This window comes from Anser anser (genome assembly GCF_964211835.1).
Source record: "Anser anser genome assembly, chromosome: 2".
NCBI lineage: Eukaryota > Metazoa > Chordata > Aves > Anseriformes > Anatidae > Anser > Anser anser.
The window spans coordinates 160,855,300-160,999,478 of NC_139721.1; positions in this window are offsets into that span (position 1 = coordinate 160,855,300).

Consider the following 144,179-nt stretch of genomic DNA (forward strand, 5'->3'; position numbering starts at 1 on the left):
GGAAAACCTACTGACAAAATAGGTACAAATGGAAATACGTATAAAGTGTGTTCTGCAAGGGAAAATTCTGACAATAAATAATGAGTGGTGATGAAAAGAGTGGAAGACAGATTACATTAGTACAGATTGAACATAACACTGAGAAAGGAAAGATCAATGTAAAATTGACATAATCTGGTAATTTATTCTGAAATAGGATCTTATTCAGGAAGGATCAGTGCAAGGTAGTATGGACAGGCAGGGGTAAACAGCTATACAAAATATGAGATGCTCATAAAGTGGTTACATAGCATGTCTGTGGAGATGTTTCTGGGCGTTATAGTGGATCATAAGTATGTGAGGGTCAACTTTGTTTGTCTGTGGCAAAAATATAAAAGACCACCTGAGAATGTATGAACAGGCTCGTAAACATAGGGAAACACTGATCTAGATGGCTTCAAAAGGGTTCAGGAAGCTGAGGAGCATTCATCACTGCTGATACTTGACAGTGGGTCAGACAAACATCTGCTAGGAATGACCTAGGAAAAGTAGATCCTTTCCAATTTTTTCCTTTTTCATAGCAGTTTTTCCTTTTGTGATAGCAGTTGCAAAGATATCTTTGTGATATTGGCACAAGACACAAGGGACGAATTTCCGTGAACCCATCTCACACACTTCTAGTGTTCAGCACCAGTGCTTTCCCCAGGGGGACAGGGGATTCAAAGTAAAATATTGTGCTTTATTTTTATGTGGGTTCCTATGTCTCTGTAAGGGACCAAGTAAAACACAGAGCTCAAAGCTCATATGAAACTGTAGATATGGATAGTCTGGGTCTGAGTTTCATGGCCCAGACCCTCTCTAACTGAGACTTTTAACGTTGTTATGAAAAATCCAACATTCCATCTGCTATATGCAAATCCCTCCTTATATTTTCCTTCTGAGACCTCCAAGTGCTTTTAAACCAGCTGAACGTCCTCCTGAAGAATGCTGTTTATGCTTTGCTCAATGCAGTTTTGACTTGATACATTTCTCAACACGGGACACTCAAGTGTGAAAGCAAATAAGCTGGCAGGTTTTATTAGATTACCTTTTATTAAGAGAAGAAACCCCCCCACACACACCAACAACAGTGGTTCTTTTTACATCAGCACCATACATTAGACTGTGATTCCTTGATAGCCAAAGCTGGCTTCTGCTTATATATTTTTCTCTCTGTCACTCAGCCTCCCTGTGAGGGATCATTTGACCTACAGAAGGTTATCTGTTGTAGTTTATGCTGCCACTTGAAGGTTTTAATACAATGCATTGTCTGTCCACTACATTGGGAATGACAATTTCTTTGCACAGAGTCATTGCGTTGGCTGGTTTCTTAAGCACCCAAGATCTTTCTCTGGTTTATGGGAGTGGATGCTGCAAAGGAAAGAAAGGGGAATGGTTGAAGTGAGGGTAGCCAGCTCTTCATGTCTCCTCCCCCATATTCTTCCCTTTTCCCCAGGACAAGAGATGTTTGTACTTTATTCTTGATGTGATACAAGCGTAAAAACACTTGTCAGGTGGTTAACTTATTAAACATGCTTAAGTCAAACACATCTAAATAAAGGATATATCTTATTTCAGTTTAGATGCAATAATCAGTTCTGAAAGTAATCTTACAGTGAAAAATTACAAAAAAAAAAAGTCTTATGCAGAAATGTTTAATTAAAGCTATCTCAGATCTCTCAAGATAAAAACACTGGAAGGTCTAGGGTAGAAGTTTTGGAAGGGAAAAGTTGTTTAAAAGTAACTAGCTGAAAAGAAAACATGATTGTTCTAATTATGTTTTTGCAAAAAAAAAAAAGAATCAAGTATTTTCAGGAACGACTGTATATTTTATGTGATTTACATAGTACAAGGCGTGCAAAGAATCATTCCTTGGGAACACAAATGAGGCAGCTGTTGACTACAATTTATAGATTTACAAATGGAGTCTTTGGGAAGTTTTAAATAGGGCGTTACTGAAAAGAGTAAAATGAAATCCCATGCCAAATGAATGTCCACCTTGTCCATGCCTTCCTTCATCTTTGCCATCCATCACTTGGGATGCTCTGGACTCAATGTAAGACAAAATCTATGCCCTCATCTACAGGGTAGTTCTGGAGTCAAACAAGGAACTTTTGGCCATGCAGGTTCTCCTCTTCTAACCGAAGTCAAGACCCTTACCCCTAATGAAGAGAATAAAACCCATAAAAAAGGAAACTCCCAATGTGCAGCCTTAAGAGTGCTAGATGATATAGTTAGAGACTTACACTTTTTAAATAAAAACATAAGAGGGAAATAAAACTGTAGGTAGGTTTATGAAGGAAGGCAGTAACAGTTATAGAACAATATTTGTGGACCTTAGAGATATTTCCTTGTACATCCTCTCTTCCGTGGAAATGGTTGTAACAAGCCAGAAGATCCATCAGCAATGGAGAGGCTTGTTTTGGTGAGAAAGCTGGCAAGACTGGAGTTCAAGCTTCAGTCACTGGAAGATGAATCTCCATGTTTTGGTTTCCAGGCATACTTATGTCAAGAGGACTGAAATGAGACTCAACCAGAACACTTTTTCCTCTTTACTCCAAGGCAATAGCAGAGTGACTGAAGCCAGATAATGGAGTGGCAGAAGTAAGTAACACAGCTTTGAGAACTTCTAACATGAAAACAGTCATCTCCCAAAGACCACTTCGAAGGAGAATCTTACAGGAGTAGATGAGACAAGAAAATGTACTGAATTCCAGTTTAGACGATATACCTCTGATGCTCAGGGAATACTATTTGCTCCGCCTATAGTTATTCAACATCATCACCGGAGAGAGAAAAAGGGCAGAAATTCAGCATGTATTTTTGACTATTCCTTAGCTTTACTTGCTTAGGTTTGAGCTGTCCAGTGTTAGGCAAGTCAGAGGCCTGAATTTCTGATAATGCAGAGCACTCTCCTCATAATCAAGTTCTATAACTCTATTTTTTTCCCCAAAAACGAACCACCTGTAGCCATCTGTTAGCATCACAGCCAATGTGTCATAGGTTACTGCAGTCATATGTTGAAGGAAGCAGTAATTGCTATTAAAAGGAACATTCATTTAGTATCCTTCCAAGTGCTGGATCTCTTGGTGAGACTGAGACCACCATCACTGCTAAAGAACATAAAACAAGGAAAGGGAGGGAAATAAGAAAGAAAAGAGAGGAAAATACTCCCTCAGCAGGGTGGGAGTTTACTATGGATATCATCGTGGGAGCATAACTACAATAGGGGTCTTTTTTTTATAGCCAATGTTACCCTAATTGTTTTTTATTAATTCTTGCTGCTTACAGTAATAAATAAATAATATCTTTTTAAAAATGGAGCAGAGAGTGAAAGAAAGAAAGGCATAAAAAGAAAAAGAAAAGGAATAATAATAACAATAACAAAATCCTTGTGGTAAAAATGAAAAAAGGGAAAAAAAGGAAAAAAGGGAAAAAAAAAGAAAAAAGAAATCTGGCGCTAACTCTAAGCAATTTGCACCTTGTGCCCAGATCATAACTCTCTGCCTCCACTGCTTCCACACCCCATGATTTATGTTTGACAGTCCCAAAGTGGTTTGGAAATGGCACAGCACCGAGACCTTGTGGTGAGGCTAACTGATGTTTGAAAAAACAAAAATGAGTTAATTTATGGGAGCGTTCCTTTGGACTGGAATTCCAGACCAACACAGCTCTCCTCTAGTGGAAAAGTTTTGCACACACACACACACATACACACACAAAATCTTCCCTTCTTTTCTAGTCCAGCCTCTCTTTTAGTCTCTTTATTCTATTTTCACCTCCCATTTTCTCTTCAGAATCTATACCCAGCTGAATGAAAATCACATTATTTTACTGTGTATATATTTTCTGATTTTTTTTTTTTTTTCATCTAGGAGCAATATAGTATTCTTGCCTTTTGAAGTTCCCTTCACCCTGTCTCTTACCCTTCTTACTCCCATGCTTTGTGATTTCCGTGGATGGCAGAAATATGCAATGACTTACAACATTTTAAAATACTGGTTCCAGCTGTCCAACTTTAGACATCCTGGGGTACTAGATTTTCAGAACATCAAGGAAGTCATTGTTCTTTCAATCTCCAAAGCTGGGTCATGTGGAAGAAAAAAAATAGATATAATATATAATAGAGGCAGATGTGGAGCTGGTGTATTATGCTTCTGTCTGCATACTCAGCATTTGTGACCCACCCAGGAAGAATTACGTAGGTGCTCAAATTTACGTGGGGAAAACTGAAGAGATGTGACATTATTTGACTATACTAAAGAAGATTCCTCCTTAGGATACTGGCACAAGACCCAGTTAAATAAGTCTGGCTGACAGCCTATTCTAGGTCTTGCAGGTGAAAATCAGGTGGGCCATCTCAGCTTTATCAGTATTGGGTTATAGGTACTTTGTCCCTTCCTTGTTGATATTTGTTGCCCGGATGCCTTATTTCCTCTCTCTCTCCCTTGTCTCTTCCCATCAGATTACCTGTCTGCCTGGCCACCTATACTGCCAAGAAGCATATGTGCATTGATCACTTGGATGAGATGTATGCCTGTCGATTGGGCAGCTGAGAGGAAAAGGAGTATTGACGGGTTGCTCAGAAGACCAAACAAAGTCTGTGGTGATCCTGCTACCCAAAAACCCTATATTTTGTCAGCCTGGCAAAAACAGTGGTCACTGTCTAAATACTTAAGAAGTGTAAATGATGATTTTGAGGTCAAAACAATAAAAAAAGTTAAAGGACTTGGCATGGGATCTTTATCCAAGAAAACTGGTAAATAATTATTCACTCCTGACTCATTTCCAATTTTCCAACTCCTCCTGTGTTCTTGATCAGCTGTGTTAGTTTCTTGTACTTTTCAGGCAACTAACTCACAGGGGGACCTGTCCTTGCCCATGACTATTCCCCTTCCATCTCGCTGTCTAGGAGCCTTTAGTAGGTATGTGCAGCTGTCTGCACAGTAGTGCAAGCAAGCTCTGCTGCTCTGCCCACCTCTATGGCACCTCACTTCTCCACCAACACTCCTCATGCCAGGGGAACAAACAGCCTGCTGGCTACGGATAGCTTCATCTGAAAGTGAAATACATCACAGATATAACAAGCAACCCTTCCTGTGAGAACCACCCAGATGATCTTACCTTACAGCTTCCCCTTCATCCTGACCTCCCTTGCTGACTATATCTGGCACTAGAGCTTGTGCTCCACCATGGTCCTTTTCTCCTCCTCTCCTATCAAAGAGAGGATGTTAACTGAAGCCAGGGCTGGGTGTAAAGCCTCTGAGATAGCACCACTATCACCTCTCTCTCTGGGTGAGAAGAGGCAGTATCAGCCCGTTCAGAGATAACTAGCTCTGTAGTGAGTGACAGTGCAGAGATAAACGTCCCTGCATTGACTTGCTGATAACACCCCGCCTTGTCTCCAAGGGAGCACCCTGATCCATGAGCTGAAACACAGTGTCGTGATCCAGGAGAGTGACTGTATTGGACTACAGGAGTTATTTTTGAGCACATCTGAAATAGCTTCAAGGAAAAAAGGGTTAATCCACTCCTCTCCACTGCAGGAATTAAGCCTTAACTTTTGCATCACCTAATGTGGGATGTAGAAATCCATTTGGGCCCCCAGGTCTTTATTTTCTCTGTTATCAGGATGGATTATGTCAACCTGATCTTGGCAGAAAGGAAATCCCACCATATGCATGTGAACTCCATCATTACACTTGCTCTTTGAGCCCTCTCACTTTGTTTAGTTCACAGTAAGCATGAAGCTTCAGCATCCAGCCTAGTTTTTTTGGTGATCAAGGGATCCCAAATGATACACTGCTCTTTCTAAAAACTTCTCCTAATGGTCTTATATGTTTAGAGGTCTTACAGTCTTCCACCTGGATGTTCCATTTCTCGTTCATTCTAATCATTCCCCTAGGAATAACACTAAATAACTGCTCGCCCTCTTTCTTGTTCCACACACTGCCTGGATTTTCAGGCTATTATTTCTCACCCTTTCTTGCTATCAGATTGTGTTGTATCTTTAGGCTGTTTGGTGTTTCTGTATAAATTGACAGCCACTGCTCATCTCCGGATTCCTTCTGCTTAGCATATAGTGTATACAATGTACATAGTCTTTATGTAGAGTACAGAACTGAAGCAGGTATGTTTGGTGAACATGCGAATGCAAAGACTATAAGGTCAAAATCAAAGTCCATTGCAAGTTCTTGATCACTGTATGCTCTAACTTTAAACTAGCTAATTACGAAGTAACTGCTGAAATGTGCAACTCAGAGTATACAGGTATCTCAGAATAATCCTCAAGTTGTCCCATGAAGAATTGTGCTTGGAGGCAGCTGCACAGTTATCGGTACCCTTTCAGCAAGCACAGACTTCTCCACACTGTGTACAGCCATGCCACAAAGCAGTGGTTCGTTTAATTTTTCTATTTGATGAAGACTTGAACAGCAGAGAAAACTTCTGTTGGACCATATTTCATATAACTATTAGGATCCCCTACTGCTTTCCTCCCAAAATGTTTATTTTGTGGACCACCACAATGGTCTGTATAAATTACTGGTGGTCTGTGCTCTTTAATGTGGGGAGTTACTGCTTTATAATATACTAGTAATGATTTTTTATGTTATTATAATTCAATATTTTCCTTTTTTCCCAAAAATGATATTAACTCAAAAAATGCCGACATCAGTGAAAGGGTGCAATCACCACGAAGCTTTCTTTCTTGTACTAATATAAAAATATTACCATTTTAAGGCAAATAAATCCCCATAAATTACTTTCTGTTTAAAATATTTTTGAAGCTATCAGATTTTTTGGCTTCCTTAAAATCTATCTTCTAGGTAGTAAAAAAATGGTTTTCAGTAGCAAAGAAAAAAAAAAAAAAGGAAAAAAGAAAGTCATACCAGCTTAAATGAAAAATTAAGAAAAATAAAAGTTATGAGAATTTTAGTAGAAAGCCTATTAGGAAAAAAAGTTTATTAGAAAAAGGGTATTGGCTTTCAACAGGGCAAGGTGGTAATAAGGTGCCAATATTGAAACTATTCGCAACATCTGTTTCTCTCTTTTTTACTAGTTCTGGTTGCTCATTTGGTATGACCAGACATCTTCCACATTTTGGGTACTCAGCAGGCAGATTTTCGCTGACTAGTCTTCTTCCACAATTAATGCAAAGGGAGAAAAAGAGAGCACACGAGAGGGAAGATGATTCAAAGCACTCCCCCAGGCTCCTGCTCTGAATCATCCCAGTATAAGCTCAACACGTTTATTGACAACAGGAAGTCTCAGCAGCTGAGTCAGCTAAGACAGGAACCTCAGTTTTGCTGGTGTGAGTATCCACTTCTTTCAAATTTTGGTCCGCATTTTGTCTAATGTGAAATACTTACGTAAAACCAAATGAGCCTTTTTTTTTTTTAATGCAAATAGTAAGTGACAGATTTCATCTCTTCATTAAGATAAAGTGTTGAATTTATCCCATATATTGATATATCGATGCCATCGAAGTGACCACTAGGAGTGAATTTTGGTGTTATGGTGTGTGCATGTGTGGCTCTATTTAAATGAGGCATATACATGCACGCGTGTGTGTGTGTGTGTCTCTCATTGCATAAACAGACACATGCACACATACACTGTGTTTGAAAGCTCAGGCAGTGCAGAAAGGTTGGCTTCCTAAGGCATTTTCTGTGTTTTCTGGCAGGCAGCTATACCCAGGTTAACCTGATCTTTACCACATAATTTCAGTCCAGGGAATGTGATTATAAAACTTTCCCATCCATGCAGCTCTTTAGCCTAAACTCACGATACTGAAGGATGGATGGATTCCATTCTCAATGTGTATGTGTGTGATGGATTCAATGGATGGGAGGGCTTTAGAACCGCCATACAAAGTCTTCACTTCTTTTTTTTTTTCCAGAAGTGAATTAGCAGAAGGGTAACCATTGGCCAAAATAACTGGATCCATCAGAGCTGACTGGGATTGATCTCCTTGAGCCAAATATGAACCTCAGAGACCCACCACAGTCTTACATTAAAAAAAAAAAAAAAGAAAGAAAAAAAAAAAAAAGACTCAGCAAAACCCTCCTTATTTAATGGTATTTTGCGGCGCCCAAAACATAGCAAGGTTAGCGTGTAATTCCGAAAAATAAAATCAACATTCATGGAACAAAATATACAAGTGGATTATTTAAATAGAGCATTCCTCCCTCTGGGCTCAAAAGTCTGAGTGAAAACTACAGAAAGAAAACAAAAAGGCGGGGGGGGGAACACGACACGACAGTTGTAGACCAATTTACCCCATAACAGGGCTTCCTAATCTCTCTTCTAAGCAGATTTCACATGACAAAAAGAAGAAATTATTATACTGGGGTGTATGTCATGTCCTACTTACAAAGTGTCTATCTCACCAGCAAAGCCTTACTAGAAATAAATGTCCTGGAACTTAGCTGAAGCTTCGTTTGATGTCCACCAAAATCAATGCATGAAATCCAGTGACTCTGGCTATCACAGAGCCATGTCTTGCATCAAATAAGTAAATAATATTTTTTTTTTTTCCTTTTTGCTTTGAGGAATAAATGCAAGACAGAGCCTGGAAGAGCTGTGTGCCAACTTTGCTTCCTTCATTTTAAAATCTTTGCAATAAGCTCTGGAGTATGCTTTTGTAAAACACACAGAGAACAGTAGTTTTGTATAAAATTATCAGCAGTTGCAATGCCGTGGTTCATAGCTTTACTGCAACACTCAAAGGATGCTCCAGTAGAAAAAATGCTGTAATGAATTCTGATCTCCATCACATTTATTGATTATCCATCAGAGAAGAAGCCATTGCAAATTCTGATGTTAACTTCCAAATGCACAGAATGAGACTTTTAGCTGAGACATATACACAGGAATAATCCCAAAATTGTATATCTCTAAAGTTGTTCAGACATATCACATGTGCCACAAAACTTTCTGGACTGTTCCTGGTATTGTCAATCATTTGATTAAAACGAATACCAAAACTGAACATGACCAATACGGGTAAATAACATGTCAAACAGGATTAATAAATGGGTCTCGTGGATAGCCATTCCATGTTGTTACTCGGTGTTTTAAATCTGTTGAAACCATACTCTGATCATTTTAGAAATTTGTAAAGCTATGTTATAGATGTAAATAGATTTTCCCCCAGACTAGGAAATTTTATCCAAATATTTTTTTCTCATAAAAGACAGAATCCCCTAAAAACTAACTCTCTGCAGTTATTTTTGACAGATATTGAGAAATGAGTTCTTAAAACATAACAAAATATTCTGAACAAATGTTTGATGTTTGAAATTAGAGATGTCCAGAGTCAGTAGCCCTGGTTCTTACGAAAGACATCATTCCCAAAGAAGATCAAAGACAATTATAGGGGGAAGTAACCTTTTTCTTATGTTAATTTTTAGGCATGTCCTGTGGGTCTCTTCCTAAATAGAGTGAAGGCCTCAATGGGTCTTTGGTCTGAGTTGGTATGTTTACATATAAATTCTTATTTAGATAAGTTGCTTCAAGATTGTTTTTGCCAAATTTAGGGACATTTAAAAAAAAAAGTCAGAAATAACCACAGGATGGCTGAACAATCTGTTTCACCTCGATAGTAATTCATTTTCAGATGCATGATAAGTTCTTTCAGGTGAAGGTGTTTTTCCTAACATTAAACTTTAGGAGACACTCCATCCCCTTCCATCATAAAAACAGAAGAATAGGCTTTACAGAATAATTAACGAGCTCTGGGCTTCAAGAACTGATCCCTAGGCCTTAGCAGATCAGAGGGGGAGAGTGGAGTGGCTACTTCAGATGTACAAAACTCCACTATGCATCTCTCTTCATTCAGATGCATCCTAACCTAACTATATCAATTATCTTACTCCAAACTGAGATGAATTTCGTGTTTAGATCATAGAACCATAGAATCAGTAAGGTTGGAAAAGACCCTCAAGACCATCTGGTCGAACCATCCCCTTACTACCAATGTCACCCACTAACCCATGTCCCCAAGCACCACGTCCAACCTCTCCTTGAACACCCCCAGGGACGGTGACTCCACCACCTCCCTGGGCAACCCATCCCAATGCGTGACTGCTCTTTCTGAGAAAAAAATGTCTCCTCATTTCCAACCTGAACCTCCCCTGGTGCAACTTGAGGCCATTCCCTCTAGTCCTAAAGGGACATCCTTCTGGAAGAACCAAATAAAAGCATACAAAACTAAACCAAAGCAACAAACACACAGCAAGAACAACATCTTGATTCACTGTCTTGAATCACTATAACATCCTAACTTTGCTTTTTTGGGGGTTCAGTTTGCACTTTCACAGAATCCCAGAATCACAAGCTGGTTGAGGTTGGAAAGGACCTCTGGAGGCCATCTGGCCCAACCCCCTTGCTCAAGCAGGGACACCCAGAGCAGGGTGCCCAGGAATGCTTACACTGGATCGTGCTTTGGGGGTTGGTGTCTCTATATTTATTTGCCTGTTTTCAGTGTGAATGCAAGTATTGACAGAATTATTGTAAACAACACTGAAAAATAATCCCAGTCGGTGGGTAGAGAGACACATAAGGAAGACAGCGATCTGTGTAGCTTTCAGGGATCTCCCCAGCATCTGTCCTGGCTATCTCCTACTTCCCAGCCCTGCTCACCATTTTGAAGCATCTTGATACAGATCCAGCAGTGTAAATTTGAGCTTTGCAGTGCACTTGCACTGTTGATTCAGCTGCAGTGGGTATCCGGTCATTTGTGCCGAGGAGTTAGAGGCAGATGGCCATAATGCTAGCCAAATCACTCCCTTCTGTGCTGTTGGCTACAGAAACTGGCATGCTTTCACCATACTAGCCCAGTAGGCCATCTGGATCCAGCCAGACCTTTGACCTTTTTTCTGGCATGTTGAACTATTGTAAAACTTCTCAGCTTGTTGGCAGCCATGGGAATTTCTGTTGTTGTTGTTTGCTTTTTGCTTCCTTTTTTTTTTTTTCGTCTTTCTCTTAAACGGATGTCCCAAGGTACCGTGAGCTGACATTTCAGTTGCTGCCCGGTGTTTCTTCTTATTTATTTCAAAACCTTGAGGAGTAGGCAGTGCTGTGGAGCTGGTTCTCCTGTGGAAAACAAAGCCTGTGAGGGAAAATTAAGGGTTTCATTTCACAGCCAGTTTTTCAAAACGTTCACAATTTGGCCATGGGGATGGGGCTATCCTACCTGTACACTGCTTTGGGCTCTGTTGCAGGTGGTACTTGATGGACCTCTGCAAATAAAAATGTTCTCTGGCAGCCCTGCAAGCAAAGCTCTGCCAGTAGGCACCCAGAAGTAGATGCAGTGGAAATGGCAGTGTAAGTTAAAGAATACAAGATAAGGAGAAAAGGCTTTGTATCAGGAGTCTACATTTTAAACTTATAATCTGAAAATTTCAGATAAACACCCTAAAAATTTTGTGGATCTGGTCTGTTGTGTTTAGTGAAGAAGAATAGCAAATATTGCAGAAGGTATTTTCTGGCAAAGTGCTAGGTGCTAAAATCAGGTCATGAAATTGACCAAAAATAAAGAAAGCAAAAAAAGGAAGAAAGAAAATTCAGATAGTAACCTACATGGAAGACAGAGAAAAAAACACCTTCCCTGATAGTTGGCCCGTAGCAAATTTTCTAGGAAATTCAAGGAAATGCAAAAGGAATGCAATTTATATTCAACCCCTGCACAATATAACACATGATTTATATTACCAAGGGCATTGGACTAGACGACCAAGTAGATCTTTCCACCTTTTTTTTTTTTTTTTTTTTACAAGGCTATGCTGATATCCTTGTCCCAGACTTGGATAAAAGAATGTTTTATTCAGTTATGAAATTAAATACTCTAAAGCTCATGAGATGACAGCCATTAGAGCACAGCATGACTAAATACTATTCACCTAACATAACATTATCCATCAAGAATCCAACACACACACGCACAAATGGCCCACACCCAGTGCGCCCAGCCAATACCTAATCTGTTGAAAATTAAGCTAGTAATGTATGTTAAAACATTTGTGGGAAGTTTGGATCCTGAGATATTTTGCTACAGTCTATGAACCTTTCAATTAATTCATTACTCATTTTCCCCACTTGCTTATTCATAACCAGAGGCTATTGTCTTGTGTTTCTGACATCACAGTCCGTTGCCTTAGGAACAGTGATGATGTCACAAGAGTAGAATTAGCACCTATTAATATGAATAGGCACACAGAAGAGATGAATAATGAGTTCAGGGTCTGAATTAGACACAAATTACTAGGAATTTTTTGGACAGGAAAAATACTTGAAAGGTAAATGGGGCTTATATTTAAATATTATGTTTTCATTGCACTTGGACTGCACACAAAAGTTGATATTTGAGTAATAAAATTATAAATACTGGGGTGAGAACAGCTGTAGGATCATGAAAGTTTTTTTCCATGCAAATGAGCCAAAAATTATGACTTTATTTTGAACACTAATGGATAAGAGCATGTGCCCTAGAATCCAGCAAGGCAAGGAACTAGCTGACATCCAAGTATGTAAAGTTCTCAGAGGCTGACAGACCATGGTTCGATGGGGTATTGCATTATGTCTAACAGCACCTCTGTTTCCCACTGAGATGACTTTCCACTCACATTTGCTCTTTGTTTCCTGGTTGATTTTTTTTAACTTTTCTGTTTCGTTAGTCCTCACACATTATTAATCTGGATTAGACTAAATTAACAGACTAAACATGTATCCACCTGCTAATCAGTACAAATAAAAGCAGCTGCTGAAATATTGACTTTTATGAAGAAAGCATATGTATGATCCACAATAAACTAGAAGTGTAAACATTGTCCTTTTTATTATTTATTTTTTTATTCCTGTTTTCTTTTCTTTCCTCTGAAGCAATTAGTACTATGGGGCTCACTATGTCAAATTAGCTTCTAACTGTACATCTTGGATGCATATCACCAGCTTTGGATGTCTTCCTCACTTGGAGCCTTTGACTCTTGGACCATGGTGTCCTTGCAAAGGATTTCTGGACATTTCTTGCTTTGCCAAATCCCTGTTATTAAGATTGTTATCTTGGTTTCCCATTATTTGGCTGTATTCAGCATTTAGTTTTCCGAGCCCAGATTCATCACATCTACCTTGGGCACCAAAGTGAAACGTCTGAATGAGGATTTTAGTCACCTGCAGTTCTTCCAGCAGTCAGGAGGGGAAAACAGACACCTCCAGAGGCTGTCTCACTGATGCAAGGTTATTTGACTGGGGATGATTAAGAGACACAGATGTCAGCTCTGATGGATGGAAGGCTTGTGGTATTAGATGAAATGTGACAGTGTTATCCAAGGAGAGGCACTTGTGCATTGATCCACCACCTTTGGCCCACAGGCAGTTCCATGAAGTTCTGAAACAACCTCTTCAGTGTGCAATTGCTTCTCCACTTGTTGCAGGTTGCTTGCTGCCATCTTTTCTCCTTTCCGCCCTCAATTTATCATACTTCTTGGCATTTATCATGACATTTTCCTCTTAATAACAAACAGGTTTTTATTTTTTACTTCTGTAGAATATAAAGAAAATGTGCTTTTTTAATTTTTAATGCTTTTCTTCTTCCTTTTTCCTTCTTTCTTAAAGTAAAATTAGCTTTTTTTTTTTTTTTTTTTTTCTTTTTCATGAAAGAGAGAGGGAGAAAGAAAGAAGAAGAAAATAGCAAATTTTCTCCCTACTCAGCTGCAACCTGCAGTTTGGAAAGTGGATTTTAAATTGAAATTTCTTAACTTTCTACCCTTCCCTCAACAAGGCAACACCTACACCACAGTCAGGGAGGATTCACCAGTTACCCCAGGAGTTACCGATGGCAGAAACACCCTGTCCCATGCACCTTTGCTCGCTGAGTGTTTTTCCAGAGACGGCAAGGCTTTCCACTCCATCTTTTGGCAGGTGATGCATAACACCCAACCTTACAAACAGGAGGGTGAAAGCCAAGTCTGGAGGATGCTGTCAGCATGGAGGGATGTGCTGCGATGGTCGGCTCTGTGCCTGGCCCTGTGGACCCCAGGCAGGTGGCGACCAGCACATTTTCACCCCTGGCTCTTGACATGAGGATCAAGCTGCCTGTCCGCTTCCGCCGTGGGTGCTGATACTGGTCCCCATGGACTCGGTGTGGAGCCACGCTGGCTTCACCGAGGGAGATAGAGGTGACCTGATGTGTCCTCGGCTTGTCACTCTCCATGCTGACAGTCCAGAGGAAAAGCAGCTGGCCCTGTGGCAGGAATCAGTTGCCTCTCAGAGGTTATGAACATGCATGTGTTCACTGCACCTTGTTTTCACATATGGAAAAACATCTCAAATACACATATTGATATTGCAAGGGTGCTGGAAGGCTGAGACGTCCCATAGTTTCATGTGTAAAGAAGATAAAGCTAAGCACACACTTGTTTACAATAGACATTGCTTCCTAATACCCCCCCCCATTAGTTTATAAAAATATGCAGAGCATGCCACAGCCACTCACATGCACACACATGACTTCATGCAGACAAGCTCTCAGTTTGCCTATGCAGCCAAACATGCACAGACACTTAAGAGACAGCCACAGCTTTGATCATCTCATATTTTAAATAGAGAAAAGCAGCATTAGTTTTATCCTGTTTCACAGATGAAATGAACTGAGGATCAGAGAGATTAAGGGTCAGGTTTGAAAAAGTGTCTCAGTAGCCATGGGTGAATGAAGCCAAAGTACCTGCTTTTGATAATCCTTCCCAACACCTCTTTGAACTGCTGGATTCCTAAACCAGCCTGACTTACTCAAGGTCACCAAGGTAGACCTGGGTGTTCTTTCAGAGACTCTTTCACCACTAGACTGATCTTCAACAAGCTTTAGCTCAGTTGTGTGACTACCTATAGGCAGGCCATATTAAAATTATGATCAACTTATGAGCAACACCCAGCTTCAAAACATCCAGTTTGCCGCAGAAGCACATGCAATATGGATGTTACACATTTACAACCATCCAGCAACCACAGAGCACGCATTCACACAAGAAGCACCAAAGAAAGCAGCTTAAAGTCCTGTGCTGATCTCTGCCAGGCTCTACTGCTGCTCATATTTTTATAGGAGGCTTCCTGCCTCTACACTGGGAGCACGACGGATCTTCCATGCTGGGTGACTCACTTCAAGTGTGAGTAGCCAAAGCTCCCCACCTCTCAATTCCTCATTTATCACATCCCTCCCCTCGTTGCTGTCTGCAACTGCACAGGCGTCATCGGTACAGATTGAGCTGAGGAGTCACAGCAATGCTCCACAGAAGACAGAAATGGTGAAATGGACAGTATTTTTGCTTACGTTTCCTTCTGTCTGCATCTGGTCTTGTATTTAACACCAGACTAGATGGTCATAACAAATTCTTCTGGCTCTAAAATTTGCTCATTGCATTGAATACACTATATGGAAAGTACTGTTTCTTCTTTGCCTATATAAATATATAGGTACAGATAGATACATCCACATACGTATGAAAGTATGCACATCCACAGCCTGCACAAACACATATGCATTTTATAACCCTTCACCTAGATATCCATAAATCTCTTAACTCTTCTGTTCATGTTTTCCCTAGAGTTAAACTCCAGATTATTAATGATAAAATATGAACTAATGCTCCTAACCTCCCTGTCTAGAAAGGGTGGAATTTCATTCCAGTTAGTGTTAGACCACTAAAAGTAAAACTTTAAACCTAGACTAGTTTTCTGGGCTTCTTTATAGACAATAAAAAGAGACAGACACATCCAGATGGTAAAATGGCTATCTGTTTTATTATTTATCAGCTAGATGTACCTGCCACGTGGGAAGTGGAGCTGTTAGAGAGGGAGCTGACATGAACTGGGAATGGCTGGGGTGGAATTCAAATGCTGATTCAGACCTCTAACACCAGCTGTCTTCAGTGCTGGTGTGTTCATGTGAAACAAGTGTGCAAGTTCCCACTATCATCACTGGAGACCTACTCGGTGCAATCAGCTGGATCCTGTAGAGTTGTATAGATCACCCTGAAGTCCACATCTAGCAGCTAGTGAACTACATTTTGTCCTCAGATTCCATCAAATAAATTGACTACAGCCAAGACGTTTTTCTCCAAATACACATGCCTATATCCACTCTGGGGACTATGAGGTATCAAGACATCTGCACAAGGCTCATAAACATGACACAGGTGCTCTGGGAGACCTACATCTTTCTGAAAGGGAGTTGGAGGACACACAGGGAGGATACACTAAGGCCTTTCCACATGAAACATCTAGTAGTGAAGCAGCCTCAGGTCACCGAGGCCTGTGAGTGAAGGAGTTAGATAAACAGCTTGTATAGAAATGGTAGGTTCATCTTGGATCCTGAGCATCATGACACATGAGGTCCCACTGGGACCTCACCTCACCTCTTGCTGCCCCTCTGGAAAAGCACAGATCTGATATAATGCTCCATGTAGACACTGCAGATAGTTTAGAGGCATCTCAGATGGCATGAAAACACAACACTGTTGTGTGGTTTCACACTGGTAGTGAGCTAAGCTCCACCACACTGCTCTGTCACTCCCCCTTTTCAACAGAACGGGGAGAAAATACAATTACTGTCACAGGCAAAACGGATTCAACATATGTGAGATTAATGACGTTTCCTGCTAATAACAGACTATAGAAGTGAGAACAAAAAGCAAACTAAAAACACCTTCTCTCCTCATTCACCCTCTTCTACCTCCTCCCTCCAAGAGTCGCAGGGAATGGGGTCTGTGGTCAGTCCTTAACGCTTTGTCTCTGCCCCTCCTTCCTTCATCTGCCCCTGCTCCACGCGGGGTCCCTCCCACGGGATGCCGTCCTTCCCGAACTGAGCCTGCGGGGGCTGCCCACAAGAAGCAGCTCTTCAAGACCTGCTCCCACACGGCTCCGTCCCACGGGGTCCGTCCCCCAGGAGCAAACTGCTCCAGCACGGGTCCCCCACGGGCGGCAGCTCCCCCCAGACCCCCTGCTCCTGCGGGGGCTCCTCTCCACGGGCTGCAGCTCCGGCCCGGGGCCTGCTCCTGCGGGGGCTCTCCGTGGGCCGCAGCCTCCTCCAGGCCACATCCACCTGCTCCACCGGGGGCTCCTCCACGGGCTGCAGCGTGGAGATCTGCTCCGTGTGGGACCCGTGGGCTGCAGGGGGACAGCCTGCTCCACCAGGGGCCTCTCCACAGGCCGCAGGGGAACTTGTGCTGCGTGCCTGGAGCACCTCCTGCCCTCCTGCTGCACTCACCTTGGGGGCTGCAGGGCTGGGTCTCACTCCTCACTCTCCCAGCTGCTGTTGTACAGCAGGTTTTTTTCCCTTTCTTAACTCTGCTCTCCCAGAGGCCCAACCAGTCTCACTCATGGCTCGGCTCTGGCCAGCAGCAGATCCCTTTTGGAGCAGCTGGAGCTGGCTCTGCTCTGACACGGGGCAGCTGCTGGGCTCTGCTCACAGTGGCCACCCCTGCAGCCCCTCTGCTACCAAGCCCTTGCGACATAAACCTAATACAAACATCCTTAACAGGACATGTCTGAGCATGAGGGCAATCTTTATGCTGACCTTATTCAGGCTGATAATCCTTAAAGCTTAAAATGAATCTTATTTAAAAGCATTCTTCTGTCTAGTTGGATGATGCCAAGAACAAACCAAAAGGAAAATTCTCTGGAACAGTTCAATTGAGAGAGCTTTCTGAATGTCTCTTTCTTAAACCATTTTCTGAGTACTGTTGGAGATTTGCCCTTCATTAAGCCGATAAGCATCAATTCCACTTTACCAGCAGGGAAATTGAGTATGCCAGCTGAATGAATTTGTTGCAAACATACAGAAGGTCTGTGGTGACTCGGAATGAGACAGGTTGGAAGAGACCTAAAAAGAGTATCTGGTCCACCTTTCACTCAAAGCAAGACCAACAACAGCATATTTTTGACCGCATGTTTAGAGTTTTATTTAGAAAAATAAAAACAAATAAAAAAATAAAATAAACTTATTTTTTAACATTTAATCTTACATTTTAGTTATCATTACTGTTTCCAGAATTAATATTAGAAGAAAAAAAGGAAGCAAAAGAGCTAAATAACAGCATGATTTGCTATCTGTGTCTCCCTTAGATATTTGCCATCCACAGGGCAGGTAATTCTTGCTTTCTAACATTTATTTTTAATATTTTTGACTGAGTGTTTGGATTCCTAAACAATTATTGTTTAGCAACAGTTGCTAGTCGCATGTACAGGAACAGATATGTGCATATATAAAAGTATAACTTTATATATTTTCTTAATTAATTAATATTTTCATAGCCCTGTCAGATCAGAAAATTGAAAGTTCCCCCTACATGCAGGCTAGCATGATTGCCATTTGTGAGAAGAGCAGAAACCTCACCTTTTTCTTAGCTGGGACTGTCCATTGGGTGGAATGACAACCCTAGTTGTCAACTCCCCAGTCACAAGGTACAAAAACTATGGAGACTCCAGTATTTCCTTCCCTAAGCAGAGGAATTCCACAGCCATTATGTCTTTGGTGCAGGAGCTGAGGTCATGGGTGTGATTCAGCGGCTATGAATTTTGCAGCACAGGGCAGGACTCTCAAAAGGTTAAACCAATAACTGGGCAGCAGTCTATAGCAATTGGAAAAGCACTCACTGCTCTGCCTGCCCGCTGGCAGCAAAAATCCACTGTAGGAGAACCGAGGCTGAGCAAAGACACGATACAACGGGCGGGCGATGGAGTCGAGTGTGGATGTTTCAGCCAGAGCATGAAGTTCACCTGGGGGTCATTGGCGCCGTCAGCTGCTTGATCTAAAACCCACTGACCTCAATAAAAAGCTTTCCATTGCTTTCCATTTGGAAGGTTTTGAATTAGTCCCTTGCTGCTACAGTTTTGAAAGGATGAAAAAATTAGTACTTCTCACCTGTGGCTTACCGTATTTTTGTAACCTGCGAGCACTGAGATTAGCTGTGCATAGTGGCTTCTACTCTCAGTCCAGACATCTTCGTGCCCTGTAACATAAATTAATTTCAACAGTAGGATAAGTAAATATCAAGTATGTTTGAATACTGTTTTGAATACAAACTCAACATCTTTGTGGAAAAAAATAATTACATGAAGCTATCTATGTCATTTGGATTAAAAGTAACACTGATGAGCTCAAAAGACAGTTCAAAACATCCATTATCTTTTTGCTTTTCGCTTTAGGGATTTTCAGACCTAATCCTCATCTGAACATGGTAACTGTACTGCTCATGGGCTCTTTCCTTTCAGAAATGATGGAAAGGTGTCTTAGTGTTAGTCAGAACCAGGTTTTTAGTTGGATGAAACAGCACTTGATCCAAACATGTTTTGAGCCATTGTTATATGAATTATGACCAAAGAAAGTACTTTTGCTATTGGAAGCTAAAACAAGGATATGATCTGATTTCAAGACTCAAGAAGAGTAAAATCTTTTGAATAATACTTACCATCTGACTCTTGATGGTAAAAAATTCCATGTGATCAGCTTTTCACCCCTTCAGGGTGAAAACAACTGAGAATTTTTTAAAACTTTTTACATGATTCATCCTGAAGATCATAAGGGACCTGTTAGTATGAATCCCTCCTAAATATCATCTGGTCCAGAAGCCTCCCTTGCAAAAGAAAAGTTTGACTTGAGGGGGTTCACAAAGGTTTGTGACAAGAATAAAGACAAGACTTCTCTATCACACACAATTTTTCATACCAGCATTGGCTCACATTCTGCATAAACTATGCTGGTTTAAATTTGCAGTCATCGTCACCACAAATTAGGTTGGATCATATCATATTAATGGCAGATAATGAGTTTAAAATGAGACATGCAGGGATCCCTCCTTAAAAATAATGTCTAGTTCGAGGAACTCATTTAAATTGAACAGAAATATTCCCCTAATTTGTTACAACCTGGAGCAGAATATGTACCTGCATGGATTAGGAATAGATTGCTGTGTTCTGCTACCCTGAGAAAACAAACCTTTCAGTAGGCTTGAAAATCACTATTCTTCTAATATAGTCTCCATTGTCAATTCTTGACAGACTCTGAGTCCAATTTCTACATACTCAGGTTAGATATGTTTTTCTCATTCCCAGAGAAAAGTCTGAGAACATAAACATTTTATTATTATTATCTTTTCTCTCCATATATTTATTTATTTATTTTTTGTATGGAGACAACACTTGAGATCTTTTGGAGGTTTGTGCTTTTCTTCTCAGGACACTTGAGAGAGAATGACCAGAGTGGTTGTTTATTCTCCTAAGCTGTGAAAGAGACCCACCTTTAAAGTGTTCTTCAGAAATCAATGAGTTCTCTGAGGCTGTCATTTATTCTAAGGCTTTCTTGTTTTGATTAAAGCATTGTATCTGCTTAAAAATTGTACTGAAAAGTAGATTCATTACTATGAATAGATTCTCTTCTTTTTTTTTTTTTTAGAATTTTTTGTTTGTTTGCTGCTTGGTTTTGGATTTTTAGTTTTGTTTTGGACAATACATTATTTTCCAGCCAAATATCATTTAAATGCAAGAAAATAAAATTAAAAACCAAAACAAAACAAACAAAACACACACACACACACACACACACACAAAAGACACTTACAGATGCAATTGGATACCAACAAGGGAAACAGACTCAATGTCAGGTATCTTCTCTTTGACAGTTATTCAACACATCATACTCAGATTCAAACTTAGCATTGGTAAACCACTTTGGGAAAAGGCCAAAGATCCTGTGCTATGATTCATCTTTAGAATTGCTCAAATCCCTGACTTCAATCAGGGGAGTCAGTGACAGTCTGGCACGACACCTTCATTCACCTACTAGCTCCTATGACCTGACTTCCAAAGTATTTCATGGTGACATGCCTGACAGTTATCTCTGGGGTGTCGACTGCCACCACACACACATACACAACCCCACATTCTTTCGCAGAGGTAACGGTCTTGCAAATGATGAAAACAAAGAGCCAGTCTGACATAAAACTTTATGCCTGCTGAGCCTCCATGCTATGTAGTAATAATATTTACAAGGCACATGGACTCCGTCGGCTGGACTGCCTCGCTCTGTTAGCCGCCACACTGACGTACATTCTGCACGGTTGGACGCATGACGTTACCCTGCAGCCTGGGTCTTTGATTTATAGCGTCTGGTAACGTCTCCCTAGTGCTGGAATTGAAATGTCTGTGATTTTTGGACATTGAAGGAACATTGGTTTTGCTTTGACCTGTAAATGAAGAGATGGCAATCAATCTTTAAACTTTTTTTTTTTTAAAAAAAAAGTTTTTTTTAAAAAAAAAAGCTCCTTCTCATCTGCTCCTTCTTTATATTTTTGGTATCTGCCACCCTCAGAGTTTTCCAGAAATAATTGATCCAAACCTTGAAGTTTTCAGACACTGGAAGTGAATTTAAGCACTCGCTAAGGTGGCTTAATCAAAGTCAAGAGGTTGTCCACCTGTGAATATCACCAAAGTACAGATGCACTGAACAGAGCATTGGATTCACTTCGTCAGGCTCTTGCTTTCTGAGGGTAGACTTGGGAACTTGTATAGGCTAGAGTCAGTGAAGAGGATCATGCTTTTTAGAGAAAATATCATCCAGTGCTGAACCGGATAGTTAAGAAGGGGAGAATTTTGAGGTGCTTATCCTTCTCCATTAACCATGGGGTAACATGGTTTAGACTATACAGCAAACTTGGAGATCTCTACTTTGAGACTTTCCCATCCAAGGCTTTGCATACCACTTACTAGCAATGTCCTGCAGGGTGAATAGAAGTCCTTTGGGATGACACATATGTATACACCTCAATACTTCTTTCTGACATGAGCGTTATTTATCAAGGAAGAGGATAGCTTCATAAAAGTAAGAAATAATTCTACCCTTCAAGGTCTGTATGAAAAAGGAATAATAAATCCTTCATGAGCTGTCTTCTACTGACTTTGGCCTCTAACTATCAGACTTTCCTATTTGCAAATTTCAGGAACGCATAATATAGACGCTGAATCTTGATGAGTGCATATAAAACCATCCTCCACTCTCTTACAAAAGACCTCAGAAGACCTCAACTTGTACAAAAAATCTCAGCTCTAGTTTCTGATATTTGTTAGCTCAAGTTAAAATTGTCCTATTTCTTATTTTCTCTGCTAGCTTCAGAAATTATTTCTCCCTTACATCATACGCTGTCTCTTTAACTTCCTCAACTTAAAAAGTCATTTATATAAATCCTCCCATAGAAAAGTCTCCATTCACTTTCTTTGGCAGTTTTCTTATCTGACTCTGATGTCAAGTGATACTCAAAGAAAGTATTTATATCCTAATAATAATAATAATTGGGAACTATTAGAATAATTGGGAATTATTATTATTAATATTATTATATGCAGAAATTTAATGATGGGATAGTGAAGTAGCATTTCCTAAGAGGGTTTCTCAATGACTTAAAATTATTGGTCAAGATTATTAATGATACAAATTGGTTTTGCTTCTTTGGAGTCTCAGAGTCTGAGAGAAGAATTAAACTTCTCACACACTTCTTTTACCTCAGAAGAAGAAAAAAGAGTATTGTCTTTTTTTTTTTTGTAATTCAGCTTTTGGTTTTTATTTATTTATTTATTTTTTTTTTCCACAGCAGTGATTGACATCTTTTGTACTCAGACTTCTGAGCGTAGAGTTATTCTCTGTTGAACTGTGTTTTGCATTCCTAGGAACTGGTCATTGAGATTTGCACATTGACAACCAATTGCATGATGGAAGATTTATTAAGCTCTATCATTTAGAAGATCAAGTTCATATTCCTAAGTACTTGAAAATAACCTGTTCTATCCATCTGCTTATCCATCCATATTACACGCAATATTCAAGTTTAAAGGAATTCTTTTCAAACAATGTTTTTTAAAACTCATTTGCCTCTCATTTCAATCTTTTTTTCCTTATCAATGGGGCAGTTCTTTTCTTTCTTCTATATTGTCTTCTATCTATGTCCAAGGTTTTTAGTTTATCTTATTTTTTTTGTTTGTTTTTTGTTTGTTTGTTTGTTTGTTTTTTGGGGGGGGCATTTTAGTTGTTCTATTTTTTTCCATAGTAATACACACATTATTTATTGCAATATGGCTTTATGGCACCCTAAGTGCACTGTAACAATGATGGGGAAAATAACTTACAAGGATGATAGTCCCAGTTATGACTGCTAAGAAATACTCAAGAAGTGCTTTTATGAGCTTTGGCAGCCTGGGACATAGTGCTACAGCTTATCTGAAAGGCTGCTGTGATATGTCTTTTTTATTGCTGATATTCTGAAACACATCAAAAAATGAATGCTAATTCCCAGTCTAGTGTTTCATGACAAAACTCCGTCCAGGAAAGAATTATGGTCCAATCTGAAGACTCATGCAAAGTCTCTCACAGGCTTCAGTGGACTTTCAAACTGTCCCCAAAAGCTTTCCTCAATTTATTGAATATGGAGGCAGCAGTACTTAAAATAACGTGGACAGGAAGTCTCAGCATGGATTTTGTTAGGAGTCTTTTTCCAAATTATCTAGGGCTTGAATAATTCTTCAGGCTCAGTCTGATGTAAGGCATGCTGGATAGTCATGGTGCACAGATGTGGTCTCTCCAAGCTCTGCTTTTCTTGCTCTGGGCTTGAGGGACCAGTGAACAACTGCAACCCATGAAAGCCAGTGGCTGATTTGCTCCCTTAGGTTTGGTCAAGAATGCTTTTCAGGCGAGTGAATAGGAAGGAGGGAGAGAAAAACGGGGACAAAGCATGACAACCCAAGGAAAGAGACAGGGTGTGCAACCTCCTGTACACTGCCTTCTGCTGATGGTGGATTTCAGCACATATATACCTCCAAAGCCTTCTGCTAAGTGTCTCATCAAAAAGCCATTTACACTGAATTTCAAGTGCATCTCCAATGAGATATAATTGCTAGATGTTCTCAACAGCACACTTCCAAAATTTTTTTTGGCATTTTCTGTGGTTTCCATATACAACACACATATATATTTACACAATATTTATGCCATGCCTACATAAGCTACTCTATGCTATAAAACTTTATATATGATGTTCACCTTACCTATGTAAATTACACATTTTTCCAACCTCTTCCAAGAGAACTGCACCATTTTGTACGAAGTATCTCCTCCAGATCACTTTCTCTCCTCCTCAGGAGAGAGGTCCGAGAAAGACATCTGCAATTGAATCTGGTGTGTGACATGGGAAAGGCTAGATGGCCTTCCTAAAAATGTAGTTACCAAGCCAAATTATAATATTCCTCACTGAGAAAGATGCTGTGAAACAAAGCTATTATACAGATGTTGAGCACTTTTAAGGGAAGAGCCAGGACTTATTACATCATGGTTGTCTTCGCAATTGTTTAACACCTTCCAATTAAAATATATAAATACATCATAAACAGCAGTGTCTCTGATGGCATCAGGAAAAGAGATGGTGGGGTCAGAGAAGCAAGTACTTATTTTTCTTTTCAGCCCAAAGCTGCTGAAAAGTGCTTACCTGCTACCTTACCTGCTACCCCTTGATGTGTCCTTACTGAAGATAATAGGTCACCTTCTGTGTAGTGATAAATAGCACAACAAAATTATTTGCAATCAGCAGGGTCAGATCTGAAAACATTGACTACCATCTTTCTTGTAAATTAACTGGGACATGATTTTCATCTGTTGAAAATTTTCTCTGTTGAGCCTGTTGGTCTCATTTTGGATTTATGGGGCAATTCACTCTTGCTTCATGAGTTTCTCTTGACTAAGTCTGCTCATAGAAGTCTTGCTGGAGGCTGCAAACGCACACCACTGTGTAGATTCCTCTTGACAGAGCCCTCCTTGAAGCTGTCTTTCTCAGCTACAGCCCTTTGCTGTATCTTCAGCCCGTTGCCATCTCTAATCACAAACTCCAGCATGGATGTCTCGCCTGTAAATGCAAAGGAAGCTTGTGAGATCTTCACCATACTGAAGGATCCAGGGCATATGGTTCCTCAGCGGATGCAGATCAAGACAATGAAGCTACTTCAGTTTTGACCACGTAAGGAACAGATTGCCCAGAGAGGATGTTTAATCTCATATAAAACCTAACTGGGCACCGTCCTCAACACCCTGATCTTATCTGGCTATGTTCTGAGCCAGGGACTGGGCTGGATGACCTCCATGGGTCCTTAGAAAAATATGTTAAGGTTCTGCTCTCTGATTTGGCCAAGAGACTTCTTCTGGATCTGATAGCCAGATATCCTCTGTGTATTTCTGTGGCTTTGTGTGTTGCTGCGATGGGCACAATCACAGGTGCAGTGTTTGTCTGTATGAATGCCATTTCAGGTTTGTGGAGATCGCCCTTCTTTTACTGTTAATCATATTTGAACCAGCTAAGGGAAGTCCAAAGGCTAAATCTTTAACTGACATAAGCTGTTATGGCTTTAACAGAGCTTTGCTAGTTTGCAGCAGCTGGAGACATAGCCCCTGTCAACAGAACTTTTCATAGAGACCTGGTACTTAGTGCTAGCCGTTTGAAAGCAGAGAGTGTGTGTTTGGGGTGTTTGGTTACAATGATGAAATAGATTTTTTAATATATATTTTAAATGTGCTGGTAATTTCTTTACTTTTCTTTAAAAAGAAAAAAATAATAGTAAGTGGAAATCCATTTTGCTGTGTAACAGTAATACACTGTATATTATTACTATCCTGCTATTCCATGAGGAAAGTAAATGCCAATAAAAGGGATTATTAGGCAACATGCATTTTCAATTACGGCCTACAGTGCTGCTCAAAGCAAGCCTTGCCAAACATCTAGCTGATGGGATGGAGCTCACAGCAAGCTCTGGACACGCAGAACAGGAGGGGCTGGAGGAAGGGATGTGGCCAAGCACAGGGTGAGGGCTCCTTCTGACCAGCCATGCAGGGAGCCAGGGGCTTGGAGGGGGCAAGGGGACAGGGGTCTGGGGCTCCAATGTCTCATGGTCAAGGGGAAGAAAGGGAAGGGAAGGAAGGCTGAGACAGATCACTTCCATGGAGCAAGGAGACAGACAGCGGCCATCTGTGTCATGTTACATCTCCTGGCCCTGGCCAGAGGCCATGCAATTAGAAGACACCCCTTCTTCAGGGCAGGCTGGAGCTATCTGTAAATAAACCAATGCATGCATGTGCATGCTCACAGTCATTGTTTCTCGTCTCTTATAGATATGAAATTACATTTTGCATACACTGCACACATACTATTATACCGCAGTGTGTATTTATATGTGCAGCACATGCTTATATACAAATGCAAACACGTTGTATAGTATATATTAGATGTTTATACATGTGTCTCCTTGCTTCTCAATCTAGACACAGAACCTTTAATTATGTAAAAAGTTCAAGAAATCTGTAAAGTTAAAAAATACATACTTATACGATGCCACGCATGCAATGAGCAAAACAGGAAAAGGGAGTACGTGATAGGAGGTGGGAGAATAAGGAAGAGAGTGTGGTGCTTACAAATAGAGAGGCCATTGAAGTTGTTGTCTCTGAGAAATTATCTGTTCTCCTAATACACCCACTTTCCAATTAAGTAAAAGTAAATCTTACTCTTTTTCCTCTAGGAATGGTGATCCATTCTTGTTGCTATCTGGGACAGGATTTGACAGCTTACATCAGGAATGGGCGTGAAGTTGCCCAGATGTGTCTGCCGAAGGAACCATTTTCCTGGTGATGACAGAAGTCTGGCAAGATGCCTGATAAAAATCTGAGGTTTTTTTTCTTTCCTTTTTTTTTTTTTTCCCCTCTTTCAAAATAATAAAAAAGCAGGGTGGGGGAGAAACTTGTATGCATCAACCACACATATATGAGAAAGCCCCTTTTTATTTTTTTCTTTCAGGTAGAAATACTGAGATCTTCAGAAAAGACAGGAAATCTTAACACTGCCCTCCCCAGGGTCTTATCCATCAATCAAGTCTTTCCTTTGGCCCTATAATATTCAGTCTCTCTCTCTCTCTTCCTCAATTTGCTGTATCTTGTACAGGAACCCAAGGCCATGTTTAATATGTTTGTTTTTAACACTGACAACATAAAGGTCAACATTTAAGTTAGGTTACGTAATCAGATCAGTCCCCAGTGGCTAACCACAGAGCAAAATAATTCCTATTTAATTGTCCTCTTCTCCCACCCCCATCCCTCCAAACAGCAAAGTCCTATTATTTTTTTCCTTCCCTCTGCCTTGGAATTACTTCAGGGCTGATCTCAGGTTTATATGTAACTAGAATCAAATTTTCAAAAACATTTAAACAAGACTTCCTTCATAAAAGACTGAGACATTTGGGAAGGAAGAAGACTTTAAAAGAAAAAAAAAATAATATTATTGCAATGCAAAAAAAAGATGCAGAGGGATTCTCAGCAGGAATTAGACATACTGGCCTAGTTTGTGTTTTTTTATGCAGCAAATATTCCTCATGAGTATTGGCTTTCCATATGGAAATCCTCGGGGGTCTGGGGGATCAAAAAGTGACTGAAATCCCTCTTTTTTTGTGAGAAAGAGATAGAATTACATACAATCTCAGAGTTTAGCTTCATATGCAATTAGAATCGTTTCTGATTTTGGAAATGTCAAATTGAATTATTGCCATGCATAAGGTAGAGACTAGAAGTGACAGGCTGGGTATTACCTTGGAGAAGAAAGAGTTGGGGTAATGGTGAGTTCCAGGTTGAACCTGAAGTAGGAATAAATCAGAGTGCCACCAGTTCACTCCTATTGTAGATAAGACTTACCACATAATAACGTAGCACATTGGAAAGTGCATGCCCAGACACACAAAAGAAGCAATTATTCTCTACTCAGTGTTGTTGAGGCTGAATCTTGAATATTGCACTCAGTTTTGTGTCCACCTTGGAGTTTTATTCCATATTTCTGCATTAAGTCCTTGTTTTGGAATTAAGGTGTTGCATGGTTTTAGGAAAGGCATCCAATAGCAAGTGACATATCGCTATTGACTGTAGAAATGTGTAATATGGTATCATGCCCTGAGTGGATATCTGCAAGACACAAGCTCTCTGCTTTACGTATTTTGCATACACTTTTCCTGAAATTGTTTATTACTGTCCACTGATGGAAGCAGGGCAGTGGGCTACACAGGATTATTATTCCCATCTTTACACTTTTAAGTGTTTTGATCAATTGAGAAGGAATAAGAAGGAGAGGACTGGAAAGCTCACAAGCTGAGATTTATACCTCAGTCTGTGCTGAGTGGTATAAATTAAGTCATTTCCATGAAGTACCCAAATCTCATCATCTTTAAAACCAAGAGAGTAATAGAGACATTTCCTTAGTAAAGAAAATCAAGTATGTAAAGAAGTGTGGGTCTGAAATTCAGCACATTGTAGCTATTGGCACCTTTGTGTGAATGTCTGCAAGTAGTTCTCCAGTTCTCCAGGCTGGTAATATTGAAATTATATCAAAGAATTGAATGCATATAACAAAAGTTACTCCGTTTCATTATCTTCTTAAATGAAATTCAAATGAGAAGACGTGAGATCTGTTGAGGAATAAAAGTCTCTGTGGATGGGGTGTGCCCCCTTCAGCTGTGAGGCATGTAAGACTGGATTTCATCCATTATTCCCCACCATGGAACATGCAGCATTATCATAAATAGTGGGGAAACATTTGTTGACTAGCAATAAATTGAACACAAAGAGGCGCATTCAGCAGCCCTTTGCAGTAATACTGTAATAGGACTGGAGGATACAGAGAAGGATGAAGGATTAAGCATTCTGAGAGAGAAACATAAAACAATATGAAACACATAGAATAACAATGCAAGAAAAAGGAAAAAAAAAAAAAAGGAAAAAAAAAACTTTCAGACCATGCACAGAATAATTCAAAGCAAATGTGAAGCCATTCTCTTCAGCAAGACAACCACAGTAGGTCACACGAGTGCTTGTGCTTTTTGTTTTTTTTTGTTTCTTTTTAATACACAACATTAAGCCAGTGGTCCTGGACAGTATTAATCGGAAATATCTCTTGAATGACTGTGCTTGCCAACTGGCTGTTTTGTATTTATTTTGTAATTATTATGATTATTTGATATATGCATTCTGTGCTTCCCCCCCCACCAGGAAAATAGAAGCATCAGCTCCCCATACGTTTCTCATATTTGCGATCAAATGCATTCATGGAAAATATGGTTTGCTGAATCGCTGTGGGCAGGACTCATACATACTTTTCTAATGCCGGATGTTTGGAGAAAGGTTTTAAATATACACTCAAGCCTCCACGTTTTTGTGAATAAACCATACCCTGGCTACAGAGACACCTGACTGGCCCTTAGCAGGCCAACTCAGCTTTGGTGAGTCCTGTTAGCTCAGGTTATAGATCAACAGGCTCTGTAACCCGCTGCAAGTTGGTATTTTACCGCAGAAAGAAGCAATTCTGTCTCACCCCACCAACGGCAGTTCCCGCTGCCTTGTGCCAGTCCAAACATTTATGTATCTGTGAGGTGGAATGAGAGAAGAGGCTGAAACTAACCCCAAATAAAAAAAAACAGTGTTGACCCAGCCTGGCTCCCTGATCTGGCCTGGGGTACTGCCACACAAGTATTTGCGTTGGATTTGGCTCACAGTTTTAAAAGATACAGGAAACTATGGCCAAGACTGCTCTGGGCATACATTGTCTTACATGATGCTATTCCTGAGCTGACAGACCCACAAGGAGCTACAGATATTAGCACAAAGACACCTAATTTGAATATGGACCAATTAATGTATGTCCAAGCTGCTTGGACATTATTCATGCCAGCCAAACCCAACGTTATTCCTGATAATGCAGAGCTGGCTCCAGCTTTGTGGCAGCTTTAGTGCAGGATCTGTACCTAGAGCATTAGAATTGTGGTTCTCTCCAGTTAGGCTCAAAGAAAACCACTTTCAAAAGGGGGAACATTTTTATTTATGTTCTTCTTTTTTTCTTATTTTTAAAATTCATTTTAGTAATAGTACTGACACTTCTGCATTTACTTAGTATTCCTTGCCTGTGTATGGGAGGCAGGAGAACAAAAACAATACACAGACCATTTCTCAGTCTTTTTCACTCTTTGACTATTGTTCAATATATATTTGCAAACTGGTTATGGTAAATCCAGAACTGCTTATGGTATGCTGATAGGGACCATGGTCTTTTTGTCTTTTGGTTTTCCTTTTTTTTTTTTTTTTTTTTTTTTCCTACACCTCTTCATCTGTTTAATTATCTATTTCTCAGCCATCTTCAAGGTCCATGGCACGAAAATGTGTAGCTCAGTCTTAAGATATTCAAGACCCAGCTCTGATCTAAAGAGAAAGAAGACTGATAAGAATCACCTAATGGAGGCATAATGAACATTTCATGGCATTCAGCATCATTTCAAGCTTTGAGATATTTCCTTTTTATTTGCTTGCACTCAAAGCTGGCAAATAAACTTTTTTTTTTTTTTTCTTACTGGAACGACATGGAAACTGGTTTAAAATACATCAGTATAAGCTCACTTTCTCTTTGTTATCAGGTGGGAGGAGAAAAAAATGCTTTTCGTATCATGCTATATCAAAAGTAGCCCAGAGTCAAATGTGTAAGGAATTTAATTATTTCACTTTGAACTCAGTGGCTTCAGAAAATACAAGACAGAAAGGTTATAAAGCATGGCAACATCATGAAAAGGCAGAAATGTAAACCCCAGCTAATAGGCATAAAGAAGGAAAACACAGAAGCAGAAAGAGAAGAATGACAAACGAAGAGAATCCAAACATAACTTGGACATTTTCTCTATTTTTTTTTCCTTCTCTCTCTCTTTGTGGATCTGTTTGTTGCCTCACTGGATATTTCCAATGATATTCAGCCTACTGAGCAAGTATTTTTTGGGATTTACTTCAAAGCAAATTGAGCACTACATAGGAAAGAAAAGGAGGACGTTCAGATACGATGCCTCTAGCTAGGGCTCGAGTCCACAGAATCAGGTCAGAAGCTGTTCCAGCTGAAAACTCCCCTTCTTGCCTTTCCTGCATGCTTCCTACTTCCCTCATTCCCTTTGTCGATACCAGTAACAGGTTATTTTGATATCTCACTTGCTACGTCGTAGCTCAGGACAGGGTCATACAGCGCCGTCCCTTCCTCCTCCCTCGACTTCAGACCGCTGTGGTCTCCTTGGCATTGTTGTGTGAAAACCAACAACAACACGGAGTCCTTTGATGCTCTTTCAGCCATGACTGTGATGTTTCCAAAGTGAAAGAAGCAACAAAGAAAGGGGATGAAACCAGGAGACAGGCAGAACTGTAATTTTTATGGCTTGCTTTTATTTTCTTTTGTTGGAAAGGGGAATTGAGTGAAACAGAGGGGAAGAAGCCCAAAGAAAAAGCAGAAACAATAAACAGGAAAATGTTCATAGTAGGTCATCCATAACCAAGCTTTCCTGGAGCATGCACAAACTCATACACACACCCTCACTGCCTTCTTGAGCAAAAACCCAGTGAGAGCATAAAGCCATCTGCTGTCTCTCTTGCTCAAGCAAGAGCTTATTTATGTTTTTCTATATAAAATTTTATATATGTATATATTTATTTACACGTCCTTTGCATGTCTTTTCCACCTGGCTAAAGGTCCTAGCATTTTTAACCTCTTTGAAAGAGGTAAGTCCCAAACCAGGATACAACCACAGAACAAATAATGATTCTTTCTAAGAATGGTCTTTAGAGAAAGGTAAATAAAGCAAGCTGGACATCAAAAAGAGTGGGTATTCTTTTAAAATAAGTAAAACATACATTATGAGTAAAAAGTTTTAGCTAAGAGAAAACTACAGCTCCCTGATTACTTTTGCACTATCATTGCAAGAATTGGAAAATTTAAAGCACTTGATTGTGAGAAAGCTTAAACTTTCAAATTTCTTTCCTAGATATTTGTCCTTTTTGTAAGGTATTCAGCCAAAATCATGGCTCAAAAAGCTCAGAGAACTGATGCTTAAAAAACACCCCATTTATTTTTTTCCCATCATTTGTAATTACAGTGCCTATACAAACACTCAGATGTCAAAATTCCTTAGTTGAGAACACCTTAGAGTTTCTATATGTTTTTTCCTTATTTTTATTATTTACCTCTGCTTATCCCTCTCCCTTTTCTGTACATGTACATGTGTATAGACAGATTGCATTGATTTAAAAAACATTCTTTAGTACTCCATTTTCAAGAGCTGTCTTATGCCCTTCCCCAGAACTCCAGGCAACTTTCTAATTGTTCATGAGAATTAAAAAAAAATAAAAATAAAAAAAGATTTTCAAACTTTGACAAGGCAAATGTTTATGGGGACACAGGATTTCTTTAGCTGTCTTTTTTATGGAAATAAAATATGATTTCTTACTTGGTGGCTGATTCACTGTCTTGGAAAGTCCTGGTGCCAGCCATGGTGTGAGCAGGGATGGGGACACCATGTCACCTTTTATGTCCCCGTTGGGGACCAGTTCTGTGCCTCAGGGAGCGTTTCAGATCTCAGCAGGCCCACATCTCTCTGCTGTTCTGTCTTCACTTGATGTTCATAGATTTGGGAACAATAAACAGGAGCCTGTGATTTTGTCCTTCTCTCCTTCATGGAGCCAGCAGGCAGTAAGTGGATTTGTTTTGAGTATTAGAAAGCAAGAATACATTTAACATCATCTTGTGTATTTTGTGGTGCAATACAGTAGCAGCCACAAACAGAACCTCACATGCTCACTTATAGCAAGCATCTCAGAACCTGGACACCTGCTGAGCTTACTTGGATTTGTGGGAGCCTGGAAAACCAAGCTGGAGATTTCACGGGAAGAAAATCTCATTGAATTTAAAGTACCAACTCCTCTTAGTTAAAAGAAGATTATTGACAAGACTAGTCTGAATTGACATCAACATTTCTTTCTGTATTTAGTCTCACTCCAAGTAAGAATTTTTTAGAACATTTCACCAAGATACAATGTCCTCACCAAATTTAAAATTACTAAATAAATTGTATTTTTGTAGGTCAGAAATAAGGCTGGTGGTGATCTGTGATTTTTTTTTTCCCTATGCTTTTTTATTTTGTTTTATTTTATTTTATTGGCTTTAATAAAACCAGGTAAAAATGTATATATATATGTATACACAGTCATATACTAAGACACTCAAAGAGGAGTCATTGAAAATTCTTGATTATTGCAAATGGTCAATATTTTTTACTTCAACAGCTAAAAATGTAGGTCACTCAAATCATCACAATCCTAAAGGAATAGTGTTTTCTACCATTCTTTCTCTTCCAGTCATAAAAAAAAAAAATGAATTAAATGTGTTGCAAAATGAGAAAACATCACTTGGAAGGCACAGGCATTATGAACATTCATGTGGGTGTATTCCCACTCTTCCAACATGAGTGACTATAAAATTAATCTCCTTAATCTCTTTCTCTAGTCAATAATGAATTATAAGCCCCTGAGGGGGATTCAGACACTAAGCTAATTTCCCATCCTTTTCTACTACATGATGTGGAGGAACCTGACCCTTTCATTATAGCAAGAAGCTATGGAGACTGGTTACCTATTTAAATTCTTACAGCTTAGTAGTATTAATTATTCTTTCATCACTTGCCTACCTAGGTTTCAAAATTATCATGAGTACCTTTTGGAAACTTTTGAACTTTTTGACACTTCCTTGATTTGCTTTGTTATTACTACCATGTTCTAAGGCTTTATTTTGATTCAGGTAAATTCACTGTAAATGGGATGGTGGGGCCTATAAAGAGACATTTCCCCACCTCTTTCCCCCACTCTCTACCATGTTTTATCATGGGTTAACTTGGAGAAGCTGACTTCACAACCATTTTTCAATCTCCTCTGCTATTTCTGCTGCATTCAATTCTTCATTGACTGAAGCATGCGCTAAAGTGATTGTACATTTATTTCATGTATAAATATGATATAAAGAAAATCCCATTGTCTGTATGGATAAATCTCCTGGGTATTTCTTGCTTTGTAGCTCAGGGCATAGCTTCTCTTGTCCACCAAGCACAGTAGAACCCTGGTTATATTGAGGTAGCAGAAGTAGCCCTGGGTATGTAATCCACCAACGTGAGAAGTCACAACCTCTCCATTCGTGGCTTGCAATAACATATGCTGCCTCATACTCTTCATAGAATGAATTTCCCAAATTAGATGTGGTCAGTCTGTCCACAAACTTTGGCCTGAAGCATTCCCTGCAAATAAAAATGACCACTGAATTTTCAAGCTCCTTCTCTGACCTCTGGAACAGTTTATCATGGCAAGGCGATGTGCTGTGCTGAGGGTGTTGCTATTTAAAACCATTCTGAGCTAAAAGAAGTCTAGGGAAACCAGGGAGAGAAGAAAAAAAAAAAATGGAAGGAGGCTTGTGAGTAGATGTTGTAGCCTGTTTCCACGACACGTGAAGTGTGTGGCATGCGATATAAATACCATGACCTGGTACCACACTGACAATTGCACTTCTGGAGCAGTGGAAATAGTAGCTCAAATCAACATTGTAAGTGGAGATTAGGGGACTGTGACAATTTCCCTTGGCTAACTCCTTACCCTGAGCTTTTCAGCAGACCTGGTGGGTTTTAAATATACGTTATGGTTCCCATGACCTGCAGATAACCCAAAAGGAGGCGTCAGCATGTCAGGGCACAGATAGAGGAATATTGGATTTTCTAAGCAGGGACACTGAAAAGATCTGTGGGGCAGCTCAGGGAACCAGTCTTTCATCCTACCCTTTAATGCTTCCTAAAACAGAACACTGAAAAGTGAGTCAGTGCTGATGGTCTCTTCTTGACGACAGAGAGGGTTTATACCAACAGCATAAAAAATACATATATTAATTACCCATAACAGAGAAAAAGGTGTGTATTGCTTATGGTTTCACTTGCCATATACCAGATCAGAAAGCCCTTAAACTGTTCCAAGAGAGAAGTTTAAACAATGCCACTATAATTTTAGAGCTGTGATTTGAGGGCTCTGTAGACAGGCTGAGAACTGCTTCTGTTTTACCTGTCTGTGAAGAAGCTAATGGTCTTTCAGGATTCAAATCTCTGCACATGCAGCTGGCATCATTCTTTTGTGGGCCACTGTCTACAGCAACTGAAATGCTGAGCCCTTGCTAACACCAGGAGACATTTCGTTTCAGATTAGACCTTTGATTTAATGTCCAAAAGTAAAAGCTTGCATGTTCCAATGTTTTTTGCTAAGCAGGCTGGTGACAGAGCTACAGATGTGAAAAGTGAGTCTACTGTTTATAACATTTCTGAAATTCAAGGTTTCTACTAAGGCTGTGGTTTCTATTTCGTCCTAGAGCTTAAAAATAAAGTCACAGTCAGAGTTGGGTTTCCTAATTTTCCTGCAGAAATCTAGACTTCTCTCAAATCAATTTCTTTCCAGATCAAATTCCCTCAGTAGCTTTATGCAATAAAGCCTTCTTCAGCTGAGCTGGTCAGCCAAGGTACTCTATGCTTAATCAAGGGAAATGGGAACACTTGAGGAACTCATTTCATCTGATCAGTTTGAGATACCCAATATAGGATGAGAAGAATTACTCTGCAGACTCTGCTGACTATAACAGGTATATCTCCATTGGCTACAGGAAGGGAATGTGGGCAACTGGTCCAGGTGGAGACATCTATGATGAACTAGTTGAACCCTACTCTTTCTCTTGATACATTCAGACATTTAGACGCATGATGTAAGAGATTCTTTATTGATCATTTCAGAGATTGGTCTCAGATCCCTATTCAGTCACCTGTATGAGTCTGTCTCTCTCTCATCCAGGCATCTGAATGGACATTATAACCTAGGGTACCTAAGGCTTGGTTCAGTTGGCTCAGCATAGGAAGATGGTTCTCTTTCAGGTAGAGTAGGGCATCCCATGAGGTCTTAAGATGCTTCAGAAGGTGCATGTGTCTTCTATAGTTCCCATATCACAATGTGTGATATAGCTATATAAATGCCTCAATAGAGACAAGAGAATATCTCATTCACATGAGTGTAGGTATCAACTTTAGGGGAAGATGAATTCTCTGACCATACTGAGTAGAAACATCCTATGCCTAGACATCTAAATTAAGCTGTCTTCATATGTGATTTGAATCCAGTTACATACTATTAGGCCAGAGGACTCCCATCCTAATTCATGCCAAGACAACAAAGCAAAAGTGGGATTCAGGTGTCCATAAAAACAATCTAGTAACCTTTTAAATGCCCCAATGTGTTGAAGACATATGCAATAATAACAATAATAATAATAATTGTCAGATATAGGACAAAAAAAGGCAGTGTAGATCTGGAAAACCAGGTGAATCATAGGTGAGATAACTAGGCTTTCTCAAAAGCTAAGGGTTAACCACCAGAGTCACTTCACAGGCACCTAGGAATTTAGTTAGATCTGGTATTTCTATTTGTTTTGGCTCTTGTTTTTCCGATGAACATCATGGAGTCAAAGGCACTAAAATTCAAGGAGTTTCTTCAGGAATGACACAGAGCATGGAGGGACGTTATAGGTAAAACGATTCATGAAAAGTGATATTTTCAAGGCACAGCTGGACCTTACTCCCATTGACTGCGGTGAAAAGGAAGGGCTGTGTATATCTCAAGACTAACACCTAAAGGGAAGGAATTTTGCTTGCACCTCCCAAGTGTCTTGCCTGGAGCTGGGATTGGCCATGCTCAAGCAATGTTCTTATTCCTTTGGCGTAAAATCCCCTCCACCTGCATTTGCTTTAAACTCTGCTTCATTTTGCCTTATTACCAGCTTAATAAAAATAATATTAATGTCTTCATTTCATTCTGTAAGGTTTGGGATTATTAGACTGGCAGCCAACCAAGGTCTTTGCTGTAAATTACAATGCAAAAGTTATGTGCAAATGATATCTTGCTCCTTGGGTTACAAGTGAAAGGAGTTTTCATAGGCATGCAAGGGAAATAAGTGTTTTTTAAATAAAAGAGGTTAACTAAAGTGCTACCTTTTGGTGAACCAGAACTGCCCCAAAGAACAAAGCTTTTTTGATTAGTTTGTATTCTTTTTCTTTTCTTTTCTCTTCTTTTCTCTTCTTTTCTTTTCTTTTCTTTTCTTTTCTTTTCTTTTCTTTTCTTTTCTTTTCTTTTCTTTTCTTTTCTTTTCTTTTCTTTTCTTTTCTTTTCTTTTCTTTTCTTTTCTTTTCTTTTCTTTTCTTTTCTTTTCTTTTCTTTTCTTTTCTTTTCTTTTCTTTTCTTTTCTTTTCTTTTCTTTTCTTTTCTTTTCTTTTCTTTTCTTTTCTTTTCTTTTCTTTTCTTTTCTTTTTTCTTTTTTCCCACTGGTTAGGAGTTGGAAAATATTCTGCTATCACAACCTACATACCAACGTGAGTCCAGTGGTTGTGGTGACTCTTGTGGTTTTTTGTACAGGTTCCTATATCTACTGTCTTATTTCCTGAGCTCCCAGCGAGTCGTGTGATTCTGTGACAGCCTCAAGACTGGGGTTTTTTGTTTGTTTGTTTTGTGGTGTGTTTTTTTTCTTTGTGCATTTTATTTATTTATTTATTTATTTTTAACCAATGATTGTATTTCTTCCTTGCAGGAGTAAAAAAACACTTGAAAAAGTGGTTTCCTAAAGGCTCAAAAATCAAGAAGTCAAATAAAATGGATGTTAGTTTTACTAGTGATTTTATAATTCTTCTATTTATCTTTAGATTTTTGGCCATTGGACTCATTTTGAAAAGCAGGGGAACTCAAAACAAGGTCAGCGTTAACTAAGTACTCAAGTCCAGGTACACAGGCAGGTGTATCTGAGTTCCCACACTGTCAAATGATGGCAGAATGCAATTCTCTCTCCAAGATGGTAATACCTAAACAAATAGAAGTTCTCTACCTCTGTTTATGAATTAATATGTTTGAGTTTCTGTGCTTTTGCTGAATGCTTAGGTGAAAGTTTGTGTTTGTACTTAGCTCTCCAGATCAGGAGGTTTCTCAGAGAGCTGGGTTCTTATGGTTACAAACCTCAGAACTTTCAGAATAAGCAGGGGGTCAGCTAATAATTGCTCCAGACTAAACCAATGCCATACAGAACCTATATTTTCCTTAAACTCCATTTCCGATAATATGGAACTTCCCATAAATGTCAGTGAAGATGTCAGTGAAGTCTTAAAAAAAAAAAAAAAAGTTTTCTATAGAGCAACTCCACTTTCATGAATGTGATATGGAGTGTCTTTTCCGGGAGAAAATCAAATGCTGTCTGGACACAGTCCTGCATAATGTGTCCTAAGGGACCCTGCTTAAGCAGGGAGGTTGATTTCTAGAGGTTCCCTCCAACCTCAGCCATTCTGTGATTCTGTGATTCTGTGCAATGAGCAGCGCCAGTACAAGAATTCAGGACTTCTGGCCATCTTTGATGCTGCTTTCTGTATGATTTAAATCAAGCTACCTAATGTACACTCCAGAAGTAGTTTTCATAGTATAACTCTTTTTTTTTTTCTTAGCATGGAGAGCTATGGAACAGACCCTGTGAGCCCATGGTGAAGGGATCTGCAAAAACCTGAATAAATACCATCTCATTAATCACATTAATTTAAACTAGACCTATAAGGGCAGGAGACAACTATCTTATCCAGATGACACAGGGATACAGGTGAAGAGACAGAAATGCCTGGACCCTGCATCAACCACCTTATGTTCCTGAGTTCAGCTGAGCAAATGCTTTTGGATCAGGTCACCATCCCTGTCTCCCCCACCTCCACCCACCCCCTGCAAAAAATAAAAAAATAAAAACTTCACTAGTAACTGGTCATATCAAAACATTCTGCATTTTTTGCTGTCAGTGTTCTGTCTGGTGAGGTTTCTGACCTCTGAATTTCACGCTTTCATTTCCAGTACTAATGACCCTGACTTGAACAACTGGATTTTTGGTCTAATAATAACTGGGTTAGTGACACTTGAATTATCAAGAAAAATTATGCCATTTCCGTTGACTCTTGCACTCAGTTTTGAAACATGGACCTATGAGCAATGAACTCTCTCCATACGTATTGTGAGCATGTTACGGGTCTATGTGCTGACATACCAGGCAGATGAGTTATATGTTCTGCTTTATGCTGGGCTGTGTTAGTGTTTACTCTCAGATTTGGGTAGCACAGTCTGTCAAAAAGATTGCTTTGCTTCTCTTTGCTTCAGCATCATGTTTTAGTATCTTGTTTAAGATCACAGGCTGAAAAGTATTGAGCCTTGATTCTTCAGAAAGGCTCAAGGTCTGCCCATGGCTTGTTTAAATTACTGGTAACTTGTGTTACTGATTTCAGAGAGGGCAAATTTGGGGCATTGAAAACTGAATCTATTAATCTTCCCACATTCACCTCCTGAAGAAAGTTATAGCAGCAGACTAAAGAGGCTATAAAAGCTCTTGAAAGAACCTCAAGCATAAATCCATTGAAGTGTAAAAGCTGCAATTCATTGAATGAGAACCAGAGGAGCCCCCTTCATCTTCAGAAGGTGGTTGTCTCAAGAAGCCTTCTGAAGTGGTCAGGTCCCTCTGAGGAGTTGATTAGTGCCTTTTCTGCCTTCTGTTTGCAATGAACATGTGTGTTCCTCGGCTGCTGCTCTCTCATTACCAATTTGGGGTTAAGGAAAATGAAAAAAATAAAATAAAAAAAAGAAAAAAATCCTTTGATTCAATTTCCTTTTTTAAAGACTTTCTTAAACATCATTATTTGTTGTTTATTTTACTAGGATTGGAAGGGGCAATTGTGGTCACACATCCAACTGCAGAAATAACTCATACCAGAGAATCCCTGCTTGTGATTACTGGATCCTGCTCAAATGCCTGCAACCCAGACTGGAGAAAATCTTTTATAGTATCTGTCTCTCTTGATCCTCCTGAAAAACTGTGATCTTATCTGATTACAGCTGCTGGCTTCAATTGTGCTATCACTTAAGATCACTGGGAATACATTTGCAAACAAACTGTTTTGCAAGATTTGCAGTGCTTTCTACTCAGGGCTGAACCACAAACTTTCCAAGAACTTTATCCTGATAGTTCCTCAAGTCAATTCTCACCTGAGCATACCCAAGACTGAGGCAAAATGGTCAACTTGGACTGTCTTAGAAATATCCATAGAGTAGAGACTAGATGGACATGCTTTAACCACCGTAGGTTGTTCAATGTGAAGTTACTTTGACCTTATTAAGTAACTCATTGGCTTTCCCAACGTCAGCTGTGTGGGACTGAGGAAGAGTACTCCATGTTCTAGATGACATTTAATTGAGAGACTTAAGTGAGCTTAAGAAATAATGTGCACAAAGTAGAATGTTACCTCAATGGGGTTTGGAAACAGATTTTCTAACTGTAGGCAGTCATGTCCAGTGAAAATTTTGCTTAATTTGGTTTTAGTATCTACCATTCATTGTAAATTTTAATGCAGGTAACAAAAATAACAACAAATATACAAAAATAGCAAAAGCTTTGGTCCTAAAATCCTGTACTTGATCTAACTAGCTATCAGACATCTGTTATATATCTGCTTAATCCACTGGCAATGTATTTACATTGATTTAAATTTTTTAATAAATCGGATACAAACATACACCTCTTCGGTCTGTCTGTGCATATTAATGTTCATACTTACCTAGGGTGTTCTTGGTCTCTCTGAACTCATCCAAAGGAAACAAATGTATATGCACATTAGGATATACAAATGAACATATTTTTGCAGTTACATATGCTAGAGAATAATAATAAGCATTTAACCCCTTCTTCTTGACCCCATATTCCAATTCCACCCATAATTTCCTTCATTTATGTTAATTGTGGTTGAAGAGCATAAAAAAGTTCAGTAAGTTCAGCAGGATACTAGGAAAGGTGCTTCTCTTGTTGAAAACAGAAGCCTTCAGTCTAAGGATAGATAGCACTGCAGATAGAAATGTTTCCCAAATCCAGTATCCAGGGGTTGAACCATAGACTCTGGAATAATCTCATAAAGCAGAACAGCTAGAAGCAGAAAGTGGGATTTAAATATAGTCATAGACCTAAATGCAGGTTTCAGAGGAGATTGTACATGAACTTGACGTCTGAGTTCCCACCATAGTCAGCAGGGATTTAGGATGGCATTCAGCTGCCATGTGAGGCACTGTTGGGTACATTTTGGCTGGTGAGTTATCTCAAATCATAGGTTCATCCTCGTTGGAGACCAGCTTGGGGGGAGGTGGCGGGGAGTCTAGTCCAAATTCCTGTTCAGAAGTGTGTCAACACTGAGTTCAGAGCCACTAGCTCAGGTCTATGTCCAGTCAGGTCTTCAAGACATCCAAGTATGGAGATTTCAACACCTTTGTAGTCAACCAGTTTCAGATCTAAATTATCCTTATGCTTTTTTTTTTTTTTTTTTTGGGGGGGGGGGTTTGCTGGTGGTGGTTTTAATTTCCTCAGTAGTGAGTCTGACATTACATTATCTATTCATCAACCTCCCCTTAGGCACAGGCATGAAGGACATGAAGGAAGACTTGTAACTACGCAAACATACTGAACACTTTCTTGATCCAGAAGAATCTTCTCATCTTCACCTTCATGGGTGATGAATATCTTCCACGCACTGGACCATACAGAGACACGTATGGAAAGATTCAGGCTCAGCCTGTGGTCTGATAGACTCCTCAGGATTTAGTAGGGCATTTGTGTTGGCAGATTCAGAACAGAGTCACTCCGGGATGACTGTCATCCAGGTTACACGTGATGGGAGCTCTGTTTTCAGCACACATACGCACAAACAGTCCAGCAGAGCAGCACAGCTGATCTTCACACTCTTTGGAGGTCTCTTCTGGGGTTAGTGTGTGGCGGATCAGGAATGTGGCCTGAAGGCCCCTGGGAGCACCATGCAGGCAGTCCTGATACTGTAGAAGCAGCTCAGAGCCTAAATTGTACCTGGGCTGACGGCCAGCACACAGGTCAAGAGGCTCCATGTGCTTAAGATGCTTGCACTTCAGCTAGCAGTGAAGCCATAGTCAATCAATCTGCTATTTTTGCTGAAACCTTTTCTTGTTTTTACCTCGTAAATCTAGCCAGCAGACCTTGACTTGCTGGAGCTCTGAGTTTTTGAAATATTGAACCCTGAAAGCATTCAACACTTTTGACCAAGGATTTACAGGACCAAGTGGCTCTCGGAAGCAATGGTCAACCACAGGGCTGGGGAGAGAATGGCCTATGGAAACAACTGTGTTTAATATATTTGTTCATTACCACAGGCTTTCTTTGCATCGCACACAGAGTGAAGATGCCAAAGAATAGCATCGATTCATCAAGGCACTGTTTTTTCCAGCTGAAAGCCAGTCAACCTGAAGAACTGGTGCCATGCATGAAAGCAGCTCTGTCAACACAGGCAGCAGATGGTGGGGCTTCACAGGGGATGGTGGTGGGAGTGAGCAGGGGAGCGGGGGCCTCAAACACCATCACAGAAGGGAGCAAAGAGTAAATAAACGTCTGGGCATGCACTACAGCAGCCAGCGTCTGTGGTCAAAGACACGGGAGAAACAGCTGTGTGAGATCAGCAAGAAGGCAATGGCCTCACGGCCACGAGGGAAGGATGGTGTTAGAGTCGAATAAGGAAGGGTTTGTGGTTCATCACTTTGGAGTCTTACAATGACAGGGGTCTAAATAGTAAACATTTTTTTATACATATTTTTTTTCTTTCCCCAGTTAATAAGAGGACAAAAATAGCCGTGATATAGAGTCAAATCAGCATCTAGGGTGACCGATGAGCTCCAGCCACGAGCTGAGCAATGCCAGTTTATCCCAGCCAGGAGCCTGACCCTTACTGCAGCTGAGTTACACCATCAGAAAACTTTCACTGTTCTGTCTGACAAAGCCATTCTGATTTCCTCAGATGATCATCTGTCCTCTTCTTCGTAAAGGGGTTGTAAAGACTTACCCTTGATGAGGAGCTGGGCTTGCTGAGGCAGTGCTGACGTACACAGAGGAGTGACTCCCTAAGCTCACCTGTCTTGGTTTACACGTGCTCTGGGTCTTGCCCAGCCTTTCACAGGGTGTGGAGACTTGTGCCTTTTGAGGCATTCCCTGATATTGCATCTGCCAGGGAAGTGTACAAATGACGGCATCCAGCACATCCAAGACAGAAGCCCATGAGCATTTCTGAAATTTATTTATTTATCTGTTTTTCTCCCTCACAATGTCTCCAATGTAAGATGCATCTACTTCTTGAGGACAGAAACTGTGGAAAACAATACCCTTCTTTCAGGAACCCTTCCATCACTCCAGCCTTCATGACTCAGAATCATAAAAGCCTAAACAGCGGGAAGAACGAGTGTAGGTCTTTTTCCTTTGGTTTTGCTTTTAGCCCCTCCACCAGGAGCAGTGCTCCAGCTGCTGGGGCTCAGGTTATGTTGCCTGCTCCCCTGCAGCCCGATGGCATCACTCGCACCTCGTGCAGGGCAGGGAGGGTATGGGCTTACTGTAGGTGTCAGCGAGGTCATCAGCTGCTATGGTGAGGGAAGCACAGAGGCCTGAAGTCAGCTCTTGGCAGGTGCAATAAGGTGGGTCCAAGCCTTTAACATCCAACAGTGGCTCTCTCTGGGCACTCCAGTTCCAGGGAGACGTGGCAATCACAGACATTTCTTTTCCTGTTAATATAGCTTCTTTAAATAAAAGCAGTAATGACCCATTTATTTCTGGCTAAATTTTGGATTCTATTGTATGTAAATATACACACACATACACAATTTATCTTATGATCATTACATTTCTGATTACAGCTTACAAATTTATTTATTTATTTATTTATTTATTGGCAACACCTGTAAAACAAAAGTCCCATAAAAATGGGTGGGTCTGTTTTTCATATTGTCTGCATGTGTGTTTTGTTTCCCAAAGCAAGCTGAAGGCCTTGCTGCCTGGGCTTTGCCCATACTGTATTGATGAGCTTCTGAGACAAGGCAGGCAGATAGGAGCTCTTGTGAAGGGAAGCAGCACCGCTGATATACCCCAAACGACACAGCCCTGCAGTGGAAAACATTGCTGTGCAAACTGTCATCGCCAGAGGCTGATAATGAAGATGCAGGAGGGAGTCTGTAGAGTGTGGGAGGCAGCGGGCTGAGGGGAGAGGATGGCAAGGCACCAGATGCTCTACCAGGGGCTGGCTGGGTGGTTAACTCTTGCTGGACTCACTGTCTGGCCACCCCTGTTCTCCCCAGACCTCTCACCTCCTCCCATCCAAGCCACTGGCTGAAGTAGGACCCTCACCCCCTGAGGCCTACCACCTGCACCCAAAGCAGGACTTCCACACCATGGTCCCTGTCCCCTCCACACTCCTACCATAAATCCCAATCTCTGAACTCTCTTCTCCTTGAAGTTCGTCCAGATGCATGGTCCAAACAAGGACTTTAACTCCCCATACCTTTTTCTATGCTTGAACTTTTAAAAACACAGACACCTAGTACTGTAGGACTCCTCTCCTTCCCAGATGTCTATGCTCTCCCAGTCCCCAGCACACAGAGAAAGAGTGAGACAAGAAGGGTCGTAAGAGAAGTCTGTGTAAATCAAAGGAGCTTCAGCTGATCTTACTCATGCTACATATGGAGTAGCTCCTTGTATAGGTCTGGTTATTGGAAATTACTTAAACCCAGACTTCACTCTTCCCCCACTGCCACATAGAGGCACCTTTGCAAGGACAGGGACATGGGATCTGAGAACCAAACTCTCCGTGGCTTTTTACACCTGGCACATCTGAATGACCTGTAATGCTCATGTAGCATGTGCTGCATTTCTGTGTGCAAGGACTCCGTGCATGCCGGCAGAGGGTATGAGTACTTGTTGCACTGTCACTCTCTAAGTCCTGTTCAGCTCATACAGCAATGCATTAGGAGGAGAGGGTCTGAAGTCATCGCACCAAATTTTAGCTGTCTGAAAGCCCAGCAGCCAAAGGGACATATTCTCAGGGAGCAGGTCATCCCTTAACAGTAGAGGTGTCTGATACATGTGGAATTAATTGGTGTCCTAAATTTAGATGTCTGAATTGGTGAGAGGAACCCCCAGACAGACACACACACACAAATACACAGACACAAATACAGCTGTCTTCATCTGCTCATTGAATCCTACCCTAAGTGACCGTCCCTGTATAAGCATGACGACAGCCATGTATCCTGTACTGAGGAAGCATCTTGCTAGAAGGAGGTGAAACACAGAAAACAACCAACTACAAGGACAGGCTGTATAGAACTACAACTGTTATTTCAAATAGATAGATAAAGTTCCTGTCCACAAAGAGAAATGTGCTTGTTGCCATTGGGAAAACTTAAGACACTGCTTTAAATCACTTTAAAAGGAACAGCAGGAAAAAAAAAAAAAAAAAAGGCAACTATGGAAGATTTCCACCTTCCAGGTTACGTGCAATATAGCAATGATAACAGACCAGATTTCTCTGCAGTGGCACTGACTGACTGAGTGTTTCAGCCCTTCTGTTTAACTATTTGAGAGTCTGCTCTCTGTTCTCTGCCAGCAAACCAGGCTTCCCCCAGGCATAGCTACAGATTGAGTACTACTACTTTTTCATATTTGCAGATATCTAAGATATTTAGGAACAGTTGTCTTAAAGTGCTGTGGATCTCTTAATGACTGTGAATAGATCCCAAATGACAAGCTTGGGTGTGACAGCTAACATTTGGACAGATAGATTTCAAAAGCAAATGTTCTATGCCAAGATTAAAGCTTTATTAATATTTAATGTTACTGGCTGTGCTGGAGCACTGATCTTCCCCTTTGATTAGTTCCCTTCCTATTCAAAGATTCCCTATTTGGAAGTTAGGAATGTGGACTAGTCAAATGGAGGAAGCTGATGACTGCTTCTCTAACTGAAGAATATGGTCTGCACATCTATACTACCCTCCATAGAGAGGTGTTTAAATGTTCAAACAACACACTGCAGAACTTGGGAGCTCTGCATGAGGAAGGAATTTGGGTTTTGGTCTGAAGTCAAGGAAGTCTTCCCCCTGTTGCTTCCAGTTCTATTCCAGAACGACTGTCTCCTAACATCTCTCCAACTCTCTTCACAGTTTTCATTGTGCTTTTGTGGAAAACAATATTTTTACTCTGCCTTTTTCTTCTTTCAGTGGCTCTGTGCTCAACAGTTCCATATGTATGCCTGTGTGTGTGAGGAAAGTCAGGTTTTAAAGAATTTTCCACTGAACTTGAAGTTGGCTCCCATCTCCAACATCGTCTCTTCTTCCCAACATAGAACCACAGAAGTGTTTAGGTTGTACATGGCAGATCTTGTAACATAGCCAAGTAAAGTTCATCTCCTGAACTTCTCAGTAGGCAACAGGAAAGGGCACAAAACCCAACCTATTGTAGGCCTCCTAAACACTGGAAAACTGTGGCACAGTCCATTTAATTGGCACATGGGAACTCTGATGGGCACGATGCCATCTGGCAGAAAGAATTTGTTTTGTTGAGTCATTATGTGAAGGACTTGATGGAAAACTCTGACACCCACTCTGTTTCAACCAGCTACATTTCATGTATATGAGAACAGTATCAAAACAACAAAAAACAATGTTTTATACCTTGGAAACAAAGGACGAAAAACAGTGATTAAACAAAGTCTACTTTGTACTTCCTCCATTTGGCAGATGAAAACTGAAACATTACTATGTAGCTTGTCATCAGTAATTCATATGAAAGTGTCCAAGTCCTGAAGTCAGTTATGTCTATCGGGAAACAAGGAATAAAACCACTGGCAGCACGGGTGTGACTTTGAATTGATCTTGGAGTAAATGAACTTCAGAACCTGGCTTGAAGGCACTGGAAGCATCTGCACTTCCTATTGCTTGTTTAATAAAACTGCATAACAACACAGTTTAAAATAAGTTTATATTACTGAATAAAGACACTCGAGGAGACGTATAAGGAGAAAAGACACCAAAACTAGTAGAAGTTGGGCTCCTCAAAGGAAAAGGAAGAACACTGTCTTACCAGAGAGTTTCTGGGTAATACTTCTATCCCAGTTCCTTTTTCTATGAGGGATCTGGTGGTAATGGGGAATGTACAGAGAAGTGTCGTATGATGATTAAACACATGGAATAATTCTTACAAAGAATTAAACACACTAAGAAATCATCAAGGAAAGGAAAGTCTTGATGATGGTGTGATCAAAGGGAAAAAAAAAAAAGCTCTGATTTATGGATTAAAGACAACATTCATTTTTACTGAATAGCTTTAGATTTCTTTCTAGGGGCCTCATATGAGGTTAAGACCTTGCACACTAGGCTTCCTGTACACGCAGACAGGAAAAGGCAGTTCATGCCTTGTAGTATGTGAGGAAAAGGATCTGGGGCATGGAAGACTTGTCATATTGGCTTTGGAGGAGAGACCATACCTCCAAGGAAGGAGGCATATGCCAATTGCTACCAACTCCACACCTGCAGTAATACTGTAGCATTGACAAAAGGTTCATAAACTGGATTCAGGTCCTTCCTAGAATGACCCATTGCAAAATCAGTAAACATGTCAAATGGATAGGCAGGATGTCTTAATTCGAGTTGCCCTTATAACAAAGTTCAACCACTATGAATCCTAATGTCATTCGTGTACATGAACTACTGTGATAGACCACAAGCACAATGCTTTTGCCCATGAAAGCCCATATTTCACCAACAATTATTGATTTATTTGGACAGGAAGATGAGACTCCAGTTTATCAGAAATTTATAGACACCTGGGGAACTAGCTGCATACTTATCATTTAAAATCAGGATGAAGGTGAGCCAGAGAAACTATTCAGGAAATAAGTCTCAGAACTGAGAAATGACGAAAGATTTCCTAATTCATCATTGACCTATTCCACCAAAGATCCAGCCATTTAGCCCATGAAACAGGAAATACTTGAGCACGCAAAGAACAAACAGTTCCACAAAAAAAAAAAAAAAAAAAAAAAAAAAAACTAAGATACTATATCATGTTTATAAAACCATCCATGTACTTAAATGTTTGAAAGATCGGGGATTTTTGTTCCTAAAACTGATGTTGATATGCACTGGCAGCAGGGGTTTAATTCCTGGAGTGACAGCCAGAGGAATTCAGAAGACAAATATGTACGCACTGACTGTGTTGTTTCGTGGCTATTTGCAGTACAGAGTAACCCATCATCAGGATTAACTACTTTGTTGTATGTTATGAAGGTCACTGCTATACTAACAATCTGCTCTTGGTGGATATGAGGAGAGTCAGGCATTCATGGTGATACCCGTGTATTTCCCACCTTTATCCACAAGCTGTGAACTCACACACACACACCTACAAACATGTGCATGAAGTCAGACGGATCTTATTTCCCTCCTTCCTCCCTTCTATTTGTTACTGGTCTGTTGTGACCCTTTCATCTAGGCTCATTGCATCAGCACACAAAAAGCTCTGGCGTACTGCTCTCTTTCTCATAGCAGTACCCACTGTAATTGTTCCAAGAGAAAGCAAAACAACTGGAAGATGTTAGGCCAGATGAAATATCGAAGGGTTGGTCTCATAGCCATCCGAAGATCTCTGCACAAGGAAATTCATTTATTTCCTTATGATTGACATGCATTATTGGCAAGGTGAACCACTTGGCTGTCAACTGGAGCTTGAAATCCATTGGAAATTACAATAGCTGCTGTTATAGACCGGAAGGCCTGGGAGAGGAAATTCTGTTTTTGTTAACATGGCAACAGCATCAAAACCAATCCAAAAAGGGATTAGGGGCATGTAAAATCACTGGGAAGGGCTAAGTTTTTTTTGGGAGACTGTGAAGAAGGAAGAGGAAAAGTTAAGAAAATGCTGGGATACCCCATGAAAACAAATGGACAAAAAATAAAATCCTCCCTCCACCAGCAACAACCTCAAAGCTTTATACATCCAGACTATATAGGTGGCAAGTTGGTAATTGAAGCCCATGCCAAGACCAGAGATTGTTCAGCCAAAACAGATGTAGGTTTGTAGAAGCAAAGCAAGCCTTTAAAATAGGTCTAGGGACTTCCAAATTCAATAGTCTGTCGATATAAACCTGAAGACATGAAAATAAGATCTGAGCTTTTAAAAATGAAAGAACTAATGAAGTGGCATTTTCACATGTCACAGCCCACACTCTGTCTTACGAAAACACAGCGGTCCTCTCTAAGAATTAATCCTGATTTTTCATCTTTGTATCACAGGGATGTGGCCTGAGAAATCCAGCGCAGAATAATTCAGCACTCTGACATCAGCAGCATCACTGTTGTTCCCTCAAGGTATTGTTTTATGCTACAGTTAGACCACACAGACTGTGCTTTTTCAGGAAAGCTGGAAATAATATGTCAGGGACCAGATTTGCAGATGATGTTATAAGTATGAAGTCAGTGGAGCTTGGCCAGGCACGCATTAAGCAAGAATGGGCATACTCGCATAGAGAGACCCACATTGCACATCTACACGTGCACATACTGCACACACAGCCCCACATTCTCACAGAGGAAAAGTCTGGCCAGCACAAAGGAGCTTTCAGTTTGTCTACTGATACTTACATGTTTTGATCACTGGCTGCATGCAGCATCAAGAAAATGATGGCCTTATTTCACAGCTTTTTACTAGTTGTAAAATTGCAATCCCTTACAAAGAGAGCCTACAGTGTGAGTGTAAAACAAGGGGAATGTGAAGAAGACTCAGCATTCATTGAGATGGGAGAGACAAACCTTGTCCTTCTTCATTGCCTAACTTTGATTATTAAACGATATTTCAATACCTCAGTGAAGAACTTTCTAAAAGTTCACTGCACCCATCCAGCTTACCCTCCATAGCAATACCAGTGCTCAGACCATATGAAAATCACCATAAGCATCTTCCATTTAATATTATAATTGTGGATCAGTTTGTACCTCAGTAGAATCCAGTTTCCGTGCTCATGACCTACCTCCATTCCCTTCCCTCTTCCATCTCTAGAGATGGCAGATGGATGTGCAGAAAGGTAGTCAACCTAAGACTGTCCAAAAGGTTTGAGACTGAGTTGAAAAGATTCTACACCCTCCCAACTCCCCAGGATGTGCTCTTCATTTTGGACTATGCTGATATTAATGATAAATACTACTAGCTGCATACTGGAGATGAATGTGATACGGTTAATGGCGTTGTAGTGCCTGCAGAATTTGCTCCATTTGGAGCAGCTACCAAAGCAGAAATGGGAGGGCAGACTGCAGCCCACTAGCAGTCACAAGCAATCCTCAGTGGATTTCAACAATGAGTCTGTAAACAACTTCTCCAAAGTCTTCTGTCTACAAACAAAATCACCGGAACAAGCTTGAAGTCTCACACTGCAATGCTGACTACGTAAGAATAGTAGAAAATACTGTGCAAAATAAAATACTTTATTTTTTCATTCCTCTCCTATAAGAATAGAACATTATAAAATACTTTCAATTAAAAAAAATAAAATCATTTTCTCTCATAAATTTTAAGATAGCTCATTACCCCCAAAATTGGGGTGCCTTGTGTAAAGATTTGTCAAAAAATCCCTGTTGCAGTTCACCATTTAGACAGAGGAATTCTTATCAAACTCTGAATTATCTCAAGAAATTTTGAGGGGGAGGAAGAACTTCTGTAAAGGCATTGATTTCTCCTTGAACTTGTTGTCTGAAGGGAAATCCTGAGCTTAAATGTATCTCAGAACAGGCTGGGGTGATAAATGCCTTGCCATCTCACACTGCAGAAATCACACTGGGAATCTTCAGAGCTAAAACCAGTAGCAGCCACAGCAGTTCTTAAAACGTCTTGGTTCTGTTAATGAAGTCAGGAACAGTTGGCCTGGGTCAGAGAAAAGGTCGGTCTAACCCAACACCCTGTCTATCAAGAGGGCAATGATTTTTATTTATTTTTTCTTCCCCCGTTTCTTAGCTTCTGGGGAAAGAAAACCCATAATCTCAGTATGTCAGTGGAGGTGGAGACCAACACACATGAAGGCTGTGCTTAGCCCGCTATCGATTATTGAATGGGAGGATTCTGTGAAGTTTCTGAGGGGGTGCCACAAGGGATATATTCCCAGACCAGTGTGGATGCAATTTCCAGGTAGCTACCACTTCCCAAAGGATGAGGAACACTTCCAGTTTCCCCGAGAAGACAACCCATCCCCTCCTAACCCCAAACCAGCCAACTTTATCAACCATCTGGTGCTACTCTGTGTAGCCTCTCAAAGCAGGCTATAAGCAAGATGTTACTCATTTATTTGATCTTTTTGCAAAAGAGTGGACTTTATCAGTTTTCTTAGTCTTTCAGTATGTGCATTTTTTTATCTGACAGCTGTAAAGGTTTTCTTATTGGAAAAAAAATATATATATATGTATATAAAGCAAATATCAGCTGTCATCTTTAGGGTTTAAACCATATTAATTTAGCAGGAGGATGCTTAGGATGATCCACTGAGCTGATGAACTTTATAATTATCCAAAGAATACTTTGTGATTTTCCAGGATATATGTCCCCAAACCTGTGACAGGCTCTAGGCAAGAGCTGTTCCTCTCCTGTGGTTGTCAGGTTATTGTCTATAAAATGTGTCTGCACATGCTTGCTGTGTCTGTCTGTCTGGTGTGCCCTGGCTCTGAATCCAGTAAGGAATTGCTGTCTCATTTCTTTGTGCAGCACCAAGCACCACAAAGAATAAACCTCAATGAAAGGTCCACATGAGCATTGCGCAGTGGAGACAGAAACAAGTTAAAGCCTTTCAGCTTGAATTTCCTCATCTTTAATCTTGCAACCATTCTGGGGTTCCTTCAGCTTCCAGCACAAACCAAAGTAGCTGCAGGGTTCTTCCTTACGAAGTGTGGCAGTCAGGTGCAAAACACCCAAAGCACTTATTCCACTTTGCCAGGAACTGCAAGAGGGCAACAGCGTCGAGGGATGTGCAAGTGCTACATGCTGAGCTGAGCAGGGTGCACGCTAGGAGGGGATGAGGGGACAAATGTGGTTCCTGCTTCACTCTGTGGAAGGTGTGTTCAGCCATTCCTATGCATTTTAAAGCAAGCGCCAGGAGAAGAATAATCTTCACCAGCATCACAGCTTGCAGTCCATTTCTACACTTGTGGCATTGCTTCCCCCATCCCCTTCCCACCCCCCATTCCCATTTATAAATAGCCACCAGCACGGCTGTGCTCCTTTTGGCCCCCCTGCCCGCCCGCTGAAGTCAGCGCAGTGATTACGGGGGTCAGCACGCTGCATAAACATCGCCTCCTCTTCGCAGGGCTGTTTCAGAGGCCTTTGCCCTGTCCCACCGTGAACTGCATCAGGAAATTCTCCGGAGCTATCTGCGGGCTAATTAAAGGAGCAGCCCCGAGACCCTGTAACCTCCTGAGGGTCCCGCAGCACGGCTCTGGCCTCTGTCAGTGCACATGACAAGGTTACTGCTGCAGAAGGCAGCCAGGGCTTCTTCGGGCAGAAACCAGTATTTTATAGACCCTGGCCAAGATTCGTTAGCCATAATAAATGTGCTTTCACCATGACAAGCTAAAGCTCTCTCACTTAAGGGTCCGGGCACTTCCTGGCAGCTCTCTTGTTAGGACTAATGACCAGTCTCTGCGTTCGCTTACATGCCCTGGGCAAAGCTGCTCTGGGGTTTGCACAGTTTTAATTAGAAAGAAGAGGTCTCGTTTCTTTGGTTTACATTAGATGCCCTTTGTGTTGCTCCTCTCATTAAAGCAAGGAGCGCCTGCACTAAAGAAATGTCTTTTTTTTTTTTTAAATGATGATGCAGTTGGAAGTCAGTGTCATTGGCATCAAGACTTAAGCAATTCTAAGGCTTTAAAAATCAGGAAAGTGCAAAGTAAATGCATTTAAGGTGATAATAATAGGCATTCCAACTCTGTAATTAGGGCATGTTTGGGGCTGACATGAGTGAGAGAGGAGAACTATGGTGCTGGAGAGATGCTCCCATCTCACCTGATCAGTAATCCTCTAACATGATGGATATTTCAAATGGAGGGTGGTTAACATCCAGTAAGATTTTTTTTCTCGTTTCCCTGCTAATTTCTCTCCTTCCTGTACTGAAATCACTTTTTAATTCTTTACTTTGGATCACAAGATCTAAGGACTTTCTTTGCCTTTTTTTTTTTTTTAATACAACAAAAAATATTTTCCACTGTCCTATGAATTTAGGGACTGAACATTTCCAAAGATCATTAAAAAATACAATTAAATTATAAACATCAAAAACACAATGCGAAGATGCAAAGAGTTCAGTGTAGCTGAATGCTATATAGAATATTAAGATGCAGGGTCCAATTTGATCTCTGAGAATTGCCAAATGGATTTACAGTTTCAGGTGCCTGAGACAATCCTGGGCCCATTTTAGAGAAGCTGTAACAAAGCTAAGCCCTGAATCCAAGAATTCACAATACCTGTCTCATGAGCATTGCTAGCTCTGTTTAGCAGTCAGCTTAACATCCTTCTGTACAGTAGCTAGCAGTTCTGTGATTTCTACTTTTTTTTCCCAACTCCAGAATAGACGCTCACCAAAATTAAATATGCAAAATGAATAAATAAATAAATCCAAGGTTGGAATAAAAAAATCCTTTCTCAGTTTGCAGCTTTTAACCTTCATAGATATATGTATATATGATAGAATGATATTTAGCATTTAATTTCATTTTGAAAGGAAGATTTTCTTCTGTACTTATCAATTTTTATTTATTTATTGATTTTTCTTACAGTCAGACATCTGACCTGCCTACTATGGTTACATGTGCAAGAAATTTTATATTTCAGAAAGCATCATTCAGTTTTCTTTCACATCATTTGCTTCTTCATCATTTTCTGGGAGGTAGCATCTCCATGTTTCTAGGCTAGTTTTGGCTTTGCTCAGTAAGGGTAAGGTCTTTTCAGTCCAACACATCAGTCCATGCCTCTGCAGGCAAAGAAAGCCAGGCAAGGGGAAGTAGGTGTAATATTCAGGACACCTATGCAGCAATAAGTCATGATAGTTACCCTCATAATAGACAGAAAAAAGGTAGTCCCAGGAACTGCAAAAGAGTGAGGAGGAAATATATCAAAGAAAAGTCTAAGCTCGCTGAAATACCACGACTGCCATCAGAAGCTCCAAACTATTGCTCTGTCTACTCATAAATCCATCCTTCAAAAAACAACCCTGCTTTTATGAACCTCTGTATTATGAACAGTTTTGCCCTTTATAATAAATTTGTTCTTTTATTTTAAGTTTGTTCTTTTATTCGTTTATTTTTTATTTAATTTTTCTCCAGACTGCTCCCAGAGCACTCTTGGATGGATAGCGATTATTGAGAAGTTCTCCTTTTACTCCATGTATAGTGCCATGTATTTTCAATGACCTGTTGTTACATATCTTTTATTCTTTTGCAAATTCAAGTAGGCAGGAAAAAAAACACAAATACTTTCTCTTTGCAGCTAATGAAACCCATCAACCTAAGCAAAGCTTCATTGTAAGAAGACAAATTGGGTTCACCGCAACAGATAAATATTAGGTCTTTCACTCCCAGAATTTTGCACTGGCGAGGAACTGCTGCTGGAAGATCCTGTACCTTTGCCATAGCCTTTTTCTAAGAAACATAGTATGAACAGTGGCAAACCATGAATGGATGCCTTCTGTAAAAGGAGCACAAAACAGTCTTTAATCAATCCCCCAGGGCTGTGTTTTTTGTTGTATATAGTACTTGAATGGGACTTACAGATACTTAGGTTTTATTCACAGCTCTACTTCTCACCTACTAGATGCCCCTGAGCAGGCTTATCCACTGTGTTTCTGTTTCCCCACCTATTACCACAAGGATCAAGTAATGATGGAAAACACTGGGAAATAGAAAGTATCAGATAACCAACCTTTCATCCAACCTTCTAGCCTGTCACCTGTCCATCCTTCTGTCCTTCCTTCCTTTTCTACTTGTCCAATCTTTGTTGCCCATGTTTTTTTTTCGTTTTTTGTTTTTTGTTTTTTTTACAGGACAGAAGTTTGATTCTATTATATTTGATTCTAATATAACAAATTCACTGATGATTGAAGGGTACTGAATTGCATTTCTGTCAATCTGGCCGTTAAACAAATAAAAAGTAAATGTGAAGTAGGAGTAAATAAAATGTCTTGGTACCACTTTTCCTTATGTAAGTTAAAATATTTAATTTCACGTCAGTAAGACATTAGACCATTACTGAAATAGTAAGGTGCCTGCAACACTCCTTTGCTACCCGAATAAATGAAAAAAAGAAAAAGAATTGAATTCTCTTCCTATGCATTGGTGGTCAGACAGTAAAAATCTGTGGAGCTTATATACCGTAACTTTAAGTACCTAAAACTTAAATATCACCGGTACTGTCTAGAGCACCAAAAAGAGTCAAAATATGTTATATATTGCTAGAGATGGGGGAGGGAGAGCTAGACAGGTTGATCAGAGTGACAACAGCAAGGATTCACAAGGGATCCCCTCTGCTAAAGGATGGGTCTGTGTTGGCTGTGGAGCTTGATTCCAGGAAAACATCTCAGTATGGGTTTCAGCTGCCTCTGCCCGTCAATTAAGTCCCCGCACTGGGTCTTTGGATTACCAAGAAGCCCTTATGCAAGCATTGCCTCATTACCTACCATGTGATATGGGCTGTGCAAGGGAGCTCTGCTTGAATTTCTTGCAAGCTGTATGTGACTCAGGAGCCACTATGTTGACACTTTCATTTATCGACCATTTCCAGTAAACATCAGCTAACGGGATTCATATTTCTCCCTGCTGCAACAGAAAATGTAGGTCACTCAATAGACAGTTCTTGGAAAGCTGACACATGTATACCCAATAAAATTCTAGAAATTGTTTCCCCTTGATGCAGCTTTCACTGACACGATTTTATTCTTGGCCTACTGGTCAGAAGCTGAAGGCAGTGTTAGTGAGTGAACATTGAGAGATCCTGATTCTAGATATTTTCACTGCAGATTCAAAAAACTATGCTACGTCAATGCTTAAAAAATAAAACACCCTATGAACAAGCCTGTACATTTGATTTAGTCTATAGGACAAGATACTGCAGGTTTCCGCTCCTTCCCATTTTCTACTGAAGTGGTCCCTTTGGTCCTCAGCCAATCTTCACCTTTTATGATGTCCGAGAATTGATTTGCTCTAGGTTATGCATTTCCCTCATTAAACAGTACTAAAAAGGTAAGTCAAACCCACAAGACCACACACATTGGCATTCAGTCATTAAATATACTGTGCACAGCTGGCACAATCACATAAATTAATGTTTGCTTCCATCTAGTGGGTGGAAGTAGAAACAGCATTTAGGTAGACATGCAAATTCGTTTTGAAGTGAGTTGTGGGTAATATGTAGAAGTACAATTTTATGTCTAGTTGAGGTTTTTCTAGATTTATTTATTAAACATAGTGCAATGTTTTCATTTAGTCCTTAAACTACAACCTCAACTCTGAGCTACTTTTGATTCACAATGACTGTCACTCTTGGAAGAAACCAAAGATGAAGAAAGGATTTATTAGCCTACTTACATAGCAGTTGTGTCCTAAAAGGCCACTATAATAGATTAGATGACTTAGTGTACGTACTGTCAGGACAACTGGCTTCCATGATGAAAAGGTCTTATGCAAGTCTTTGATCTTACTGGAAGGGCAGTGCAGTACAATACTTGGACCATTGACAGTGGAACAAAAGCATGTAACACTAAGTAGTTTTATATAGATCAGAAAATGGAAGTTTAAGGAATCATCTGCATCTTTAAGAATAGTCCTGATACTCGTAGAATAAAGAATAGTCCAGAGGAGTCAACAAAGAACACACTTCATACTACACACTGGTAGCTGGTCACATCATACTATAACATTCTTTACGTGCAGTATTGAAAAACCCAAACTCAAAGCAACAAGATACCATATGAAGAGAGATGGGGAGATCAATGAGAATGAATACTACCCCAACTCTTAAAAGAATATCTTAAGTAGCTTTCCTGAAGGATCTTGGGAATTGTGCCATGACCCACATGACACAAGAGGAAACACTTATCTCTGGAAAAATGCAAGCATGTACTCAGACCTTGGTGAAAGGACATGTAGATTGATGAGTAGGGAGTCAGTGCTATTGGGAACCAGAGAGTAGGTCAGAAGAAGCACTTGGATTATCCTCTCTTGTGTACCCAGATAATATAAATGTAATACCCAAACCATTGAACATAGGCATCTGACTGCAGGGTGCAAGACCTAAAATACAGACACCTACTTCCTTAAACAATGAAAATCATAGACAAAATCCTCAGATAGTTTCTTAGCTGATGAAATGTAGGAGTTTGATTTGTCATGACTTGAATCACTCTAAAATGATCTTCCAACTCAGTTGATCCTGACTAGATCTATAGTGACTATAATGCAAGTTTAGACTCCTTGCTCATGTGAGCTGCCATGATGCAGCTAGTTCCCTAACTATTGGAATCTTAAAACATTTGAAACACGTGAATTTCTAAGAGGTCCATCTGAGACTTACAGATTGGACACAGGGCCTAGAGGATATTTTCAGCATTCAGGAGCATCAAATGGAAGATATGAAGGTGTGTCAACTACCACTTAAAAAACTACTTACAGCAATTGAATTATTTCCCTACAAGCCAGAGTTAGTTATTTTAAACTGTAAATTTATTTCCATCTAGGATGACAGATGAGTAGTATGGAGTGGACATACAGTCTTGGCCTGTCCCTCACCAGCAATGACTTTGTCATGGCATCTATAGAAACCATGATTAAATGAATATGCACAATCCCCGAAGCTAAATAAGAGAAGGCACCCAATCCTTTCATAGCAGAGGTGCAGAATACAAGAGAAAGATGAAAATATTCCATTATTTGGGAAGAAATGTCCTGTGCCAAAATAAAGAACATAGTATACATGTAGTATTCTCAGAAATTATGAATTTCTGATGGACTTTCTTTTTGCAAAACAAAATAATTTTGTTAAAAGAAAATAACTTTCTGAAGGGGAAATTTGCTTCCACCATCTAAACATTTAATACTTTTAGTATGAGGTGAAGAAGGGTGATAAAAACTCAAGATTCAAACAATTTGCTATACAGAATGTAAACAGCCTTTCCAAAGGAACTTGTTTGCGTAGTAGTACCTCTGAAATGCAGTAGCTAATCTGAAGCACCAAACAGTGATTTATAACATCACAATGTAACACTAAATGAACAACAACAACAACAAAAAACAGCAGCAACAACAACAAAAAACTTTGCAACTTTCTCCAACTGGATATGTTTTCAGACAACTTCAGGATTATATTTCCTATTTCATTTCATGCTTGTTTATTTCAGGAGAAGTACTTCAATAACAGTTATACATTTTCTAAGCCAAATTTTGTGGAGAGGTTCCTAATTGGTTCTCTAATGCGATGAAAAGAAAGACAAATTTATTGAAAGCTTTGAAGTTAGAGCTGGATTTATCCCGTGTAACTTTAACCACCAGAAATGTATGCCTGTAGTCCAAAACAGTCATCTAGGTTTCCTTAATAGTCAATGAAGTGAGAGGAAGGCATCTCATTCCAGCTATTTTGGACACCTCTGCCAGGACAGGATGACTCATAACCTGCAAGTATCCCTCACTGTCCACTGATTCTAGAAGGCAACTAGATGTTTTGCTCAGTGTACATGCCCAGCTCCTCGATGGTTAAGGTTTGGTGAGGTGAAGTCCATCACTATTCTCCTCAGCCTTTGGGGAGAACCTGAGGTATGGGCATTATTTCACAGCCATTCACAAGTTGTCATGTACTTTTTCTACCTGAACTTCACACTTTCTGGAAAGGGGGACAGATCTCAACTAAATAGCACAGGATTGACATCAAGCCCAGTCCTGCTCACCAGGGCTTATCAACTTGAGCGCATCATCACAGAAACCTCAGCAACACTGCTTTCAGATCATAATACAGATTTCTCCCATTTATTTCCAAAAGATGGGGAGACATAACCTCCACTACTGTTTGGAGCTAGTGTCCATAGGCTTCTTCTACAGTCAGAGAGATTTGTTCCTCCTGGCAGTGGCTTAGCGGACCTAAACCAGACCTTTATGTGGATTATCCTCTAGACGGATTAGTCTTGCTATTAGTTGCAAAGAGTCCACAGCAATATTATCATTAGATTATAAATAACTTCTACAATTTCCCATTATTAGCAGAGAAGGAAAGAATCATAGATAATAAAAGAATTTGGATAACATCAAATTTCAAGGTTTATGATATATTTTTTCCACATCAATATGATTAGCTTAAATTATTTTCCTCTTATTAGACTGATTTCGGTTTACCTTTGTACAAACCATATTTTACCTGCTGGCCTAACTGTACATAACTCACCTATCTGTTCCCCATGGCAAACACTGATCTTTCCTGTCCTTGTTTTGAAATGCAGCTTTATTTGCTAAAGACCTAAATCCCTTGTCCAATAAAACTCTTTGGGCTTGTTATAGAGTGACCAGGTGAAACCTTATGACAGGAGAGAGACAGAGTAATCTACTGCCACCTTTGGGACCACCTGCAGGCGTAAACTGTTACAGCTTCCTCACATCCCAGGTATTTATTACCTCATTTAGAATTTTTTGATACTTAAATAATTGTTTTCTTGGCCCCTTTCTTGCAGAACCTTGAAGGTTGTATAAGATATCTGCATGTATATTGATCAGGTGAGCCTTTGCAGAGCTCCCTTAGTTAAAAGCCACTGATTCCTTCTCACAACTTTCTGTAACTGTTGAAAAATAAACAGAGTTGTTTTGTTTTATTTTAGTCACTGTGGGGTATCCCGCCTGGCTTCCAGATGCTGCTCCAGAATGGAGTGAATCACATGTAGGTTAGGTGAACAGCTCGCTAGGCTTAATTGCCTGCACTGGCTACAGATGGAATTTATTGCCTAAACACAGATGCTTTATCCCATTTGAATTAGCCTAGCATAGCCAAAGCATTGCACAGACCTTTCACTAATGCACGACTCACAGGAGACCCATTCCCTAATGAAACTGGTGGTGTATAGGGGGTTATCTCAGAGCATCTCAGGTGGGATAAGGTGCAACTGAGTCAAGTCCTTAATCAGTATAATCAGTGGAGTTTAGAAAGCAGCTCTTCTCAAGGAGAATGATTTGGCCAGAACAATGACTTTTTGACTCCAACAACTGTCTAATGGTTTAATGGCACGTGAGGAATCCCCAAATATCACAGACAGCAACAAGAGTTTGCAAATTTGAAACAGAAAATTGGGGATAAAAATTTATTTCTCAAGCAGGTAGCTGAGCACCAGGCAGAATTCATCAGAGCATCTAAAATGGCAGTAGGTTTCTATGTTTAAGCAACTGATTCCTGCCAAAAACATTCATTTGTTATAGTGGGAATTTAGACCAACATATAGATATAGCTCCCATGTAGGTATCTTGATGTGTTCTAACCCATAATTTGAATCACATAATAAATGCTGGAAAATGTACCCCCTCTTTCAGGGGTTTTCTGCATTAGAAAAACTTCCCTTGAAAATGTGCAATTTGTTTTCTATTTGAATTTGTCTGGCTTCAGCTTCTACAAATGGTTTTCATTTTGACTTTTTTCCATCTCGTCTACAGAACACAATGCTAGCCAGTACTGTGTGCCTGTAAAGGTACATAGGCACTATAATCAAGTCAGCTGTCAATCTCCTTTCATAGACTGAGAAGGATTAGACTCTAAGTGAATAAATGACTTTCTGTAGTCCTCACTTATTTCTTCATAACTCATGTAAAATAATGGATACAAGACCTGTAGGCAGGAATATAAGGGTCTCTCTACTGCCTGATCAACAGAGCAAACTGAGAGCTGAGTAGGAAAAAAAGAAATAAGAAACAGGTAAGAATATATATCAGAAAGTCAGTTCAGGAACTGGAGCAGAAATAGTGCAGAAGGCTGAGGAAATTAATCATGAGGAAGCTAAACAGGTGAGACATAAACAAGAATCCCAAAACAACTGCAACAATAGAGCCAAAATTCTTTGCTGTGCAACATTTGGAAGACAAATGATCTTCATAAATGGTCTAGGAAACAGCTAAGACACAGTAGTGTATGGAGTCTTGTCTGATCATCCTTCAGCACAACAACTTCTGCTTAGGTGGTTAGGAGCAAAGAAAAGTTTGTTTCATTGTACTCCACTAATGTTCCTACAAAGAATTTGCATCTGAATTGGAAGAGTCTTAAGTGGCCCATACATTGTTTCTGAGAGTTTTCCTAGTTGTTCTCATTCTAGAATTTACTAAACCCCCTAGATGATGTTTTTAGCACAACACATCCAGCTCTAGCACAGGATAGAAAATAGTGAAGAAGGTCGCAGGAAGAGATGTGTCATCCAGGACTATAGTCCACCACCAGCTCTGAGAAGCTCCATGAGGACATTATGTTCTCATTGGTTTTAGAATTCATGCAAGGAGCCATTTGATACTATTTCCAAGAATGAAAGAAAGAAAAAAAAAAAAAGAAAAAAAAAAGACATATACCCTAATTCTTAGAAGCTCTCCTACCTTAGGACCATATTTCATTTTGCAGTCCTAGTAAAGCCCTCATTGATAACTGACAGAAATATCTGTTACAAAAATACCTAAAGGACATGCCACATAGCTAACAGAGACAGGTGGAACACAGTGTTCATCCTGAAAAAGTTCTAGTCTTGATATTGCTGTCCACCCTGTCTTTTGTTCATTTTATTATCTGATTTTCCTCTCTCTAACTTGAGCTGCAACACTTCAGCAGAAGCCTGGGAGAACAATGGGCATCAGAGATGAAAAATATATGCATATATATATATATTTTGAACTGAGATAGTAATAAGAACACTAACCTCTCCAGTTTCAAACAAATTCTTTTGTGTAGAAACCTGCCAGGCCCACAGAAATAATCACCAGTGTTAAAAGAACAGATGGCAGCCATAACATATCCAGCAGTCAAGATGCAATGAATTCTATAACATTCTTATTTCATTTTATAAGGCCACAAAAGCCCTCTATAAAATCAACCTTTATTTTTCCATGCTGAAGCCAAATAGTGCATAAATAGCTTAAGATGTATCGAGAGACACAGGGAATATGGGTTTTCTTTCTCTTTCTAAAAAGGTGCTGGTTTGTCCCATTATGGATGTTTAAATGAGCCCCAAACAGAAGTTGAGATAATGTCCTGCCATGATTCTGAGCTGAATCTCAATGGGAGAAGGTTGTTTAATGTGGACTCATGACGTATGCTGTGAGAGATATCCAGTCAATAATTCCAGTGGAAACTCTACATGAATGCTGTCCTGTTAGTCCTGACTAGGTCCCACTGCTCAGAAGGACTTATATCCAACTTATATCGTGAAAAATAAGAGTAGCCATTCTGAGTCTGACCATATTCTTGTACCAATTTGTCCTATTCCCAGCAGTGACATGCAGTGAATGGTTTAGGAAAGAACACAAAGGACAGGGCATGTATGGAGTGAAACTTTCATTGGGACACCTCACTTTTCACACGTGGATGCTCACTCACAAGTGCACATAGTTCTTCCATGAATTTGTCACAAGGAGATTCATGAACCTACTGTTTGTAGAGGACATCGAGGTGCTCGAGCGAGTCCAGAGAAGGGCAACAAAGCTGGTGAGGGGTCTGGAGAACAAGTCTTATGAGGAGCAGCTGAGGGAGCTGGGGTTGTTCAGTCTGGAAAAGAGGAGGTTCAGGGGTGATCTTATCGCTCTCTACAGGTACCTTAAAGGAGGCTGTAGCGAGGTGGGGGTTGGTCTAATTTCCCATGTGCCTGGTGACAGGACGAGGGGAAATGGGCTAAAGTTGCACCAGGGGAAGCTTAGGCTGGATATTAGGAAGAACTTCTTTACCAAAAGGATTGTGAGATATTGGAATGGGCTGCCCAGGGAAGTGGTTGAGTCACCATCCCTGGAGGTCTTTCAAAGACGTTTACATGTAGAGCTTAGTGATATGGTTTAGTGGATGACTCGTTAGTGTTAGGTCAGAGGTTGGACTGGGTGATCTTGGAGGTCTCTTCCAACCTAGGTGATTCTGTGATTCTGTGATCTAAAGGTTCTTGATGAATTTTGTTTCCATAAATGTATAGCTTTTTGAATTTGCAGACACTTTTAGCCTCTGAAGTGTGTTGCAGCAATGTATCCCCTTGTTTAAGATTTTCTTCTTGATAGTTTTATTAGGTGTCCCAAAGCACTTCTAACTATGTGAATAATTACTAATTCAACATTCAGCTTCTCTGCAGCATAGTGGTTCTGTGTTCTCTGCAACATACCATTCACACATATTTCTTCTCCAGGTAGAGACAACTATTCTATTTATTCTCTTCTCATATGGAAACTATTCCATACTTTTGATGATCCTTGTGACACTATATCATTTTCACAACCATTATATATGCCTCAGAGTGCGGACAAAGATGTAGACAGTACTCAAGACACAGAGACACTGACCACCCTTACAAGAACATTACAAAGTTGTTCTGTCTTTCTATCTAGTCCCTAACTATCTATTCCTAACAGCCTCATTGCCTTTTTTCACAGCCTTTAAGCAAATTTTGGTTATAGATTTCTCTGCGGTGGTTCCAAGATCAGTCTTCTGAATGGTAATAGCTGCTGGAGTCCATCGACCTGTATGGATATCTAAAGTAGGTGCTTTAGGTGGTTGCTTCTGTTTGTTTGTTTATTTTGTTTGGTTGTTGTTGTTGTTGTCTTTGTTGTTTTATTATTGTTGCTATTTATTATTTTTCCATTTTATTTTTGTATCAATTTCTTCTACCTTTCCTTTTTAATTTCTCAGTCTCATAAGATCTTCCTGATATATTTTGTAATTATTTTTATTATTTCCTAGCCTGAACTATTTCTTCTATCACTGGAAAAGTCCATGACCTTTTTTCTTACCTCATTTTCCAGATTATTTAGCAATGTACTGAACAGTACAGACCCAAGTTAGACATTTTTTTCACTTCACTTGTAATTTCTATCTATTGTCCACAACTCATTAATTTCATTCTGAATATTTAATTGTAAGGATTATGTCTTCATCTTCATTATTTGCTAAAACCAAACGATCTGAAATTAGCTGATGTTTTAGAGCAAAAATCTTGATTTGACTCCTTCTCTTTGGCTGTTTCATGTGGTGACTACTGGTAAATGCTGAGTCCTCCCATGGGACAGTTTTATCTGTTTTGTTTAAAGGAGGATAGTGAAGCACTACTTATTTGGGAAATTTTGTAGCTTCTATGACTGCAGCTTTTAAACTGGGAGCACACAGTTTTCAACATAAATGCAAGAGTCATGCATGAAACAGGATGGAGATGATGAGGAACAGAGAGGTAAAAGGTGAGACATTACCAGAATCTCAGCTTTGCTGCTCCAGCAGCCTGGGGGAATCCTAGATGGATTGGATAAGGTAGATGAGAAAAAATTGTGGAGGAAACCACTACCTGTGTATTATGAATAATTAAATGCCTGAAGTAAGAGGGCTGGAATTTTGAGGCTCTGTTACTCAACTCTGATGGAACCAGAGCCCTGTCAGTGACCTGTCGCTTGTTTTTCATGTGATATCTTGGCAGCTGACACATAGTACAAGCTGTACGCATCTCCAGCTTTCACTGTTTTGGCATTTTCAGCATATTATCACGCAATACATGTGAGCTCAGTAGCTGTTTTCCCAAAATGCATGGCAATGTGCCATGCACCTGAGAGGGGAATGACTCTGAGCATTTAATGAGAGTTTCAGTTACTAGAAGGTAATGAAAGATATTTCTAGAAATCCCAGTAAGTGTTTTATCAGAGACGCAAAAGGCAGGCGAAAGGGGAGACGGGATGGGATTGGGAGACAGAAAGCTGCAAAGGGAAAGAATAATAGGAAAAAAAAATAAATAGATAAAAAGGGGGATTAAAGTAATAAAAATTCATCATCTCAGTTTTCACTTAAAATCCAAGGCATTACGTGAAAGGGTATATTAGGAATCTTGGAGCTAAAAGGAGATTAAAAACAGTATTTTAACCTGCCCTTTTCTTTCAAGCATCACGAGTGGAGAGCATGGAAAGAGTGACTGGTACAACATATTTATAGTTTGTACTGATTTATTTTTGAAATTCTTGTAGTATTTATGAGCCCTGTTTATCAGAGCTCAGGATGACTTCAGTGCCAGGACAAAGTTTCCAGTCTCTTTCTGAGTCCTGATAGGCTCCTCATCTCTACACTGCTCTTTGATGAAGAGTTTCCAAAGGCAGTGGTGAAAGGTGAGTACGGGTTTATTCCCTAACTACTTTTTGTGCAGACCACACTCAGATTCAAAAACCTTCTCTTGTGTCAGCAGACAAGGAGAAAAGAAAGGCCCAAATCTACTTTGTTTGTACTCTCCATGTGTCTCCTCTCTGCAGTAATCATAACACTTTGAGAAGGATAAAGACAATTGGGCTTTCTATTGCCCTGTGTTCTTAATGAAAAGAGATGTCTCTGAAGTGTTTGATGATCCAAGGTTGTAAAGGGCAGAGCTTTGCCAAGGAGCTTGATCATTTTGAATGGTCGTATTTTGATTTCAGATGGAAACCCCCGAAATACAGAACTTGAGGGAAAATGAAGAGCCAGACATAGTCCAGCCTGCCAGAGGACCCGGTGTTATCACTTATAGGTTTTCTGGCTCATTGTGAGTTTACTGGAGTATTACTGGTGCCCAAGTCTTGGAGCTTCGCTAGCTTAATGCGTGCTGTATGCTCGGGAATGCTGGGGCCTTGGAGAACTGGGCTGTTGGAGACGTAGGGCTTCTGGGTACATGGGATCTGTCCCCAGAGAGTGTTTTGATACCCTGTTGATGTTTAAGTACCTCAAGTCTTATTAATATTTATTCTCCTTCCTTATTACAAGTTCCCTACATTTCCCTTTTTCTCATTTTTTTTATGTCATTCCATGCTGTTCCCTTCATTGGCTGCTACTTTTTAAAAAATCTATCAGTAGAACTGAAACTAAATAATCCCATTAGTCAAGAATATTTGGGGACAGGGCAGATCTTACGTCAAGGTCTTTAGTTTTGATCTAAGGCAGTAATTAATGAAAAAAATGTTACCAAATGATGATTTCTTATGAATTTATGCACCAGATATGTTGACCTGAACTCAAGTTCCTTTCCACCACTGAGATTTGCCTTTGATCCATGAGGAAATGTGTAATAGGAATGGAAAGAAATGGTAAGAAAATAAAATGAGGAAGGATAAGAACAGATTTTAATACGAAAAAAAAAAAAAAGAACAGGTGAGTCTCTGTTAGTGGGACACTTGGAGTTGTCCATGCCTGATCTGTTCTTCCTGTTATAGAGCAGGAGGGATGAACAGCAATGCAACCAGAAACTACAGGAGATGTTTTCTATACGCTCTTGCTTCTGGAGATAATGGGTCAGACCTTCAGTGGGTGAACATGAGCCTAAGTGAAGTTGGCAGCATCTGATTCAATGCCAGGGAGTGTCACTTTTTATGTTTACCTTCTTGTCCAGAGACACAGTAGGCTTTTTCATGGCTTGTTTTCAACTGGGGAGTCACCCACACTCAAAAGAAGTGTCATGCCAGGAGGCCTCAGGTGTGCTCCAGTGAAAGCAGGACCATAAAAGTGGTAGTGAGGGATGTGAAGACAGCTCCAAGTCTAAAATTTATATCTCCCAGACTGCCATGGTGCATCTGTTTTCTATTTGGACTTGCACGCGTGTGTTTTTTTAAGTTGACATTTTAGAAAAATTGGAACATTCTGTCATTTCCCTCTGTGCAGATGTACAGACGGGAGAGGTCTTCTCAGCTGGGAACTTGTGCTCAGCTAGAAGGAGAGAATTTTCTCCATATTAAAGGGTCAGATTAAGGTAACCTGAACCTGCACTTGGAGTCCTCACTCTCTGAGACACAGAGGGCTGGAATCTCAGCAGTTATTTAAGACAAAGCTAAAAACAAACAAACACACAGAGAGGCAAACAAACACGTATCTCTCACTTTTACTGCTTCAATGAATGGCTTGAAAGACAAATCTGTTGAATGCCAGAGTTTGCAGAGATCCTTAATGAAGAACAACGGGGGCTTTGAGTATCCTCCATCCCCTGTGAACTTCAGTTTTTAGACAGAATATCCCAAGCTGACTTAATCTGATTTACCTTTTAATGCAAACATCATCTCCCCCAGTGTCTGCAGGTGGCTAGGACGTGGTGGGAGAAACTCCAGCAGCCAAAATGTGGACTGCCAGCACTTGAGCTGTAGGATGAAGAGTATTAACTGATAGTCATAACAGGCTGTTATCTGCATTCACCCAAAGGGTTGTCCAGTTTGCGCACTGGGTTCTGCCTTCATTTCCTGTCTTGACTTGCCAGAACACCAGGAGATGACTTTTCACGGGGAAAATACTATGAGGAAAAAAACATCTGAGTGAAAAAAAAATACCCTTCATGTCAACTTTAAGAAGTGGTAGAAAAGAAGTGAAAGTGGACTTTCAGTAAAGATAATTCCTCCCTTTCCTCTCTGCATTTAACTCCAAGAGGATTTTTTAAAACATTAACATTTGTCTCTGAAGCAGGTGGTTATTGATTCCTTGTTTCCCACCTTCTCCTCTGGACCTTCAGAATATTTATGCCTAATGGTGCAAATGGGCTATTGCTTAACTTGTCACATTGATGTTTTCAGCACAGCTGAGATCTTCATGCAATAAAGGAAATCATAAAAATAGAATAAGTTTAAATTTTCACTAAGTCGGCAGTCAGCTCATGGGGTGGCCTTGTGATGGAGGTTTCTGAAGCATACTTAGATTCATAAACTCCTCTCTCAAGAGATCTCTGTAGCTCTTCATCTTGTACAAAATAATCTGAGCTCTATGAAACTTGCAGACAATAAGGTGTTTCATATGAGACTGGTCATATAAAATATAGGATTTCTTTATGCTTACACCTCAAATTGTGCTAATGAGTTAGGTTAACCTCGCAATTTCTGCAGCTGTAACACCATGCATCATACCTTCTTCATTCCAGAAATGACCATCTTCCCATATTCCTGTGCCTTTAAAGGTGGGCCACAAGGAACCCCGCTGATATTCCACATTAGGTGTTTTTTGATTTTTGTTTGTTTGTTTTTGTGGCCAGGCCTGACAAGATCTTATATCTCAGTGACAGCCTCTCCTTGCCAATGAGTTCAGAGTGTGCATTGGTTACCACAGCATCTCCTTCATGCAAACTATTTCAAATTGGATTAAATTGGGAACTAAGCAAAATTTTCACTGACCTGGACGCTGTCCTGTGAAAGGGAAAACAATCTTAGCAGAGCAATTAGGAATAACATTTTTGTCTAGAAAATTTTCCAGCCATTGCTCTCTGATCCAAGGGGAAGGTAACCTCCACCTCTCAAGAACCAGAATTTTTTAGCTTGAGGAAAGCATCTTTCCTAATCAGGCAATACTGAAGCAGAATGAATTGCTTGCTGACACATATCAGTAGCTTCTGCCAAATTATACATGATTTAAGGCAACTAATGCACAGTGTGATGATAGCTGAATGCAAGCATATCCCAAAAGATATATCGCTTACCACCTGCCTGGACAAGAAGTACAAATATTATTGCATACAATTTGGGGCAGCTTTGCACTTCTAAAATTCTGACATATGAGCTTTGGTTGAGTCGTTATTTTCCATAAAATGTTGTTCTCGTTTTGTCACACACTTTAAACAAAACCTAAATTCTTATTTCAGAACTGATCTGGATGGAAAATAAATGCATAAATAGTAAACTAATAGCAGTAGCAGCAACAGAATAGTGTTAATAGCTTACTAAAAACTCCCAATTTTCCAAATATTATTTTAAGGCAAAACAATCTGAAAAAAAAGTATTTCTATTAGCTTTGAATGACATCAAAATTTGAATTAAAACTACAATAAAATCTTTGAAATTTAAGTTTACCAGTTAGGAAAAGCTAAAAAAAAATCTTAAGTACTGATGATAGAAAATGTTTTCGGTGTGATGATTTATAATGTCAGTGAGTATCAGTCAAGGAAAATAGAAGCTGTTTATATATACATATAAAAATAAATGCGTTTGAGGATTTTTTTTTCTTATTAGAAAAGCAACAGTTTATCATCTAAAATGTTTCAGATCTTTCCTCCCCAAATCCTGCTGTATTCCAAACAAAAAGAAGTGGTTGAAATTATATCCATGCTCACTCTTCAGAAGTTTGTAGTCAACATACATTCACAGCCAGCTGCTGGTTGGGGACTTTGCTCACATAGCACTGTTTATAAGCACGATTGCACTGCATATACACAGGATTGTCTTTAGTAGAGACAGGTGGTAAATGCCAAGTCTTAATTATTTCAATTGTCACAAATTTCATAAAACAGTAAAGTAAAGGATTTTGATTGGTCCAAATACATTTGATCTTAGCAATTTAAAAAGTTAAAACAACAAAATCCCGATTGAGTCCAAAACGTGTTTTTTGTTTTTGTTTTTGTTTAAATCATGCTTTTATTTGTGTGATGACTTTCACAATGAAATGGAAGTAAAAATTCAAAATTAAATAATATCTTTGAAAGAATGGGAAACTTTCACCCATGGACCATGTAATGGAAACATTTCAACCACTTCCAAAAATACCCACTTGGAGAGGGTTAGAAGTGTCCTGAGGAGGTGGCAGCCAGTTCTTCTGATAGGACATAGATCTACTGAAATTAAAACAGCCTTGAAAGATGTGTGTAGAAAATATTCAAAAAAAACCTTCCAGATCATTTGTTCAGCACTTCTTGAGCAAATGATAATTTGGCAGTGGAGCTGGAATTAGTGAAATATTTTGGCTTGCCTGGGAAGAATATTTTTCACCCACCCCAACTAAATTAGACACAACAAGGAACAGAGGGAGTGGAAAATCATTTTAGAGCAATATTCTACTGTGAGAAATTAGTGCATGGAGATTAAATGACTTATTTAAGGTCAGATAGGAAATGTATGGCCAAGGCCCCTGGGAGCTCTAGATCAAAGTTTGGACTGATGTTTGAAAAAATTCAAGCGTATCCTTCCTTTCTTGTTTACATATGGGCTGAAGGAAAGCAAACTTCACCATAAAGGTTAAAAAAAAAAAAAAAAACACACAAAAAAAAGGCTTTATTTTTTTCTTTCTCCCTCTTAACATAGAGCTAATGTCCTGCTGCTGAGCTGAGGTGTGAGGATCGGTGAGGATCTGGACATGCAAGTTTTGCTCCTGAGTGGAAGACTTTGTCCCACTTCCCAAGGTCTTCAGAACAGGTTACCTGTTTGGTCTTCCTTTATCCACTGAGTTGTCCAGAAAAGAGCTGAGGCATGTGGGAGCACTTCATTGTAAGCCTGGTGTCTATTCTAACACCTAAAATTTCTTGCTGCCTCCTCATGTTCTTGTTTGTTCTCACTCTCAACTGCCTTTCCTGAGCAGAAGAAAAGCAATCACAAGGTTGTTTGGAGCAATGCCAGATGATAGCCTTGAAGATTACCTGTAGACATAGATAGATAGATAGATAGATAGATAGATAGATAGATACATACGTACATACGTACATACATACATACATATATTTATAGAAATGCATGTTCTCACATTAAATAAAATAAAAATAAAGTATAAAATTAGTCCAAAAATTTCAGACTATTCATCTTTACTCAAGGGCTCTCAAATGTCATAGTGAAAAATCTGGACCTTGATGACTGCCAGGAAAAGATGTGAGCATCAGAAACCATGAGAGAGATAAATCTTTCCTTCTTGAAAGAAAAGACATGATTTTCATCCAGACAATGATTTCAAACAAATCAGGAAATATGTTTTTCACAATGTCTCCCAATGAGCACCCACAGAGATGTCCTTGTGATCACCTCACTTAAGTGGATGAGCCGCAGCTCATTGTCCCTCTGGATGGGGAAATGCTGGTGCAGTAAATCCCTCACCAGATGTTGAGCCCTCCTTAATTCCTCCAATGTGCAGACTCTTCTTGAAATAACGCCAGATGCTGGCAGGAGAACTTCCTCCTGATGGTCCCTCCTATCTCAGAGCTTCTTCCCCAGAGTTCACAATTTTTGCCAGGATGAGAAGAAAAGGTGGGGAGTAAGGAGAGGAAAGAACCTCATTATTTCATATGAAACAGATTATGAACTCCAGCAACTCTTTAGATGTCTATTTGCAACTGGGAACAGAAAACAACCTCGTTGTCTACAAATCACAAATTTCAGCATGTACTCAGTAGGGTAAAAGTTATTCATTATGTATCAGGATTAAAAAGAAATAAAAAGACAGGGAGAGAGATGAGAGGCTTACACAGGAACATATCCAGTTTAACTTCTAACAGCCAAGACAGGAGACCAGTGGCAAGTGTTGGGGATTCAGTTCTATTTTGGTTGCAAATGTAGGTTATGTTGGCACAGGCTTTTGAAAACAGGTGTGAGCAGGCTCCATCCCACCTCCAGATCCTGTGCAGACAGGCTGTGTAGACACTTCAGCTGTGTTGAAGGTTTTATTAAGTATTCTCTGGCTTATTAGCCTGAGCACAGGCCTTTTGGATAGAGCTGAGTTCATGGCCAACTGGTTTGGAACATGGGCAGAGGAATTGCATGTTTTGACTGGACAGGCATCTCTTGGGGATTCTGGATGGCTCCTAAAGCAGTGTTGATGAGCCATAAAATATGTAAAATACTGAAGGGAAAAGAAAAAGTCAGGACTCTTAAGTTCCGTGACTGACCTTGCCAATGATTCATAGAATGACATTTGCCAACTCACCTAATCTTGTTATGCTTGCATAATTAACTGAGAATGAGTCCTTTCACAAATGCCCTGTCCTAGGAAGAAGAGTTCACCTTCAGTGTCCCCCTGGCTGTCAGAAAAGTCCTTCCCCATCAAGAGCAAAAGCCAAATCTTGTTTTTGAAATCACATTGAGACTGAAGATGATTTACAGAATGGACAAACTTGTGTTCAGGAAAGTTGTGTTACAGCAGGCATGGCTGGAAAGAAGAGCTCCTGCTGTAATCGAGGGATTGGAGAGCTTCTCTTACCAAAGAAAACTTATGGGGCTTGGCATAGTCAGCTTAGAAAAATGAAAGAAGCAAGCAGAAATGTTGTTGCTAAACTTCAAGGAACAAGATGAATTACTAAAGTCATACAATAATTCTGGTGTGGAATAAAAGGAATTGGAAAGGAACAAGAAATCACTGATAAGAGAAACAGAACGGAAGATCCAAGCACTTAAGAAGCTGGACAATGGAGCATGTTAAATTTATGGGTGGGATCACATACGTACGTTAGCTTAAGGGAAGCTTGGTGGTCAGGGAGTTACCTTCAGACCCTCACTTTCTCTACAGGCATAGTATAATCCTTGGAGAATGATGATCATCTGATGTTAAACTACCCAATAACTTTGACATTACTGGTGTCACACTAACAGGAGTATTGCACCATCCTATAGGCTATGGTATAAGGGCAGAGGTAGGGAGAGAGACAAAACCACATCATTAGGCCCTGGTTTAACTCATTCTGAGCCAGTGAAACCAGGCGAATGACTTCTGCACAACATAGGAATGTCAAAAGGGTGAATCCAGCCCCTCGAAAGTCAAAAGGACCCTGGCAGAGAGTAAAACATTAAGTAATAATTGGCTTTTCCTCAATGGATTCAAGTTGCAAAGTGGAGATCAGAGCTCAGGCTCTGAATTGTCCCAGAGGATAGCATGAACTAAAATCTCAGCACTGACATTGGATAATGGAAGAGATGAAACTGAACTTTAATCAGTCTTCCAGATGAGAGGAATAAAGTCTGTAGCTCCAGGACTTGAACTGAAGCATCTGTACTGGATTATGACAACTTTGCTGTGAATTATATTGAGTTTGCAGATCTTGCAAGCTGCAATGCAGTGCATCTTGAATGTTCCCTTCCCCATTCCCTCCTCCCCTTCCTTGCATCTGCCAATGGTCTCTGGTTTATTTAGTCTAGACAATACAATCCCATTATGTCTCCTAATTCCTGATCTCTTGCAAAAATCAAACTGGATAAGATTAAATGTCAGATAAGGCAGAAAATTCCACCAGAGCCCAATGACATGATCTTATGAAATTATGATTTTAATTCCTATCTCTACTAATTAGAGTAGCATGCTCCATGGAATCCAATGAAGGTAAATTCCATTCATTTCTTCCTTTTCTCCTGATATCCCACCTTTCTGCCATCAAAGGTTTTCAGTGAAGAACATGGTTAAGAAAAAGGCTAGCATATCAAAAAGGTCTGTCTTCTTGTGAAAGGCCTTTTTCCTCTTCCTTTCCCCATATCTCTATGTGGAATAGCAGAGGCTTGAAACTGTTCCAGGTGCTCAGCTTCTAAAGACTGATATTCCCTCCTTGATTTCATCTGCTGGGAACATATCATGATAAATAAATAAATAAATAAAAGGTTTTCTCAAAAGGAAATTTCCACTGTGTGCTGAAATGAAGATTGTTTTAGGGTAGAGTACAAGGTGTTGTAAACTATGGAAGACAATGCAGGGATGATATCAACCAAGTATTTGTTACTCTTCCTCCTCCTTTGAGTCAAAAAACATGCCATGTAATCTGGACCAGTGAACATGCTTGCTTTCCTTTCAACGCTGTGTTGCAAGAGCTAATTTCATCTGTGATTAAACAGGGATCTGTTCAAGCACTCCTCATAGAAATACCAGGGATAAAGTAGGACCAGGTTCAATCCTGGGGGAAGGGGTGCGTTTATTTTGTGGCTGAAGGTGATAAATAAGCTCCTCTTTCCTTTGCTAGCTGTGAATCAGCTTTAACTGTACAGAAGTAAACACCTGCTTGAAGGGCAGAGGTTAGGAACCAGCTGTCCTGGCTGCTGCTCAAGCTGGGAGCAAATCAGGCTGCAAAGACTCAAACATTTGCTTGAAATTGTTTTCTCCCAGAGGGCTGTGAGAGATCAGAGGAGCACTGAGAAGAGAGGAGAGTTTGGAGTGGCTTTAAACACTTACATTTAAGAACTGTCAAGGCTCAATGTCTTCAATCTGAAAGGATATGCTTCATTTGCCTGTTACTGATGAGTAAGAAGAATTTTGTGTTGCAAAAAGAAAGGCTTCCTTGAGGGAGTTTGGTTTCGGCCTAACACTTATGGGTAATGACATGTCTAGCTAGGGCCTTAGGGAGAAGCAGTCTTCTTTATTTGGAGCCTAAAAGAGGCTTACAATGGGATCAAGTTTTCATGTGATATTGTGTGTCTATCTTCTGAAAATTATGGGCCTGTGGGTGATATTGGTTATCATGTCTGTTTTGATAAAAGAGCCAGCAAAAGCTCAAACACCCACCTGGTGCTGTTTTAGTCCAGCAACAGCCCTCTCCTAGAAAAGGTCCAGACACAGCTCTGGACAGCAAGCCTGGGGGGCCATAAACATAATGAACAAGACTACAGTTTATAGCCCTCCAGCACTCGTCCAGAAAGCCTTGTATCTTCAGAAACCTTCCTTTACCCTCCTTTACCCTCCCACAGGAAAGGAAACAATATACTTTTTTTTTTTTTTTTCCCCTGTGAAAACACTATTGTTGGACTTCAGCAAAGCCATCATCTGTTAGACACTATGATCTACTAAAGCACTTGTTGAAAAAGAAGGATGACTTACATTCATGGGAAATACATGGAGACCAAAGGAGACCCATGGACAAATGCCATGTGGACATGTTCAGGCTGTGGCTGCTGGCCTCAAGGCTAAACTGTGCTCCCTGCTCCTGTTTAAGCACAAGAATAGACACAGCCAATGATGCAGTTGAAAATGAAGCCATGGAAAATTATTAATCACTGTAGGACACTCAGGGGGTGGAAGGTAGGTGGGTAGATAGACCAACAGACAGGTAAGCAAACACAGTGTATTATCATCAGAGTATCAGTTCTCAGATGAATAACTTCCGTGCTCCTATCTACTCTAAATACAGGAAGGTAAAAAGATGCTAGGGTTGTTTGGCTACCTGGAGGTGGGAACAGGATGGAGGTAGCTCTGATTAACTTCTAACTCCTTGGCTGCCGTGTACAATACGGAAACTCATCATTAACATCCTGCTCATCCACAGATTCCTTTCCTTCTACGCAAAACTAATGACAATCTCTTCCCACTCAGGGATTTAGGGAGAGGCATTGCAGTGTGAACATCTGAAAAGCCCAAAAAAACAACTTCTCATTTAATCTAGTAGAAGTCTGAGCAATGAAAAGCTAAATACTTCACCTGAATAAATAGTCACTACTATTCTAGATTGGCCCTCATGCTAATTTAAGAATTGGAATAACCTTCAACAGTTTCGTTACTGAGGAATAACTATCATGTGTACATATACAAAGAAGGAAGAAAGAAAGGAGAGAAATGAAGCAGCAAATAGTGTTTTCTTTGAGCATACTACTGAAGATTAGAAGAAGACTGACAGAGCGCTGGCCTCTGGACAAAATCTCCCCTTGCTGTTAACTTATAACACACTGGGTGTAGAGCTGCGCTCTCCAAGAGGCATGACTGGGCAATTTTGCCTGGTGCCAAATTTTGCATTCATTTTCATGTATTTGCATGTTTGAAGGTCAAGTTAGCTTTGGATTCCTCTCCCTACTCATCTCCTGGGCACTGTCAAGGAAAGTGAGTCCTTTTCCTCTCCAACTGATGGAATTTGTTCTCACACACTCCTCTCTGCACAGCCAGTTACTACTCTGATAAGGGTCTTCCAGTTCCCTTCTAGGAATCAAGGCATCTCCATCTGGCTTAGGCTGGCAGAATATGTTGGGATAACTGGCTATAATTGTTTACATCTGTTAAATTATGTTTGCTAACCCCGGAAGAGGCTGAATCCAGAAGTGCAAGAGAATCAGAACAAGAGTATCTTTCACTGTCAAACAGGGCATGAGGACATGGCTCTTCCAATGCTAAATGGTAATGCGCTTGTATCTGGTTATCGAAAAGATGGGTTAAAAACTGCAAGGTGTATTTTAAACACAGGGATCCCTTTTCATTCTGGGATTCAATTTCATCCCCTGTGCATGCCATGCAAGTCTCTAGCTGAGTTAGACACCTCGGGCTCCTCTTGCAGTCAGTGGAGGCAAGCAGGCATTTCCAAGGCACGTCTTCTGGCCTCATTTGAGCACCTTGTCCAGAGGGCAATGAACCTGCCTTAGACCCTACACTGTATTCACATACCCCCATGAGCTGGAAAGGGGACCTAGGGTGATTGATCAGAGGTTGCTCTGCTCCTGGTATATGCATTTATTCAGGAGAACTCTGTTCTGAAACAGAACTCTGTCGCAATATTTCATGGGACTCCACTATGTACAATGATACAGAAAAAATTAAGAAGATTGCTTGCAATCTAAGCAAATCTTGCTTGCAATGGCTGTGAGAAAACATCCTATATAACAACAGTGTTGTAAACTAAGCATAACAATAAGAACCAGGCAAGCAGGAGAAATAAACGCACACCACAAACTGTAAAGGGGAGGGTCTGGGGTACATTGGTTTAGGTAGCACCGATTTAAGGGTTAGGAAATCTCATACTGTTCTGTCATGTCAGACTTCAGAATGGATTCTAGCAGAGCTCTTTCCTTGTGGCAGTCCCCATTTTTCTGACATTGTCACACAAAAAATTTCCTTGCTTGGATGGGTGCTGCATGACACGAAGGAAGGAAGGAAGGAAGGAAGGAAGGAAGGAAGGAAGGAAGGAAGGAAGGAAGGAAGGAAGGAAGGAAGGAAGGAAGGAAGGAAGGAAGGAAAGTCATAAATGAGAAGCAGAGCTATGCTGCCTCTCTAAACTTACCCTGAAAAAAGAATTCCCTTCCTCAGTCTCTCAGGGTCTCCCCCTCTTTACTTGCTCTGTGTTTCTACTAACAGTTTTGATTATTACGTTCATGAAATCAGGGGAAACTTCTTCACTAACATATCTGCTTTGCATGGCTCTAACAGATCATGTGCAAAAATCTAACTGATTATAAATACTTTGTTATTGCTGTTGTTTAATTGCTCAAATACTGATACTGGTTTCTTGTTTAATTTTTTTAATATCTCTATATAGAACTATTCTTAAGGAAGTAAAATTCCAAATAAAAGGATTATGTTCATAGTAACAGTAATGATTATTTGGGGATTCTGCAAGCACTCTTGGAGACTGCAATCACATTTGGAGCATGCAGAGTGTGCTTATTGCTGAATTAGGACTTTTGTTTAGCATTCTTGATGGCAGTCAGTTTAAGAAAGAAATGGTTGATTTTCAGGTTTTAAAGATTTTAGTTTTAAATAAGATAAGGGGTCTTATGTTTCAAAGAGTGGGTAATTAAGGTTTAGCATACCTTGATTTTTTTTGTGTGTCAACTTGAATGAAGAAAAGGGTGATTCATATTAGAATTTTGCTTGTAAAAAAAATAAACTTTTTACCTTCCTAACAAGAAATCAATGTACTTTGAAATCAAATTCATAAGGTGTATAATGGACTGGAAATTTTATAGGTTTCACAGCAAATTTTGAGAACAAATGCAGTTGACTTTTGACATTTACCTAGAGTTTTCTTAATCTTTTGGTTTGGTTAGGGCAAGAGGCAATGAGCATTAGCTGAAACTCAGGAAATACTATTTATACATGAGAAAAAGCTTTTTTATTGTCAGGGGAGTCAACCACTGGAGCAGGTTGACCAAAGATGTTGTGGAGTCTCCATCCTTGGAGACATTCAAAACCTGACTGGACAAGGCCTTGAGCAACCTGCTCCAGCTGGCTACGATTGAACAGAGGGTGGATTAAATGTTCAGTAGAGGTCCCCTCCAACCCATCTGCCCCCATGGTAAATGAGCTCAGAAGTGCCCCCTGCCTTCAAGAGTCTCCTGCTGACCACTTTCAGGACTGTGCTTGCAGCTATTTGCCATGCCTTACGATAGAGGATGGTGTGATGTCTGTTCTCACGTAGGAGGGAAAACGAGGTGCTGTGTTTCAGAATTGACAAGTTCTCCTGTTGTGATCCTGATCCTCCTCCCCCTCAATTGCCCCTAGATATGGCATAAAAATGAGGAAACTCTGAGCAAAGCTGTTGAGGCTTGGTCCTGAAGGCCTCAGAGTCTTGGTTGGCGTTTGTTCTCTCTCCCCCATCTCTTCCCCTGGACTCCAATAGACAGTCGTGCAAGTTCGAAGGGAGTATATAAAAACACCTCCTCTCCATAAATAAATCCTGACATCAAAGGGAGGCATGAAGGGGAGCCAAAATCTCAGAATCAAAGGCACTGACTCATTTCTTCTGCACCCTCCACACTGCCGGAAGGACCACAAGCCCCCCGAGGTGAGCCACGCGTCTCTCCTCCTGCTCACCCTCAGGCAACCCCATCACGGTGGCACCCTTTTTCCAGACAACTCCTCTGCTCATCGGCTGCAGGAAGAGAAACAGTCAAGGATCAGGTCACCTCCATGTTTGTCCGCAATCTGTTCAGCAGCTTAGACACACACCACCAAGCGATGACCAGGGAGGCACTTCAAAGCCAAGGCTTTTTTAATGGCCAAAGTGAGGGGCAACCTCTGACCTCCCCATAGGGGAAACAATAATTGTTGACAGGGCTGGAAAAAATGTTCTCATTGTGAACATAAACAGGCTGGAAGGAGCTTGCAGTCACTGCCAGATGTTACTGAGAAGTGCTTAGGAGCTGAGACGACATATGAAATTTCCATCACATTTTTATTAATCAGAAAAAGGGTCTGGGTAGTGACTTTTTTTCCTGGTCAATACCAAACTTGAAAACAGATGTCAGCAACATTCCTCTTTTTTTTTTTTTTTTTTACCTTTTCCCCCTCCTTCTCCCTCCCTCCAATTTTAATTGGAATTTAAAGTAAATTGGGGATTGTCTTGGGAATGCTTTGCTTGAAATAATCTGCCTTGTCCTTGTTCCGATGTTTTTCTTCCCCTTTCTCCAGTGTCCCTTGTGTTTTAGAGCAGTTATTCACACCTTACTTGGGAAATTAAGAGTTCCCCAATGAATGGATGCCCAGCTGAGTTCTCCCTTTGCAATATTTGCCTCACACACATGTACACATCTTACCCCAGGATGCAATAACAGGGCTCAAGACAGGCAATAGGAACTGGAGATGGAGTTAGTTGTGCTGAGTACCAGTCTGCTGGGTATGTCTCAGATTCTGAGCTCATGACCCCTAGAAACTTTGGCCTATATGGTCCATGCTATACCAAGTAAAACTTGGGAACTGAAGAAGAGATTTTATTGATCCTGCCCACTAAGAACCCATCCCTGCTCCATAGCTTGGAAACTTCAGGACTGGGAAATTTCTGGAGGTGAAGTGATGATTTCTGAAGGAATGATTCCCAAACATGCTGTCCTTTGGGCCACAGTACCCAGAAAATCATGCATGTTGCCAACATAACATTTTGTTTTCCCTGTCTGACATTGGCTCCAAACAGAGATGAAGAGATTCCTGATTGATTCAATGTCCTTAGCAAACTGGTACCTTTGGTCCCCAGGACCATTTAACACTCTTCCATGGGAGCCAGCTGTCCAGCACCTATTCGAGCTGGAGAAGGACACTATTGTATAACTGAGTTTGGCTTCCAAAAATCATCTAGGGAACCTTCTTGCTGTTCTTCTTATGAAACAAGGCATTTGGCTTGATTCTAGAGTAAGAACTGATCTAGGGTGTGAGGGCTTGGGATAGGAAACCAGGGAAATACGTGGGAAAAATGAGGGGATACTTCTTATATTGTGGAAGTTGTATGACCTTTGTAGTGGGTTGGGAATTTCCAGTACATTATCTGTGATTCCTCCCTGTCTTTCTCCTCCCTGCCTTTAGGAGGCTTGGCAGAACCGACCAAAGATGAAATATCCCTTATCTTGGGCTAGATACTGTTTCCTCCAATACAGTAAAGCTCTTTCCCATCAGGTCTTCTAACTCAATCTGTTTCAAGAGTTGAAGGCTAGATTTCTCTCCACTTTTCAGAGACAGTGAGGTCCAAAAGATCCTCTGCATCCACTGTTCAGATGAGAGAACTTCTGCCTCTCTGCTCTGCTTCTCAGCCCTAGGTTTGGAGCTCCACCAATGCCATTGCAGTCCAACTAGTGACTCTCAGTCTAAGCTGACAAATGGTAACCTGAATTGTCCTTCCCTCTGTGTATCTGTCCACCTATCATATCCCTGTATTCCTACTCTCCCAGGACTCTTCTTAGCAAAATCCACAGGATTTGGTAAATTAATGGGTTCTCTGTATAAATAGGCAGTAAGAAAATAGATGCCTCCTGACTTATTTCTGGTGACTCTGGTGCAACTCTGTGGAGCAGTGGACAACAAAACATGATTTTATGGTTCTTTTAGCAATGGACTTTATGAAGAAGCTAGAGAGATGCTGCTCCAAAGCCTGAAGTTTGCTTCTGGCTGGCACTAGACAATGTTCCTGCTGGTGTGGCATCCAGGGAAGTCAGGGAGGATGAACCAGGTCAGGTTACTTTCATCTGCACCAGAAATGAAGCTTTTCTGAGTGACAAAATGCAGCACTCTGAGACCATGATTCAGCAAAACACTAATGCATCTTCTTATCTGCCAACATGAGAATTGTATCTGGGAGGTTTCTGCACCCTGCTTGTGACTCCACTGTGTTTTCTACTCTGGTGCCCTCTGATCATACATGACAGTGGTACAGTTTAATCCAGGAGATTATACAGTATTGACAGTCCCAAACATCTTTTTGGTGTTTTTGCATCCAAAAACTTTTGGCTTAGGACTGAAGACAAACAAACAAACTGCAGCTCACCAGAAAAAAAAAGAAAAAAGAAAAAAAAAAAAAAAAAAGAGGATCATATGACTTAGGCTAAACTTGAGAACTTGTCCTGAATCAATAGTGTCAATCACAAGACTGAAGTTATATATGGACTTAAGGGTCTTCACTGAAGCCTCTTAACTTCAGATTTGGCAACAAGGAAATTAAGTTATTGAACTTGAGTTCAGTGTCAAGTTATTGAACATACACAGGTTCTTATAGTCAATTAAGATCTCAGATAATCTTTGCAATCTCTAGTTCTTTCTTTCTGTCTTTTTACTGTTCTTAGGGAAAGGGCAATTAGTAGCCTTAATTAAGAGTCTGAAGTTAGGTGAGAAATATCTGACCGTAAATCTCCTGTCCTACCAGTTGCTCGGGATGAAATTACTCAGGGCTTTATATACAGCACCCTCCTGAGATGACACAGCAGGAGACTTGCATGGCAATGGTTGGGTTACGCTGACATCAGATGTACATTTGGGGAATGTGGGTTGGACAAGGTATTGGCACCCCTCCTTGAATCTGAAAATCTTGATCTGGATAGGAAATGCCCTAACGTCTCCATCACTATCTGTTCTGCAGCTCCAACCTTCCTCCTCCAGGCCGGCTGGAACAATCCAGCTCTGACTCAGAGGGAAATTTGCCATTTCTTGCATCACCAGCACAACTTTCTCCAGCAGATAGGTGTTCCTCAGAGGTCTCCAGTGGAACTCCTCGCCCAGACTGACCTTGCTTAGCTTAGGCCAGACAAGAAAGGGGTTGCGGCGAGACATCCTGCAGTCAGCCAGGAAAGAGTTGGCCTGGAAGAGAGGGAAATCAGAGGGCAGCCCACATATATCAGCCACTTTCCTGCCAGTTCCCATACCTCCTGAGTATTCCTCTGGTTGGAAAGCAACTCACAGGCGTTCCCCCCTCGCCCGGGGGTGCTACTGTGTCTGTTCCATTAAGCAAACTTCACAACCTCATAACCTGGGATGTTTGTTTTATCACTCAATTCCCTGACTTACGTAGATGCAGAGAGTCAGCGGGGTCTGCAGACTCCTTTGGAGATTCCCTCTCTCCCTTTCATCTCATAACAAAGTTTTGCCATTTTGGAATTTGACGCAAAACACTCGAATGTCAGCAGGTCTCAGTGGAACTTTTTTGCTGGAGGTTTTCAAAGGCTTCTTCAAACATGAATGAGTTCAGCCTAATAATAATGCCAATAAAGCTCATAACAGTAAAAAGAAAAATATATATTGTATTATTGCTTCAGAGCCCCAGTCATGAACTTCTCAGGGTGCTGTGCAGACAAAATAAGAAACTAGCACCATCCAAAAAAGTCTCAAAGCCCACAGCTGAGGTCCAGCGTTGTGGTTAAGACAATATTATTCAGCTTCTCAATTTTAAAAATGAGAATAGTAGATACTAAAAATTAAAAATCAAAATCTTCTAGATCAGCTGAAAAGTTTACTAATTACCACAGTCTTTGACTGTCCCTTTGGGGAGTTTTCTAAATTAATATTTGGAACTGGAGACTTTCAGTACCAGCCTACATTTGGGCTGGATTTAGCTCCTTTGGGGACTGAAGGTCAGGCATGCTCTGCTCAGGGCAGCACATCAGCAGTTGTTCCATTTTTTTTTCTTTCTAATTTCAACATTTTTCCCTACTGAATTTGGTAAAGTCAGACTATGCAAATCTTTCAAATGAACCGCCTAGGCATCCGGGCATGGTCATCGTATCTTTCATTCATTGCTTAGAGGTTTTATAACACTGCTAGCAGGTGTGATAACTTCACTGCAGAGGTGGTGGCATTTCAGGAAGAGTTGGAGTGATCCCCTCTCTGTACTACTACACTAACATTAAAAAAGTCACTTGCTGTCTCCTAGGGGCAAAGGTGCCCAATTAATTTAATTTACTCATGTTCAAATCACAGAGGGCTCCTGAAATTTCTCTCTGGCATACATCACAGATGAAGTATGTGTTCCTCAGGGGATTTTAATTCTTACAGCATTGTAATTGACAATCTAAGGGGACATGTTTTGGCCATGCTATATGTTCAGCTTCTACTTCAGCATCATAAAACTGGAGCTGGAGCAACCAAGCCCTTGTAAAGGTAGGTTTGCAACCCACCACCACACCAAGTTAAAATATTTGTTTAAAGGATGATAGAACAGGATTCCAGTAAGAACAAATTCTGGCCCTTTTGTTGCCTTTATGAAAGTGGCTTTCTACCATGTGGTAGGAAGAACAGTAGTAAATTCATGTCTGCAAAGAACTAGGGAGATGGGGAATATTATTATTTCCAGTGATTTTATTATTTTAAGTGACTTTTTAGAGAGACAGAGCCCTCCCCTGCATACAGCCTGCATACATGAAATAATACAAAGAAAGTCTATGTGGTACTTTGCACGTATACAATGGTATTTTGGGAAACAATCATGTTTTTAAATGATGCTAATAGAACATCTGGAGCAATAGAGCTCTAGACTGGCAGGAAGCTCAGAAGCTCTACAGATGTATGAACAGAAAGAATAACAACAGCTGGCCACACAGCAGAAATACTGCTTTAAGAAGGAAATGAAAAATTAAATCTCAGAATTCTTCTTTTTTTTTCATTATTTAATAGATACATTTATAGATATTTTGTGAAATTTGCTACATTATTATTAATATTTTTATTATTCTGAAAAAACAACAAGATTTGATTATAATATATTTTTGATTGAACTGAAAATAGCAAGAACCATTTTTCCAATTTAAAAATGTGACTTTTCTTTTTGTTGTTGTTGTTTTTTTTATTTTTAATTTTTGGGAGAGAAGAAAGCAGTTAATTTTTATCCTATGAAATAAATCTTTGGTTTTAAGCCATTTAGAGAGAGAGAGAGAAGAAAAGAGTCTAAAAAGAGAGGAAAACATCTAAAGCCTATTATGCATTCCTAAGTCATCCAATAGTCTCCAGCAACAAGTAGGATTGCTTAAAGCGTTTTAGTTAGAAAAAAATAAAACCCTGTTTTACATAAATACTCTTTCAGTGCAGGTAAACTGCACAGGCACTATATAAATAAATATGCTACCTAGCACCTGAGCATGTAATTTTCACTGTAAAGGGAAAGGGATTTTTGCACAGAATTGATTACAGGAGGAAATTCAGACCTGTGTTTTTTCTTGTGGTTTCTCTCACATCATTTTTCTCACACTTGCAGAAACCCTGTGCCATCTCTTATTTCACATCAGATTCCCCTTGACTTTTGCATGTCCTCAGTCACTTTTAGCCATGGGTCTCGCTGGTACAAATCCCCTATGTTTATTCTGGACCTTCTAGCTAACAAACTGGTGCTTACAGCATGCCCCCAGACACAGGCAATGCTTTTTTCAGTCTATTCTGCTCTCTTTGGACACATCATGCTGGATTTTAGCTACTGCAGGCCCTACTGTTGGTAACACTCCTTGCATTTAGGATGTGGGGAAATGCATGAGATATGTTCTTCAGGCTCTGGTGGGACAGGCATCAAGAATGGGACTTGGAGGTCTACAAGCCACCCTACTCTCTCAGTGTTATGAACCCTACAGCTCTTTATGGAGCAGTTGCTATGAATGCAGTCCACTTCATGTTCTCAGAAAATGCTGATCTCGACACACCATCGTACTTTTATTTTTACATAACCGCTCTTTCCACATCCATCCACATCCAACAGGATGCAATGACAGCACCAGAGAAAATGAGCTCCCATCTCCACCAGCACACAAGCCCTTCGACAGCAGCAACCCAATGGGTCTCAAAGCTGCTCCTGCAAGAAACAGAAAACTGAAATGCCAGCATCTGATGGAGAAGCTTATTCAATGCTGGTGGAGAAGCAGATGCCCTTCTGATAGGCTAGAGCTCCTTCTGCTGGGCAAACAGCATCATGCCTGGGGCCTGGCCTCCAGCTCTGAAATCTGAGATTGTGCTTTCTGGTTTCTCACAAACTACCAGACAGAAAGCCTGGCTTGGGGGGGGTTTCCTCTCTCTCCTCCTTCTCCCATATAAAAATAATCAAAATGTCACAGTTTCATTGCAAGTAATATTTATTACTTATAATTATGGCTTTTATTCATAATCTTTCATCCCCCGAATATTTAGAAGAAAATGAGAATGTTCTCTTTAACCACTTCAAAAGTCCAGCCAAGTCTGGGGAGCAATAGGGCAGCTGTTTAACAGCTGTACCTGACAAAAAGAGGCAGGAGATGTAGAACTTCATGGCTGGCTCACATTGAGAGGAAGCTCCTCTTTTAGGTGTTGAAAGCTCGGTTCGTCTCTAATTCATTCCAGAGGCCTTAATGGAATCTCTTTATTAAAAAACTTTATACGCTGACGCTTGCACTCGCGTTATTATTTATTATCGCCGTTATTACCAAGATGTCCTAGTGTGCTAAGACACATGAGCACATCATCCCCAGAACCAACTGCCCAAAAGGCCAGAGGAGGAATAAAGGTAAACCCCACAGGGCTTGTACCCAGCTCCTCTCAGCCCTCCTGGATAGCCCTGTCGATACATTACACCTCCGGTAAGTTATGTGCTACTGACAGATTCATTGCCAGACGAGATTAACACCACCAAAAAGCTCAGCCTGCCTCTGAGGGCAAGACGGTACAAAGTTCCTTTCCCACTCTCCTGGAGCAACTGCAAGGCCTCCGTCTGAGCTTCAGACCAGACATAATAGGCAAAGCGTGTTTGGTATGGTCAGATCCCTGTCCGACACAAGCTGGTGGTGGGCTATTGGTTTCAGCTGCAGTGCAGTGTTACACAGTCCAGGAGAAGTGCTAAGAAAGTGTTTTTTCTCCTGATACATCTCCCTCCTCGCTTATTTTCCTCTCCGAATAGCCATTGATGGCATCTGGAGGTCAGGAGTTGTGCTTCCAGCGGTGCTCGCTGCCTTCAGCTGGTGGCTGCGAACCCGCGGTCAGCCTAGGTCTGCTACAGATCCCTGTCTGATTTACGAAGAACAAAAGCATTGCAGCTGCCAAAGCTAATCTTGAAAGTGAAGCCAGTGAAAGGCTTGCTGAAAGGCCAGTGAAGCCTCTGCTTTCCAGTCAAGTGTGTGCAGTCTGTTGGAGCAGGCTCGCTTGCCTTTTGCTTTGACTTTACTGAAGTATTTGCTCTTGAGACGATGCTCGTTCTCTCCTTGGAAGAGGGGAGGAAATGCCAGAAGAGAAAGAATAATGAAAAAGAGTATGGGACAACAGTAAACTCCTACTGATGGCTCTGTAACCTCTCAACACAGAGATCCAGGTGCCTTGTTTGGCAGTGCCACTGTGAGATTTTGGGCAGGTCATTTTACTTCATATCTGGAAGGAGTGCTCAGTGCTAGGTGCTTTACTCATGGAGAAGGAGAATATAATTGCCATCGCAGGAAGGCATAATCAGTATGCATCTGATTAATCTTCCTGTGCTAAGTTATGATGTCTGCACAGTCCTTCCCATCTCTGCAGCAGAGCTGTTAGAAAGAAATTTTTGTCCAGTCCTTGATTTAGTGCATTAACTTCCAGGGTTTAGACTAGCAAAGAGGATTATGACCAATGTGTTTTGCCCTCCTATAAGACCAAAACCTCTGCTGGACAGGGATGGCAGGATTTTTCAGTGGATTGCTCTCAATGTGGCTTTTCCTCCATATTTGATTGTCCTTCTTTTGAAAAGAGCTTGAGACATATGATAACAAGTTTCCAGGGTGAGGGTTTATGTGCTACATCCCCCCAGCTGTGGAAGAAAATACAATTCTCTGTTCCTAGTACACCTGGGTGAAGGCTGCACCCAGCTGTCCTGGGTTGGAGACAAGCTGCTAAGATAGAGAAACAGAGACAGGCAGAACTCCAGGTTGTTTATAAAAATTGTCTCAGTTCATTGTTAAACTCATCGACCTGAGCTTATCCTACCAACTGCTAGAAAGATCGCATTTGAAACTAAGCTTATAATGGAGCTGTCTGCTGCTGGATGCTGTGTGATGCAGGTGAGCTAGACTAAATTAACTGACAGGCTAAAGATCCTGCACCAAAGCCCAGAGCCTGCTGGGGGTTCAGGACATAAAAACACCAAATGGGTCAGACCAAACATCCACCTAGCGCAATATCCTATTTCATAAAGTTGCAAATACCAAATGAATGCAAGAATGCGGTGAGCGTATGGTAATGTTTCCATCAAATACTCTCACAGTCCATAACAGTTTCTGCTTTTGGGATTTCCTAAGCTGGACTTGATTTCTGTGCATTTTGTACCTTTTAATGGTTTTCTCTTTCACTGAGTTTCCCCATGAACCTGTGGAAACTTTCTGTGTCTAAAACATCCAGTAACAGGGAGATCCACAGCGTCACTGCCCACATGGTGAACCATCCCCATGCCCTAGTACGACAAACTACATTTTTATTTTATTTGCTTTGAATTTACCACTTGCCTGTCAATGTCATTTCATGCCCCCTATTTCTTCTATGGGGACAAGTGAAAATTAAGCATCTGAAACTAAGGAGTTCTCAAGTTGTTTTTTTGTTGTTGTTGTTTTTGAATTGTTTTGTTTGTTTGTTTTGTTTATTTGTTTACTTGTTCTTGTATTTGAGGGCTTTGTGGAGTTGGGGATTTTTTTTTTTGCTAATTATTATTTGTGGGGAAAAAACAAACAAACAAACAAAAAAACATTTACAAAGAGCTTGTTCATTTTTCCAAACAGAAGGAGTTTCCCTTTTAATATCTGCATTCTGCAATGAAGTGAGTATTTCCCTTCACTTCAAACAGAATTGTTCTCCTGTCCATTTTTCATCCCTCTCAAAGCCTTGAAAGTCAGGTACTTTCTGACATTTGGGCATTTTGTTGCATATCCAGTTTAGAAGGGTTGTTGCCTTCCAGAGAGAGAGAGGGAGATCGGTGAGGAACTGAGTTACCCTCTGCACATGCCTTTCTGCATCCTCTGGCCAATTAGGGACACAGAGCTCCTCCCTTGCTGGCTTCTGCCCATCCTGTCTGTGCATTTATCAATTTCTTCCTACAAGAAAATCCTTGTATACGTCTCTCTTAAATTACAGCCCACTTCTTTTATTTTTATCATTGTTATTATTATTACTTTTAACAGCGCATTCTACAATGAACCAAGGTCGTTTGAATTTGAATCCTCTTTTGGAACATACCTTGCAGTCCAGAGCAGCTTCGTGTCCTCCACAAGTATGATAGGATCCTTCCCTCTTCCATCAACCTTGTCCTGAATGGAAGTGCGAATACCACCAGAGGCAGCACAGATGCCAGCATAGCCCAGCTCAATGCATCCTTCCGTTGTGAAAGCTAACCCTCAGTACCTACCCTTTAGAGTTTTCTCTCTGGTCCTGCTTCCTAGTATTGTCTGGGTCCTATTTTCCTTTCTTGCTTGAAAGATGTGTAACAGTGCCTAGAGCCTTCTTATAGGTAATATCCTCTCTCTCTCTGCCAAGCTCAGGGTTTCCTTGTCCAGGTATTAGAAAAACCAACCAGAGGAGAAGTGTTACTGGACCTGGTGCTCACCAGTGTGGATGAACTCATTAAAGAGGTTCAGACTGTGGGCAGTCAGGGCTGCAGTGACCACACCCTGGTTGAGTTTGTGATCAAGGAATATGGGCCTGGCAAAGAGCAAAGTCAGGACACTGAACTTCTGAAGAGCAAACTTCAAGCTATTTGAAGACCTAGTGATCCCCTGGAATGTTGTCCTTAGGGATGGTGGAACTGATCTGAGCTGGTAGCTCTTTAAGAACAGTTTTCCTAGAGCACAAGGACTCTCCGTTCCCATGCGTAAGAAAGCAGGAAGGGAGGGCAGGAAACCGGAATGGTTGAACAAGGACCTGCTGGGCAAACTGAGGGGCGAGAATGAAATGTATGGGCACTGGAAGCAGGGACACTTGGCCTAGGAAGAGTACAGGGATGAAGTCCCAATGTGCAGGGATGGGATCAGGAAAACCAAGGCACAGAGGGAACTAAGCTTGGCAGGGAATGCGAAGAATGGATTCTATAGGTACATTGGCCAGAAAAGAAAGACCAAAGAGAGCATGTCCCCTCTGATGGATGAGAAGGGAGAAATGGTAGCAACAGACATGAAGAAGGCTGAGGTACTCAACAACTTCTTTGCCTCAGTCTTCACTGCCAGCCAGTCTTCCCACATCTCTCATTTCCCTGAACCTGTAGATGAGGGATGGAGGAGCAAAGTCCCCTCACTGTAAAAAAAGAGCAGGTTTGAGACCACCTGATGAAACTGAACAGGTACAAGTCTATGGGGCCTGATGCCATGCATCCCAGGGCCCTGAGGAAACTGGCTGATAGAGTTGCCAAACCTTTCTCCGTCATGTTTGAAAAGTCCTGGCAGTCAGGTGAAGCCCTTGGTGACAGGAAAAAGGGAAACATCACTCCTATTTTTAAAAAGGGTAAAAAGGAGCACCTGGAGAACTACAGACAGGTGTGCCTCACCTCTGTGCCTGGGAAGATCATGGAAAAGATTCTCCTGGAAGCAATGTTAAGGCACGAGCAAGACAAGGAGGTGATCCAGGGCAGCCAGCAGAGCTTCACCACAGGCAAATCATGCCTGACCAATCTGGTGGCCTTCTATGATAGAATGATTGTAACAGTTGATAAGAGAAGAAGACCAATGTGCTGTACCTGGGTTGGGGCAATCCCAGACATGAGCACAGACTGGGAAAAGAACTCACTGAGAGCAGTCCTGCAGAGAAAAATATTTGGGGAGGGGGGGTGGTGTCTAGGTGATGTTTAAGGTCTCTTCCAAAGTCATTCTATGATTCTATGAGGTGTCTTGGCTGTGGCTGGTCTGTGAGTGATGGTTCGGGTGGGCTCAGCCACTGCACTGGGGCTTGCAGCAGAAGGGCGGCTGCCCTGTAAGTGCAGAAGATGCTGAAGCCAGATATGGTGAGTCTCACACGAAATCTGGGCGACTTTACACACCTGAAGGGAGCTCTCAGTTTTTACTCTCTGGTGACTCTGGCTTAGCTGAACCTGCTTTTACAATGTTCTTTTTGGAAAGACAGCCTCTGAGTAACTGTTGATCTTGCTGTAACCCTGGACACCACTTGTTTATTTAAACTTCCCTCGGATGAGGTGACCTTCTAGCATATCAGCAGCAAAGATGACAAGTTTATCTCTAGCCACTGATTCAGTCCTCCATTCTCCTCCCAAGCAAAATCCTGTCACATGCTGTGGGGATTTGTTTAGCACGTCAGCTCGTCCTCCTGTATATTCATCATCAGCTTTCAAATGCAGTGAAAGCAGGCTGGAGGAGTAAGCAGAAAATAAATGTCTTTCTGGTAGAGGGAGCTTGCCGTGATCTTCCTCTGTAGTTTGGGTCTCACCTTATCATTATTAGCTTCACTTCTGCTTCTCTCATCATCTTGCACTGGGCTTAAAGAGCAGAAGAAGGGAGGATCAGCGGCTCCAGCTTTCCTAGTAACTGTTTTAATTATGTGCATGAGGTCCAGGACACTTGCAAACATCAGACCTGTTTCTTGGAAAAGAAATACATCGTACTAATCTATTTCTATTACACTGGAGCATAAGTTCAGACCCTGGTGCTTTTAGCCTTGAGCAAGGCACTGTACTCTTACACACTGAGATGAACCCTTTCTCCTTACCTTTTTGTGAGGCACTTGTGAATCAAACAAGCAAGACAAATAGAGTCATGAGTGGCACAGAGATGCAGTGGTAGATGCTTATGGGGTCAAAGCATATTTTGTAGATAAGCTTTTAGAAGGTGCCAACCAGGCAGCTTAATTAAGTGCACTTTGTTATAGAGACACATATTTAGGTTGCCTGATGATTTTACCCACACCAATGAGCTACCCCCATCATACAGCTTAAAATCTAGGAGAGTTTCCAAAATCTTGGAACTGACCTGCAGATGTAAGGGATAGAGCCCAGTTGTGAAAATTGTGCCGTGTGCTCTTCATGCATGCTCCATGACACACCTTCCTCCACCTCTGGCATGAGAACTGTTATGTCAATATGTCCCAGACAACCCTGAAGCTTTTGTATGGTTGGTACCACTAAGATCAGCATCACGTTTTGGCAACAAAACTGACTGTGGCAGTAGGGGCTTCCAGTGTGGGTCCAACCTGCAAGAGGTTCTCAGGAGGAGGCTGAGGCACTCAAAACCACGGAGTTTAACAGCAGGAGCTCTGCAACAATTTCTGTGCCTAAAAGGTAGGACATTATTATATTACCCTTGCCTTCCAAATGGGGAAAACAGAGCACATACATCTGTCCATGGCTCCTGGCTAGTCACACCACAGGGAATATAGACCTGGCTTCATGAGTCCTAGCACATTTCACCATCCTGCAGCCGTACCATTCCTCAAAGACAGGTTTTCAACCAACACTCTGGAGCACTCTTGGATTTAATTCTCTGTTTCCTCATTTGAAAGGCTCTGAAAGGAGTGCTAGCTTACCAAGCTGAATTGGCTCGCATGTCTTGTAGTCATTTCTTATTTCTCCAGGAATGGCCTTTGATGGCAACATTTTTAACATCCATGTGAGCAACTTCTCACTTTCCCCACTCTGGTTTTCCTGTTTGTGACTGAATTCCAGGCAGTTTTCTTTCCTCATAGACCACATTTCCAAAACCAACCACCTTAGGCAAACAAAGAAGAACCGAAAAACAAAGAAAAATTTCTCCACACTCAAATCATCCTTTTGGCAGCCTCTCAGCACCATTGCAAAACCCATATATCTTTCAACATTACTGGCCAAAGACTTTCTTAGAGAGCAGTGCTATTCCACCACATGGATACTTTGCACAAAGACAACTCATGTAGTAGGTTATGAAAGCCTAAACAGTGCATCAGAGAGCATGGAGTGACCCAGGATCTTCCAGGGTGTCAGGTACAACACACCAATTTGTTGGCTAGGAATGGAAATGTTAAACATCAGTTCCATCCTAACATCCGCATACATTCTCTCCACCCAAGAGCATGTTGAGAGGCTGTAAGACACCTAGAGCTGCAACAAAATCATAGTTTTTGTAAACCTGTAGTTTAGTGCAGGCATCCATATGAGCTAACCACCAGGTTGTTCCCTCCGGTCAAGATAGGGAAGGTCACAAGCTTGGAAGGCACCTTTGAAAATTCAGGTAAGATAGAAGGATCATTTTTTTTAGTGGCATAGTGACAGAAGCATTGACTAGATTGGCCATGAGGAAGGAAAGAATATTTATTACTGGCAGTTGTAGAAGACAAAATATATATTATATATATCTGTCAGAGATGCTTAATCCATCCTTAAACTAGATGAATTTTTGAGTTTCTTTTCAGTCTTCCTTTTCTCCAACTCTTTGAAATATCTTCCAGACTGCTGGTCTGCCTTCATTTTCTTTTTTGCTGACTTTCCTGATATTGTTATTTTTCTGTTTAGACCAATAAATTTCAAAAGTGTCTTTTAGCTTAAAATGTGTATCCTCAATCTTAAAGCATCCAAGCCATGAAAATAGCCACTTCTTTTCCACTTCATTGAAATTTCTGGCTCCTGCTATCCAGCTCCTAAACTTTACCACTATTTAGCATTGCACATGAAGGTTGTGTAACAAAAAGGTTTCAAAAAAGTGAAACTATGGCCATTATCAGGATTTCCTAAGGAGGCATTTTAAATACAAGTTATTAAAGGGATGGCAAAGGGTGTCAAACCATTAGGTTTGGGTTAGAAGTTTTTTAAGTACCAGTATAAATTCCACATATGTCTAATAAAGCCACTTGAATGTAGTGCAAGTTCTGAATTCTCTAAGAAACATGGATTCCAGGATCACTTGTACAAAGTTCTCCTCCTCATTTAATAAACCGTTTTTAGTAGTAAGAGGATATACTAAGGTAAAAATTGGCATAAAAATGTAGTCAGAATGTTGCTTTAAATGAGAGGACCTTTTTCCTTTTTTTTTTTTTAAATGCTTTTTTTCCATGTAAAATAGTTCTCACAGAAAACTTTCCAAAGACATTGATAAGGGCAGACAGAAAGCCCTGTTGCTCTCTGTCAAAAAAAAAAAAAAAAAAAAAAAGTCTAAGTGAGCTGGAAAAAGAGTCTGAAGCCATCTTCTGAAAGAAACCAAATAAAAGATATTCGTAGGAATCATATTTTAGAGGAAGAGCTCACCTAATGAATGAGTCCGGTGCTGAAGCATAGACAAATGGTCTGGGTTTTCATCTATTTTTCTTTTCTTTTTTTTTTTTGAGCCTTGAAACTGAGGTGAAGAAAAACTCCCTTTCTGATAAGGAAGAAAATGACATGATGGCATCATCAGTGTCAACCTCACCATCTTCTTCTGAACCAGGCTACAAAGTAACTTACTTCTGTGTTCAACCCCTCTAAGGTTTTGGGCAACAATATTCATGCAAACCAAAGGAACTGGGCCTCTGGGAGCCAAGTGGGTTGGAAGTGATGCTTGTTAGCATAATGGGATGTAGGAAACAATTTGCATTTATTACTGGAGAAGGCATCTGTTTTTTGTTAATTGGATAGCAGAGCAAGAAAGCTATCTGATGTGCTAATTTGTTGGTCTGGCATGTGATGAGATGGGGTGGTGGGGATGTTCTGGCACTGTGTGATGAGGAAGTCTTCCTAAGCCATTTGTGAGCCAAGGCTCTTTTGACAGGGAGAATTTTGATGGCTTGTAAGGTTATGGTAAGTTAAAAGGTGATGTTAATGTGGAAGTGATGTAAATACACAGATTGCTGTTCAAATAATTAAAGAGGGTTTGGGGAGATAGATACCTCTTTACTGCTGTCAATGATTATATAAATTCAGTAGTTTAGGTATTAAAATGATGTAGTTCACATGTGTTTTTTCTTCTTATGACATTTTGAGCATCATTATGTGCCTTGTTTTGCCAGGCCAAGAAGGTGGAAAGACTAAAAAGGATGGCACACTCACAAGGTTTTTGCCTTGTGTAAGAGCTTCTTTCATTTGATTAACAAAGAACAATAACTCTGCTCTTTTATTTCTGTTTCAGTAACGGTGTCATTTTTGTAATAATTTGAGTAGAACCTACGGCAAATGTACCTGTCAAAAATAGGAGCTATTAACCAATCATTGCTTTCAGTGTAAGTTTTACCTCCAGCAAAACTTTTGACCAAGTCTTAATTTCCTTCTTTATGGTCAAAGGGAAAATAATAATAATAATGATAATGATAATAATAATAATAATAATAATAATAACAACAACAAAGTGGTAATTTTATATAGTGATTCATCTGGCCTGATTTAGATATTTGTGTTAGGAAGAGGTGAATTTCACCCTTTTTCCTTTGACAATACTGACTATAGTGACTTATACCCTTTATATATGCAAAGACCATAGTCTGACTAGCTTATCTGCAGGCATTTGTATGCACTTCTGAACTGTAACCACAACATCCCTTTGTTTTCTCCCAAGAAACTAAATGCATTGAGCTATACATTAAAATATCTCCGATTTATCTTTTTTTTTCTTTTTTTTTTTCTTGAAAATGTACATTAGGCTAGAAAGCAGAGCTGCAGTAATTATTGTGATTTAGCCCAAGTAAACAATATAACATTTTACTGTATATCTCCCAGGATTTCACTTTTTTTTTTTTTCTTGTGCATAACAGCTTTAAATTGATTTAACAAGGTGAAATGATGCAGAAAAGGAAAGTCTGTTTCCAGACCTATTTTTATTTAGTGATATCCATTCACATAGTGCCATTTTTCAAGACAGCAAATAAACATAGTGACTATTAAAATTTTGGATTAAAATGGAAACCAAAGAAGCTTTGTGGAACTCATCCAGCAGATATCATGCTTGGCAAAGGAGATAGCTGGGATTTAATGATAAATCAGGGATCTAGGTTCTAGTCTTAGGTTTATTAGCATTTTTCAGTATGACAATAAGTTATAGAGGGTAGGAGACATTGCATATCTATAATGTACATCTCTGTCAGGTCTTGCCCTCAGCTCCTGCCTTGTTGTGGCCTCATGGAGCAGCCCTGCTTTTCTGTTTCCTGACATCTTCATCCACGCTGGTTATCATAAGCTCTTTATAGTCAACAGGAACTTTTGGCAGGTGGAAATAGGTGAAAAGCTTTCCAGATTTTGAATATGGGCAGAGGATGAAATCAGTTACCAAACTCTTATTTAATAAGTTAATGTTTATCAGGTGAGTCAGAGTAACAGCCCAGCATTGCATTTTCAGTCCAATGGTGTTGTCAGGTGTGATGTGTTTAGCATAAGCCACCATCAGAGAAACAAGCTAAGCACAACAAAGTCTGTTTCTAAGATTGTGACAGTTCTTACAATGGAGGGATCACACACTTTAACTCTTTGCATCCTAACCTCTCACAATTACTATGAAAACACAGACTCTCTGAATGCTGAGTTTTTCAGGGCATGGACTACCTTTCACCATGTGTCCTATAGCACACTGACTCTTAGATTCTGTGGATATTTCTGTGGATAAGGAGATGGTCCTCTCCCAATCAGAAATGGAGCTGAACCATGAGTGGAACCTGGCAGGAGTCTGGCATGCCTGCAGACAGCAAAGAAGAGCGGTAGATGTGCAGAATATCCTTCCAGAGAGGAAGGAAAAGAGGTCAGAAATGATTAAACAATTCCTCCAAAATGCGTTTCACGTGGCTAATAAATGTCAAAGAACTATGAAAGATCATGAGACATGGAAAAGGAAATAGACAAGATACTAAATACTTGGAAAAGAAACAACAACAACAAAGAAACGCTGACCTAGAAGCCACCAAGGCAAGCTGTTTACAAAGTATTTGAAAGAGAGATCTGTTGACACGCAGTGGATACCATGGCACGCTGCCTTTTACTTGCCACTTCCATGACAAATGCCTTCAGACTTCGGATGTTTCCCAGCAAACACACTGGTAGGAGGGGAAGGGAGAATGTGTGATGCTAAAAGAAATGTGTTAAACAATTGGAGGAAATGCCTTTTAGATAGCTCTTAGGTACTGCAGCTATCTGCTTACCTAATAAAATTAATTTTCCTGGCCTATGTATGTTCACTGAGCCTGCTCTTCTCCTGGCACATTTCCATGCTTTGGGACCAGTGTCTGAACAGTGCTGACAGCTGAGTTCCATAAGAAAGCTCAAGCCTGCCTCCTGTCTTTCCTCAAAGAAGAATTTCCTATCAAGTCATTGAGAACCCAAGTCTGAATTCTATTCCAAATGCAGGTGACCTAGGAAGTTGCTGGCACTAACATACGGCAGAATCTGTTGTTGTTGGCAAAGTAAGGAGCCCTGTGGCTACTGACTGGTCAGACAGCATTGTTTCCTTTATTTGAATGACCAGGTCCTCAGATACATTTGGGTCATACGAAGGCAGCATAAAAATGATCCAAATATATGTCACAAACTTTTCTTGAAACAGTCTAATGAAGCTCATTCATTGCTTATATTGAAATAGTTTGTAAACAATAGGATGTGAATTCTTTTCCTGCTGCCACCTTGGAATTATGAGGCATAGACTGACATCCAAGCTATTCTTGGAAAGGTCAAAACTCATTACAGGAATTTAACTAAATGTGACTTAAATCCAGCTTTGAAAAAACATTGAAATATTGCCTAGCTGTCCATTTGAGTTGGCAAAGATATGAGTACACACAATGTACGCATCATAAAAACTGAGGCATGTATGAAGGTTTATTCTTTACCAACATTTTGACCAAGGGAATGATCCTAGTTTTGCTTCTCTTTCTGCATTTGTCATTTTCCCCAAAAAGTCATAGTTTACAGTTGGAAGTCATTTCATATAAATTTCAGTTGCCTATCAATTAAAATATGCAGCTAGCAGATAGATAAGTAATTGGGTCACTATGCTTGCGAAGGTCATGGAAAGATTCAGAGGAATACGAAGTACTAACATCTTTCTAACTCTCATCTTTCTAAGATTACATTGCAGAAAGTTGGCTCCTCTGGGATATGGAATGAGAAGTGAATGTAGTGACCTGGTGTGAGGCTAGGATAACTTCTATCTAAGTTCAGGAGGCTAAGATGTAGATAACTAAAAATGTGCTAAACACCTTAGGTGTGCTTTATAGGCCACAGAAATAAGTAGGGTACAAAGCATCAGATTATTTTATAAGGATAAAAAAAAAATCATCCTCGGACTCCCCACCTGATGTCTCTATTGAATAACTTTTCTATTAAAATGCATCTACATTTTATGTTGAATACAGATATAAATTGATGTATCTTATGGATGTAATTGCAAATAGTTACTCAGTTCTTTCAGCCTGTAAAAAAAAAAAAAAAAAAAAAGGACAATTTAACAGTTCCACCCTGTACTCACTTCAATTTTTTTGAACATGCTTAATGTTAAACTCAATTTCTGAAACCTGATTTTGCCAGGGACTTATTTATTAAAACAGCCTGTCTTTCTTCTCCTTGGGTGATTGTGGGTGTTGGAGTCCAAACCACAGTCCCATCTAGGCCGGTGTCTTCTTTCCATAAATGTCCCTTTCCAAAAGCAGATGCCTCTGAAAGAGTGTAAAAATAAACAAAGCACGTAGTGATAATTCTCCAAATATTCACCCAGCCTCCGAGATCAAGTACTTCCTGAAATACAGGGAAATTATTTTTCTGCTTTATAATTCCCCACGGATGCTACTTCTAGTAATTCATCCAGTTCACCCTTGAGCCTATGTCAGCTCCGAGTATCCAAACCATCCTAAAGTGAGGAGTTCACATAGACTGGAAGGTCTCCTTACTCTTCTATTGAGAGAGTTAATCAGTGACTTTAATTTCGCAGGGATTTTGATGAACCTTGCCTGGAGCAGTTCATTAGATGACTTCATAGAGACTTCTTGTGGGATTTTAAATCCTAACTAGTAGAAAATTCCACAAAAATGTGGATGGTATTCATGCTAGCCGATACTGCCATCCTGATTGTAGATATCCCTATGTGAGATATTCACTGAGTGTTCAGTAACAATAGAGGCAGTAGAGTCTAGGACCTGATTCAATTAATCCTAAAGAAAGTGAGAAGATTTTTCCCCAGAATATCTACTTATATCCTTTAATCATGAAAACAGTCCAGGGTGATCGGCTCAGGTTTAGATGTTTAAAACTCAAATAAATCCCACCACAAGTGTTTGCAGGCAGTGATGATTGAGATTGTCCCTCTGTCACGTGGTGACGAAAGACCCCACAAATAAATCAAAAGAGCAAATCAAACAAAGTTTTGTAAGAGATCAGTCAGGTTTGCTTCAAGTTTTGAAGTTCAGAAAATACAATGTTTTCCTTTTAAAACCCATGTCTAAGGTTTGACTTGCTTTACTGGACAAAAGCAAGGGATTAAGATAATTATCCACCTGCATATCAGCTGGCACTTGTGGTTTCTGTGCTTCTGCTACGGACAACCATATGAGATTTGTCTGTCCCACCAGTCACCAGGCTTCTACAGTAGGTTTGTTAGACAAGCAGGGAGGAACACAAGTCTTTGAGAAAAAAGGGCAGATAAACAGGGGTTCAGGAGATTTTCACATACTAATTCTTGGATGAAGATCCTCATCTGGACTCCAGTTTATCAGTTACAAGCTGGAAACCCTGCCCTGTGAAGTTTCCCATTTGTGCTGGCTCCTCCTCAGAGGAGTTGTCTCCATTGTCTTCGTGATTTTCCAGCACAAGAGCTACCATTTTGTTAGAAGGGAAAATGGGTCATGGAATGGTTATCTCTGCAGCCCATCAGCTGAGGTGCTTCCTGAGCCCAGATAAGTGCTCTAAGACCAGGCTGCAGGAGTGGCATGCATGGCTATGAACTGTCAGTCACCTAGGCTGGGTTCATGGGGTTACAGAGCAAAAATAAAGCTTAAGCTGCCTTGCACCTTCCACGGAGTCTTTCTCCCCTCTCCTGTCCCAACATCCTGCAGTCATTTCCCACCATGTTACTAGCCCTAGCCCTCTCTTAAACACGGGGTAGGTTGAGGCTAAGGCAGACCTTTGTTGTTTGTTGTTCTTGGATTTTAGTTTTATTCACCTTTTTTTAAAAAAAAAAAAAAAAAAAAACAACTAACAAACAACAACAAAAAGCTCTTAAATTTGACGTCCTACATCTACATTTAGGTAGTAGAATAAAGATCAAAGTATAGCGCCATTGCAGGGTCAGCCTTGCACCTTGTGATGATTTCAACTTAGATGGAAATTAGGTTGTTTCTTTTCTCTGAATGTGGACTTGGGAATTTAACCTGAAGCAAAGTCAGAACCTGTCTCTTCTGGGTTTGGGCTGAAACACGACATTCAAGAAGGATAGCTTGTGTGGTTTATAGTTTATTATGATAGGTCTTGAAGAAGAGATACATACTATTCTCCTGAGCATCCAGGACCTATACTGAAGACAAATATAAGTTATGGGATGCAGGCCACACTTCTCATATACTATTGCTTGAGCACACTGCATCTTACAGCTATGTGGTTTTGGCTCCGGCAAAGCTCAAATCTTTAAACAAACTCAAAACCTCAGGAGAGGGGCTTGTAACCTAGATTGCCATCTCATTCTATCAGTCAAAGGATCAACTGGATTTCAGTTGTCCATTAAAGGTGTCTGTGCTAGAAAGTGGAAGGGCTTGAGGTCCCCAGGGACAAGTGGCATGGCAGCTGTTCCACATATAGAACCGACCTCTCTTCCTCGTCTCATGAACAGGGCAGTGGTGTCTAGCTGAGAGTCTCTTGCTGCACCTGGGTCCTGTATAGGGAGGTGTGAGCTGGCCCAGGCCAGGGAGCCAGATCCAGACCTGGGCCATGATTGCCTTATTAACAACATAGAGGGCATGAGGGAAACAGAGGGACCATGAACTATTGAAAGGAATATTATGTCCTTCCTACATATGACCCTCTCTTCCTCCCAGCATATATTCATTTTCATGCACACACACAAAAATATATATGCACATGTATAATTATGTATATGTTAAATAAAACCACAAATGTTAAACATTATGTAGGAGCTGGGTACGCATACATATAACAGTATATGTAATACATGCATGTAGACACATATATGCATATATACGTCATATCCATATGTATATATGTACATATTAGTACATATATGCACGTTGGCAAAACTCTTCTTCTTCTTCTAATAGCTAAATCTCTGCCACAAGTGTTCTTTGAAGCAGTAGTTCTGTCTGTCTGTATCAAAAAAAAAACAAAAAAAAACACAAAACTTTTTTATCATGCAAGAAAGAGAGGGGGGAAAAAAACCTATTCTGTTAAAAAAAAATCAACAAACCAAACCCACCAATAATTATAGATAAAAAGTCACAATGAGGGAGGAAGAAGATTTGTAACTGAGCCTGCCTACGTGACACAGAGTAGAGGTATCTTTGAAGGATGGGAGCTTCCAGCAACAAAGTGACCCCTCCTGGGCTTTAACGCTATCCAGCTGGGCACGGTGCCCTCCTGTTGTGCTGCTCACTGGGAGCCAGTGGTGCTCTGATATGTCCTCAGCACAAGTCAGAAAAGGTGATTTTGGACACTGTCCCCCTCCACATTGCATCAGGTGGCACAAGGGGGCTCTGAGGGATGCTGTGCACCGCAGGGGCTCCTGGGCTGGTTCCTCCCCACCTACTCCTGCAGCAGATGCAACCGCACAAGGGCTACCCAGCAGCAAAATATCTTTTGCTCTTCTGCAGCTGTGTTCCCCCTTCCTTTCCTATGACTTCCTGATCAAGGTCACGGGGCGATAACAGTTGTATCGCAGGAAACACAGACACACTTTGACTTTTCCTCCCTTCTTGGGAGCTGGGAGGAACAGCCCTCACTGAAATGAAACGTAGGCATACTAAGCAGCCTCCCACTTTGATTTGGAAGAAGGGCATGTTCAAAACCACACAAAAACTCTTTATTCTGCTCTCATTGCTGGGGCAGTCCTTGAACAGCCGTAGCTCAAGGCCTCCTGAGGTATGAAGAACGTGCTGGCTCCCTGCTCCTGCAGGCTGAAGAGGCCTCTCAGCCACAGGGTGTAGGGTTTATGAGGCTGATAGCGGGCTGAGCTTCACGGCAGGCTCAAAGTAAGGTTGGAGTAGATGTTGTGCCTCCCACCACACACAGCTTGCCTTGCCAGAGGTTCACAGCAGAGGGAGAGGTGTGAAGTGTCTGCAGGAGAACCAAGTTGTGGCACAAGGCCTATGTTGGTGGGGTGGCCTGGAGGTGCTGTTTGCCTCTGTGGGATGCAGTGAAGAGCTGAACTTAAAAATTTCTGTGCTGCCCCTCCTTGTAGTGTCTCCCAGAAGGATTCTGGCACCCCACAGAGGAGGATGGGAGTATCTCAGATATTTCCATGAAAAGCTGAACCTCTGGCACCCTCCATCAAATCTCTGAGAGGTGCAGAGACCTCCAGGCACTGGGCATTCATGCCAAACAATTGAGAAAGGGATTCAGAGGAATTGGTGCAAGCAAGCCAGGAGGGTTTGAGTAAACAAGGTGTCAGAAGACAGCAGCTTTTTCCACCTGTCCCCACCCTTTGCTGACAGTCCGCAGCCATGTCACCTCAGGGAATGGTGTGCAGATGCATCCTCCGTGCTCAGGAATAACAAATACCTCCGAGGCGGTCTCTTCTCAAGCCCTACCAGGGCAATTCCTCGTGTGAGTGTGTGTTTCCCTGCTTGACTCATTTCCTGTTTTGCTGCTGAGGCAAGAGAGCACCTGGTGGCTAGCAAGTGCCAAAAGTTGCATCTTTGGGGTTTGGAGAAGGGTGTGGGGAGGGTTACTGATTTCCCTGGATCACCAGGCCCTCTCTGCTTGCCAGGAAAAACACCACCTGATCTACTGGCAAGTGGGGCAGATGCTCGGAGGTTTACAGCTCTTCTCAACCTGCCCGCATGCATCCTAACCTCTGCATTTCCTGGAAGCCTGAGACCCAAGGGTCATGCTCCAGATTGCGTGACAGGATGGCATCTGTCTCACTGTGGGGTGGGGTGGCACCCCGGGTCCCCCAGCTCATCCCATACGGCACGGGGAGGATGCGACTGGGAACCTCGCCAGCCAGAGGTGTGTTATCCACCCCAGTGCTGGGACGCCCGTCTGCCAGCCCTCGGGCAGTGATGGTTAACATCCCAGCGCAGGAGAGAATAGCAGCACGATGTGAATACCCAAATCAAGGACCTTGGTGGGGAGCATACGGTGGCAAATAACAGGATGGATTTTATGCTCAGCACAGAGGGGGCGTCACGAACCTCCTGCTGCAGGAGGAGGCGGTGGGAGAGCAGGAATTGCTTTTCCTTTCCTTCTGCAGCGACAGGTGCTACAGGCACATCTCACTGCTCCTGACCCTTCCCAGGCACACCGGAGGAGGAACACTCTCCCTCCAGAGAAAAGAGTGTCACAGAATAGCTTCCTCTCCTTTTCCATCTGTTACAAAAATACCCCCCGAGCAGTGCCAGTGGGCTCAGCTTGGATACCCATATGAGGAGCTGGGGGAAAGGCAGAATTAGACACGATGGCTGTTATTAAACGGCTGTCCCACCATGTGACTGGGAGCAAACATTCTCCAAGCCTCCCGAATAACGAGAGGCTGTTAGTGCCAGCTAATTAGCAGCAAGCTAATGGCTCGGTTGCTGGAGCCCTTGGCTGCAAGTAAATTAAGTAAGAACAAAGGAAATGAAATCTACTGAACAGAAAAGTTATTGGGGGTGGTAGCACAGGACAGTTCCAGGAATAAACTTAATAGGCTTAGTAGTATTTAGGTGTAGCTAACAAGAGCAGAGGTTCACATGCTGCTTGCTAATTTATTCCATCCTCTTAACTACAAGCAAGGAGAAGGGACTGAAAATGAAGAAATCCTTGGAGTGGAAGACAAGCAAACATTAAAATGTCTTCAAAGAGAAGATAAGTTGCTTCAAGCACCCTTTAGACATTTATCCCCAAACAGGTCTTCAGAGAAAAATGAAGCAAAATTAAAAGGGAAATTAGGTTATCAACTTGGGCATAGCTTGAAGAGGCAAAAGGTACATTCAGACTTTGAGTCTAGTGTCCTTCGCCGCAAGCCTGAGACAAGTCACGTAGTCTAACCCATGCCTCCATCACCCTCTGCTCCTGTCCATCCTCTGTGAAGAGGCCACTGTACAAATTTCAGCAGTCTGACAATTGTAACCGCGTCCTTGGGGAGAGCTTTCCTGTAATCCCATTTAGTTTGAAGTTGGCATTTTCAGTTGGATTTCCTTCCCCCTTCTTAATGTATGTGCTTTCAGACTACAATAGAAAGAGACATTCTTGTTCCTGACTTTTTTTTTTTTTCTGATCATTGCCAATCCTTTTTATTCATAATTAATAAACAGCCTTCTTGAGACAATTAGCCTTTGGAAAGCATTGTCACAGAACAGAAGCAAGACCAAAGCCCAGATTATTTTATGCATTGGAAGCTGCTGACTCCTCCTGGCCTCCAGGAGACCTTGGTGTCCCAACACTGCTAGGAGTCTGGGCCCAACAGCTCCATTGTGGGTTCTAAGTCTGAGCATGTGAAGTTAAATCCATGAATTATTCCTCCCTTTCAGCCCACATGCAGCCTTGGACACCAACCCTGAAGTCTTTACTTCTTCCATGATTAATGTCCTTGCTTCGACCCAGAAAGAAAGGATACAGCAGAGAGATCATAAATAGTGACTCCACGTCCACTTCAAATCAGTAGGTTTTCCGTCCAGATTCCCTCATTTCAGTGACCATAAATCAAAGCAAAATATTCTTGGACAATGTGTTTAGCTAAATTTTACCTGACCTTCCCCTAGTTGCAAAATCAGGGTGAACTCTCTCAACTCTCACAGAAGAAAAAGAAAGGGACGATTCTGCTGCAAGGTCTCTGCGGAGGGAAATCTGCTTGGGCAACTGCAAATTTTCATTGCAAGTTTCATGGTCAAATGAATGATAAACCACCAGGGAAGGGTAGAATTTACAAGTCAGATCTTAGCATGTTTGTAGTAGCATAGCAGTAAGAATATATAGGCAGATATAAATTCTTGAAAATAAGAAATATATTTCTTTGCTTTGATCAGAGAGAGAACCTGTGATTAAATCTTATACCATTATGAGTGCACAGTCAATGGCTCAGCTATATTACCTGGCCATGTGCACAGTCTTTAGTTGTGTGATGTGCTGTGGCTTAGATAACGCTTAATGGGAAAAAAGTGAGCTTTGACCTTGCTGGGGTGGGCAAAGAGCATGCTCACACAAGCATGTAACAGATGTCTGTTTTAAGCCATATTATCTTGGATGTGTATTTAAGCTCCACCTCCTCGTGGTGAAACTCACTGCTGTAGGTATGCCTGGTTACACTCTGCTGTCCTTGTCTGTGAAGGTGGGGAACTGAATGAATTTTTGGTGACAAGAAATCTCTGAGGCTGAAATGTTTCAGTCATCTCTCCCAGCTCAGCTGACAACCCAGCCATCAGGCCTGTGGTTACGTGATCACCCCAGAGACCACATTAGCTTCAGCCTTTACTATTCTGTGACAGCACAATGAATTCCTTCTTGTACACCATTAGCAAGGTCCCAGCTGACTGGGATGTTCTGTGAGCTGAGTACATCCTGGTTACCCTGGTTCATAGTCCTCTTTTGCTCAGATAGGACATAGGATGGACTGGAGGTAAAGATTTGACCTACCTAAACACTGACATGGCAAACTTCAAAACATGCTATGCAATTGCCCTGTTATTAACCAATTTTACAAAGATACTTGAGCAGAAACAGAAGGACATGAATCTTGAGGGTGTTAGGCAGATGATCTCCAGCGTTAGCAGTTAAAACTGAAGAGGTGACAGTCTGCAGCTGTTCTCCAGAGCTCTCCAACTCTAGCACAGATACTTAAGGGGTTATCATCACACCCTGATTTAATTCAGTTCAGCATTGAAAGGATTAATTTCAGTTACTGATGAAACTGCTTGACTTTACATTTGCACAAGCTCTTAAACTAACACAACCAGTTATATATCTTTTAAGTACACTGAAATGATATATAACTGATTTTTTTTTTTAATCTTAAATAATTACAAATGGCTCCACTACTCATCTAAATCTTCAGGACAGAAAAGATTTATTTGCTATCAGGGATGGTAAGAACTTCAGGTATTTCAATTAGACTCTGCTCCTGAGAGTCTTGTTGATATATTGAGTAAAGGCATTGGTAGGGGATGGTGGGTGTTTGGAGGTTAAGAGGTTTATTTGCTTCATTTTTATTGGTTAGGGGAGTTTAACAGAGGTAAAACTAAAATCAACATCACTTATCACTCACTTATCAATCCAATATTCAGCGAAGATCCCCAGAATCTTCAGGTAAAGGCAGGTAACTCTGCTTTGACATCTAAACATGGATTTGGCTAGTAGTCAGCCAAATTGGAAAGAATTGCCCTGTGTATTTTGTTTCTCAAAGAAAAATATTTCTTTAAATGGTCATTTGCTCTCTCCTGATTTGTGCTATTTACATTCTGGAGAGGACTCCTGGAATCATTTTTCTGTTCATGGTTAAATTTTATAATCATTCTATACCACAACTTTGGGCCATGGTCTGAGAGCTAGACACCTGCAAATAGACCAGAAAAATAATAGCAGTGTTACTGAGAGAGCTGGAAAGCTCCCTGGGTGAGTGCGAGACTGGAGGGATGCCCCTCTGCTACCTGTAAGCAAAGCTGTTTGGGCAGGAATATGATGGCAATGAAGAAGATGCCAGTTCAGGGTGGGCTCTGAAGTTTGAGGGCAGCTTCCCCACAGGGTCTTTTACAGATAAAGGAACACTCTGTGTTATAACTTCCAGCATGCCCTGCTCCTGTGTGATAACCTCCTTATGGATTTAAGACATTGCCTTTCTTCCTGTCTGTACGTGCCAGCCAAAAAAGGACAGCAGTGTGGGTGTCCAAGAAGACAAAGTTACTCAACAGGTTGTTCCCCTCCATTGTAATACATACTCTGCATCACATTTTTCCTGCTCTACTGCTCCCAGCTGACAAAGGCTCCCCCTTTGCAAGCTGCAAAACAGCCCCTGTTCAGGAATGTCATTACTAGAGGGGCTTTAAAATAAAGCAGGGCACACAAAAATGTGATGACTTGTCAAAAATGCAGGCTGCAAGGTGTTTAAGGCATGAATTTCCTCTTAATGAAACCTCGCTGAGGGAATATTGCATTCAGCCTAGAGTGCGAGCGATGATGTATCACAAATTTATGGCTGTCCCCCAGCGTTTCCCAGAGTGAGGAAGGGGGCATGAAAATAGCCACACAAGGAAGGGCTTGTAAAATCACCGCCATTCAAGCTGTTGCCTGGCCCCAAGCCACATCTGTCAGGGGCTTTCAGAGTGTTGGGGTGCAGCACAGCTCAGCAGGAATGCTGATTAGAGGCAAAACTTGTGCTGATTTCCCCTTTGGGTGGGTAGTCCACAGCTGGTTTGGGTGGGTAGGAGGGGGACGTAAGACGTTGCGGAGAGTTAAACATCATCATGGGCTGCGTTGAGAGGGGACATGAAGGAATGCAGTAAAACAGGTTGTCTGTCAGAAAGTTGCCTCCCCCGTTCCCAAGACTCACATTAATCTCTTCTACCCTAAAATAAATGGCCTGTTATTTCCACCTGAAACAGGACAGAATAATGCTTTCAGTAATGGGGGACGTGAATTCTTCCCCTCTCTGCAGATGGACAAAGCAATGGCCTGTTTGAATAGGAAAAGTCAGTCACCATCTGTCACCAGAACTAGCACATGCACATATCAGGCATCCTGAAAGGTCCATCACCACGGTGGTCCTGACTTAGGAAAGGGAGAGACATTTTTCTTCCCTGTACCTTTTAGCATCCCTCCACCCACTTATCGTCTCCATCAGGTACCTGGCCAGGTAAAGGTATCTTGGAAAGCTGTCTACATGTGTGAGGTTAACATTGCTTTGTGCAAAACTTCCTCAAATGACAGCAAAAAATATGTAAATTTCTATTGCTGGATTGAGCAAGAACTAATTCATACATAGTCATTTCAGCCCAGAGGGACAAAACCTGGAAGTGGTCAAGCTTATATCAGAAGTAGTTTTCATCCCTACAGTACCCGTACCTGGAGACTAAACTCGGGTAGGACTGTAGCCTATCTATTATTCCATGCTGCATAGCTACTCACAGACACTCACTTTATTTTGACGTTGGTCTTAATGCAGGTATATGGGATCACAGATCAGGAGAAAGACTGCATTTATGGGAGGAGAGGAGTAGAAGTGATTGCTTTAGCAGAGTCCTGACCACAAAGGATTTGCTCTAGAAGATGTTGGCTGCTTTGTCACCATCATGCAATAAGACATTGCCCATGTGTCCCTTTTGGAATAACCCTTGAAAGCAAAGTAGGACTCAGGATGGTACAGAAAATTAAAATAATAATAATAATAATAAAAAGGTCAAATTTTGCAGGGTTCAGGAAGTTGGATTTCTTCCTACAGCCTCACCAGTAACTTCCAGAATTGTATGAGGTCAAAGCTGAGATTAGAACTGATAAGGATGTGAGTGAACTTGTCTGTGCAGGTGGAGTGTCGAGATTGATTTTCTTTGGGTTGCATTTTCTAACTGGCTGCGTTTCACCTCTGATGTCCCTCAGGAAGCAGAGTGTACACGTTGGACGATGTTCAGCACCATTTGGCATCAGCAGAGGTGCAGTAGGGACAACTTCAGCCCTGTGAAGCTGAAAGTGGATGTGCAGCATGTTTCTTTGCCAACTAAATAGCCTTTCTCTCCACGTCACTCATCTTTAAGTGGACAAAGCTGTCTTGTCATGCCTAGAAGTGTTAGACTGTCACAGGAAATGCAGTTTATTGCAAAAAGGAGCATTGTGTCTCTATTTTACCTAGAGGGATGCTGAGGTACAGAAAGGTGAAGCAGGTCACACAGCAGGTCACTGCGATTAGAATTCATGTCTGTTGATTCCCAGCCCAAAACCTAATTTGGAGTAAAATTTGACTTGACAATATCCTTTTAAGCCTGGAATTTTAAAGTCTATAAAAGTAAAGTGATCAGCTCTGACTAGAGTACCTCTCTGACTTTAACAAATGAAAAAAAAGGGGGGCAGAGAAGGAGGGAAGAAAAATAGCATAGATGCATTCAGCTAATGGGCTATTCTCAATGCAAAGACAGAAAAAAGGTGAACAAAACCCCAAACCTACAAACCATTCTCAAACACATGTTGGACTTTTATCTTTCTTGATTCCCAATCATTTGAAATCTTTTGCAGGTAATTTGAAACAGCTGACATTTTCCCTACATGAAAGAATAAACATTTAATTTGCACTGCCGATTTGGGAGGAAAAATTTAATCCTATTTGCTCAGCCTCATCAGAAGCACAGCCGAATTCAAGATCTTCTGTAATTACTGCCTTGGTGCTACACATGGCGCAAGTAATTCAATTAGGAATCCTGATGGGGAATATCAGGCTAAAACAATACAAACCCAATATTTAGCAAATGGATTTTAAGTCCCATTCACTCTTCTGGGTCAGTGGTTCCAAGGTGGCAAAGGTCAACAGTGTCTGAAGGTCAGATCTCAAAGGCATCTGGGACTGATGGCTTCCACAAAGAGGAGTTGGTGGTCTCTCCTAGATGGGTGCCTATCATGTCCAAACCACTACTGCTCTTTGGGAGTTACAAGTCATCTCTTTGGCAGCCTCTCTGGAAAAGTCAAGGGTTAAATGTGTTTCAGAGAAATGCAAACCCTTTCTTGTCTGGAGGTGACCCACATGGGAGAGGCCTACCGGCAAAATGTAGGGCAGATCCACAAAACTCATGATTTTCACTAGATTATGTGTCCTTCCTTGGCCTCTCGAATACATTTTTGGCTAATTTTCATCACAATGCTTTGTTTATAACATGATTTTGAGATCACTTGGGAATGATAGGGTGGCAAAAATCATTGAATCATAGAATATCCAAATTGGAAGGGACCCACAAGGATCATCAAGTTCAACTCCTGGGTCGCCAAAGGACCACCCCCAAAAATTGTAATTAATTAAAAAAAAAGTCACAGATTCAGAAAAAAAAATGACATCATCAAAGACTGAAGGAAACAATTCTTCATCTTGGAAGTGAAAATATGCAGGCAAAATCAAAGAACTATCATAAACATGTGAGATACTTCTGCAGCGAAGAAGAGAATAGGCCATGTGTCCTGTCTGGGACACGCAGAATAGTATTTCTTCTGGGGAAATGACAAAATAACCAGACAGGATTTCTTTGTCCTACTGAAGATGGTCACAGAAGCAATGGAGAAATGGATAGATGTCTGTCCGGACACAGACATCTAAAATGGGTCCGATGAATCTTACCTTAGAAGTGCCTGTATATCTCAATTGACTACAAAGGGAGACAGCCCAGGGTGGACAAGTTCATCTGTAGATATTTAAACAGCAGAAGCCTACAAGGGCAAGGCATTGATTACCTTTGAGATCTCTTTCAGGCCTTAGGTTTTCTGAAACCCTCTCCTCCTGCATGGGAGGATATGGACTCTACCAAAGAGGAAGGTACGGGGTACTCCTCCAAGATGAAGAGGAATTACAGAGCTATGACTAGAGATGTAGCCTGTAGACTTACTGCCACTGTCCTTTTGTGGGCTCCTGGATAAGTCATCAGGAACCTGACTCACTTGCCTGTACATAAGGTCACTGGAGATGTCCTCAGACGTTCTTGCTGCTCACCAGCTCCTGAAGGTCTCATTTGACCCCATGTCAGATCTGTCGGTAATTTGTGCATGTCCAGGACACCTGAAGGAACCCAGCTGGCTATTGCTATCTATGTTCTGACAGCTGAAACAATCTCCTAGGATTCTTCCACAGTCAAGTAGCAATGGTGTTTCCAGCAACCATTGCTCTCCACGTACTCAGTCAATCACCTGCTGAAACCATCTTGCTCTCCCCTGACTGCTGGTTTAAGTAAATTTTGTCTTTCCCTGTGGTTGAGTTGGCAGATGCATAGCAAGCATACAAAACCATATATTTCCTCTCTATCTGAAATAGAAAATTTCTTCTACAATGCACAATTTCTGTTCAGTTCAGAACATGCATGGAAAAACAAACAGGATCTGTGTTTTAGAGAAGTGTCTGATCCTTGTCGCTTTTTCAGAAGCTGGAATTTTTTATCTGCTAGACATCCTCAGGATGTCACAGTTTCCATAGCAGCAAACTGACATCACCATGGAAGGATGATGACGTCTGAATTCAGGTTTGGGGTTTGCAGGTGTTTCAAGAGAAAGTATCGATCAAGTAGGTGATGGCTTTGGAAAAATAAATAAATAAATTAATTAATTAATAAGAAAATAAAATCAAGAAAAGAGAAACTAAAAAATGAAAAACAAAGATCATAGGTCAAATAATACCTATGTGCAGTATGATTCATAATTAATATTAATAAAGACCCAAATGAATGGGCATCCGTTTTCTTAGGGCCATGTAAAAATAATTTCTACCTAAGTTGAGTATGCAATATAAAGATAATATGGAAGAAGAGAACTAAAATCAGTTTATCTTTTTTCCATACAGGATGCTGAGACACATCTCAGCCTCTACAGTAAAAGCTGGCTATAGGTCTGCTGAAACGTAACTTAGTGCAACACCTTTCCTTCTACCCTTAAATATCCAGTAAAAATCATGGCTCTAAAATATAATGGCCCAGCTGAAATGTAAACCAATATTGGTTCAGTGTGGCTCCTGCTTTCCATTTCAGTGTTCTTTGGTCATCTTTGGGGAGTTCTGAAGAGATTTTTAAGTACCTATTTACCTCCAGACCAGGTTATGTGGTCACAAGAATCTCAGCTTTGCATAAATATCACCAGTCATCACAGAGATGCAACTCAGATTCAGTCTGATATGGATGTACTGGTCGATATTTTTATTCCTCTCATTATGTCTGTGCTGTTTTGCTGTTTTTTCAAGGCAGCAGCACCCAGCATCTAGCTGTATAGAAAGAGACTGGATCATATTGCCCAGGTGCTGTCACCCCCACCAAACACCTACTGCTAGCGATTCCTCCCTCCATGGTGCCGTCTGCATCCACCTTTTCACTCCTTTGTCCTAAGTGTGTTCAGGTTTCCTACAGAGAAAGAAGCCTGGCACGGAATCTGTGATTACCCCAGAAAGGAAAGATTTAGTATCACCTAAATCCATCTAAATTATTTTTTCTATTTATTTATTTTGTGTTTTGTCCTATTTTGGGGAGAGATACTTTTTTGACTTTTTCTTCTCAAGGACAAAACAAAAGTTATGAAACTGGAGCGAAGGTACATGGGGAAAAAGAAGAGGAATGAAAGGAGGCAAATTGTATAAAGTTAACTTAAAAATGTGTTGTTCAAATTTTTCTTGTTGAATTAAAAAAAAAAGTCCCCCAAAAGTACTTCTTAGGCTGAAAATGAAGGAAGTGATTTTATTTCATACCTAATCGAACTGGTAGGATTTTGTTTTTAATTAGGTGTCAGAGTATTATTAAAAATGTATATATATATAAATGCTTGATTTTTAAAAAAAATCCAAAAAATAAATGTAACCTTTCCTACCTATTCATGGATGCGTGCATACAGAAGTGAGTCAAGTCACTAAAGAACAAGGATACAAGCTCTCTGGAGACACAGCAGGTGGGCACACACCTTGCTACAGCTCCCTAAACATCAGGGACATCCCAGCCACGCTGCAATGCACAAACCCTGATATCTCCAAAGACACCCTAACGGAAGAACCACAAAGAGGAGTTTTATTCTCTGCTCATGGATCCCATTTTACACTTTCTCTGAGTGATACAGGTGCTATTTTTGACCTCACGGTGCTGACATGGAGAAAGGTTAGCAGGAGGACCAAGAGATGGAGGAGAGCTGACATCACCTTTAGGTCTCTTTCCCTACAGCCCCCTTTGTACACTGCCCCTCAGCAGGGGCTGTTTTATCCTGCTGTTAGCAAGGGGCTGTTCAGCACTGCTCCTAAACTACATATGCATTCTACCTGCTTTGCCTGATTGAAAGCAATTAGAAGTGCTAGTAAGGAAATCCAGACAATACATTGATATAGAGCTTGGACAAATGACAATGCTGAGCCATTTGGATCAGCAGCTGGAAGCCAGGACATCTCAAATGCAACTGGCTGTGCCTACCTGGACAGCTCTAGTTCAGATGGAGACACTGACCTGTGTGCTTCTCATACAGTCAAAGGGAGTATTCAGGTACCTAAAGAGACATCTGGTTCCATTTGATAAGCCACAGGGTGTCAACAACACCTTCAACTACTGCTCCAGAGGGTTGGGCCCCCTATAAGTCTCATGTCTTATCTATCAGGCCCATGCCAATGTCTCAGATGCTTTTTGGCACCCCCAGTGGCCTTCGGTCATGTGTAGGGAGCTGACTCATGCCCACTTTAGACTTCTGGCAGAAAGCAGAGGAATCCTGCAGTCAGCTGCTTCCTCAAGTCACCCAAGGCAGCAGCAAAAGAAGTGAAGAACTGACTTTAGGCTCTTTGGTTTCAGAGTCTTGTCCCAAAGTACTGATCTATCTTGCTTCTAGCTCTGCTGGGTCCCACCTAAGCACGTATGCTGGGCCTGCCTGCTCCCCTCAAAGCCCAGGGCTTTTACATCCCATGCAGGGCACTTTGAACTAATTCCAGTCGCTTCAGAAAGAGACAGTGTTTCCTGTTTCTACAACCCAGCCGACTCCTTAATCCGTTTATCCAGCTAGTATTGTGCCAACTTGTCCTTGTGTTCCTGTTTGACCTCATCTTTATTCTTTCATCCACGGGCTCTGTTCCCATTCCCCGTACAAGGCATGCACTTGTAGTGAACACTCTGAAATGGAGCTATGTGGTTTATAGGAAAAGAAATTATTGAGCAAGCGTGCATAAACACACATACACACACACACACACAAACACGCGCCCCAGGTCAGCCTCTCCCTGTTGCTTCACATCTCCCATTCCCCAACCGACTGTGACACTGAACAAGTCACTTGACCCCTCGCTGTCTGAGTTTACCCAGCCGTAAAATGGGGATAAAAATACTTCACCTACCTCAGGCAGGACATGTGGTTTAATTCCTTCGTGTTTTCAAAGTGTTTTGAGTTCCTGAGCTGGACAAGAATTGGCTTAAATTTTCTCAAGTGACTAAGGTTTGTGGTGCCCAATTTGACACGCATTAAACTGGTCTTGCTTGTGCTTGCTTGGTTGCTTCAGCACCACGACTTGCCAGGGTACCTCAGGCAAACTGTTTGCTTGTGCCTTTTCTTTGTGGAAAAGATTTTTACCACAGAGGGCATGGATCTCTTAAATATATATATATATATTTTGTATTAGGGATTTCTGACAGTTTGAGGCAACTGATGTGCTTTCTGAGTCTGTGTTTGTAAGAGACCAGGCTCAGTGAGGATCAGCTTGCTTGTACCAGGATGAAACCTACTTTCAATGACTTGTCCAGGGTTTTATTTATTTATTTAATGAAGTAAAACCCTTTTTAGACAAATTGCTACTAAAAACTTTACATATCATTACATACCATTACATATCATTGCCATTTCAGACAAGTTAAGACAGACTTGATTGTTGAGATTTTGCCCAATGTTGGTGTTTTCCTGGTACAGGTAGATGCTGTAGTTCATTGGGAGAAGACATAAAATTCACTGACACAGAGCTAACATTTAGCATATTCAGGTTCAACTAAATCACTGTTTTGTTTTTTTTTTTTTTTTTTTTTTTTTTTTGTAGGTTAGGGTATTAACCACTGAAACAAGTTCCCCAAAAGGCAATGGGCTTTGCATCATCCAAATCTTTAAAATCAAGGCCAAATTCCCTTCTAAAAGTGACCAGACAAGTTTTTTGAGACATTGTATTGATCCCTGAGGGAAAGTTTCTAATCTTAAACCTCTTACTATTTCCTAGCAAATGTAATAGCTGCTGCTCAGCGATAGCTCCCCTCTCCTCCTCTCCACCTCCTCTCAAGGCTGAAAGATTAATGGTTACATGAGTAAATATCATATTTTTTTTTCTTATGGTGACCCCAATAAGCTGTGTAGAGAACTTCCAGACTACGTTACGATGGGATATGAGAGGCAGCAGACAAACAGGAATGTTTTCCTCTTGGACACAGAAGAACATGGTTCTCCATCATTTACAAAAAATAAGACAATAGCTGGCTGAAATCCGTGTTTTTAATCTGTCCTTTCCATTTTTCCTCAATAGCTGCTTGGTGTTTCATGTATTTTGGAAGCTATGCAAATACACTTTTTTTTTTCTTGCTCTTTTCTTTCATGACTGCTTGCTTCATAACTTTTCTCACCTCTTCTCTTCTCTCTCCCCATGCTTCTTCCATTCACTTTCGTGTTACTGTGCCCTAACAGTGAATTAGTCACCCTGTGCCAAAGACAACATACATCACCCCGTGATGGCTCCTTCTGCTTCCACCCATGACCTTTAGAAACAAAAAAGCCAAATGCAAACAAGAAGAGATAAGGGCTTATTCTGGACACAGCATTTTTATTTGCTTCAGGTGTGATTTATAAAGCTGTCACTGAGTTTTGTTGGCAGCTGCGGATGCAGTAGGAAAAGTTGTTTCTGTATCCCATTTAAATGGTGATGGGAAGTGATTTAACTCTTTGGCTGCACTGGGTGGTGTGTGAGTGGGATTTCTTTGGGTCTCTTTCTCAAAGGGGCAGGAGAGAAATCTTCAAATCTAGAAGATGGTAGCTGATGAACTCCCACAATAAATTCCTTAGGGGGATGTAATTCATGCTGAGTGCCCAGAGTCCTTCTTCTGGTATATTACAACTGAATTTGAAACCAGATAGTAATATGGGATTTAAGCCCTCGGCCCTTTCACAGGACAGATTCTGCTGCAGTCTGGTCCCCTCTGCAAGGACAGGGGTAATTGGTAAAGGGGGCAGAAGAAGGACTGTAGCAACTCCTGGGCTGCATGGATGAGACATAGAAGGGTGGGTTGCACAACCTCACTGGTGCATAATTTGTGCTGTGAACAGAGGCATTCTCCAAGGTACAGAAGCACAGGTGACTCCAGAAAACATCCAGAGTCAAAACCTGCATTTCAAAGCTCAGTGTTTCCTGAGCTACTGAGAAACCTTGAACCACATCTTCTGGACCAAACAGACACATCCATCTCCTAGGCAGAGCATATCACTCAGAAGATCCATCAGGTGCCAAGCAGCCCATCTGACCCAGATCCCCAAACCTCACATCAGCAACAGGTGACATGGCTTTTCCCCTCCCCTTAACAATCTGCATGGACTACTTCCATCATTTCCTTTTAGCTTCTTTTTCTCCACCATTTTCTCAAGTGCATACGGTTCACCTAGTCTTGCCAGTCTTTGTGAGTGATGCCAATATGTCTGAGCCCTGTAACATTATCCCAGAGTGCAGGTTATAATTTCTGTTCCCCCGCCCCCTTCTTGCTGTTCATTTGAGAGCTGAAAGGAGGCTGTAGGTAAAAAGTGGCCTTTAGGTTGTTTTTTCAGACATTATTACACTGTCAAGGCGAGGTGTAATGCAAGGCTGTTGAAGAAAGGGATTTGACAAGTGAATTTATTTTAACAGGCAACACAATTCAGCCCATTTAAAAACAAGGCAGATTTGTAAATGCTTTAGGGACTCAACCCTGCAAATACTGGTGTCCGTAGGCTCTCTAATGTATAATTAAGGCAGGAGTTGATTGACTGAAGAAAAATAGAACGTCAGCAACGAAGGCAATTATAGAAAACAGCAGCTCCTTTGCATTACTGTTCTGTTTTGTGTTCAAGCTTGGAAACTTGCTCAAGAAGGAGAGATCCCTTGGCCTAACCACTCTGAAGCCAGCAACAAAACCCCTCATTGGCTTCAGCACAGCCAAGATCTAAGCCCCAAAATAACATCAGTGCCAGGGAAGGCACTGATGATGCTGTTTTACAAAGGTTTCCCATGGACAAATTTCCTCTAGATCATAGTAGACATCCATAACTCGGAGCAGCCCTGAGCTGGGCTGATATGTGGTAATTCAAACCTGACTGCTGGATGAGAGTGATGTTGTGTAAATGCCACCAAGTCAGGTCCCAAGTTCTCACTTCTCCAGTCAAGCTCACATTGCATGTCCTGGAACTATGATTCATCTTCTCTGTTCCTTCAGGGTGCCATCTTCTGCACTTGTTGGGTGTGTTCTTAAAAATGGACATCTATCAGAGCTGCCCTCACAAAGAAGAAGCAGCCTACTTCGTGGCTGGCAGATCTCACCTCTATTGTCTTAAGACATGGCCACTCCTTTATCACATCACCTCTTGTGTCAACCTCTCAATCATCACTTAACCCACAGTGTGTTCTCCTACCTTAGAGAAGATAGCAGCTGGGCCTGTACACCTTGTTCAGAATGGGCTTTTGGCTAAGACAAAGCTCCCAGAGAAAGCTTTGCCTGTAGAGATCTGGCAGGCACAGTCCTGACCCCAGCTGCAGCCTGTAGCTGGCTTGCTTCAAAACTTTGCTGCAAAAATAAATAAGAGGTTCTCTCCAAATTCATTAAGAGAAAAGTACCCCAAATGTGTTTATTGACAGTGGCCTTTTTCCCTTCCAGATAGGGTTGGAAGGAACTTCTGCCTTTGGAAGCCGACCAGCATCTGAGACACAACGTTAGAAACACAGCTGGGCAACTCCAAACATCATCTCTTGGAGCTCTCTCATTCTTTTCTTTTTTCTTTCTCTTCATTCCCCTCTGAAAATCACTACACAGACCATATTGTTTTCAACACTTTGGTGCAGAGGTACATTAAATGAAAAGCATGCAGCTCTGTATTTGAAGAGGGGAGAGAATCACAGTACGTGCCAATCATCTTGTTTATTGAACTATATTGTAAATACTTCTCAAAACACTGGAAAGGAAGTCATTACCATTACCCTTAATTTATAGATGGTGAAATGGAGGCACAGAGATGCAAAACAAGTCACAGAAGACCATTTAGCAGGTTCCTGGAAGAGATAGAGATCCCTTGAGAGATATCCAATAGCCACAAGACCTCACATTATTTGTTATATACAGTTTACAGAAGTTATCTATTTTGAGCTTAGAAAAAATACCCTCAGAAATTCTACTGTGACCTCAGAAGATCTTTCTTCCCACCCTTTCTTTCATAATTGCTACCTCAGTGTCCTTTAGCTCTTAGTAAAGAGAGGATATGCAGAAGTGCCTGTACCATCCTCACCAAAAAGAGACCCTAGGAAGGTCTTCGAGGATCTGTCAGTCTGCAAGACGCAATGACTGCCATGTGATGTTCTTGGCAGATTTTAGAAGCAGATGCACACATGCTGACAGGAATTTCTGTTTTCCACTTCAGTTAAGGGGCAGAGGGAAAAAATAACCACAAAGAGCTGTTAAACCAAATTGCTAACAACCTTCAGCCCATCAGGGTTACTGACAGCTTCGACAAACTATTTGCCAAAAGGGATTCTGGTAGAAAAATAAAGCTTTTAGAGCCAGGCCTGGCAAAATCTCAGTCCCCTCTGAGAGGTGCTAAATGTCCTCAGTTCCCCATGGAGACACTTGCTAATGTTGCAAGGTTATTACGGGATAAATGAGGGCACAGTCTGGGCAACTTGCCCAACTAGGGAAAAAAAAATACTTTTGACAATGTGTGTGGCTCTGACCAAAAGAGCTGACCCTCAAGATCCAGATCCAAAGTCAGGGTGGCTGGTTACAATCCCAATGAATGCAGCCTTAAAGAATGCTTGAGTTTTAGCTCTTATGTCTGATGGCCTTGCTGTTTTTAGGTGCCTAAATACACCTCTGAAACATCACTAACACCCCAAGAATTCCTTCTCATCTTCTCACACCATGGGCAATTACATTTCATCCGACTGCTTGAACGTAGTGCTGTCTACAAACTGACAGAATCACAGAATAATTTAGGTTGCAAAAGACCTCTGAGATCATCTGGTCCAACCTTCAACTTAGCACTGCCAAGTCCACCATTAAACCGTGTCACTAAGCGCTACACCTATGTATTTTCTGAAGACTTCCAAGGATGGTGACCCAACTACTTCCCTAGGTGGCTTGTTCTAATTCCTCACAACCCTTTCAGTGAAGAATTTTTTTCCTAATATCTAACCTAACCCTCCCCGGTACAATTTAGGGTCATTTCTTCTTGTCTTGTCACTTAGTGCTTGGGAGAAGATACCAATCCCCACCTTGCTATAGCCTCCTGCTGGTTTTAGGCGCCTAAATCCACCACTGAGACACCACTAATACCTTCAGAGCTCCTTCTCAGTTTTTCACAATGTGGCAGATGTATTTCATCTGACTGCTTGAACCTAGTGTTGTCCACAAACTGATAGCTGCTCAAAGACCTGGTTGGAAAGTAATACTGCACCCAAACTAGGCAAGGATGTATTTCTCAATCATACAGTCCATTTTTGGGGGGACATAAAACAGTGTGTATAGATTAAAACCTGTCCAGTTTCTTGAAGGAAGTATGACTGACGTAAGAGCCTAGACTCAAGACAAAAACAGTGGTGGGGTCATGATTTCATCTCTACAGGGAGGATGCCATCCTCTGGACAGTGGTTAACTGCTAGATGTGGAAATGCCAATGAAGGTCTGACTCTAGGAAGAATGGATTAGAGCAAGAAATGCTGTAAAAATGGGGGATATAAATGAACTCTGTCTTCCCAGTACGTGTGCTCCAGGGCAACAGGTCTTCTACTTGAGAAGAAGAATAATTTGATACATGAGGCAGATGCTCTCTGGTGAGTCTTTCACTGTGATACCATGGAAAATCTCCTGAACATGCACAAGACAACCATTACATTAGCACCAAATTATCTGGGGTCTCTCAAGAGATACACTCTGTGCTTCAGAGATCATTTTTTTTAATATGTCTTCCACATTTGAAAGACTTATGACAGATGTAAAGACCCTTCCACCTGTAAACTTAGACTGAAATTTGGGCAGCACCAAATAACTGTTTTCAAGGCAGACATACACACACGCACATACCCTGTGTGTGTAGAAATCTAGTAGAGTCAGCTGGTAAGAAATAAACATTATTTAATCTTCTTCTTGAGGATACAGGCCTTGAGAAGAGAAAATCTTTTCCAGACATCCTGTACGTTAAAGGTGGTGACAAGTGTGGCTGCTTCTTCCAGCTGCCCCAGCCCAGGACTGCTCTGTGGGGCCTACACCCCCAGCCTGCCACAAGCCCACAGTCACACCAGTCCCACCCCAGTAGCTGGTTTGGGAGCACTCCCAACACTCCCTCCCAAATGTGTAGGAGTAGAAGATTCCACTTGCTCCAGTAGTTGGTACCACAGGCCTGAGGTGCCACTCAGCCCAGTCTGACTCCAGTAGCTGGCACTAAGTTCCACTCAGCAGTTCCCCCAGCAACTGGAACCTGGCACAAAAAATCTGTAGGACCCTTTCAGATCCAGAGAGCTTCAGCCCCTCCAACTACTGTTGCTGGGACCCCCACTCACTCCGGTAGCTGGCACCACATTCTGTAGGGCTTACAGCCCCAGCCTGACTCCAGTAGCTGGCACCAGTTTCACTCTCTCACACACACAGGTCCCACCAGTGACTGGTGCTGAGACCCCCACTCACTCCAGTCACTGGCACCACAGGCCAGGGGTGCCCACTCCCTCAGCCTGATTCCAGCAGTTGGCACCAACCTTCACCCACACACACACAGGTCTCACCAGGATCTGGCACATGGACCTTGCAGTACACATGGGACAGAGTGTGAATATGCAGAGAGACAGTTAAGAAAATATTTAATAAGGATATGAAAATAGGACATGCTATATATCAGTGCAGACATAACCTTAATTAATCTTGAATTCACAAGTGTGGCATTTGTGAATTCTTAAAACTCTTGCATTTCTAGAATTTGGGAGTGTTCCTGTGCATCTTGCTGATAGCAGTATCCTCAGTCTCCTCCAGAGAAACAATTAGATACCAACTCCACTAAATAAGACAGATACTTCATTGAGAATCACTGTCATGCCAAGATGACCTCACCAGGAGAATTTTAACCTACACTGCATGATATGAGTGAGTCTTGGTCCATTTTTGTTAAGGTCAGGTATAAAAAAACCTCTTCAACTACCTTCAGAAGTGACCACCACCACCATCAGCTATGGATTAGCTCAAACTCTGACATTTCAGAGCCAAATGGATATTTAAACTGATTGTCTTGGAAATTGCAAGGTTCTCCAAGATGATATCATGAGCAGGTGTTCATGCCTTGTGCTAGATTGTGCGTACATGATTGCCCTCTTCTGGGACATCTCAGAACAGCTCACCCCTGCTTAATGCCTGAGAGGATCACTGGATTTGTCTCCATCACAGGAGCAAGGCCTGCTCTTCTGTTGCAGGCAAGAGCAACAGAAGCTAAATGAGCTAAACTCCCATTCCAACATTCACCTTCACTTGCTGCTTAAAATCTTTCAGAGGAAGATTTCTTTCATCATTATCATCTTAATCCCTCATATTTATTTTTATTTAGGACATTCATTTAGGATATGGGACAAGAATCCCCTAGACTCTCCATCCCAATTACTTCCCAAGTCAAAAATTTTCATTTTTTTCTGTTATGAAGGTCTTACTTACACTTCTTCTGTATCATTACGGAGTGTTGTGTGACTGGTATTGGAAACAACGGGGCTGCGCTGTGAACCAACCCAGGAGAACATACCGTTGAACACTGATTAGTTCACTGAGACACACATCCCCGCATACCAGAGGTAGGGCTGCTTCTGGTTTTGAAAGTTTTACAGAAAGCTTGTCAGCTTTGTGACAACATGTCTGGTCTTGTTAAGGAGTTGATATGATCTTGAAAACATAGGCATTACCATGGTGCATTGAAGTAAAATGGTTACTGAGTCATGACAGCTAGAGAAAGGGTTTTGCAGGAAAGAAGGAGGGCAGGTGTTAAAAATTATTCTGACTTGGAAGTTTTGGTTTGGTAACACATTGACCTGTCTATTCTATGGTTTCTTCTCCACTACTATATCTATATCTATATATATTTTATATATATATATATATATATTTTTTTTTTTTTTTGGAGGGTAACTTTTATAACTCTTGGGATGGAACTTCCAAATTTTCATTTTGTAGGCCAAAATGGCAAGCACATCTACCGTATCAGGTATGACCCATTGTGTATTCACCTTCTTTCATAAATTCTACAAGTCCTGTTTTATAATGAGATTAATTGCTTCCCATTCTGCCAAATGCTTAACATGACTCCCCAGCATCTTCCCAGACTGACCTCCATTGCCTGTATTGATTAGGTTCTCATTAACAGCAGACACTGTTAAAATGACTAGATCATATACACATTTATACTGAGGTCTTTTTTTAAATGGATCCTATGCTGGCTGTAATGAACTACAGTAGTATTTGTTACTCATGGTCCCCTGAAAATCTACAGATTGTTTTCTTTTACTGTAATTTGATTTTTAATGACATCATCTTCAATAACAATACTTGTTTTTGCACACACAGTCTTCCAACATAATTTCTTACATAATTTCCAACATAATTTCTTCTGAAAAGTATGACATTATGAACATTTTGTTTCTTTTTTAAATTAAGACTTCTAACTGAAAATAAGAACTGGGATGAATAGTTTAATTCTTGACTCTAAAACTGACCAAGAAGGCAACATTTCCAGGATGCCCCATCCCTGGAAGTGTTCAAGGCTAGGTTGGATGGGGTTTTCAGCAACCTGATCTAGTGGGGGATGTCCCTGCCTATGTCAGGGTTTTGAAACTAGATGATTTTTAAGGTCCCTTCCAACCCAAACCATTCTATGTTTCTTTGATTTACACCTGGAGGCCTCAATGATATCTCTGAGTGTGAGACAATATCCCATCATTCTTGAACAGTAAGAGACATTTCAGAAGCTGGCACAATTTGGTATAAATCCAATGAAGATATTTTGCACCAAATTACTCCAGGAGAAGGTCAAGACCCCTATATTTGAAGCAAGCAATAAAGTTTATATCTAGCCAAGGGTTAAGATTGGTGCATGCAGTGAAGGAGAGTAGAGTGCACAGTGAGGACTACCAGTGTAGTACAGAACTAGCTTTCAAAAGTAGTTGAAGGGTGAAGGGTAAAGGGTGTAAAGGGCATGAAGGCTGTGTATTATCTTACGTAGCTGTAATCCACACCCACTGTGAATAGGGACTTCATACCACAGGATAGCTGCTGGGTTGCTGAAGCAAATATCGACCACAATTTCTACAATTTACCACTCATACTTGCGCAGGACAAAGTGAACAGTGTCTTAGCTGAAGTACCATCTACTTCAGTTCAAGCAGAAAGTACTGGGAGTGCTTTGTAGTGCAAAGATGAACAGGCATTCACTGACACGTCTGTGTGTGTACACACAGTTTACTGCAAAAATACACATATGCTTATAGTGAAAATGATGCACTACAAGAATGGTTCCTCATTTGCAAAAATAGGAAGCCAATTTAACTACATTTTATTAAACTATGAAGGGCTATAGCTTGGTTTCTTCAGCAAGTTGTACTCCTAAGAAACTGATTATGATAAAACAACACTTTTTATTGGATGTTTAAAGGAAAAAATATGTTAAGAAATGCTTAATACTTGGGTGAAGATGTGGACACAGACATACATACAGTTACAAACTTAATTACTTACAAGAAGTATTCAGTGGAGATGTAAATGTCAACATAGTATTTAAGTGACCCCATTTGACATAAACCTGGCACTGTCAGTCACAACATCCATGTAGGTCCTTTCCACAAGCAAACAGATTTGACTGAAACTCAGGATTCTGAGACCTACCTGATAGCCAGTTCTCCCTTCAATCCCTCTTTTTTTTTTTTCTTTTTTTTCCCCATATTTAACACAAAATATCCACCATCACAACCCCAAATGTTTGCTCTTAAAATCATTGAGTTTTCCTCTGAGGGGAGCAAAACATGACAAGTTAAATGAGTTAGGTAATGTTTTACCCCATATAATTTATGGATCCATGGGGACTGGAAGCACACGAATCTCTTCAGCTCATACTCAGTCACTCCTTGTGGTCTAAAGCCAATAAACTAGAAGAGCTCAGAGATGAGAGAGGGGAAGAGTCCCCCGTCCCCCCCCCCCCCCCCCCCCCCCCTTAATTTCTTCATCTTGGAGGAGCTAGCCTAAGAAATTTGTTACCAAACACCTGGAGCAGCACCTAATTAACCAGAGTGGGAGTTCAGCTTGGCAGGATTAAATGCTGTGAAGTGGCCATGGTGCTGTTGGTCTGTTTTGCTCACTGCTAGGAGCAGGAAGAATGTGTTACGCTGCACAGCCGTTTGGCAACATAAATTGGGAGAGCGGGGGTGTGGTTTTTGAAACAACAACTCTTTTGATGCACAGGTTTGTTGATTGATGTTCCCCTTGTGGATAGCTGGAATAAATTCGGTTGGGCAGAGTAGTGGGCTAAAAGTTTTGCTGCTGCAACTGGCTGTAGCTCCATTCAAATTCTTCCTGTTTTATAGATGCATGACTGCTGATTTGCACATTTAAAGAGCAGTCCTGTATTACCTGCCAGAACACAGAGAGTTAGATATCAATGGGGCTGAAGTAGTCCTCACAAGACTAAAGGAAGAAATGTTTCTAAATACACTTTAATTGCACGACTTGTTTCTAAACATACCAATAGAGAGATGCTACCTGCTTTCCTCCAGGTCTCCATCTCTCCCTCATTCTTACCTTTGCTGTTGTTTGCATGCTGTGTGGGTATTTTATTTACTATTATTAATAATAATAAATAACAATATTATTACTATATTTTAAAGCATATTTTCACTTGCTGAATTTTATGCTCAGGACTTCCTATCTGATCTGTTTACAGATTTGGAAAGCAGTTAATTTTCTTCTTCTGAGCAAAAACAACTTTCACCTGTTGTGTGGTTATTCTTAGGCTCTGCTGCAATATTGGCTGAATGTAGATAGACAGTAACAGGACCTCAGACACCCAGCTCAGGTGGAGACACATAGAGCAGGATTCAGCTGCCTAATGACAGGACATTTAAAATGTTTTAATGTATCTTTAATATCTTAAAGTACCTGTCCTACATTTTATCCTCCAGCAGATATTGGTTCTGCCTTACATCTTTCATTCTTTTATTCCCACATTTGAGATAACTTACAGGCATCTCAAATGATGTTGTATGGCTGTGTGTGTGCAGCCAGATGTAAGGAGTCTTATCTTCCACACTGAAAACTTTATCAAAATCCCCAAAATATGTCATTAAAAGAAGTGAGCTCATCTGCAGGATGCAGATCTCAGAAAAAGTCTGAGGAGTTGGACTTGATGATCCTTGTAGGCCCCTTCCAATTCAGGATATTCTGATTCTACAAAGTGACTGCAGTTGACAAGTCTCCTGAGTCTGATTTCTCATATCTTATTTTTTATATTTCACTGCTCCAGAGTGATCTTCTTCCAAAGAGGAATCATGAAATTCTCTACATTTGAATTTGAAATTATCCATAGCTGTTAACCTGTCATCTAGGGTTTGTTGAGGGACTTCATTTTTTCACAAAACTGTTTGGCCTTTAAATTAGTGTAAGATGTAAATTGATGACATAAGGGGAAGAGCTTGCTGGTTTTCTTCAGTTACTGCAGAACAGAGGGTTTTCATTATAGCAAAACATGATTCCACCAAAATTTCCTTTTCAAACACTTTTGTCACAGTCTGAATAGACCTTTTAAAGTGTTTCTGCCTGTTGCCAGATCACCCAGTGCAACAGTATTTGTGGCCTCTTTTATCCAAGTTAAACACTGGTGAGCACATTGCAAAGCCAATATTTATTTAGTATCTAATCAGGCTTGTTAAATTATCCAGGGCCTGCCAAGATCAGCAATATAATTTGAGCGCCACACTCACCCACCACCACCATTCACCTGGTGTTGGGTAGGAGCTGAACATGTTGATAGAATGCCACAGCCATTAGGATTTTGAGGTGATCATTTATCACAGCAAACGAGTAGGGGTTGTATTTTCTATTTTCCATGCACCATTAGACATAGGGTGTTTGCACTTCATGGATCTCACTCTGAGTAAATACATTTGGAAAGTTGATTTCAATTGAGCTGTAACAGTTTCAGCCCAGACTTGAAGCCAACACATGACCAGCCTATGTAATCCCAAAGGGGACATCAAAACTTGTTTTGGAGGTATTATGACTTATTTTCTGAAAAACACATTCTATCACCCTTGTTCATTCCCTTGATGTCCAGTCCATATTGAGCTGTAACCAAGAGTCTATTTAAGAAAAAATAAAAAAATAAACAGAAAATGAAACGATACAAAACAACACAGGGGAACTGACGAAAAGGAGGCAACACGTTGAAAGATGAAACATTCACCCAAGCCACAAGGGATTCATTCTCAAGTCATTCATCTAAATTTAGGTAGAGGAAGAGCCTGAGCAGAGGTATTCTACATAGAAAATGATTGAGTTCCCTGACAGGCAGGAAATATCTGTTCTTGAGGGAATTTTCTTACTTCCATCTGATCTTTGGGGAAATCTTATACTTTCACTGTGTTCAGAAATTCAGCTGGAAAATAAATAAATAAATAAATAAATCCATGAAGAAAGCTTCACCAGAACCTTTACATTGCTATGAAAATGTTCCATTTAAATACATCCATCTTTTCCAGGCCAAAAAAATGTTGTCAAAACATTCCTAAAGAGCATTGCCATATTCCTCAAACAGCCAAGGGCTGGATTCATCTGTCCAACCTGAGCATGCCAAAAGTTTGTGGAGAACTTCTATAAGTAAAATGTTTTAGCAGGTTAGAAAACACATCAACAGCACAGAATAGGTAAGGTTGATCCTATTCTGAAAGGAGGACAAAACAGTGAGGTAGGTATGTTATTTCTCGAAATCTCTTTCTGACATTTTATTGTGATTCTATTCTGATGTTACAAATTTTTCAGTGTTTTAAAACTTAACAGCACTCTGATATGGTACTAGTTACCCAAGAAAATATTCCAGTTCAGAAAAGGTCTACAATCAAATGAACAGATCTAGGTGAGTTGATTTTATTTTTTGTTTTTGTTTTGAGGAACGTAAGTCCCTCCATCCTTAGCTTTGTGTAGGGAAGGGTAGAGATGTTTAGAGGGAATTTTTATCAGAGAGTGTAGCAATAGAACAAGAAGTAATGCCTTTAAATTAAAACATGGTGGATTTAGATTAGATATAAAGAAGTCTTTAGAATGATGGTGGTGAAGCACTGGAGCAGGCTGCCCAGAGAATTTGTGGATGCCCCATCCCTGGAAATGTTCAAGGCCAGGTTGGTGGGAGATGTCTGTGCCCATAGCAGGGGGGGTTGGAATTAGATGATCTTTAAGATCCCTTCCAGCCGAAACCATTCTATGATTCTATGATATTCCTCTAAACTAGTGGAGATGTGAATGAACTCTCAAGTTCTCTTAAGGGAATGAAATTGTAGGTTTGGGGCCATATGACTTTACACTCATGTGGGAAAATCTGGAGGAAACTCAGCTTCATTTAAACAGACATTATACAGAGATAGATCAGGACAACTCATGCCCACAAGATTTTGCTGTCTTTGAAGACCAAGAAGAGGAAAGAAATCAAAATTCCTTACCTTTACATAACACAATACTGTTGGACCAGAGTTTACATCTCTACTTGCTGCAGGTGTTGTCATGCCTACAAGGCAATTATGTCAATCCAGCCATCATCACGGTCTATAGAGCTTTGAATTCCCACAGTCCTCAAGCTTGTTGTTTCCCTGCAGAATTCCCATGGTCTGAGAAGTGACAGACAGTACAGGCATCTCCCAAAAGCTGGCCTGGGCTGCTCCCTCCCTGCTGACTCATAAACTGGAATTGCAGTCATTCCAAGGTGCCTCCTCAACAGCTCTCTCACACAGGCTTACGATCAGCTGCAGGAGCTTTTATTTTCTTGTGGTCAACCACTCTCCCCTGAAAAGTCCCTGGAGGAAGCATTATATTTCCTCACACAGGCTTTGAACCTATGGATTAGCACTTTCCTTTGCAGCCTGAGCACTTCCTGCACAGAACGAATTTGTTCTGCAGCCTTGGGGAAACCTTGGGTTAAAATGAATGACTGAAATCTGACAGCAAGAGGCCATTTCCGGTTTCCCTTATCCTAACAGCCCACAGGTTTTGCCTCCTTCCAAGGAGGTTAAGTGCTTTGCGAGGTTCCTGCCCTGCAGAAAACGCAAGGCAGATTCAATTTCTTTCACTGTGGGCTTCATTGCCCCGAAGAAGCTCGCAGTTATCTGACGGAATAGATCAGTTATCACAAAGCAGTTTCTTTGGAGTGAATTAATGCCTTAAAAATTTCAATTTCTTGCTTCCAGTTTCCCAATGATACGTCAAAAATACTTACAGCTGAGTGGGTAACCTCTATGCAAACCAAGCAGAGACTGAAAAACACTGGGTTTGTATTCAAGTATTCTTAACAGTAGTTGAAGAAAATACTTTTTTTAAATTCAGGTGGAATTAAGTCTTTCCAACCTATGCACTTTCCCTTGATTTGGTTAGAATTTAGGAGAAAGAAAATCTGTTAATATGTCTTCAGGACAGGTTCTCTGAGGTTCAAACTGGAAGGCCAAGTTAAGGAACATGGCCTTGATAGCACAACTGAGATCTCAGCAGTGGCTTCTTTCCTTGTAACTACTTTACATGACAGGGTTTGATTCATCCTCTGGACATTACTAAAATCACTACTCAGATCACTAAAATGTGATTACATGGCTTTCACAATCTATTATTAGCATGCGGACAGGTTCAGTCATTGTCTTATTGTACACAATGGTACTCTTAAAATGTTAGATCTGAACTTAAAAATAAAAAATAAACAAACAACAACAAAATAAGAATCTGATGGTCAGGTGTCTTCCTTCAAACTCCATACTTAATGATTTCCATGGCAAATTCCTTGGTGGTGCTGGGGTTTAGTTACCTAATTACTATTTGGTTTCATTGTTCACTTATGTAATTTCTGCCATTTTCTCAATGGAAGAAAATATTTGAGCAAAAGAGCAAGACGTTCTCTGTAATAACATGAGTTCAATGTAGAAAATTTCCAACATTCAGTAAAAAGCCAGTTTAAACTGAACAGAAATATACACAAGATTATTCAAATTCAAATAGTTTCGGGATTGAGCTTTCCAGGAAAAAAAAACTGGAAAATGTGATTTTTTTTTCCTTCCTTATGCATCATGTTGCACTTTTGGGCTACCTTCATAGGGATGGGCAGCCTGCTCCTGAATTAAACATACAGCTTGGAGACCTGAAGATCCTTTGATTAACTGGGGAAAACTATCTCTATTTTGCAGAGGAGTGAACAAATATTGACAACTGGGGTAGCAAAGCTCCCCTTATGTTCACAGGATACAGACAACTATGTTCACCATGGGGTGTCTAAGTGGTCTGGAAATCCTGGAGTCCCCATTCTGGGACAGAGTACATGATTGGGTTTTTGATTAATGCAAACCTAGTAGATTTAGGAAGGAACCCAGCCTCTTGTATAGCTGGGATCCTACCTGCATTTTAGAGAAAATTCACTGAATTTGGGCTTTTCAGCACTTCTCTTAAGTGTTCTCAAAAACTACGTAATAAGAATGTTTATATTCTCTTTTGGTTCTATATTTGAAATAGACCAGGTAAGGAACAGGATGAAAGTCTAGAAACAAGGAGGGGAGACCATTTTCCAATATATATGATGATTTTACAGAAACATGACCAGGGAGTGAACAAGAATTGCAGAGGATGGTAGCTCTTCTGCTCAGGCCATTACCCTGAATGCCTGGTGACGTTCAGGTCCATGCTGAATTTTTGTAGACCACAGCAAGTTATTAACTCCCTGTGCCACAACTCTACAAGACATCCAGATAGACCTGCTTGTGTCTTTGCATGTGGTGTCTATCCTTTGCAGAACAATGGAGAGTGGTGCTGGGGGTTTCCGGAGAAAACTAGGTCACTAGAGAAAGAAAACGAGCCTAAAAATGGCATTTTTCATTTAATTGGCAATGCTTCATACATTTTTTCTTCTCTCTTCTCTCTTCCTCATGCTTGCATTTTCAGGAAATTAGGAATGGTAACATTTGTGGATTAGAATTCGCTGAGAATTTTCTGTTAATATGAGTGCTGTTGTTGTTGTAGTTTGTTTGTTTTCCTAGAAAGAGCCCTAATTCACCCAGTTGCAGCTATTTTCTTCAGGTTATTGGGAAAAACAACAACAACAACAACAACAATTAAAAATAATAAATAAATAAATACAGCTTTGAGTTTCTTTGAAGAAAATGTTTTACTTTTGCTTTGAAATGGTTCTTGCTTTAACATTCTTATTATTCTATTTTTATTTTTTTAAGGGTACCTAAAACATGAAAAATATCTCAAATGACCCATCTTGAATTTTTCACAGATTACTGGACTGCAAAAATTGTCAAGTTTTGTCAGTAAAACTTTTGAAATCTGAAGTTCTCACAGGACAAAAGGAAGTTCCACAGTCAGCTCTATTTCAATATGAATATTTTGTTTATGTATGTCTGGAGGGGGAGGGGTGGATTTTATGGAAATTTGATTGAAAATATGTTCACTGGATCTAGCCACATCCTGTGTTCTTTGCCCCACAGCAAATCCAGGGTGACTCGAATAATCTTCATGGCTTTATAGAGTGTGCTGAGATAAACAAGAGCAGAATAATTTGTCATGATATCCTTAAAAGAAAAACAACTTTAGGTGTCACGTTAAATTAATTTCTGAATACGCAAGTGTATTGCTCTGGTTCAATTGTTAGTTCAGTGTTGGCAAGCTCACCAACTCTTGCCTGCAAAGTCTATCAAGAAAAGTGGTTTTGAAATGACTGTCTCCATGTTGGGAAGTACTGACCCTCCCAAACTGCAAGGAGAATAAGCAGGAACACCAAGTATATAGTGGTCGTGGAGCAAATGGGAAGGCAACGCACGAAGATTTTTCTTTGATGGCTTTCATCATTCATTCCCTAACGGTTCAAGTGCTGTCTGCCTAGTCTCGATACTTCAGCAGCTTTTTCTACTGCATATGGCCCTCAAGGTGACAGGGACTTCTGAAGTGAAAGGTCTAAGAGGATGGTCCTCAGATCTTCCTGTCTTCTACCCCAAGGTCCAAGTGCTGAGCTCCAAACCCTCTGCTGCATTCACCCTGTTGGCATCAGAAGACAGTGGGAATGGACACTGTTTGTGTCATGTGGGATCATTTCTGGGACAAAGGTACTCTGACAACAGGCACCGGACAGGCAGGTTTAGCAATATAAAAATGAAGTCTTTAAATACCAATCCTGTTTCTGCAATTTTCCAACATAAACTCACTGGCGAAGGTGGTGGGATGTGCGCTGAGGTAGTTGATTCCACCTCTCTATAAATAACTGTTTTTTCCATGCAGAACATGTGACTTCAAATTTATGAAGTACCATCATGGCTTATGCAGAATTGTGATGACACTTGCTCTCCAAGACTGATTTTCAGCGGGGCTTCAGTGGTTTTTATACGATGACATACATTTATCTATGGTGAGATTAGGCTGGTGGGTGGAACAGGAACTGATCATGTGTCTAGAAGATGTTTTATCTTATACCACATAAAATTAAAAACGAAAGACAAATGGAGCATTAGGAAAAGAATGAGACGGAGAATGCACCACCTGAAGACTGGTCTACGTATATGTGTAGATTATTAAGTCCATGGTCAAATTAATACACATGAGATTTACTAGGAAAGCTGAACATTCCCAAAGAAATAATGGCTACAGAAATTGATTCATTTGTAATATTTTGTCTATTTTCTTTTCTTATCTTTTATACCCCCCCCCCAAAAAAAAAAAATTTGTTCAGCATGATTTTCTGTTGAGACTGAGAACAAAATCTTTCATAAAGCTCAAGCTGACATGAAGTGAAATGGCAAACAACAGCTATGGTACATTTTTGAAACTGGAGAGATTACAGCTCACAGCGGAAAAGGAGAAACTTCAGCTCCCATGAGACACTCCAGCAGTTCAGGCACATGACAGGTCCCTGTTCATCTGGCCTCAAACTGATCAGTGTTTCAAGCCTGTTCAGTTAAATCTTTGATCCTTTGGATTTTTCATTCTGATTTTAAAGGGTTGTAAATGTTAAATTATCCAAATTATCCAAATTTCCCATAGGATGGAAATTTAATTTTCAGTTTTCATAATGTTTACATTAATGGAAGAGCCACTTTCTGTTTTAATATTTGGATTAATAAATTCCGGAAAGGTGGTGTCCCACCACTTAACACAATCCCAAACAGCTTTTTACGATTCTAATGTACTTATTTAACCAGAGGGTTTCCTGGGAAAGGTCACACTGCATTGGACTGGAATTTACAATCAAAAGGGGGAACAGACACATTATGAAACAGCTAGAAGTGTGGTGGTTAGAGAACATATCTAAAATGTAGAAGACACAGTTTAAATTTTCAACCAAATAAAAACAGAGGAATGCCTTGATGTTTCATAGTTCAACTGCATACACTTAACCATTGGGCTGCTACCTCTTTTGAACATTCTTTTCTTATCCTTTTTGTTTTTTTTTTTTTTTCTTCTTTTAAAGAGGAAGACCTTTACTTCATGCAGACTGGAGATATTTTTTCAATTTCAGATTTACACAGGGTAGGAAAAATCATTACCACACAGCTAAGACAGCAGAAGAAACCCCTTCAAGCAAGATGAGTGGGGCACAGGATTGTGTTCTGTTCATATTGGGTCTGTTGGGTAGCTGGCACTATAAAAATGTAGAATACTGCTACTGGGTTGCTACTGTTTACTCACTCCAGCATCAACCATATTTTAATGGTAAAGCTTTGGTATGCCTAGGAAAGAAGATGGAAAATTATTCACTTTTTACTAATTTCCCTTGCCAAAAAATATTCTAATTTTTTCAGGTCACTCATCAAGTCTGAGGTTAAACTTCACAGAAGTTTATAATAAAACATTTCCCTTAAAAAACTAAAGGGGCTTGAACTCAATCAGCAATTACTAATGAAGTTTATTCATGTTATGATATTTATTTAGCTGCATAAAGTATGCTGGGGATTGGAATTTCTCCTGGCAAGTCATGCAAATGTGTCAAGGAAAAATCTCTGTTCTGAATGATGCCAGTGGAAAGTCAAAATAGATTGTGCTCGCATTATTTGCCCTCGAGCAAATATCTCTGGTGAATTGGAATTGTTCTGCTGGCACGTGACAGTAAAACCCAGTGGAAAAGGGAAATTAAAGTTTGTCAGACTAAGGTGCTTCCCTGACTCTCATCAGAACAGGGCCTCCTAAGCTTTAAATGTGCTTTCTTACAAAATTCCCTTGTGACCTGGAGAAAGGTCATTACCCATATTTATCAAAAAGAGAAACTGAGGTGCAAATATTAGATCTATCTATTTTTAAGTGACATAAATATTTCACTCACTTTGGTTTTTCTATAAATCAGACATTTTTGCACCTTTAGAAATCATCCTTATCTGTGCAGCATCACAAAGCACAATGCATTGGAGCCAGGTATTGAGCTACCAGTAGAACAGAGCTGGTAGACCACAAAGAGTGCATTAGATGGTGTCAGGAAAGACACGGGTAAAACTATTTCTGCATTAAAGAGATTAAGAGACTCAGGAACATGTGTGGGTCTCTTCCAGCCTGATTTCTTGAAGACTTTGTATGCTAAGGGCACAACACAGCTGAAGGCAGGGAGAATTCCAGTTCCTCATCTTTGAGTGTGTGTAATGTAGTGTGCTCTCAGCCTACAGAAAAGGTGCTTAAATCTCCCTCACATCATGATCCCCAGCTGAAGTGGTTTTCCAAGGCTATGGTCTAAATCTGCACACGCGTATAGTGTGGCTTTACCTATGATAAACTGTAAAGCAGAAGGCAACAGCGCGAGTCTCAAGCTGTGAGATTTGTCTGTGATTTTGCATTGGTTGACATTGCACTTTAAACCTTAATTGGTCTAAAGGCACATGGCTATCAAGGAAATACAAATATGCCATTTTACATGGCATGTGACTTGTAGTTTGGCTTGGAGAAAGAAAGAAAAAATGAGAGTTTTTTTTGTTTGTTTGTTTTTGTTTGTTTGGTTTGGTTTTGCAAGACTCTTCCTTCAGTTGTATTTTAAAGCCTCCTTTTCACACCTCCACTAAATCCATCACCAAATCTAGCCTTTGGATAGTTATGTGCATGTGCTATTTGATTGACATAATAGAGACATTGGTTGGCCTCAGTTTAAGTTCTAGGTACACATGGACAATGTAAGATCACTATAGCCTCTTCAGAGTTACAGCGCGAACCTGCATGAACCTTCATCTGTAAATCAGCATTGGCTCATCCAACATGATGACAGTTGAATAAGAATTGATCCAAATATATATATTTGAGGAAAATATGGGCATTTCACTTGGGAAACTTGCTATTCAAAGTCATGCTTAAGTAGAAGTCTGTATTCATCGCATGCCCTCTCCTCTACCTCTTCAAGCCTGAGCATATTAAAGGATAAAAGATAAAGAGTAAGCTGTAATGAGTGTGGAGAAGACTAATGCAAAACATTGCCAAGAAAAACAGGGAATGTCTCTGTGGAAACCACATCCTTTGAAATATCTGCAATGTAATCTTATGCCCTCAAATTTCATTATCCTATCTGTTCTGTGTGTGTTACTTCAGCTTATTCCTTCCCATTGAAGAATCCACAAATGCACTGCCATACACTGGGGAGAGTTGTTCTGGAGATAATTTAAAGATGGAAAAAAAATTCTTGTGCAATGAAGGAATGGTGAGAAAAGGATAGATTTGTGGTTTCGCTTTTTCTGGAAAAATCTTTCCTGAGGTCAGTAAGAAATCATTACTGAAAATAGCCATTTGACATAAAAAGAAACTGTCTCTCATTCCTGCCATTACATCCCCCTGGTTTTTGTTACTAGAATATCCCTGTGCCAACATTTGCTCTGATCCAAGTGTCCCATTTCAGAAGAGGTTGCCCGTGGTTTATGAATAGAAGACTACCTGCTGCTATCTTCTAAATCCTCCTTGATTTTCTGTGTGAATTTTCTTTGATATGGCTACAGCATCTACACAGTTTCCAGAGGAGGTTAATTTAAGGAGGATTCGATGGAGAGCTGGTCAATAGAGTTTAAGTCATGATTCATCCTCTCCTAAAATAGAAGTCTAAAACAGATCTTATGAATCACATCTAAAAGTGGCTACTTCTCCACGTTGACTATAAATGGAGCCCAGAGTGCCTGGCTTATCAGTAAATAACTGTGTTGTAGTTACCCAAAACTAGGTGAGAGGAACAGAATCCTAGTTCTGTTCAGCAATTTGTAGTGGTCTACCCTTCTTCCTTCCAGGACTTTCTCTTGAAGGAAGAAAAATATGCTTTCTATGAAAACCACAGCCGTGACAAACACGTAGAGTGCTGCATCTCACATAGACAAGGCCAAGCATGCTCTCTGAATGCTTTGAGATTTACTTTTTGCAAGTGGGAACCTTTACAAGACAAGTAAGAAATATTTTATAATGTTCAACAGCTGGCACAGGTCTTGAAAACTGAGGACCACTATAAAATCTTATGGAAGTGAGCAATCCTTCTCTTCATATAGCATTGTTCCTTCCAACATACCCCAATGCACTTAACATATTTTGCAAATTGACGATGAATCTAAGAGAGAATAAATCTCATTTCCTGTGTTTCTAGGAGATATTTGAATAGGAAGTTAAGCAAGAGTTTGATTCTTCTGAATAGGAGCAGCTCCAGTAGTGGGGCACACCAGGTGTGGGATTGATTTCACAGAGCAAGATAAATACTATTTTTGCATGTAGGTGTCTGCAAGTGAGCTGGTGTCTGGGTGACATTATAGCCAGAAGAGGGCTAGTCAACATAGCCAACAGAGTCTAGCAAGCAACTCTGCTAAACACACGTAGGTGCTCGATTCACCTGTCTAAATACAACCACCTAGTGCCATTTGAGAGGGTCCAAGACGCCCCCACAGATGTCATATCTGGCAGACTGACAGAGAGTTTATAGGCTGTCCTCACCCTTGTGATGAGAAAACATGGAGGTCAGGAGGGACACCCTGTGATGTTTGCAGGATACTAGACACCTCTATGCTTAAACAGAGAACATAGCTATACAATGGCTACAAATAGCCAAGGTCCCAGTTAAAGGCTGGCTTTATTAAGAGCTCAGAATCCAAGGGTGAATGTGGATACGCAATTGTGGATACCACATCCTAGTCCTTCTCCCCAAAATTGTTTAGGATGAACCTCAGTGCCTCTATTTGCATTTCCCCGTCTTGCAAAACTGTTTTATTAGACTACAATCTGCAGTGTGCCATGGTTTCTAGAAATACCACAGCGATAGTGATCTCTGTTGAGACTTGATCTCCATTGACTACCATGAGAGTTTAGATACTTAGTGCAAATATAGGCAGTGTTAAGTTCTCCCATTGACTATAAAGGGAGTTAGAGTGAATTAGCTCAACCGTAGGCAACTACCTTGTGAATTTACACATTCTCATGTGCAGGCATTTCAATTTAGGAGTCTTAATCTGTGAGCTAAACCCCACCTTGGATTACCAACCTCTGTTACATTGAAAAACAAGCTCCATCATACCATTTGTAGTAGGATTTAGTGCCAATGTGTGCTGTAAAAGGTGGTAGGAAAATTATGTTTTATGTCTCCATCATCACAGGAATGTTTTGTTCATTTGCATGAGAGATGGCTAAGATGCAGGATGAGTAATAGGTAGTTCCAGCATTTTCTTTCTTTTTTTTTTTTTTCCCCCTCTCTTTTTCCATATTTTAAGAGGGGTTTCACTGCAATGCACAGCACTCTGGAACATCTTCTTTGTTCAAAGTATTGCTAATTCAAGTAATATGTAAAGAATATTAATTTGTGAAGCAGTCCTTAAAATTGCAGTCACAGCCACTGAAAACTGTCTGAAGGCCTGGACAGATGACCTAATGTCTGCTCCTGTCCACCTCCCACTCCTTATGTTTAACCAATAATTAACCCTGAAACCATAAACAAGAGAGCTGGAACAACATGGAAGGAGAGTGATAAGGGCACAGAGTCTGGTAGAAAACATTTATGGGTGAGAAAATGTTGCAGGGCACTGCAGACTTGCTACTACTGATGAGATCAGATGTCACCTGCCCTCTTCTGCTTACAACCATACAAGCAGATTAGTTTTTGTTTGCTTATTCCAAGACCCTTTAGGTTTCTTATGGAAGGGCAAACTTTCAATATCACTACAGAATTTTTGTTTATTAACCAGCTCCACATCTGCCCTCTAGCAATTAAAGCAGAACTGAAGCAGCAACGACAAAAAATGAGTGGTTTGTCTTTAAATTTATATGGCACAAAGCTCCGGCAGCTCAAGAAATGAGAGAGTGTTTAGCTCTGTCCTGGGACTCATGAAAAGAAGTCCGAGACAAGTCAGTCATTGGGCTAGTGCTGGGAAATAAAAAGGGACCTTTTCTATCTGTGCATTTAGCAATCTCTGTTTGCACTGGGAACCTCCTGGCTTTCCCACTTCACCTAAAGCCTCCAGGTGTATTTTATAAGCCTCATAATAGGTTTGGAGCCTCAGTTCAGGAGTTTAATTTTCACGTACGATGCCATCTGCTGTCTGGACAGCCCTAAGGGGAATCCTTATTAAAATAACTCTGGAGCAGTAAAGCCATATGTGTAGCTTTACAGCTCATGGAAGGAATTATAGCCATTCAGCCAATAAGGAGAATTGCTCCATGATGGCATGATAACTTTTCTGTGCATGTAGGGCTTTTAGTTCAAAAAGAAGCTGCTCTCCAAAGTGCACTGAGAAACTTTGAATTAAAGCCTTAGCAGGTGAAGATTAATGTAATGACTAGTATTTCACTGCAGCTACAGTGTTTTACACTGCTTATGAAACAGTTTGTGTTTACTAATTGAGGAATGTGAAGAATAAAATTTCCCCAATGTCATCCATTCCTTGGCCGTCACTCTCTGCTCAGAGGTGGGAAATCTTTAGGAAATTAGAAGACTTTAAAAGCTTTCATGACAAACTCTTCTTTTAGCATGAAGGAAATTTGAGCTTCTGGAAGCTTCAAATGAAATGATAAAGCAGCATTCAGAGGGGTATTCGTTTCAGTTAACTTTAGAGAGTCTACAATGCAGACAAAGCCATCTAAGCCAGTCATCTGAGGCTCCCATTATAGTGAAGGGATACCTATTTAATTTAGTCTTTGGAGTTAAAGGCACTATTCCTGAAGCTGATGTCTGAAGTCAAACTAATCTTATCCTAATGTACCTATTTCTGTCTATTTTCTTCAAAGAGATATATTGGAGACCATCTCAACCCTTAGTGATTATACTGTAGACGTCTGCATTTTTTAAAGGATTTTTTTCCCCATGACCATACATTTGTTCTGAGTTATTCCCATGTGAATTCAGGATTATTTTGACTTTGACCATAGGGAATGTCATTCAGGATGTCATTAGGTTGTTGGGATGAGAAAATCCGATCTGCCCAGCAATGATATATCCACGGGGAGAAATAAGTGTAGCCTGGCTATATCCATGATAACATGAAAATCTACAGGAGGCAAGGGTTACAAGCAGAGGTAATTTGTCTTATTAGACCCAACAATATCATTGGGACAAGAAGCGACAAATTCTTGTACACAAGCCTTTCTTATGATGAAGGGTGAAGTCTACATGATGTCTACACCTCTAACTAGGTCCAGGGCAGTGCATCTGAGACCTTCTTGTGGACTGCTTTGATAGCTATGCTTCCATCTCCTTATCTCAAAATAATAGAAGAAATTATACTTTTCTGTTCTCACTGTGAAGTTTACTTGATTCTGCTCCAATGAAATGAAGAAAATGTATTTTTACAGTATTGGCTGAAAGGGGGTGTTTGGAGGCAAAATTAAAGAAAGGAAGGACGGGGCTGTGCAGCATTATGGACATCACCCAAGAATTTTAAGAACTTCTGACCAATGTGAACTGCTAAACTAAACATCCTCTTAGCCAACCCCCCACTTGCTACTTATATATTGAAGAGGGAAAATAAAGAGCATGTGAAGGACAAACCTGTAGGTTATCCACTTGGTGGTTAGAGTATTCTGGCCTCCTCTTGAATCTGTAAATGCAGGTAAGCAAAGGTTAAGCAAAGGGCAAGAGAGGTTAGTTTGGACCAAGAGGTAGTCTGAGCAGGGACCTGTTCACAACAGAAGCAGTGGAGGGAAGGAGGCTGTAGAGCTTTCAGTGCTGAGGAGGTGGCATGACAAATGGTGCTTGGGAGCACCCCAGACCCACAGGTCCAGTGATCTGAGGTCCTCTGCTGCACCAGGCTCTCAGGTCTTCTTAGTGGCAAAACATCACCAAGGAGGTTTGCTTTAGAAGAGCAAACTTCCATCTTTTCAAAGAATTAGTGGATGAGATCCCATGGGAATGTGTCCTTAGGGACAGAGGATCTGATCAGAGCTGGCAACACTTTAAGGATACTTTTCTTAGAGTGCAAAAGCTCTCTATTCCCATATGTAATAAATCAAGCAGGGAAGGTAGGAAATGGGCATGGCTGAACAAGGACCCACTGGTCAAATTTAGACAAAAGAAGGAAATGCACAGATGGTGGGAACAGGGCCACATGCCCTAGGAAGAGTCTGGATATGCAGAGATGGGATCAGGAAAGCCAAGGCACTGACAGAACTAAACGTGGGGAGGGATGCAAAGAACAAGAAGGGGTTCTATAGGTACATTGGCTGCAAAAGAAAGACTAAGGAGAACATACAGCTTCTGACAAATGAAGATAGAGAAGCGGTAACAAGAGACGTGGAGAAGGCTGAGGTACTTAACAACTTCTTTGCCTTGGTCTTCACTGGTGGTCAGGCTTCCCACATCACAGCTGATGCAAGAGAAGGAAGAGAGGCCTTTCAAAGGGATCTGGACAGGCTGGAGACGTGGGCCCATGTGAACCGAATGAAGTTCAACAATTCCAAGTGCAAGGTGCTGCACCTGGGTTGGGGCAATCCCAGACAGGAATACAGCTTGGGAGAAGAACTCATTGAGAGCAGCCCTGCAGAGAAGGACTTCTGGGTTCTGGTGGATGAAAGGCTCAACATGAGCCAGCGTGCATGCTTGCAGCCCAGAAAGGCAACTGCATCCTGGGCTGCGTCAACAGAGGGGTGGGCAGCAGATGGAGGGAGGTGGTTGTGCTCCTCTGCTCTGCCCTTGTGAGGCCCCACCTGCAGTGCTGCATCCAGGGCTGGAGCCCCCAGCACAAGAACAATGTGGACCTGTTAGAGCAAGTCCAGAGGAATGCTCAGAGGGCTGGAGCACCTCTCCTATGAAGAAAGGCTGAGAGAGCTGGGGCTGTTCAGCCTGGAGAAGAGAAGGCATTGAGGAGACCTCATTGCAGCCTTTCAATACTTAAAGGGGTCATAAAAAGGATGGAGAAGGACTCTTTACATTGTAGATAATGATAGAACAAGGGGGAATGGTCTTAAACTAAAAGAAGATAGATTTAGATTAAACATTAGGAAGAAATTCTTCACTGTAAGGGTAGTGAGACACTGTAGAGAAGTGGTGCATGCCCCGTCCCTGGAGGTGTTCAAGGCCAGGCTGGATGGGATCTTGGCCAACCTGACCTAGTGGGTGGCATCCCTGACTATGGCAGGGGGCTTGGAGTTAGATGATCTTTAAGGTCCCTTCCAACCCGAGCCATTCTATGGTTCTATGATTCTATGAATGTTGCTGTGATAATAATGCCCAAGGTTTTAAGCCATACACCAAGTGTTCCTGAACAGTCTAGGTGTTGCAGTGTGCCCAAAGTGGATTTCTGTCCTCAAACTGAATACAACTGAGAGGGTCTTAAGTTCATGAGATAAGATAAACTGACCGTCATGACTTATAATAAATCTCCATGTATTCAATAAACAGTTTCCAGTTTACCATCCTGTTCCTCCAAAGATTTACATAACTCCGCACTTAAAAAAAAAAAAAAAAAAAAAAAAAGGAAAAAGAAAAGAAGCAGAGATATTCCTTAACTGATTGAAATAATAATAAAATAAAGAGGGCACCAGATACTATTTTCCTGGGTTATTCTACATGTCCACTACCTGAGGAAAGCTGATAAGGTGCTGGCCAGTTTGCAAAGGCTGTGTGAGATGCTGAAAAATAATAAAGTGGAGCAAAGTTTTTGAACTTTCTTGAGCCTTGCAATCAGGCTAATTCCACACAGAACTTAACATCCCAGATCATCCCCATCTCTGAGTATTTTAGGTTTTCTGTGTCAATCTCTCTCTTTTTTTTTTTTTCAGAAATATGCAGAAATATTTGTGCAGAAATCTCACCAAAACTCACATGTTATGCATGAGACTCACAGAGTGGTCCCTGTTTTACGGCCCAACTCAGCTCGACCTGTGCTTCCCACCTTGGCAGTGGTGTGGTCTCGCTTGAGCTTCACAGCCCCACGGGTCAGGCACAACTGCTTGACAAGATCCCTTTGGCTGCTCCATAGATGTCACAGGCAGGATTTACTGAAACAAGGGAGCAGAGGAGCTTGCAAGGTTTTTGAGTTCTGTGGAACTTGCTGCAAGCTACTTTCACCCCCCAGCCGCAGCCACGGTCAAAGCCTGTCGCTTGTCATATGACCCAGCACAGATTTCACAGGCCACATGTGTCCAATACAATCAAAGCAGAATAAAATATGCGAGAGATTACGGCTGCAGAGGAAAAACTCTACCAGTCCTCTTGACTTTAATTAGGCAACTCGAGAGGAATTGTGGCTGCTGTCTGTTAAGTCCAGGGAATTTTACAGGCTTAACTCCCACTAAAAGCCAGGAAAATTCAGGTGGTCAAAAACAACAATAAGGATACATTTATAATAAATCTACTCATGGCATGAATATGTGAGGCAGCGAGATGTTTCTTACTTCTTTTCATGGATGAGCATGTCCATTCTCAAAAAAAAAAAAAGAAAAAGAAAACAACCCTACAGTTGTAGTCTATAGAAACCTATATAACAATATATAGCAATATAAGGAGAAAACCTTAGCTTTTATAAACAAAATATCTATACTTAGTCTGGTAATTTTACCTTTGAAACAGGATTTGACTTGAATTCATCTTGATGACTAATTCAGGACCATGAAGGTGTATCTGTTTCTGACTTTAATTCTCATACTCAATAATCCATGCAGTTAGCTAGGAGTAAGGTACCTAAATAACCCTGTAGACTGAGGCTAGGACATTTGTTAATGCAAATCACTATAGTTGTATTGATTTAGTGGATAAGTACTGACTTGAATTTTGTAGATTGTTAATGTTTATAATTTAGGCTTCTATATCTATAATTAGAAGTCATCGAGACCCAATCAACACACACTATCTCGATTGCTATCAGTAAGCAAATGCTTCTTGGAACTGGCTTGTTTTGCTTCCTAACCAGCTGGTATATTAATCCCAGAAATTCAATATTTGTTTAAGATAAAATGTCCTCCCAAGAGAAGTCAAAGCCAGAACGCTGCTGTACCAGTCAAGCGCAGAAAGAACAAGTGGGAAATGTTCTCCTTTTCCAGAGCTCAGCCCTGACAATGGGAACATGAAGGAAATGGTAAACACTGAAAATAGGGGGGAAAAAAAAGCAAAAAATGTGAATGTAGAATCAAAAGTGGGAATTTGGTAAATTGCACATAATGGGGTGTGACAACTTTTGAGCACCAGCAGTTGTCTAATGATTTTTAGACTCTCCTCCATGAAAAACAAGGTCTCACACATCCATGTGCTTTCTAATGGAGCCAGTAGTGCTCTGTCGGATTGAACACTGGTGACTCTAATCTGGTTGGATTAACCACCACGGACAATTATAAATGTTGCTCTGGTAGTAAAGGTAGTAATGATATCAGACCCTCCTGTAATGATATCACAGACCCTCCTGGCCAAGTCATCTGTTTTTCACATTAATTTAAATCTTTGTGTCTTTGTAACTCCCACCTCTCATGGCATCTGGACTCAACTAGCACAGGTACATTATGACAGTTTACAAACCCATCTTCAGTAGACCAGCAAACATGTCCTTAAAGTTTCTCTGAATATTTCCCAACAGGTCTATGATAAGTATAAGAAGAGAATCCAGATATTTCAGCTCCTGATCACACTTCATTGCCCTGCAGTTTCTTTAGTGCTAACATTAGATATCTCGGTTACATAGAAAAAAGAAAAATAAATCATGCATGCAAACATGCACTGCAGAGACAAAGCTCACAATATACAGAATTATTTTCCTGCCTGGTTTGATACTGATGCTTCTAGCTGGGCACACACAAAGCTGTTTGAAATTCAGGGTAAGTGCCAGAGCCCTGAAAAGTTTAAAGAATATCATTCAGACTATTTAGCGTGGGATGAGATGTCTCTTCAAGACTTGTAGATAGTCACCATAAATACAACAGACAAAGGCTACAGGAATTATTGAGGGAAAAAAAAAAAAAAAAAAGAAGCGAGTCTATCCTTACATAAATGACCCTATGCCTATGACAAGAATATCTGGAAAAACAAAATGAGCTCTTATTTTGCTTTTCTTTTTTTTTCCTGGCACACAAGTGTTGGGAAAACTTCACAGGAGGGATTGGGAGGGAAAAAAAAAAAAAAAAAAGAAAAAAAAGAAAGAGTGCTACATCTCCCTGATTTCAAACATCCCCTCTGGCCAATACAGAGAGCATGGTGTGAAAACTCAGACTTTCCTTTCATATGTTAGTAATTATCAAGGGATGTTCTCCCACCTTCAGGTACTTCAGGACTTCAAATGTATCACCAACATACTTTGCTATCTAGCAGTCCATCTAGTGGGATATTCTGTCTCTGAAAATGGCCAATGCCTGGTGAATCAGAGGAAGATAAAATGGATTCAGAATGCATTATGAATATAGCATAATGTAGCCCCATGCAGATATATCTGAGCCAGCTTTGAGTATATGTTGGTTTGCCAGAACCAGAATCAGTGGAAACCTGCCAATGCAATGCTCTTGAAAGGAGTGACGGTTAACAGGTCACATGTAAAGTCACAGTAACACTTCTTTGTTGACAAAGTTTCATGAGATGGAAAGTCTTTCTACCTGAATTCCCTGGTCCTTTCCTAGCGTGAAGTCAGTTTTATGGTAGGAAGTGAGTTTCTCGTGTTAGGAAAAATTGTATCTTACTGAAAGATTCTGGAAATCTTTCTTCATCATTAAATTAAGGGACAAATGTGTATGTTGGGGAGAGGGAGAAGGGAAAGCTAGATTTAGAAATGTCTGGCAGAAAGTAAGGAACCAACATTCACAGACATAAGGGACTCTTGAATACTACCATCCACTCCAGGTGCAAGGAGCACCAAGCCCTCCAAACAAAACAAAAAGGGGGACTGGATAAAGGGAGGAGGTCTCAGACATCTAATTCAAACACAGATGCTGATATGTGGAATTATAAAAGTGTCTTAATCTGAAGTTACATTTTTCCTCCAGATGACAATTCATTGACTAAATGCAAGTGTCTCTATTCGTTTTAGGCATGAAGATACATCCTACTGGGTCTCCAGAAGAAGGCTATACAATATTTCATGATAAGCTGCATGTAAAACTGATGATTTCCAAGACTGTTTGGTCACAGTCTTACTGAGAATATGCTGTCCAAAAAAATCCTGGTTGCTGTTGTTCTGTTATTAATGCTTCACTGCAGTTACTGCACAGATGCAATCACCTAAAAGAGTCCACAGCACAGAGTCTGCATATGCGTTAGGGAATGGACCCTGTTCCTTTGTGCCTGGTGCTATTTGAAATACCTCAGAGTACCTAAGCCATCTACTTAGGGCTTGCAGATGCAGCAGATGACCTGCAGTAAGTGCCAGGAGTCCATGTGGAAGAGTAATTTTATTCTGTGGAGTCTAGACATGTGTAGCTGGCAAAACGTAAGTTTTTGCTTTAGGGAGAGATGTACAGCTCCTTCACTTTTTTAACTAGACGTCCGTTGATTACAACGAGATCTTACATATACCACATGTACCCATTTCTGTGGGTGAAACTGCTAGCTAAATCCCACATGAGGAGGTGAAGAGCATCACCAAGGGTTAGTCCTGTTCATTATTTTACACACCAGAAGAGAGACTGTAATCAGACTTCCCCCAACACCATTCTTACCAATAAATTTATCTATTTATTCCTCCTGCCTCTCTCAATGTAATGCTGAAACACTTCACAATGATAAATAAATGTGCTTTAGAATATCATCTATAAAGTAAAGAAGACAGAAAGAAACTCAGCCCCACAAGGCTGATGATAACTGTTGGATTGTCCAAGACCAAATCAGAAGTCTCCATATCAGTTCATATAACAGCAGGGGGCTGTGATGATATGAGCTTCCTTCTGCCAATTCCTAGCCAGTGGCCAATTTTGAACTGCTGGAGCTGCAGTAACTGTAGTCACCTGCCTGTTTTGGATGAGGGATCC